At 38.1% G+C, this 106,891-nt stretch overlaps 8 protein-coding genes and 1 pseudogene across 20 annotated transcripts in view; 3 read left to right on the forward strand and 6 right to left on the reverse strand.

Annotated features, from left to right (window-relative positions):
- Positions 1 to 2,505, forward strand: part of LOC148868238 (uncharacterized) — a 6,647-nt gene extending 4,142 nt beyond the window's left edge. Inside the window, exon 2 of one of the 2 annotated variants that reach the window (XM_088967872.1) lies at positions 1 to 9. This exon is cut by the window's left edge and continues 865 nt beyond it. The gene's annotated coding sequence lies outside the window, so the exon portion shown is untranslated. Of the gene's footprint in view, positions 10 to 1,978 lie in introns of those variants that run through there. The other variant, XM_088967871.1, reaches the window with a different exon arrangement.
- LOC148868239 (uncharacterized) lies at positions 146 to 556 on the reverse strand. The gene has a single exon (XM_088968521.1). The coding sequence runs from the start codon at positions 554 to 556 to the stop codon at positions 146 to 148; it is 411 nt and encodes a 136-aa protein (XP_088824647.1).
- A 12,789-nt stretch (positions 2,506 to 15,294) lies between the features above and the next one.
- On the reverse strand, positions 15,295 to 19,971 carry LOC148868240 (uncharacterized). The gene is made up of 4 exons (XM_088973405.1): positions 19,566 to 19,971; positions 18,179 to 18,354; positions 16,469 to 16,667; positions 15,295 to 15,652 (listed from the first exon to the last, which is right to left on the reverse strand). Exons 1-4 carry the CDS (start codon positions 19,642 to 19,644, stop codon positions 15,438 to 15,440), a joined length of 669 nt encoding a protein of 222 aa, XP_088829531.1. The 5' UTR covers positions 19,645 to 19,971; the 3' UTR covers positions 15,295 to 15,437.
- A 9,188-nt stretch (positions 19,972 to 29,159) lies between these two features.
- Positions 29,160 to 30,495, reverse strand: LOC148868241 (uncharacterized). The gene is made up of 3 exons (XM_088973106.1): positions 30,015 to 30,495; positions 29,740 to 29,919; positions 29,160 to 29,582 (listed from the first exon to the last, which is right to left on the reverse strand). Exons 1-3 carry the CDS (start codon positions 30,435 to 30,437, stop codon positions 29,394 to 29,396), a joined length of 792 nt encoding a protein of 263 aa, XP_088829232.1. The 5' UTR covers positions 30,438 to 30,495; the 3' UTR covers positions 29,160 to 29,393.
- Positions 30,496 to 41,430: 10,935 nt separating this feature from the next.
- On the forward strand, positions 41,431 to 52,671 carry LOC148868242 (Ribosomal protein S24e family protein). The gene is made up of 6 exons (XM_088969723.1): positions 41,431 to 41,912; positions 42,209 to 42,344; positions 42,979 to 43,063; positions 43,163 to 43,210; positions 52,126 to 52,226; positions 52,315 to 52,671. Exons 1-6 carry the CDS (start codon positions 41,738 to 41,740, stop codon positions 52,445 to 52,447), a joined length of 678 nt encoding a protein of 225 aa, XP_088825849.1. The 5' UTR covers positions 41,431 to 41,737; the 3' UTR covers positions 52,448 to 52,671.
- A 253-nt stretch (positions 52,672 to 52,924) lies between these two features.
- LOC148868243 (chitinase 2-like) lies at positions 52,925 to 54,440 on the reverse strand. Its single transcript, XM_088969722.1, has 2 exons — positions 53,296 to 54,440; positions 52,925 to 53,219 (listed from the first exon to the last, which is right to left on the reverse strand). The coding sequence occupies exons 1-2, from the start codon at positions 54,056 to 54,058 to the stop codon at positions 53,134 to 53,136; spliced, it is 849 nt and encodes a 282-aa protein (XP_088825848.1). The 5' UTR covers positions 54,059 to 54,440; the 3' UTR covers positions 52,925 to 53,133.
- Positions 54,441 to 58,501: 4,061 nt separating this feature from the next.
- LOC148868244 (chitinase 2 pseudogene) lies at positions 58,502 to 59,552 on the reverse strand (annotated as a pseudogene).
- Positions 59,553 to 77,085: 17,533 nt separating this feature from the next.
- LOC148868245 (P-loop containing nucleoside triphosphate hydrolases superfamily protein) lies at positions 77,086 to 84,959 on the forward strand. 2 transcript variants are annotated; one of them, XM_088968005.1, is made up of 23 exons: positions 77,086 to 77,377; positions 77,895 to 78,079; positions 78,166 to 78,295; positions 78,416 to 78,574; positions 78,680 to 79,156; positions 79,403 to 79,500; positions 79,606 to 79,762; positions 79,961 to 80,030; positions 80,206 to 80,282; positions 80,394 to 80,447; positions 80,538 to 80,618; positions 80,741 to 80,852; positions 81,103 to 81,189; positions 81,300 to 81,475; positions 81,578 to 81,739; positions 81,821 to 81,928; positions 82,018 to 82,176; positions 82,260 to 82,343; positions 83,371 to 83,576; positions 83,682 to 83,783; positions 83,883 to 83,992; positions 84,107 to 84,258; positions 84,380 to 84,959. In XM_088968005.1, exons 2-23 carry the CDS (start codon positions 77,913 to 77,915, stop codon positions 84,602 to 84,604), a joined length of 3,153 nt encoding a protein of 1,050 aa, XP_088824131.1. In that variant the 5' UTR covers positions 77,086 to 77,377; positions 77,895 to 77,912; the 3' UTR covers positions 84,605 to 84,959. The 2 variants fall into 2 exon arrangements, with proteins under 2 accessions (XP_088824131.1, XP_088824130.1); XM_088968004.1 differs by having other exon boundaries at positions 77,121 to 77,377; positions 82,257 to 82,343.
- Positions 84,960 to 87,716: 2,757 nt separating this feature from the next.
- LOC148868246 (uncharacterized) lies at positions 87,717 to 105,619 on the reverse strand. Of its 11 annotated transcripts, XR_016106748.1 has the most exons (7): positions 105,085 to 105,619; positions 100,507 to 104,857; positions 89,813 to 89,883; positions 89,630 to 89,700; positions 88,762 to 88,821; positions 88,408 to 88,513; positions 87,717 to 88,294 (listed from the first exon to the last, which is right to left on the reverse strand). XR_016106748.1 is itself a non-coding variant. In XM_088968007.1 (3 exons), the coding sequence occupies exon 2, from the start codon at positions 104,764 to 104,766 to the stop codon at positions 100,555 to 100,557; it is 4,212 nt and encodes a 1,403-aa protein (XP_088824133.1). In that variant the 5' UTR covers positions 104,767 to 104,857; positions 105,085 to 105,619; the 3' UTR covers positions 88,602 to 88,821; positions 100,507 to 100,554. The 11 variants fall into 11 exon arrangements, 2 of the variants coding, with proteins under 2 accessions (XP_088824133.1, XP_088824134.1); XR_016106744.1 differs by having other exon boundaries at positions 87,717 to 88,513; XR_016106743.1 differs by having other exon boundaries at positions 87,717 to 88,513; positions 88,741 to 88,821.
- Between the last annotated feature and the right edge of the window lie 1,272 nt (positions 105,620 to 106,891).

The following is a 106,891-nucleotide window of genomic DNA, read 5'->3' on the forward strand; positions in this document are numbered from 1 at the left end:
ATATATCTATACAATTTGCACAAGTACTGAATCCTTAAACAGTTTGCTTTTGTTTGTTTTTTTTTTTTTATGAGAAAAGTTTAACCAAATTTCATTAAACTAGAAGAGAAGAGGATGTGCGAAACAGGGGAGAACCCCAAAGAGATTACAAGGGAGGAATTCTGTCACTGTACAGATTTTCTAAGCGAGCACCTAGCTTGGGTAAGCCATCTGCAATAGGAATTAACTCCCTCGGGATCGGATTTGCATGTAGACAATTCAAGGAGTCCCTTGCTTCTGCCAGGCAATGGATCACCCTTGAAGGACCCCCTTCCTTATCTTTTAGCCATTTGATGGTATTTGCTGAGTCCCCTACTATGGAGAGATTCTGAATATCCAAACTTTTTACTATTCTGATTCCAGTTAGAGCAGCCAGCACTTCAGCCTTGGTTGAATCTGTAAATCCAATTGGCCCACTGAAAACCCAGCGAGTATCACCTCTTTCATCTCTTAAGATGCCCCCAATTCCAGCTAAACCTGGATTACCTGCAGCACTCCCGTCGAAGTGTAAGATCATCCCACCATCCCTGAATACTACCGGTTGTCTTATGGGAGTCTGAGTGGAGTGTGGAAGAAAAAGAATGGTTTGAATATTTCTGCTAAGATCATCATTTGAGAGATCTTGGAACAGCTCTGAATTAGCCACCCAGAAGTTACAGAGATAAATTGTTTTTATTTTCTGAGGGACTTATTTTAGATTCAGTATTCCTAATGATTCATTAATTTATAAATTGTGTTGTTTTTCAAGTAAAGATTAATGGTGTTCCTATAGTTACACTTAATTTCTTTAAATTCATTTTTTTTTTCAGGATTTCTATGACTAGAATATTCTTGTCCTGTGTGTGTGTGTGTGTGTGTGTGTGTGTTTTAGTTTATATATCTGGTGAAGCAAGGATGTCTTGGAGCTGATTGTAATAGGAAGCCTTGACAAGTAAAATCAATATTTCTCTAACTGAAACAAGAGAAAAACACTGATTTCCTGCTTATATTACTATAAAGTGAAAACATTACTTCTTTGAGTCACACAGAAAGAATACATATAAAGAGAACCTCTATCTTTTCTTTCCACTATTTACCACCTAAAATATACATGCCTCCCTATTTGTCTAATATAAAGAAAACAAACAAGCCTTTTCTCTTGTACCTCTCTCTCTCTCTCTAAACACACACAAAAGCACATGCACACATGCATAGTAATTTCAGTTCTGTTAAAATTCTCTCAGTTTTAAATTCTCTCTGTACTTCAATACTTAAATTTCATGGTACAAACTAATTTTCTTTTTCTTTGAATAATTCAACTATATTTTTATGTTTTGATTCTCACATGATGCTTGTATTTATTGCTTAATATGATTTATGCACTTATTCAAACTGAAAAATGTTTCAAGGAATCACTGATGAGACTTCTTTTTCTGTGGCTTGACCTGCATTTAATCTTGGTATGCATTTCAAAATTCTCTCAGTTTTAAATTCTCTCTGTACTTCAATACTTAAATTTCATGGTACAAACTAATTTTCTTTTTCTTTGAATAATTGAACTATATTTTTATGTTTTGACTCTCACATGATGCTTGTGTTTATTGCTTAATATGATTTATGCACTTATTCAAACTGAAAAATGTTTCAAGGAATCACTGATGAGACTTCTTTTTCTGTGGCTTGACCTGCATTTAATCTTGGTATGCATTTGGAATGATTTTATATTTAGAAACATCCTAGCAGATTCTGACTAATAAATTCTTTGAATCTGGTCCTCTATGATCTTCAGTCAAAGAATTCTTTAAATAATCAACTTGGACAAGATTCACCAACTTGCCAGATAATGGATGAACTAAGATTAACTGTTATGAAGCATATTTCAAGAACTAAGATTTGGTTTCTAATTTACTATGGTTATGTATTAAGAGCTGATACTGGCTATATTCTTGCGGCAAACTAGGTCTTCTCATGTCCATGATTAAGCCTGGGCTTGGAGCTTATTCCTATTCGACAAGCTTTTGGATGCAATGGAAGTCATGAATCTACATCAGCAGATTGTGGAGTAAGATTCTATGTTGGGGCACACTTTAGATGATATTTTGATGTTTAGCACAAGTTCGTGTCTGTGTATCATACATATGGAAATCAGGCTGCCTCACAAGGATATTGGGTGTTTCCTATACTTCCATTTTTTACCAGTTCAAGAGAAGAAAATATGAAAAGGACAATATGATGGCTGGAGAAACTAATAAAAATTCCACAGCTTATGCTTCAGTGCTTGAATGAGGATGGGACATGATGAAGCAAAATTATTACCTTTTGCTATTAAATATTGCAAGTTTATTGTCACCAAAATGCGAGCTTAAATGTGGAAAATACCCACCATGCTAGTTATGTGGGACCTAGCAGGAATTTGGAACTTATAGTGTCATTTTCTTGTAATTCTTCACGGTCATTGATTTTCATTAAATTCTTTTATTTATTTCAGGCCATCATCTTCATCATTATGACCAATATCACTGGCAAATCCAACAATGAAGATGGCTTCTTTATCATAATTTTTGAGCTCAAGAATTAAGATGTTCATGGCATTAAATCTTCTTGTCCAATAGGTAACAATCAATTAAAGAATAAATAATATCTGGTGAAGAAAATAGCAAAGAGAGAAGAATAAGAGAAAGAAGAGAAAATCAGATCGTGGGTCTCATAATGAGCTCCCTCCTACCCCTTAATATAGCTGCTGGAAATATGTGGAAAATTACAAAACTGCCCCTAATAAGGTGGCAGTAACAAAAGACCTACAAAAAACTAAAATAGGCCCATGGCCCAATAATGATAAGTCTGTAAACTAAATAAGAAGCATAAGAAAAAAACAGCAACTAAAAAGAGCTAATAATTTCACTTCCATTATTGTTTTTAACAAATATGATAAAAGAATGTTCATGGCAAATTCAAAACCAAGAACAAAAGGACTCGGGCTAAATATTTTGTTGAATAAATACTAGTAAAATATCAGTTTTTACCTGTAAATCCATTGCATCTGTCATCTCACATGATAATGTTATGGTCACACCATCCGGCAGCATGCATAACAGGTTGCATAGCAGCAACCACCGCCTGGGCGCACAGCATGCACATGCCCAGCACCGCACGGCAGTGGCACCATGAGGCGCGTGCACACGCACCGCGCGCGGCGGCACAATGACCCGCGTGCATGCACCCAGCAGCAGCAGCAGAGCGGGGCCCACACGACAGCTCATAGGGGTGGGCCCACCCTTATCTGGATACGTCAAAAGAACTCGCCGCCAGCCTTATCCTCATCCATTATCTTATCTTATCTTATCTTATCTTTATCTTATCTTAAGTAAGAGTGTGTTACCAATTACAATAGGTAATTAGGAGTTTGAGTTCAAATTGGAGTTTTGAGTTTAATTAGGAATTTTCTTCTGTAATCTCCTATTTAAGGAGCTATGAATTGAAATAAAGGACATTGAGTTTTTTAGCTAAGAAAAGAGTGAGGAGAGTTCGGGTGGTCTTTTGGACAAATCACCCATTCAGTTTCTGCAATAGGGTCTGCACGCAAGGGAAGGCATAAGGGGAAGCAGGGCTTTCGCATCGTGGACCGACTCGTGACGGAATCCTACACGTGGGACCATAACAAATTGGTATCAGAGCCAAACGTCACGAGCGATATGGAGCAGCTGTCTTCCAAGGTCCACGAATTGGAACACCAACTTGTAGAAACCAACATGGAGAATCGTGAAGTCAGGGAAGACGCCCGGGAGATGCGACGCCTGCTGGAAGCATTCCTCTCCAACAAAGAAATGAGTTCGGAGGGAATCACCAACACGAACAGACGTCGTCCGAACTGGGCAGAGGCATGCAGCGAACAACAGATCGCTGCCCCTATAGCCGCAGTTATTTCCAAGGATCAGCGCACGGAGGATGAAACTCTAAAGTCTCCTCCTTTGGCCGGGGACGATGTCACGAACATTATAGTAGAACCTGCAGAATGCGCTCCTTTGACGAAGACAGGTGGGCTTGGCGATGTTGCTGGGGCTTTACCGAAGGCCTTGGCTCGGCGTGGACATAAAGTTATGGTTGTGACACCACCGTATGGTAACTATATAGAAATCCAAGAAACATGAGTGCGCAAGAGATGTAAGGTGGAGGGGCAGGATATAGAGGTAATTTTCTTCCAAGCTTATATTGATGGCATAGATTTTGTGTTCATGGACAGCCCTATGTTTCGTAATATTGAGGAAAATATATATGGGGAAGGCCGAGAGGATATTTTAAAACGCATGGTTCTCTTCGGTAAGACCGCTCTTGAGGTCCTCTACTGTAAGCATACCTGGTGCATTCTTATGATCCACAACATAGCACACTGGGGTCATGGTCCAATATGTGATTTCTTATGTGGATCTTCCACAAAACTACTTCAAACTATATGACCCAGGAGGTAGGGAACACTTCAATATCCTTGCGGCTGGCCTGAGTGCAGCAGAGCGTGTAGTCACTGTAAGCCATGGTTACGCCTAGGAGCTGGAAACTAAAGAAGGTGGCTGGGGTCTGCATCAAATAGTCTAGCGTTATGCACTGAGAGACGGGGCAGTCACTGTTGTTCATACTGTTGGTGGACCGAGAAATAGTGTGCAGCCGTTTGATCCATTCGCAGAGGCCCAAGCCATGTATCTGGAACACAAGCTTGAGGACAAGCTTGTAGTCCGGGAGGGGTATAATGTTATGGTCACATCATTCGACAGTGCACTGCGGCGCAGTCATAGGCAGCAGCACGCACAGCAGCGGGGCACCATGAGCCGCACGCACATACCCGGTAGCAGCGGAGCGGGGCTCACACGACAGCTCATAGGGGTGGGCCCACCCTTATCTGACACGTCAAAAGAACTCACCGCTAGCCTTATCCTCATCCCTTATCTTATCTTAAGTAAGAGTGTGCTACCAATTACAGTAGGTAATTAGGAATTTGAGTTCAAGTTGGAGTTTGAGTTTAATTAGGAATTTTCTTTTGTAATATCCTATTTAAAGAGTTATGAATTGAAATAAAGGACATTGAGTTTTCTAGCCAAGAAAAGAGTGAGGAGAGTTCGGGTGGTCTCTTGGACAAATCACCCCAAGGGAGAGTTCGGGTGGTCTCTTGGACAAATCACCCATTCAGTTTCCGCAATAGGATCTGCACGCAAGGGAAGGCGCAAGGGGAAACAGGGCTTTCGCACCGTGGACCGACCCATGACGGGATCCTACGCGCGGGACCATAACAGATAAGCAAGAGCCTTGCCACTACATCACACTACACAATTACATTAAAATAACATGGGTTTTCAATTTTAACCCAATTTTATGAACTTTACAGTTAGTATTGTTTAAGCATCAATATAATTTATTTTACATCTTAAGGTATGCATACAGATCTTAATTCTTCTTTCATTTCCCAACATTTTTAAGTGTATCGTAGCAACTTACACCTCACATAACCCGATGAAATTGTTGGAAGTTATAGGGGTATATTTATAATGCTGATAAACTTTTGATGATTTATGGGAGGAAGAGGGGCTTGGGTGTACTTTTAATGTTATTGGCTCTTTTACTTATTTAAGCTATTGGTTATGTGGGATTAGGGTTGAGTAAAAGTGGGCATTTTATTATGAGATTGTAGAGAGGTCAGCTATGTTTCTCTTACTCTTATTGTGGATATTTTTCCCTCTCTTCTCATGGATGCAGGCTATCAAGCCAAACCACATTAAATCTTAGTTCTTTCTCTCTTTCTTCTTATTTTCCTCTTGGTTTACTATTTTTTTTATGCTGGTTAACATGGTATTAGAGTAAATTTAGTATGAAAATCAATAGAACTAAGGAAGACTAGCAATGAAGTTATTGTTCATGCAAGATCTGTGATGCTTGAACCTGCAAAGCAAACTTTTATAGGAACTTTTACCATTTAATGAGGAATATTTGTGAGTATATTTTATCAATTTTTTCTAGGCACCTAAAGGGGGTGATATTGCTTCTGGTTGGTTCTGTTGAAAATTAGGAAAATGTAACACCAATTGCCCACCCCCCCACCCCCACCCCCACCCCCACCCACTCATACTTGTTTGAATCTGGACTTGAGCTTATAGAGTTTAGGTTGTTCTTTTTTTTTTTAATGAGAAAAAAATATTATAAGGTCATTTATGCAAAGAAACCTGATCTAGTTGGTAAATTAGGGCATCTTTCAATCCTTATTTTAATGTCGTTGAAGCTTCTTTTGGATTTCCTATTTTGTTCGCTCTCTAGGACTCCCTCTCTAGGAGGATTTATGTTTGTTTTCCTTTTTTTGTGAGTTATGCTCCTTAGCATCTTAACTAGTTCATGTTTTCAAGCAAACATTGGTTTCTATGTTGTATATCAGTTGTTTGATTAATTGTCTCAAAGGCTGGTTAAGTTTGGTGTTTTCTTGAGAGTTTTATTTTTTCAAATAATTGATATAGAAGTTCTACAACTTCTGACCTATTTATGATTATTTATACCAGTGTGTGGCATTGAATCTCAAGGTGAGTATTTGGTGTTTGGAAAGATGTCTCAATGGCGCAGAATCTCTACAATGGTTCTCGGTGGTTGTGATTAGTTTTGATCTGTTCTTGCTTATGACTTGATTTAGTATTTGGACTATTTTGGTGGATGTTGGGTGTCTAGTAACATCAGCAAATATCTGGTTTGTTTAGCTCATATTTGTTTTGCATGAAAGACGTTTGCTGAAATATTTTGGTAACAATCCTTTGTTATGCTTATTAGTTCTAAAGTATTATTGAGGAAATCCTTGTAGTTCTTATCTCCTTAGGTGACATGATATCAATGAATCTACTCAGTGTTCTAGTTGGTTATCTGTTGGATAGTGTGACAGATTGGTTCTTCAGTTTGGTGATTGTGATTGGCCTTTTAATGGTTAACTTCATTTTTGGCATGACATTTGTTGGTTTTCTGTTGGTTAGCTTTAGTTTGGTGATTATTGGATCATGACTGGCTTACAGCCTCGCCCTAGCTTTTTGAAATGATTTTATATCATGTTATTATTTTATTTTGCTTCAACAATACATCAACTTTCATGAAGGTTATTTTGACATGATTACTTGCAAATTCAAGTTGGTTTCTCCATCTCAAGTTTGAGGGAGGATGTTGAGAGATATAATGTATTTAGATTTTCTGTTGTGGGGGTATATTTGTAATGTTGGTAAACTTTTAGAGACTTATAAGTCAGGGGTTTATGTCTAATTCTGATATAATTGGGTCTTTAACTTATTTAAGTCATTGGTTATGTGGGATTACAGTTGAATGAGAATGGACATTATGTTGTTAGACTTTAGAGAAGTCACCCATATATCTCTTACTTAGTGGACATTTTTCCTCTCTTCAGGCTATCAAGAGCCAAACCACATGTAAATCTTGGTACTTTCACTATTTTTTCTTCCTTTCTTTGGTTTATTATTCTCGTTTATACTCCTTGATAAAATGTGTTTCTTCCTTGTTTTTGGTTATTGGAGCCTTAGTGTTACCAATACATTTGTGGGATTTGTATGAGTTTTCCTAATGTATTCATGTTATCCTAATCATTTCACCATATCTAGTGTATCCCAATGCTTTGAACCTTGTGTTTATTATGTTCTCATGAAAAAAAAATCAGAGTATTTCATATATAAATAAATAAATTTTATAATGTATTAAATAGGGATGGCAATGGGGTGGGTTTTGTAAAATTTAGACCCTAACCCTCTCAACCTGTACCTGCCCCAAAACATGTAGTGGGTTGGGTTTTTCAAATCCAAACCCTCCCAGCACATGAAAATGCAAAACCCTCCCCATATTCAATGGTAGAGTGGGTTGTGTTTAGAACCCACATATAATTTCTTTTATTTTATTTTTGTTATATATAAGCAATAAATAAGTAAAATAACATGAACAAACAACAAAACTTTCAATTAAACATGTAAAAATACATAAACTATCAATTATTTTTCACATAAATTCAAAATATTATTAATTTCAAGGGAAATTTTCTTAAACTACCCTTATAGTTTAGCAAATTGACTAATTGTACCCCTACTGTTTGCATATTGTCTTAAAGCACCCTTAAGTTTTTTGACAATTGGCTAGATCTACCCTTGCCGTTAGCATCTATTAATGTTCCGTCACAATCCGTGCACATGTGACAATTGATCAATTTTGCCATCAACTATTCTTCAAAATTTCAAAATGAAACTAAGCGTATTTGATAGTTGTTGGTTTCTTTGATATTGATCGTATTTCTACCAAATGAAACATACCGACAAACAGAACCTGTAGAAGTGAAGCTGTCAATCTAGCACTTATATTAGGTGAGAACCCAACTACAGGCTTCATAGCTGCCAGGGAGCTTGGATGGAAGGGAGCCCACCTTTGGTTGTTAGCCATACAGACAACATAACCTCTCATCTTTTGGCTTCATCTTCCTTATTTCTAAGAGTAGTGATTAGGGCGGATTTGGCCCTCCAGTGACATCATGGCACATGGCATCTCGAAATAGCTAGATGACACTCACGCACCACCTAGGCAATGACTTGCCCTAGCTAAAGTGATGGAATCCTAGATCGCGATTCGTCTTCACCACTGACCTAGCGACCTGCCTTTGCCACCGACTTGGCGACCTTGACCACAACTTAGGGCGGCTATTAGCACCTCGCCTAAGGCCAACCTGTAGCACCTTGTCACCATCCGAAGTGCCCTCAACGTGAGAAGCGACCTCCCTTGAGGTCCAGGTGGCAACCTATGAGATGTGCTCACTGACAAATTTTGCATGCATGACACGTAACTCCCGGGTCTCTTGGAAGTTGGCCCCTATACCAAATGTTTTGAGGGAGACTGAGCAAGGCACGAAGACTGGTTTATGTGCACGGCTACCTCTGAGTACTTCGGGCTGGTTAGGCACGACCTCCTGGAGATCTCGGATGCGATGCATGAAGCCCACGCCAAATAACACCTATACAAAGGCCTCACCTCCAACCTCACAAGGTAGATGCACAACGTAACTCTCTAGCTCTCTCACAAAATCTCCGCATTCGCTAACGCATTGGAGTGCCCACCCTGGGTAAAGAAGCCCGGGCACTCTGACATTCCTCCCTTGCAGGCCTCTCTAGAGGAATATACCGCCCACCAAATTATTCAGCTTGGCACCCAAACGATCTCTTAGCTCGACCTAATCAGCTCAAGAATAGAATCACCTCCTAGCAAGGGAACTTCTAGCTCGACTTCTAACTCACTATCCAGCGCGGGAGTTGTCGAAACGCGCATCATCAAGTAGTGTTTCTGTTGCTGCTGGTTGCATGGACTAATGAATTAGACAACGTGTTCACGTTTGTTGTCTCTTGAATAAGCTTAGACCTCTTGCTTTCACTGGGGTTCCCCTTGTCGAGACGTAAAATTGGCATTTAATGAAGCCTTTCATCTCTGTAGCTGATGAGTGATGACAGTGGAGATGATCTTATCCAAGGGCTTGCCTTTGTTCTAGTATTCATTAGGTATACTACCTTTCTAAGTGAGAACCCACCATTAGCTACTCATATCTGCAACAATGAAGTTGCTTCGAATGCATTGGTTAGTCTGGATATCACAAACCTTTAGCCATGAAATTCATTCTTTGGTAGCGGTGCAGAGTCGAATTCCACCCACTATGGGTGAGAAAGCCACCGATAATTGTGTGAGCCAACACCTCCTCCTGGGGAAACCACCCCACTATGTACCCCCTCTCTCTCGTCTCCTTCCACCAATTCTGTCAGGATCTGACCCTCCCCTTCTTTTTCCAGCTAACAAGTCCGATTTTGAAATCAACTTTATCAAAAATATGCTAAAGAGATTAGGAAGAAGCATTTTGATAGCATTCGCCAGTTTCGAAACGTTGGTGGACGGTGGAACAGGGGAGAGCAGAGGTAGGAGAGAGGTGGAGATCTCTTCGATGTTGCCCATGGAAGAAAGAGAAAAGAAGCTCGGTTTTTATTTCCTTCTTCTTCTTCTTCTTTGTTCTTCATCAACTATGTCCATCTTTCTATGTTTATTGTTGACGATATTCAATAGCATCATGATAGTGTTAGCACTGATGCTATTGATATTGATGGAAGTGGAACTTTCACCCCTGGTACTGATATTCGGGAAAAGAAAAAGAGGGCCTCTAAGTTAAGTAGCCCGGTTTGGAAAATATTTAAAGTAGAGGATATTGAGGGGAAGGGAAAAAGAGCAGTTTGCCAAAAATGTAGAAAAGACTCTAGCTATTGTAGCAAGGGTGGTACTGGCCATTTGAGCAGAAATTTGCTTACACATGAGAAGGAAATAGAAGAAGGGAAAGAAACAACACAAACACAAATTGGGAGGGGGAGTTTTGGTACATTTAAATATTCACAAGAAACATGAGACAAGAATTAGCAAAATACATTGTACATGCAAAACAACCATTTATGTTAGCTGAAGATATTAAGCTTGAAAAATGGTTGTGTAATTCTGTAAATCCACAATATAAAAAAGTTTATTGGAAAACTGTTAGATTGGATGTTTTTAAATTTTTTTATTCATATAAACAAATTTTAATTTATTTGTTATCAAATCTTAATTCTAAAGTTGTAATTACTTCTGATGTTTGGACATCTAAATTTAACATAAGTTATATTTGTGCCAACAATCATTTTACTGATGAAAATTTGCTTTTAAATAAAAGAATTTTAAGTTTTACTAGGCTTGAATGGCCACATACTAGCTCAGCTATTGCTACAAGCATTTTAAATACTTTACATGCTTTTTTTTGATAATGCCAACAATAATGATTTTGCAATAAATATTTTAAAATCTCAATTAAAGCCATGTTTAAATGATAAATTATTTCATATCAAATGTGCATGTCACATTTTACATTTATATATTCAAGATGCCTTGAATATTGTTTCTACTCATATTTTTAAAATTAGAAATTGTTATATATATATAAAGTACATGGGCAAGAAAACATGAATTTAAATATTTATGTCAAAATTATGGTTTAAAATATAACCATTTTATATTAGATGTAAAACATAGGTGGAATTCTACCTATGCTATCTTAGAAAGTTGTATTTCTCATAAGCAAATCCTTGCTGATTTTTATAATGCAAAATTGCCTAATGATATTATATTTGAGCAAGACTGAGAAATGGCATGTTGTATAAGAGATTTTTTAATACATTTTTATGATGCAACTTATGAATTATCAAGTATTTATTATCAAATTAGATGTAATTTACTTTATCAATTAGTGGTAATTAGTGATTGTTTTGCTAAATATAGAAATAATCAACAATTTAAATGTATTGTTGAAATAATGGAAAATAAATTTAAAAAATATTGGGAGAACATTTCTCCCCTTTATTGTTTAGCTACAATATTAGACATTAGGATTAGAAAAGATGGTTTAGATATTTTACTTGAAACATATTGTGAAAATATGAATATTAAATTTGAAAATAAAAAAAAATTAATAATTTGTTATTTGAAATGTATAATTTATATGAATATGAAACAATAGGAAATATTCCTACAACTTGTACAACATCTTCTACTTCTGATCTTGAGGCCAGTAGTAGAAGAGAACAACTTTTTTTTTAATAAGTAGAAGGCAGGAATCTGCTACTTCTACAAGTTCATTTACTGAATTTAATTTTTATTAAAAGCAATTTTTTCTAGTTTAGGTGAGGGAACAAATAATCTTGATATTTTAGCCTGGTGGAGTGAACATTCAAAAAATTATCCAATTCTCGTCACCATGGTGTGTGCTCTATTAATCCCTTTGGTGTCTACAGTTCCATCTGAGTCTTGTTTTAGTGCAGGTACCGGGGTGTTGGATGACAATGGAAGCTGCATAAACAATGAAAGTATAGAGATGTGCATAAACAAAGGAGGACATAATACTACACTGGATATTTCACCTAAAGCAGATGATGAAAGTCATGATTCATGAAGTTGACTAGTTGTATAGATTTTTTTTTCATATTATTGTAAAATTTTTAATTTTATTTAATTTATCTATTTTTTAACAACGTAATTTTGTATTTTCAATTTGTAACTATATTATATTTTTAATATTTTATTATTTTATTCCATTTTCATATTTCATTCACCCAAGCAATCATTGTATTTGTAATTTGTACCATTCAAATTTAAATGAAATAAAATTCCTATTTTTCTTTCAATTTGTTATTCCATTATTCTTATTTGGTTAAGTACTTTTTTTTTTCATTTATGTGTCAGATAACTTAGATTTCTCATTTCTTAATTTTTCAAATATTTCCCAAAGTTCAAAGGAAAGTTAAATATTTTACTTTTACACTTAGAAAAAAAATCAAAATTTTCAAAAAAAAACACAAAAAATGTCAAAAAAAAAACCAGTCTAGCCTAGTTTGGCCCAAGCCCAAGGCCCAGCCCAAGCCCATGGCCTGGACTACAACCTCATCCGGCCTAGGTCCGTGGCACGGCATGGCATGGGCCTAGGCCGTGGGCCATGCCGGGCCAACCCCCAAAATTTTCATTGGGGAGGGCAGCACGGCCTGTGATGACATGCGGGCCATCACAGCACAACCTGCACTTTGCACGGGCCACTTTACACCTATACATGTGTCATACGCTAGGCTACCAACTATGCTCGAGATCCATTAAACCAAGTGACTATTCCAGTCTAGGAATCTGCAACATGTGAAGATCACATGTAGAAAATTAAGCCAACTACAAACCATATTGCCGATTTCTTCTCCAAACTTTATGAAATCTCCACAAATTCTGAGGTGATTGCTTAAGACATTCTTCTTTTAAATCTGTCATATTTTTTGTTAGGGACTGCCTAACTTAGGGACTCTTTTGAGGGAGCTTGCCTCCTGAATGTGTGTGTGTGTGTGTGAGAGAGAGAGAGAGAGAGAGAGAGAGAGAGAGAGAGAGAGATAAAGAGAGATTGTATTCCCAAATCGATAATCTCCTCCTAGCTTCCTTTCCTTATTTATATATTATTGTTACAATTCTGTTATACCCGCCTCTCCACTTGTCCAGCTTGTTAGTTAGTTTGTTCTAGTGGTTGGTTGTTAGTTACATTCTTTAAAGGCTAGCGTGTCCTTTTCTTGTACACTTGTATTCCCTTTACTTGTGTCTCAACAGTCCCTCCTCCCTTGAAAGCGACCTTGCCCCCAAGGTCAAGATGTGGAAATCTATTTTGTAAATCGAAGTAAGGTTCCCAAGTTGCATCCTCAATTGGGAGACTTGACCATACCACCAATGCCTCTGGTTCGATGTGATTCCCTTTGCATATCCACCTGAAATCTGTTCCTTAGGTCTTGGAAGATCACTAAGAACTTCTGAAGTAGCTGTTGTAGTTGTATGTGGCCTTCGAATCTGCTTCCTTGGGCTAGAATGGAGTCGTTCCGGTGGGAGTCTATTTGCATTAATATGATGTGGATTGGGTCTACTGCCTGTTTCCTTAGGGAGGCGAGACTAATGGGTCCTGGACCCTTGGACAACTGCCATTGAATATGCACCTGTGAGCTGCCCACTTGAAAATCCATGGTGAGGCGGGCCCAATCACATATCACCGGCCCTAGTTGCCTTAACCATTGGACTCCGAGAACTACATCTTCTCCATTGATTTCTAGGGGGTGCAGATCTACCTCGAACTCATGTCCTTGTATCTTCATCTTTAATTCTGTGCATGTACTGTCGCACACCAGGTTGCTCCCATTAGCTACGTGCCACTGTCTATCAGAACTGACACATGGCACCCTTGTACTAATCCGATTACTCTCATAGTTTGAGAAGAAGCAAGACCGATCAAAGCTTGCAGGGATACTTCCGGGTATTCCTCTGTCCATTGCCCCCATTCTTGGTTGTCCATTGGCTCTTCAATGTCTGTTGATTGCTCGACATATTCGGTTTTAGGTTGAAGGAAGAAAACTTGAGGGATCTTACAGCGATGGCTTGGCCCGAATTGTCTCCACATGCATAACAAAGGCCCTTTTCTCGTCGGGCTTGCATCTCAACCCAGGTTAACCTCTTGGCTGAGTCGGGGCTTGAACCAAAGTTGGTGTTATTGCTTGTGATTCCTACTCCTGATTTGGGCTTTGGTTTACCCAAGATACATGGTTCTGGGTTTGGTATACTTGGTATGATCGTAGCTCCCAGAGGTTGATTAATCCTTCTTGCCCGATTCAGTTTGTCTTCATGTAGTCGAGCTAATGCTGCTGCTTCAAGAACGGTGGTGGGCTGCATGGCTTTTACCTTCAGCCGCAATTCTTTCCTGAATCCACCAACAAAACTGCCGACAAGCGTGTTTTTTGACAAGCCTTGCATGCGCACAGCTCATCTTTCGAACGCCATCTGATAATCTTGGACAAAGCCGGTATGTCGTAGCTTAGCGAGGCTTTCATCATAGTTCTCAAAGGCCATGACTCCAAATCGCATGGTTAAGGCATCGGTGAAGTCTGCCCATGTGGCTCTTGGGTGTCGTTGTTGGTATCACTGGTACCAGGCAATCACCTCTCCTTCCAGGTGTGCAGAAGCTAATGGGACACGATTAGGTCCCTATGTGTCGTGGTAATCGAAGTAGTTTTCTGTTCGCAGAAGCCAAGATGTGGAATCTCCCCCTGCGAAGATGGGAAACTCGATTCTTGTTGTTCTTGATCCGTTTTGATGACTGGTGTCACTGCACTCTTCCTGATTCGACACAGGTGGTGCCTGTACCAGTTGTTCAAGCAAGGATGCAAAGCTTTCTTTAATTTCTTTGACGTCAGCCGATATTCCTTGCATTTCTCCTTCCATGTTGTTGACTTTGTTCTCCATTGCGGATGACCTTGTGCTTGGGATCTTGGCTCTGATACCAACTTGTTAGGAAATGCCTAACTCAGGGACTCTTTAGAAGGAGCCTACCTCCTACCTCCTGAGAGAGAGAGAGAGAGAGAGAGAGAGAGAGAGAGAGAGAGAGAGATTGTATTCCCAAATTTATAATCCCCTCCTAGCTTCCTTTCCTTATTTATATATTGCTATTACAATTCTGTTATACCCGCCTCTCCACTTGTCCAGTTTGTTAGTTAGTTTGTTCTAATGGTTGGTAGTTAGTTACATTCTTTAAAGGCTGGCGTGGCATTTTCTTGTACACTTGTATTCCCTTTATTTGTGTCTCAACATTTTTCATCCATAGACATGAGCTATGCATTTTTTTGTGGGAATGGAGGGAGGGCACATCTCTCATTCTTTAAGCGCAACCTTTTCCTTGTGTATTCCAAAATTTGCTTACATCAAAACTTAAGAGAGTGCTAGCTCATAGTGTACACAACTATACTAATATACACAGGGCAGGAAAGCCTCAAACAATGAATAGAATACATGATTTGTCATATTGGATTGCCAAGGCCCAATTCATCGTCAATTTCATCCCCATCTTCAAAAAGCTTTAGGAAGCGTGCATGATCTTGTTCTCTCTTCTTCTTCTTCCAGTATTTGTAGGAAGCCACTGCTCCAAGAATAGATACAATGGAAATTAGCACACCGATCACTATCACCCAAAACGCATTCACTCCACCATGTGAGCCAGAAATATGATCAGAACCTACAATCGCATGAACACCAGAAACATTAAAATTTTAACACTATAAATTCAAATGTACAGACAGAGATGAAAGGAAAAGTTATGCTGTATATACAACTATGCAGTCAACATGTAAGATCAATTCAAGCCACTCTATTGGTGGATCAATTCTTGGATATGGCTGCAAATGGATTGGATTTAGATCAGATATACCTAAATCTGAATTTGATTCTATCAATATATGGATTTGAATTCAACCAGGTTACACATTGGACTCAGAATTCAGATATCATATATCATTAGTAGAATACATTAGAAATGGTTCAGAATACAATACACGAATAATAAAATGAACTAGCATACTAACAAATTGAGTTAAAATAACACATATGAACCTTTAATACAAAAGGCAACACTAAAACCAACTTTGCTGATAAATAAATGTTGCACTGGATCAAAGTTTGATCTGATTACAAATGGATCCGATAATTGAAAAATGTATCCTGCTTAACTGAACTGGATTTTGGATTTCAATTTGGACAATTTGATGCCACCGAGGGCCCCTATATTTGGAAGGGCTGCAGCTATAACATAATATAAATATTATAATCTTAAGATTATCATTCATCCAATGTAGTGACTTATATTTGGACCATTAAATCACTTTCTTTTTCTGTCAAAATTTTTGTCATTTCATCTCTGTTATGCACAATACAGTTAGCTTTTCTGTATGAACTTTGGATAATGCACAAACAAAAAGTTCTAATTTACATAGGCTAGCATGAAGATTGGCTTCTGATTGCTCACAACAAATTGACATTTTATAGAACAACTAACCATCTTCAAGAAGCATGCACTGGGGACATAAAAATGTAGCATTGAATTCCTTGTCCTTGAAATGCACATAATATCCATCGGGAGCTATAAAATCAGAAGCACAAAGTTCCCACTCATCAAATACATCATCTGATTTTATGGTGTCCTCTTCATATAACCCACATCTCTTACATTTCTTGTCTGCAAGTATGGTCAGAGGCTGCAACAGAATCATCATATTTTCACTGTCAGATGCCTTGAACAGAGTTTTGCAGAAAAACTAAGATACAGGTAGAACATTAGAAAGATCTTGATAAGGCTTGAGCTGGAAATATCTAATTAAGCAATGGCATATTATTGCAACTCAGCAAGTCAGACAGAAATTTAAGCGAAAGACAATGAGATTATATGCATACAAATTAGCAGATATAGGGATCCAACCTGAATGGGGTGTTCCCACCTCATCCCTTAATATAGTGCCCCAAAGGATAAATAGCCATTTTTCATCTAGCTAATTATCATTTGACAGTTTCCTTCTTCCATACAGTTAAAATCCAAAGAGTAACTCGACTACTTCTCCAGACAAGCACCAAGGAGCAATTCAACCTAAGACCCCAGGGAAGAAGAGGCATCTGAACTCCATTGAAACTACCATCTCCAGTCAAGGTGGAAGGAACAAGGATGATCTCTATTTCCTACATGTGAAAGTACCTCAGACACTGGAGGGATCTGGATTCCTCAATCAAGCAACCCTCAAAATCATAATTGATTTCCCTGACAAATGAAGTGTCTGCTCCTGCACCAGAACCTGCTGAAGGACTAAAGTGGAGGATGAGTGGATGACCATTGGCAATGAGTTAATTGCTTTTAACGAGTTGAAACCTTCCAGAACACCATTATTTGCAAAAAGGAAGAAAGCTTCCTTGGGAAGACATAGATCCTCTTTGCAGGTGGTAATGACTCTCCTAAAGTTTAAACTAAATTCCCATTTCTCACATAGACACATAACAAGAATCTCCAAAATACGGAATAGTAATTGACTGGGAAACATATATCTTTTACAAGCTATTTGGATTATGGGAAAAAGATTTTCTGTAACTATACTAGGAAACTCTTTTTAATTAAGGGTTGATATTCTTGCCTCACTGGTTTTGCAAAAACCAATCAATTTGCAGTGCATTGATCTCGGATTTGGGAACTTCATACAAGTTTATATTTCATAAAATACAGCTTCAAATGACAACAACAAAACTAATAGAAGGCTAACAGCAACCCACTAATTCACCTAGGGATAAGACTACCCAGCAAAGGCTGCCTTGTTTCAGCTTCCTACTTTTCTTGCTACAGATACTACAGATGGACATGAATAAACTTGACATGATAAAATGAGATAAGAATGGAATGCCCTGTGAAGACACATGATCTTTTCCCAAAGTGTTGGCCTTAGAAAGTTGATTCTGTGTAAATCTGATTATATTTAAACTAGTAGCTTTGTCATATGAAACTATCAAAGGAATAGCATCTAGACCTAGGGTATTTTTCAAGCAGTCCACTTAACCATACAAGGGATTGGAGAACCACCAGAATGCAATCGTGGCAGATATCCACAACATCCATTCGTAAAAGCTGCACTTATGCTATGCAGCACAGTTTTTCAAGAGATTTTTGCAAGTCAAATAACATTTGGTCTAATCACAGGGTTTCAAATTGTACTAGAAACCTGGTACGAACCTGCCAGGATTCTTCTCCCTTGAAGGTATATATGTGGTGTGCTTCCTTCACATCTGGTAAAGATGTCTTGTTCTCCCCTTGACAATGAAAATAAACTGTTGGTTTGGCATCTAACCATTCATGCGTTTGAAAAATTTGAATGGACTTGAGCGTAACAGTTCCAGATGAAAAGGCTCCTGCAAAGAAACACACCACCATTCAAGTCTTTAGAAAAGATAATAAATCCACTGTTTATCCATAGAGCATTTGAGTACAGAGTAGACTACCTCATACCACATACAGAGCCAATAAAATCAGCAGCACCATTTAATTTCAGCCACAAACAACTCTAAATTTATCTTCATGTTTAGTTTGTTCAGGAGACTAACAACTTGGGCACTAGCATGAAGTTGATAAGAGTTAACTTTTGAATTTGTAATCCTATGGAGATGTGGCATTTTTGAAAGCAAAAATATTTACTTCAATGGAAAAAGAAGAACTATAACTTTTTGCTTTATAATTTTTATGCAGTGTCTTGATATTTTGGCAGCTAAATCAGATGCACTAGGTTCATAACAAAGGTCATGGCTGCAATGACTAGTAACTATCATCAATTCAGCAAGGTCAGAATTTTAACAGTTCATATAACACAATTTAATAGCATAAATGGACAGAAAAACATACCCCCAAACTTTTTTTTTGACAAAAAAAAAGTTTATGCAACAACAAAATACATGAAGCACATATTAGAGTTTCAGACCATCTTAGATTAGATAACACCATTGCTTTACAGTGGGGAGAGATAACTTGGTTTTCCTATTCTTCCTAACATGTCGATCATTTTCATCTCCAACCATGGAGGATTTATTTATTTATTTATATGTCTGATAATCAACAGAATGAAGTTCATTCATTATAGAAGAATCCTGCTGCACAAAAGGTGGGCAGCAGGTACAATACAAAACAACATCAAGCTGAGCAGGCTACACAATATTTCCAAAACCAGGTGATCCAACCAAAGGGGATTCAATTTCGTTGATTTGCTTATGACACAGATACCGTGATCCTTCAGACGACCACATTCCTTCTATCCATTCATTCCCTTGTGCGTAACGATCCAACCCGAAAGAACCTATTCGACACGTTTGAAAGGTATTATTTTCTAATCTTCAGGCCTAGGATCCCTCCTATCTTAAATGATCCTCAATTTCCGTTAATCTGTTTGTCTTTCTAATATACCCTCTTCCTCGATGATAAACTTGGGGAGTCATATTTCATGATTATCATTGCTTATAAAAAAATTACGAAAGCGGGAAACGAAAACATGCAAAAAATGAAATGAAAAGAAAAAGGGCATGAAAAACAAAACAATCAACAATTCGAATATGGCCAGGAAAAAAAAAAAAACCTGGAAACAAGCAAAGGAAGACAGAATAGATGAGAAAGAGACTAGATGCTTCAGAATTCAGCAAAACTAGAACCGTCATAGCGGTTGTTCCTCGCAAGATCGGTTATCTGATTGACTGATTAAATTGATCCGGAAAGATAACAGTTCGAAGGATGCACTGGCTTTTTCCTTTTTGGGAAGGGAGATGCCGGGGTGGGTTTTATTTTGCGATATGAGAGAATAGTGGTTTCCGAGGAACACCTAATGCCGGTCAGAGCACTGACTCTCGTTAGCGCGTTCAGGACATGGGAGGGGCACCTTACGCGCAGAAGAGAGAAAGACTGGTTCTCACGGCGGCCCACGGGACCCAAGTCGATGACGTAACCAAACGAGAAGGGGGTTCAGAAGGATCATATCCATCCATTACTAATTATTCCTAATTACATTTTTAAATATGAATAAATTGAAAAAAGTTTTCTTGAATCGGGTGAACTGAAACAGTCCGGATTTGCTCCATACTCCATTCTCACAACGCCTCCCAACCGCATATCGAGAACATCTCCCGTATTTATGTCGATTCAACTGGAGCATGGAGATTTCCTGCACCACACGACTGTCCTATTTATGCCAAGTGAATGTATGATATGGCCGAGGAGGATCTGCTCCTCCCACAAGGCAACTCACACCGAATTCACACGCACATTCTACCATTCATTGGGAATATATGTCTTGTAATTGTATTTATTATTCATGGAAGATGTTCCCAATCCATAGTGGATGTGCTTGTGAGACGCTCATCTGTGAGGAGCAGATTCGGTCTCGATATGGCCTACCTCAAAATCTGCATTATAATGGGAGTGGACCCTATTAACGATGGGATGAGGCAGAGGCAGAGCCTCGTATTGGATTTACCACTCGTTCAACCTACAGGCCATAGTCCAAGTTGTCCATGCCGAGACCGGATCTGCTCCTCACACAGGGCGCCTCACACGGACCTCACGCACATCCTATCATGCATTAGGAACATCTCCCATAGTTATAAGTTATTATTCACGGGAGATATTCCCAATGCACGGTGGATGTGTTTGTGAGATGCCAAGAAAAAGAAGAATTTATTATTATTTTCTTCATTTTTCTCCTTATATCAATAATGGAGATATTTTCAAAACTCACAAAGAAAAAAGGAAGTGACTTAGACAAAAAGAGAAACAACTTGAACAAAAAGATAAGTGACTTAGACAAATCCTGTTTGTAGATAATCTCTCGTCGATGCCATATGGCCCATATGTACTTTATGGGTTGTTCGAAAATGTTTGCTTCTGATCCACACTACAATGTAAATAATGTTTTGCTTATTTAGTCCACAATTCCACATTATACCGAATTTGCATCATTAGCCGGCCCACAGGTGCCCGATAAAATAGCAAACAACCACCAGGTGATTAGGGTGAGTAAGAAAAATCAAAATGACAAAAAATGGAATTAATCAAAATCACTGATATACATATAATATATTATTTATTATTTGTTATATAATATTTTATATGTATTTCTAATTTTTACTACATTTTTATTTATAATATATATTATAAAAATAAAAGAAAAACGAAAAAGTTGGCAAACTAAATCAGTGGTCAATAGAACCGATCGGCTTTGATTCGATTTTGGTTACTAGTTTTCCAATAATTGGTACCATTGGTTTGATTTGGAAAAATGCCCATGGTTCGGTTAAGCCCTAACTAGGGCAGCAAGTTGGGCCAGGTTAGGTCAGGTTGAAGCCAACCCTAGCCCTAACCCAACCCAACCTTCAACTCAACCTAACCAACCCTAACTCTAACCCTAACTAAATTCCTTCAACCCTAACCCAACCCAACCTTCTTCCCATCCCTTAAAATCTAGTAGAACTTCTTAATCTCAGATCTTAACTCAACTTTCACTACATATGTTAATCCTATGTTTTATTAGTATTTGTTTGTTGATGTTTTTTATTGGTTCTTAAGTACAAAATTCAAAAAAAAAAAGTGTTTGAAATGATTATAGTTTATTATGAGTTATAGCTTATAATAGATCTTTTATGGGTAGTAAGCTATGGTGGCAAACAACAAATAGGAGATAAAGAATAAAATATTCAAGAAACATAAAAAATGTTATTAAGGTTTTGGTATTTACAATTATGATTAAGTGAAGTGAGTATCTTAAAAGAAATAAATGATAGTATGTAGTAGGGGCTATACAACTATCATGCATATAAACAAATCATGTGTAATATCATATATATATATAATATTTATATATGATATGTACTATAGAGTCGGGTTTAGGTTGGGTTAGATTGCTCGATGGGTCAACCCTAACCCTAACCTGAGCATCAACCTAACCCAACCCAACCTGGCTTTTTTTGGGGGGGTTGGGTTCAGGCCAACATGGCCCAAGTTGCAGCCTTACCCCTAAACAGCCACCTCTCCTCCCGCTTGTACACCTCCCTTAATGCATGCAGAGCTAATGAGCGTTAGTTCATCCCGTTAACTCCCAAAACCCAAAAATCTCATTCCCTCTCTCATCTCTCAAATTTGTTTTCTATTTTCCTCTTTCGTCTTGTCCAAAAATTTCATAACCAAACTTGGACTCCAAGGTTTTTTTTTCCTAGTTTTATTTAACAAAATATTCACACCATCCCAACCAAGGTTAAAGTATCGGTATCGAGTGTCATATCAAACAACTTGGATACGGATACAAATATGTATACGCTTTGGAAACGCATGGAGACACACAAAAAAATATGAAAAACTCGAATACATTAGGGAAACACATGCAAATTTCATAAATACATTAATTACACTAAATGGATGGTCAAATAACCATAAATAATGTATAAATATATAAGAAATATATATTTAATGGTGTACATAAAAATATATTATAATTAATAGCATAATGCACATATATCATACAATGCATTAATTAAGAGTCCAAGATGTACTTATTATATTTATCCTAATTATTATATCAATTATTTTCTATTTTATTATTTTTACATTTTAACATCAACAAAAAGTTAACCAAATATTAAATTCTCAAATATAACTTAAATCATCATTTAATAATTTATAAGAATATATAATTTTAAATTAAAATATATAAAATTGGTTAAAATTTCTAAGATATATATATATATATATATATCATATGAAAATTCATAAATTATAGTTACTAAAATAATTATTTCATCATTAAAAATTTTATTTGTATAATTTTTTATATTAAAAATCAAATTTTCATATAAATGTAAATTAGTGGATTTGATAAATTTAATTTAATATTATATTATTGAACATTTTTCAAATAGATTTTTATTTTTTGTAAATAATAAATATGTTGGCATTTAATGTAAATTAAAATATTAATTGAAAATTACAAAAATATATAAAATTTGTATGATATACATCACGTGCAAATTTATAAATTTTAAGGAGTAAGGTAATTATTCTACTATTAATTTTTTATTTGTATAAATTTCTTGAGATTAAAATCATATTTAATGTAAATATATTTTTTGGGTACTCCTTTTGATGTAAATATAGAATTGATAAATTATTGATTCCATTTGTTTATAAAATAATAAATTTAAATATTATTTATTTTAACTTTTAATTAAAGTTGTTAAACATAAATACTGATTATTTATTTGGATAGACATTAATAAAAATCATATTATTTCATTAAATATCACAATGCACAGCATGGCCAAATTGTTTGATGGAGAGTTTAAGGCTTTAAAAGCTATGCACAAGGTGTTCTAGGTTTAAATCATGCTATTAGCAGCGTTTGCATTTTCAATCCAATGTTCCATTCTATCTTGTATTGTCCTAATCAAATTGGGACACGTTAGAATTTGGATAGCACTCCAACTCAAATACGCGAGCCATTTAAACGGCCAGTTTGCCTCTATTAGTTTTTTTAATAATACTGGAAAATAAAAGAAAGGGTCAAACTTTCCGCAGCCGCAAGACTATTCCATGACAAACTTTAATATTGTCTATAAAACCCTAATCTCTTTTTCTTCGTTTAGCAAAGAATGAAGGAAAAAACAGAACTCCAAATAGAGAGATATACACTCTACTCTACATATCTCATGAAACATGGGATAAAGAAAATAGAAAAGTTTATTGTCTATGGGCACAAATCTATCACTCCATGAATGCCGATCTCCACAGATGAAGACATTGCTATGGAAAACTATCAAGGGATTAGTGAAGCATATGAAAACGAAAACAAAGAAAACTGTTGCAAACCCAACCAGCTCTAACCCGGTGCAAATGCATTAATAAACGATTGTAGACCAAATAAGGGTGGACGTCATTTGCAAGAAATTGTTTCAGGTGCCCATCGTTTCTTAATCACTTGAGTACTCTGCTTTTTTCAAAACACTTGCAACCCATTATGAACTGGATTCGGTAATGACTCCCTTTTTAAGTCAATTTTATAAAAATGTCGACTTTATTTTCTAATGATGGTATTGAGAAAAAAAATCATGAACAGAAAGACAATGGAGACTTCACAAATTAGGAGGCATGTTACAGAGTAATTAATGTTTATTAATTTTGCTTTTGAATTTATCTCAACTTGAAGATTTCTGAATCTTTACCTCAATCAATTGGATAGAGTATACACCATAAAGTCATCAAAACAACAAGATTTGTCGGTTTGTTGCTTCAGTTCTCATTTGCAGAATAAGAAACATTGAACATTGACTTAGAGAAAGCAAATTTACCATGGAGGAGCTTTGCTAGAACTTCAGAATAACAATTCAACACCAGAATTTTTTTCCCCTGCAATCGTTCGTTAACGGCATCTGCTCCATGGAAGGGCCAGGTCTGAATAGTTTTCTCTATATTTTTTACCGTCTGTCGAGCTGGGCGGTCATAGTATCTATTTTTATTCTTTCTTTAAAAATTTTAGTTTGAAAAATGATTCGCTACATGCAAAATCTGATGTGTTTCAAGGTAATTGGGAGTGCACCACAACACACACATAACCAAGTGAAGGAAATCCGGAGTACATTACAATGGGGCTCACTAAATTAAAACTATCCACATTTTATTGAACCATATCACCAAACAACCCCTCATGAGTCATGATCAAGAAGTTGCAATAAGCTTGTCTTGTTAGTCCATGACCCCATATTAGGATGCAATTAAATTGAGTTTTAATCGAATAATTTGGGCTCAAGTTTAATTAGGCTTGATTTGAGTTTGATTTTAGTTGAATTCGAGTCTTAAGGTAAGCTCAATTAGTTATTCAAATTATAGTTCAATCAATAAAAAAGTTTGGCTTGAAAGATTGTGACCCTAACTCGATTAATATTAGTAATGTAAAAATATATTTTATACTATATTTAATTGATTTGAGCTCGGAAAATAGAGTTAGAATCAAACTCAAACTCGATTTCAGACCTAATAATATCAGCCAAATGAATGTAAGATATGCCAGAGTTGGGCTTGGCTCGTTTCAACTTGATTACACCCCTTGTACACCCATGTCATACACCTACAGCTGCCAACTTCAACTAAGGCTCAGTTTGGGAAGAATACAAATGCAAACATATATAGTGTAAATACATACAAAATAGTACAAACAAAATATAAGGATTTGTACTTTACATATTTGTATTTAAGGCAAAATTTTTAAACTACCCCTACTGCTTAGTTAATTGGCAAATTATATATTTACTGTTTAACTATTGTCTTAAACCACCATTATTGTTTCTGACAATTGACTAGCTCTACCCTTACCATTACTATTCAGTAATGCTTCGTCAAAATCCACACACATGTAATACTACATGACATATTTAAAAAAAAAAACCTAATATTACCCTTCGTCCCTCTTCTGGAAGCCAGTGAGCAGGACTGTTATGGCGGTTTTTAAAAACATGGGGCAACCAGCCAATATTATGAAAGGTAATTGATGGAGCGCGATCCGACTGTCTTAGCTGTCCGCTGCCTTGCTTCCGAACGGGGTAGCAGGGAACATGAAACAGAAGAGATGGGAAAGCTCCGGGGGAACTCGGTGTAGAGGCTCCGAAGCTCAAGTTAGAATCCTTCAAAAGCAAGGTAATACCAGATAGCGCAAAGTGTGCATACCTCCGTTGTCGGGGGGCAGGGGGCTCTTATAGTCACTTCGTGTACTCGTCCCGAGGCCCTTGTCAGATCGGGTATTATTACCCTTGTGCTTGTTAACTCGGCCGTCGTCCTTTCTACTGAGACAGAACCGTCACTGCCTAACTGTCTAACTGGAGATGGCGGCGTTAGTGGTGGTGGCAGGTGGCCGTTTAGAGTGCTGCTGCCAAACGTCAGATCCCAAGTCAGTCAGGCGTGGCGCCCTCGGGCACGATCTTCCCTAGTGTCAGGCATGGTATGACTTGTTTGGCTTTGGTGCCCAGAAGATGATGCGAAGTGCTGAGCGAGGCGGTCTTGAGCTCGGAGGTATCCCGAACTGTTACAAGGTGGGTCAGTTCGGCGAAGTGTATCCCGAGCTGTTACAAGGTGGGTCAGTTTGGCGAAGTGTATCCCGAGCTGTTACAAGGTGGGTCAATTCGGTGAAGTGTATCCCGAGCTGTTACAAGGTGGGTCAGTTCGGCAAAGTGTATCCCGAGCTGTTACAAGGTGGTAGTTCGGCGAAGTCTATCCCGAGCTGTTACAAGGTGGGTCAGTTCGGCGAAGTGTATCCCGAGCTGTTACAAGGTGGGTCAGTTCGGCGAAGTGTATCCCGAGCTATTACAAGGTGGCAGTTCGACGAAGTCCATCCCGAGCTGTTTACAAGGTGGGTCAGTTCGGCGAAGTGTGTCCCCTTGTTCCCGCCTAGGCTTGGCCCCTTTTGCCGAGCTGTTGTTTCTGCCACGTGTCACATAATAAAGAGGTCGGGCCAAATCTTCCTTCATCAGTAATATTGGGTTTTAAAAAAAAATTATATGCCACATGATGTCATATGTGTATGGATTTTGACGGAATATTAACGGACAATAACAATAAGGGTAGAACTAATCAATTATAAAAAACAGTAAAGATGGTTTAAAAAAATAATTAAACAGTAAGAATACAATTTATCAATTAAGTAAATAATAAGGATAATTTAAGAAATTTACCCTTTGTCATACTCTTACCAAACTGAGCCCACGGGAAGATCATTTGTTGGGCCTAATTTTTATGATCATGGGCTGCAACTATAAAGTTTTTGGATCAGGCCTAGGACCAATAATTCTAGCCCCGACGTTGTTTGGATTATTATGTAGGTATAGGCCCTAGCGGCCTAAACCCCATGCAACTCGTCGAGGTTCAACCAGCAGCAGGACACTGCCCGTCCAAAACTGGTTAGTGTTTTGAAGCCATTTTCTTTCTCCATAATCGGATTTGCTCATCAAAGAGCGAGTCTCACACTAATTTCACAGTACATCGCATTTTTACATTGGAAACATCTCCCCATGAAAAATAATATACAAGTACGAGATATATTCCCAGTGGATGACTAAAAACAGTGAGATTGGTGTGAGATGTAGGGGTGCAAATGGATTCGATTATCCGATCCAAGATCCAACCCTATTTGGTCGAATTTGGGTCATCCCTATCTAATCTTAGAAGATTTGATCCAATATATATTATATACTTATAAATATATATGCTAGTTATTTATTTATAAATATATTATTATATTATTTATTTTTTATAAAAATATGTATATATATGATGAAAATAATTAAAAAGTACTTGTATTTTTTGTTTTTTATTTTATTTAAATTAGTATATTTTATTTTTTTAATAATTTATTAATTAAAAAAATAGATTGAATTGAATCAGATCTGAAGATCTGACTTACCGATAAGATTCAAATTCAAATCGAATCCTATCAACATTGATCGGATCTTCAGATTAGATTAGACCCGACACGAACAATATCGGATCAAATTCAAATATACCGATTCATTTAAATCCCTGCTGAGACGCTCTTCCCAACAGACAAACACATTATTTAGATCCATATAATCAAGTTGGTGGGATGGCTAGCCATGTAAGTAATGCCGACAGGAATGAACACTGCCATCTTCCTCACCACTAGCCTTGTCTTGAGGACGGTCCTTTGCATCAAGAGTAGTAGTAGTCTTTACCCAATAAAGTCAGATTCTATTTCGTAGGACTCATTTATCTCGATTATTATAAACCTTCAAAAAAGAATCATATCATTCAATAGCCTGAACGTCCACTATCACTGTATTTGTATGAGAGAAAGAGAAGAGGGGAGTTTTATTAATTGTTCTTGCTCTTAAAGCCTAAGTCAGGGAGACGTTTCAGAGGTTGCTTTAATTTGTTTTGGTACATCAAGCTTTGTATAGTTTATAATTTTATATCGCGTTCGGGATGAAACAATTGTTTTACACGCTAGTGGACGACTTTATTTAAAACCATAAAAGAATATGGTCATGAATGAGTTGGGATCTTCTGCCCACAAGAATCCAATCCAGACTTATTCATTCGTCATTACAGTTTATATTGAGAACATCTCCCATGTTTGTATGTTAGAGTCTTAATTTTCTCCTTTGAGAGCGTTCTTCACATTAATCTCATTATATGTATCAGCCGCACATTAAAAGTATCTCCTCTATGTTATCATTTATGGAAGATGTTCTCAATACATAGTGAGATATAATGTGAAGTTAGTGTGTGGAGACATATTACAATTCAAGGGTAAATGTTCCCAATGTACACCTATAGCCTGTAGTAGTCATGTGGGCATGACTCTTGTGGGCAAAAGATCTGAATTGCCTTTAATTTGGATGGGGATGATACTCACAAACTTTGTTGTTGGGCGAATAATTTGAGTGCAATATTTAATTTTTGTTTCAAAATTTATCTTATTTTGTTTAATTGTAATTCAAATAAAGTAAAATAAAACCTGCAGCAGAATAAAGTAAAACCCATAACAAAATTAAATTAAAATTTACATCTTTTTCATTTGCACTCTCGTGCATTTGTACTAATCAAGGTTTTAAAAATTGACTTGGAAGCTGAATCATTCTAGCCACCGGTTTTTAGGTCAGCGGTTCGACCGGAGATGGTCAAACGGTTCGAACGATTTGAGCATCTTACCCAATAGATTGGAAGATTAGGGTAAGATGCATTAATGCATAATATATATAGGAAATAAGGGTTGAAACTTGAAACTTGAAAGCTGTGGGCTGAACTGAAAGAGCTTAGAAGAAGAAGAAGAAGAAGAAGAAGAAGAAGAGGAGGAGGAGGACTTGCAGGCTTGCAGCAACAATGGCGATGGCGAACTACAGCAGCAACAACGGCGGCGTTCTCAGTTTCAAATCTCACTCTCTCTCACCTTCTTGCGCGAAACAGACAAATATGAGATTTCTCGGTCTGAGATCTAAGCAGCAAACCGGTTCTTCGGGTCAAATGGTTTATCAGTCAACGGTTTGTTGACTAATTCAATAGTTTTTGACCAAATGGTGGGTTTAGCGTAAAAACAGAACCGGTCCCTTGAACGATTTCTGATCCGAACGGTCCGACCATTGGGATCAACAACGATTCAAAAACATTGGTACTAATGCAAATAAAATTGAACTGCAACCAAACACAGCCTTAATTACTATATTCAATTATTGATTGGCATGAAATGGAATTGGATTGTCATTTTGACAACCAAACATAAGCATATTTACATCCAATGTTAAAGGCTTAACGCATACATTCCAACATTATTATAATAGCAATGATTATTATTATTATAAGCAACAAAAAAAATGCAATCTAAAGTTGGAATTTGGTATTTGCAGCCGGTTCGTGTGCTTAGTTAAGGCATCAAATTTGTGGAGAATGAATCAAGGAAATTGGTCCAAACATCATCTTCATCTTCATCTTCAACGTCCCCCATGATTTGACTCCAGCAATGAGTTTGGGAACTCTCTCCTACCTCTTCGTTCCTTGCAAACCGCCCTCTGATGCGTGGTCTACTGTCTGCTAATGTCTTCCTGCATGCATACTGCAATAAAACCACACAGAGACACACCTGTTAATTTTTTCTTCACCTTTTTTCAAAAATAATCACCAAATTAAAAAATAATTGCCCAATTAAATAACACAGAGAAAAGTCAGAGCAGTATGAATACAGAATACAGAATACAGGACAGAGCATCCACCTTTATCTTCTTATTGAAATTCCTCTGGTTTCTCTTGCTTCTATATCTCTCTATTCTGTCTTTTCGCTCTTCCGCACTGTACCGAACAGCCTTGTTTGATCCTTCGCCACTACAACAGTTCTCATGCGACAATGGGCTCTCGGAATGATGACTCTGTCTCTGTTGCATCGTCAAAATTGCCTGCAGTTACAGAACAACTCCCAATTAACTAATTATGGGCTCAAATAATGAAGGTGGAAAAACAGAGTGTAAGCTCTAAGTGGTGAAAAAGGCACCTGTTGCAAGTCGCCGGAGCTATACATCTTTCTCATGGCGCTGGTCTCCAAGTCCAGAGCCTCTGGACAAGATTCATCCACCGTCGAGAATATGGGTTGGTGGTGATGAAACCCGTTATTTTGAAGTGAATGACTGCTGCTCATGCTCCTTTCTACGAGGTTGGGTTGTTGAACGTAATAACTCGTTCCCGCACTCGCTGTCCCACTCCCATAGCAGCAGCTGCTGCTGCTGCTGCTGCTACTGCTCACTGCAGCTAAAGCCTCACGGACTGAGTCAAACTCGTTGTTTATGAGTCTGGCTGGAGCGAGTGTTGCAGGAGGAGGCACCAGTGCCGGAAAAAGTGTCGCTGCGAATTCCGGCGGATAGCCGTTGAAAATGGAGGAATTGCAACTGAGGGCGAACAGATCTCCACAGTCATACATGGCGCTCGGGGGGGGGGGGGTCGTAATTGAATGGATTGGCGAGTTGAATCGAAAGCACTCGCCACTCGCTCGACCCTTCTGCCTTTTTATGCACGATCAAAGAGACGGGTTGAGCTGGACAATGAGGTGGATGCTGACGTCCTCTTAGAGGAAGCGCTGACTCGCTGTCAGAACCAGGCCCACCCCCGAGTGTCACTGTGTTGGATAAAATGTGCGTAACTTTCTGAAAAATGACAATCATGTCCGTGGACCCTAAATGCTAAGGCCCTCCTCACCCCTCGCCTCGCCATACAGTACCATTACCAAACCCAGATCTAATTTTTCCATATAAAAATGTCTTCCAACCTAGACCTTTTTTTGGGCTTTGGCATTAATCCGTGCTTCCCCAAAATAGAATCTAGTTTCTTGGTGGAAACTGGAAACTAGATGATTTAGCATGAAACATCCATTTTTTTTACAAAGAAGATTGGATTATTAAGTTCAGCAGGGATCGGTGATTTTTTACCTTGGGTCACAATCAAACCATATTCCGTTGTTTGGTAAATTTAATGATCAGGATCCTCCACTACTCACCTCAATTCAGTCTTAATCCCAACTATTTGGGGTTGGATACTTGAGTCTTATCCTGTCACTTTGTTCTATCAAAAGTCATGTTTTCTTTCTGTTAAATTGTAAATTATTTAGATAATTTCTTTCATTCAACTTGATGTTTTTTTCTTGATTTCTGTCAAACCGAAAACAGTGTTTTAAATTTTAATAATATAATTTTTATTTATTTATTAAATCTTAAGTAATAGGGTACCCGAAAAACACATTTATTCGGGCAAAAGTTGCCTTAATAACTTTGGTGCCAGAATTTTTACATGCCTTCACTAGCGAGGATTTACATGTTTTGGCAGTTATGTAGGTAATTTATCCACCCTTCATGAGAGTATTGATCATCTGAGTGATAATCTCGGAAAAATTCACTTTCGTAGAACTCATTATAATGATACAAGAATGTGGAAAGTTGGTAAATTACCCGGTTGACTAACTTAACTAGAGCTGTAAATCAGGCCATACCACTCACGACTCAACACAATTTGGGTCGGGTTTGGCATGACAATATGTGGGCCATGCCAGGCATAGAACAAAGGTATGGGCCATGCTAGACTTGAGTTTTCAAGCCCATGGGCCGATATAGCATGTGGCCTGACCCATATATATTATATTATATAATAATATAATTATAATTATGTATATGTATATATAATAATAATTATAAATAATATAATATATTTATTTATTTTTAAATTTATTATATTATTTTATTTCAACTGTATTGTAATTTTTTAATTTCATTTTATTATTTCATATATAAACAATGTTACATCATAATTTATATAAAATAAAACTTTAAGATTTTTTAACTTTTTTTTGTCTATTTTATTAATTTATTTTAAAATTAAAAAACCTCTCATAACTTAACTCAGCCTAGCCCAAGACTTGACTCATGGACCACCTGGCCCAGGTCAAACCTCTAAAGTATCCTAAAGATAGCAAACGCGACCTTATACAGCATGACCAACGAGCCATAACGACACGACCCACCAAAAAAAACTGGCCGCTCGTGGGCCGTGCCATGCCGGCTGGATTTACACCACTGAACTTATCTCAAGATACAAGAAAGAAAGGTGGCCTACGATTTAAAATGGATAGAATGATCCACTATGATGATCTATAATATTATATGTAGTTTTTATTTAATTTTTCAAGTTATCATTTCAGGGTTTGGTAAGACAGAAAGGGGATACACAACACATTGTCATATTATGAACCTTGTCTGATAAGCATAAATCATCTCCCACCGACTTAGGGTTTGAGATTATGTTGACTTGGCAGGGACTGAAGAGGATGTGTAGTTGCTAGAGGCCTATAGCAACCCAAAACCCTGTCACGGTCTCAAACCCACTGCCTCCGTCTGCCGAGATCGGTATGAGAAGATATTTCCAATGCAAAGGTTACGATGGTTGTTCGAACAGACACTTTGCATTGATTAAATCCTGTTTCCTGCCTGACATATACAATGCTCAGTGCACGCAACAGAGTTTACTTGGGATATGCTGGGGGGTAATCGGAGGAGACAGAGGGACATACGTGATGATGATGACCTTGTAACATTGAAAGACGAGAGGACCTTTATGAAATTAAATTTATGTCGTTGGGGATGAAGGAAGTATTTGCGAACTTCACATAGACATTCGGTCAAACAGATGGACAGCGAAGGGGATGCACTTTTCTTCACTGTGGTCCAACGTATAAACTCTATTGCCTTAAAGACATTGATTCCTATTCTTACCCAACTTGCATTTTGACGGAAAAGGGATAAGGAGTAGACCCCTACTCCAAACTGTACCGGTGTCTGTCAGTCTGTGAGGTGAAGAGAGTCTATACATTTGGGTTTCAACAGGGGACCAAGTTAATCTTTTTATTAATCATACATTTAAACCGAACACATCACTTTTGCATTATTTAATACACATCATGTGAAGTGCATATAGTTCCAATAAATTTATTTTAGGTTTGAGATCATTATTTTACGGGGTTTGAGGCAAACATAAAGAATCCATCCATCGAAGAAGAGAAGAAGAAGAGAGAAAAAGAAAGGTGAGATTTTCAGACTAATTCAGCCCAATGATTTACCTTTTATTCCTTGTCAAAGTGACTCCAACTCTAGTCTAATTTGTCAAAATGATTCTGATTTTTAATGATATATAGCAATGGTGTAGCGTCTAGAGCCCCGGGTGTAGAAGGTCTGTTCCATTAGTCCCCCAACTTTTTTGATTTCTTAATAACAGAAGTTCGGTTCATGTCTTTCATGATGATGGCTAGCTACTTTTCTCTGAAATGTTTCTAAAGTACCTAATAAAAGATTAACTAAAGTTAGCTAGAGAGAAGAAAGAGAGAATCTTCTATATCAGTTCAGATGGAGAGATGGAACGGATTTTGATTTTTGAGAGCAACTCAAACACCGAATGATTATCACAGAGAATAAAAAACATCGGTATTGACCTATTGGCTATTCAGTAGGAGTTTTTAACTCCTGAGTACTCCTGATTAGGCTCAATTTCGAGCCATTTGGAATGAAGCTCTCACCTAGTTGGGTTCATGCCCACTTTTGCTACCTATACTGACGTAACTCTACACTGTGCACTCACTCACCATTCACCAACTTGTGTTTGTGTGGAGTACAAATTAACCCAACTTGGCATTAGACATCACATGCAACCCAGTAAACAATCCAACAATTATTATTGGTGGCAGAGAGGGACCCTGTCTCATGGACCAATTTAGACGAATTGGACAGACCAACAAGACATATTGAATTGGACCAATCTAGACTTGATGATCTAGAGTATTTATTAGATTGGATTGGACTTGATCTATCCATAGTCATTTTATATTGGATTAGGTTGGATTGAACTAATATTTAATCCATTGATAGAAGATAAGAATATAGGTGTCAATGGACCGGGTTTGGGTTAGAATTAATCTAAATTAAAACAAATTTAAGCAGATTGGATGGTCTAGACATTGAATTGGACCAATCCAAAATATTCATTGGATTGGATTGGACCTGATCCATTTTGTAATGGACTAGCATTGGACTAAATCCAATTGGACCAACCAAATCTGGTCCAATTGACACCATTGCTTTGGCAATGGATTCAATACAACTTTCTTCTTATACAGAAATCCACAGGGTGGCATTAATTCTTCAGCTGGTACGTAGTTCTAGCCTTTTGGGTAGGGGTGTAAATGGATAGTTTGAATTAGATCAGGCAATATCTTAATTCGAATCCAATTAGAAAATGCGATATCTGAATATGATTTGATATCCGATGGATATTGAAAACTAATATTTGAATTTGAATTCGACTAAATATTCGAATATTCGATTTGATTTGAATTTGACCAATTAATTATTTAAGGTAATTAATATATATATATATTGTATTTATATGAAGTATATAAATTATTTATATAACTTAATTATTATATAAAATATTATATATATATATATATATATGAATTAAATAATCAGTTGAATTCAGATATTTATCAAATCAAAATAGGCCACATTCGAATTTGAACTCAATTAACCATTCAATCTTCAAATCAGATTTTCAAATACCATTGACACACTTACTTATGGGTTCAACAACATACAATCATTCATTTATTCCATCCCTTCTTTCTATCTCCCAGTTGAAAACAGAAAACATATTTCACCTTCTCCAAACGGATACAGCCGACCCAACTGATCCGAATTGCATATCCCAATTTGGGTGGGTCACTGGGTTGCCATTTTCAATCCGATCAACAAAATTTAACCTGATCCATTACTGCCCTAATGATCAGCTTTGGAATAGTCAGTCCAATCTGAACCCACTAAATGCCCATGCCCGGAAAGCTGCAGGACCTCTGTATTGGACCATTGGCATGAACGTACATGAATCCACGCTCCTCCATATCTGATTAGAAAACAGGCCACTTATGGCTAAGACCGTATCAAATCAAATGTCAGTACTAGCTCTCATGCAATGGGGCTCATCACCGGCCCATGTCAGGATTCATAACTAGTGTGAATTGTCACTGTAAGGGTTTTCAGTTTTGTGGAGTTCATGAGATAGCACTTGAGTTGCAAACGCTATGAAATTTGACCTTTGTTATGACATAACTTTCTGAGTTAGGTAAACCACAATTATAAGGTAGAAACCTCTTAAACTAGATTCTTCTTTCTTCTGGGCATCCACCCTTCAAAAGGGAAGCCTACAGTTGTTTTTTTTTTTATCAGAAATTAAAAAAAAATACCCTTCTAGTGTACAGGAAAAAAAGAAAGAAAAGAAAACTATTAAACAATAATAATGCAGACCTACATGAGTTAGTAGGCAATGATGTTTTCATTTCTTGTGTGGAACATATACAAGAAAGTGGGGAAAATGGATCGAGACGTCTGTTATTTTCAAGATGAAAAGGCCGATTTATTGCCTTACAAAGATAATGAAATTGATTGCGACTGGATGTAATTTTCAATGTAGACTCGTTGGTTTATCAATGGAGTCAACAAGATAAATAGTCTCACCACTAGAGTGGCTAAGTGGGTTGGATATTATTAGGTCCTGAGTTTTAGATTTTGCCAAATAAAAAAATGTTGAACATCTTCTAATGGGTTTCTATAAGTGGAAAATAATATTAGACTTAGAAAAACTTGAATGTTCTTCATTATTTGGTTGGTCATTGGAGGGTAGGAGTTATGTTAGTTATACATGGTCACATGGTTTTAAGATTCAATGAGTTGACTCAGAACTCGATTGAGTTGATTCAATTGAGATCGAATTCGCTGAACATAATAGCTGTATAGAGGGCTGTGGAACACCCAAACAGTCATAAAATTCTAGGGATTTGAAAGAGCCTTTTTAGCTAAATGTGAGCAACTTTGTTATATTCTCTAGCAAGGTTTTTAAAACTGGACTGAACATGGATTTGTTTTGGGGTCTGGTTTCCAGGTCGAATGGTCTGACCATCTGGTCCAAATGGATAACCTGTTCTGATAAAAAGGTAAAAAAAAAAGAAACGGCCAAAAATCATTATCTGAGTCCGGTTCGACCATCTGGGTTAGTGGTTTACTAACTAAATTAATGATTTTTGGTCAAAAAACGGTTTTGGGGTGAAACAGAATCAATCAGGTAACCGGTTCATGGTTTATCCAGTTCAACCATCCGGTCCCGTCCAGTTTTGAAAACACTGTTCTCTAGGGACCCAATATATTATTTACATTTTCCGATATCCAGATATATGTTGATACTTGAGAACCATATTAATTTGATTCTAATTAAGACTACAATTGTAGTTAATTTTATGTATCCCTAGTCCTATCATCAGGTCGACTTTTCTGGTTTGAAACAAGAAATTGTTGAGAAGGATAAGAGCTCAAGGTGATGTGGGCACCCAGAGCTCTGTGTGTTCAGTGACTTTGCTATTGTCTACTTTTCTCCATAGTTGTAAAAGAGTAGTAGTTTTTTTTTTTGTTTTTTTCAATCAAGTGGCTTTGGATTACACCTCCACCGAGTGATGGGAAAGAGAAAAGTTGTTTCACAGATCGCTCCAACTCAAGTACTCAACCTACCCCTCTTGGTAGTTCACATGGGGCAAACTAAAGTCTGATGAAATACCTACGCATGTAGCAGAAAGAGTGAGTCTTTGTTCAGTTCAGTTCAGTAGTGGTAGTTCAATTTCTGCTGACATGATAGGTCATTCACTCATTCTACATTTCTACTACTTAGCTGCTACGTGGTCCTTTCTGATTCACAAGAGAACTCAAATTTGGGTTCATCAAGGTAAGCTAGCTAGTGATGATTTTCTAGATGGTGTGGACTGGACATCACCTCACCATCAAAGCTGCACTGTTCTACCACTTCTCTTAACAACATGAAGCTTGTATTACACTCCTAGAATCTTATCTCCATAATCTTTTTTGTGGGTATACATACTAATCCTATTTCATGGTTTAGGCAACTATCATTTCATCGTTGTTACCATCACCAGAATCGCTTTCACTTCCTTTTTCCATGCTTGTCGAGATGTTTCAGTTCTTAACTGATTTGTTTTCCGTGCTCATGAGTTTTACAGTAATCAGAAAACTAAGTTGACCTACTCAAGAATCTCCTATGCAGATCTGCTTAATTATTTTCAACTCCCACAGCAACAAGCTAGAATTCTTTCTCATTCTTTCAATTAGAAGATTATGATTTTTCTAGTCCCAAGGAGGTTGAAAATGAAACCCATTTGGGGTTTGGGTTGAAATTGCTCTCCATGGATCTAACTGGGTGATAGAGTTCTGACTCCTGTACAAGCATGCAATGTATGTTGATATCGTTCCAATCTAGTGGTCATTTCCATTAAAAAGGTTGTCGAGTTGTGGATAATCTCTCTCGGTATATGGTGGGAGGTTGAAAAAGTATTGACAGAGAATGATGATAATGAGAAGCCATCTTCTTCATGTTTCTGTTGGAAACTTAAAGCAGGCGATGGCTATATATTGCTGCAACCTTGAAAATCAAGTGTTGAATCAAAATGAGATTTGTTGGAGAAAATTGTAGACCCTCTTGCTAGCACGCCTAACCCTTCAAAAAAAAAAAAATATTAAGGCATACTTGACACGCAATATATCTGTATACATGGTTTCTCAAATACAGCATAAAACATCAAAGAATTCCACTTTGAAATTAAAATTGACCTGATTGGATGGAGAGAAGAAATCAAGAAACGAAACAGAAGAAAAATATTGTTTATTTGTTCATGAATTGGGAGGTGATTGGAAAAGCTACTGCAGCTGCAAAAAGTCGTTAATGGTGACTGAAAATTAATAAAAAGGTAGCCTGATGGAATGTTTGATACAGATGATGAAGTTGTACAGCACAGCAGCGCAGTGGGCTAATTTCCTATAAAGACTAGGGCGCACAATTCTTGACTTAGCCGACCAAAAAGACTTGTTATTTTTCGTGTTTGGGTTGGTCACTGACACTCTCAATCCCTAGCTTACTTCAAATTTAAAATGGGTTGGGTTGGGAAACAATTCCTTTTCCCATAAAAAAGTTGTTTTTGTATGATCAATCGGCCTCAAGTAAGATTAATTTGGGTTTGCTTGGAAGGAAATATTAAATAAATAAATAAATCATCAGTTATTGGAACTTTGGGTGGTTAATATCATTTGGAGAAAAGCCCAATACAGGGTAGGTGGGGTATAAAGCTGACATTGACACAGGGAATTGAACTCATTTTTACTTTATAGGGTCTGTATCCAAGTCCAATAGATAGCCTGAATCAACCAAGCTAAAGGGAAAGGAAAAGATACATTCTGTTTCTGTACATTTGATGTAAATTAAAACTTATCAGACCTTAATTATACTATTGGTTTGGGACAGTATATACTTTCTTTTTTGATATGAAACAAGGCCAGTTGATTGGGAATTTGGGATAATAGTTTTGTTCAATTTTGAGGTGCAGAGAACCTACTGAAAGAGAGAGAGAGAGATTTCTTTTATTACCAATAGAAAGAAACACTCCTGTCCTACGTACCACCCATGATGGCATAAAATCAATTGATTAACTACAAACAAGGTTCAAAGTCTGAATACATAGGTAGAGCCGTAGAGGTGTATTTGTGCTTTAAACAATGCGCTTTTTAATTTTGTTATCTTTTTCCAAAATTTTATTTTTATAAATAAATAAAATAAATAAGATTTATTTAATAATATTAAATAAAATAAATATTATTAATATTTTATTTAATAAATAAAATAAATGTGTTTCTAAAAACATCTTTAAATAGGTGTATCTAGGGGGCTCACTCTTTGGTTAATCGAACCGTGGGGTGTTTTTTAAAATTCAACTAACGTGAATGGTTTTTTAGATATTCGAACTGAAACCGAACTGATGCAATTGGTTAGCTGGTCCATCGGTTAACCATGGTTTGGTTTTTCAAAATTTTTATGCACTTAAAATAAAAAAATTACCTAAAAGAGGTGGCAATTTGTCGGTGTCGGACTAGTTGGTGCTGGTGGTTGCTGTTGGTTGTCAGGCATGAGAGCTTGAGAGGTGGCGTCTGGCAGAGTTGCAGAGAGGAAAGATGAGAGAGAGAGAGAGAGAGAGAGAAAGAGACAAAGACATGGCATTGGTGCTTACTTGCTGGCGAGGCGGCGACCGATGTTGCTGCGGGCCGCACGGTGGAGATGATAGAAGAGAAGAGAGAGATAGAGACACAGACTAGACCTGTTCATGGGCCGGGTGGCCCGACGAGCCGACCTGGCCCGGCCCGACACCCGGACGGGCTTGAACATGCTTATAGGCCCACCGGCTTAAATTCGGGCCAAAAAGCCCAGTCCACAATAAATTCGAGCCGGGCTCGGGTTTTGTCAAAATAGCCCAGCCCGAGCCCGGCCCGACCTGACCTAATATTAAACTTAAAATTAGTTATGTGATTATGTCCATTTGAAAAAAAAAATTGATTTAAGAATGTAAAATTGTGTTTTAAAATATAAAAGAAAGGGAAAAATACCATATTGTAGGCCCATTGTTCATTTAAATAGAAAAAAAATACTATCTGAATTTTTAATTCTAATTTGAATAGGGAAAATTGTTTTTTTTTTGTTTTTCAATTAGGTCGGGCTTAGGGCTCAGGCTTGGGTTTCGGGCTTTTTACCAGGGTCGAGCTCGGGCCCAAGTTATAGGCCCGTTGGTCGGGCCGGGCTCGGGCTTGGGCTCGGGCCTAGTATATTTTCATTAGTGACAAGTGAAAGCCCGGCCCGAGCCCTGCCCGGGCCGGCCCATGAACATGTCTAACATAGACTCACTCACTCACAGACAAGAGAGAGACAGAGACAGAGACACTGGGGGAGAGCCAGAGAGGCCATTAGTCAAAGGACGACTGGCACTAGAGGAAAGCAAGGGGAATTGCGACACTGGTTGCCGAATTGGCCACTTGGGGGCATACGAAGACTCGAAGAGAGACTGAGAGAGTGAGAAAGAGAGAAAGGCTAAAGGGGTATTAGGCTTAGGTTTCGAAGAGACAAATAGAGAGAGGGTGAAAGGGTATTAGGTTTAGGTTTTGAAGAGACAAACAGAGAAAGGCTGAAAGGTTTTGAAGAGATTGAGAGATTGCCAAGCTTTTTTATTCGATTTTAAATGGTTAATCGAAGCTGAATCAAAATTATCGATTTTTTAAGAATATTGAACCAAAACCAAACCGACCAGTTCAATTAACCGATTTTTCAATTCGGTTTCGATCAACTATTTCACTAGATTTGATTTTTCGATTTTTTTTACTCACCCTATAGAACCTTGCCAATACGATATGATACACCTAATGTGGATTGTGTCGTATCAATACTTTGAACCTTCACTACAAGATTGAATTCAGTTAGCTTTTAATGGAGGACAAGTCTTGGATGCTAGCCATTTTCTGGGAATGGGTCCATTTATTTGATGGTTAGAGGCATTCATTATTAGGCTATATGTGGTTTAACAGAAAATACCGAGAAACGGGGTACAAATTCTTAAGAAAATTCCCTCAACTTTCTGTTACTATCTTATTTTCAGTCAAACCAAACATAGCCTAAAGCTAGTTTTAATCTTGCAGATCTCTCTTCTCTCTTCATCGGTCTACATAGGCTTCGTCTTTTGCAGGCGGAAATATAGTTAATGACTTAATTCCTTTATTTATCTTTCTTGATTTCCTACTTGTAAGCATCAATTTTATGCTTGGACGTAAGAAAATTAGTGAACTATTTTTTTTTTCTTTTTTGGATCAAATTCACTCTAACCCTAAATATTCATAGGGTTGACTTGTGGGTCAGACATGTCAATGGTTCAATCACCTGGCGCAGCTGGTATTTGACCAAATGAACAGTTTATTTACCAAAAATCTAGGTTTAACCATCTGGTTCGAACAACTCAATTGTTTGGCTCAACGCCAGTTTAAAAAAAAAAATGGTAGGAGGTGGCCCATTGGTGACCTGCGACCCAATCTGACCCGACCCAAAATGTCAGGTTTGTACTTGGTAATGACCGATCAGCCCATGATCAGAATTTATAGGCTTAAAGTACTGTCGAGGTAGATGTCAGTTTGGAATTGATGCCAATTCACAGGCGAGCATTGATATATAAAATGTGAATTGTTGATCTTTTAAATGTTTATAGCTATACAGTGAAATAAAAAATTTGCATCGGACAAATCCATACTTTTCGGGTTGGATTGACTTTTTGCCAAGTCTAAAATCTAAATATACATAACATGTATATTCAGATCGTAGGCTGGAAGCCCATCCCACCTTACATTTCAGGCTTGATGGAACGGGCCAGGCCCAGGATATCCCCTTAAACCCAGTCCTTGTCGGCCCATGAACACTGTTGATAGGCCATGAAATACACAGCCAAAGCGTTCAGCTAATCCGAACTCCATTTTAGTGAGGCCATGTATAGAGTCTATCAGCCCATGGGCCAGCTTTGATTCCATGGTCGAGTCCAATGGACATTTTTTCTTGGGTGTGCAACGTACCATGGGCTTAAGGCTGAAAGCCTGATGCATGGTTTCTAGTTCTAGGGTCAGTTTGGGCGCCGGCCCCAACATAACAGTCCAGTTCTGCATCTTCCATTACACTAAGCGAAGCCCGGCGGAGTATTTTTGTCACCTGGAAGTTGGAATTCCGTGCATCTCCCATTGTTGAAAATTTCTTTCATTCGTTGTCATTACTCACAGAATGTCGAAATTGAATCTTATTGGAAACCTGGGCAGATTGAACGGCTTACTGCGCAGTACTAGATCGAACCAAATCTTTCTTCCGCTGTTTCAGAGAGAAGCAACGAGGCATTTCGCGACTGATGCAGAGCAGAAAGATTCGTCTCTCGACCCCTTTCTTCGGCCACCTAGCACAGGTAATATGAGCCCAAGACCCAGGGTTAGGGTTTAGGGTTTAAGGTTTGATGTAGTTTTGATTCCTCGACAACACTTGTTTGTTAGCATTAGAAAACCTAATGAGTTTGTAACTCGACGATAGTTGTTTGAAATCATGGTTTTAGTATTGAAGTGTTTGACTTATGGGATATGTTCATTCTTGCCCAGCCGTTCACCCATCATCTGCTTAGTTATGCGCACCATAGTTTTTGTTGCTAGTTTCAATTGGCTTAGACTGATGAAATACATTTGTTTTCCGATTTGTTCTTGGATTCAGGTTTGGCCTATGGAAGGCTGATTGGTTTTGGAAGAAACACATTGAAGACTGATATTATCAATTTCCTGGAAGGGTGTAATTTGACTCCGCAGGATGTGAAAGTCGAATACAACCGTGCTTTTACTCCAGTTGGCATGTATTGTTCTTGCACGCTGTCATCTCTTTTTATTTTTCCATTCGGGATTTTTTATTAATTTTTTTTTGTAATATATAATTGAGTTTTTTGATAATATAATAAAAATAAATATCATTATTGTAATATTGATAGTGTTTCTTGCAGCTTAGGAATGAAAATGAACGGTTTCCATTTCCAGAATCTTTCTCGATTAAATAATACAATGATTAATTGGTCAAAAGAAACTTCTCTTTTTTTCATGAACAATATGCTGTCCTACAAGTTTGTAAAATTTCCCGTGTGCCTTCATGAAATGTTTCAGAACATGTAATTCATTTCGATTTAGTTTTCATAACAAATTTAAGGCCTAAGGTCATTATTTCAACTGGAGTACCAATGGCTTATTCTAATATATAATAACATGGAATATTGATAATATATAAAATGAAAATGTGCTTATTTTAGGAACTCAAGGAATCAGTTTTTAGTTAACATTTCTGGTGATGATACGAAAATCAAAGTGAAATGATGTCATTCCATTCTGCCTTCAATTCAGCATTAATTCTTTTAATTTCTATTATGGGTAAATTGATAGCACATCTTGGAGATACTGAGAAGTGAAAACCCATCCAATTTTTTTTATTGTTGCGTGCAGGATATTGCAATTCCCTTCTCGCATTGCTTTTGATTCTGCTATTAGGTTGATGAATAGAAATGGCCGCTTGTACAAGTTGGAGAGGGTATGCCACTTTTAGCTTTGAAATACTTGATTAATAATGTTGTCCTGTTATTTTTCAGAAGATACATATGGGCTAATTACCTAATCTCTTGGATATCAGGCAGATCGTAGTCAATGGGATGTTGCAAAATCATACGATGGAAAAGTTGTAAGTAGATGATCAACCATATAGAGTTTAAAGTTTGACAATTGAAACATTACAGATCTTTGGAGCACTTGAGTTGCTTTTTTTTTTTTTTAATCAATAAGCACTTGAGTTGCTCTTCTGAGAACTTAATGTTGTAAACTATCAGAGCCAATAGCTAGACAATATATAGTTACAATAGACTTATCTAGAAATACCTATATTTCTATATGGAAAAGTTGACACTATGGGATTGCAAAGACATTTATTTGGTAATGTTTTCTGGGTAGAGAAAGAAGAACAGAAGGGAAGAAGCAGAGACAGGAAGAGAGAAGAGAGAAGAGAAAAGAAGAAGAGAGAAACAAAAAATGGAGAGGCAAAAGTTGTGCTGGTGGCGCCAGCTTTTTCTTATATAATAGGGCAACACAAAAAAGGGTGAAAAGACCACAGTACCCCTACGGCCCATAATACATAAAGAACTAATTGTTTTAACACTCCCCTTCAACTTGGGACATAGATGTCAATTATGCCCAACTTGACACACAAGTTATTGTGCCGCAGACGATGAAGGCTCTTTGTGAAGATATCTGCAAGTTGTTCTTCAAGGTTAACATAAGGAGTACACACTTCTTCACTTATGATTTTCTCCCTGATGAAATGCTTGTTAACCTCAATATGTTTAGTTCTATCATGGAAAACAGTGTTGGCTGCAATGTTGATAGCAGCCTTATTGTCACAATAGAGTGACATGGGATTATCAACTGTAAATCCTAGTTCACCTAACAGGTTTTTTATCCACATAACCTTAGCAACTCCATGGAACATAGCTCTATTCTCCGCTTCCGCACTGGATTTAGCTACCACATTTTGTTTTTTGCTTCGCCATGTGACTAAGTTTCCTCCTACAAAAGTGCAATATCCACTTCTAGACTTCCTGTCATCTACTTCCCCTGCCCAGTCAGCATCTGTGTACACTTCAACTTTTAAATGCACACGTTTCTGGAACAACAAACCAACACCTGGGAACTTTTTTAGTCTCTAAGAATCCTCTCAGCAGCCTCAAGATGTGTAAACTTGGGATTATGCATAAATTGACTAAGAACACTCATAGCATAAGCAATGTCGGGTCTGGTCATAGACAAATATAAAAGCCTGCCAACAAGTCTTTGGAATTGCTTTACATCTTTTATAGGTTCTCCCTGACTGTCATCCAACCTGTGATTTTGATCAATAGGTGAATCAATCAGCTTCACCCCTAACTTCCCAGTGTCCTCCAATAGATCAAGAACATATTTCCTTTGAGAGATGAATATCCCCCTTTTGGAGCGAGCAACTTCAATTCCAAGGAAATAGCGCAAGGGACCTAGATCTTTCACATCAAATTGTGTGGCCAATAACTCTTTCAATTTCTGTATTTCTGTTGTCCAGTCACCGGTGATTACTATGTCATCAACATACACAATTAGGGCTGCAATTTTTCCTTCACCTTTCTTCACAAACAATGTGTGGTTTGACTGACATTGTTTAAATTCCATCTGTTGAACAACTAAGTGAAACTTGCTAATCTAGGCCCGTAGTGATTGCTTTAACCCGTACAAAGATTTTTTCAACCTGCATACCTTATGCTCACTACCTTTTGCACAAAAGCCTGGGGGCTGAATCATGTACACTTCTTCTAAATCATCATTCAAGAAAGCATTTTTAATGTCTAGTTGAAGAAGATCCCAGTCAAAATTAGCCACTAAAGATAGGAGGACTCTAATGGAATTCATCTTAGCAATAAGCGCAAAAGTCTCTGCATAATCCACACCGTACATTTGAGTAAACCCTTTTGCTACCAATCTCACCTTGTACCTTTCCACTTTACCATCAACCCTATGTTTAACTGTGAACACCCACTTACACCCCACTGGTTCTTTTCCTCTAGGAAGATCAATCAACTCCCAAGTGCCATTTTTATGTAAGGCATCAATTTCTTCCTTCATTGCATCTGTCCATTCAGGTATAGATAAGGCTTTTGCCACATTCCTAAGGATAGAAACACTGCCAATGGAGGTAAGAAAAACACGAAAGGAGGGTGAAACATGATCATAGGAAACAAAATGGGAGATAGGATGCTTAGTAGTACAAGATCTAACACCCTTTCTCTTAGCAATAGGAACATCCAAATTATTAATAGCAGAATCATCAACATCAATAGGATTAGACATATCAATAGGAACAAGAATACCTAGGTGAGGAAGATTTGCCTGTGGAGAGTCTGATGGTATTGGTGGCATAGCTTCAGGTTGTTCTGCATTTGTTGAACTTTGCTGACCCTTATGACGATGGAAGAAGGCATGAAATGGAGGAGGGTCAAGAAGAGGAGGGAGCTGAACTTGTGCTTGAGCACGTTTCTCCTCCACCCTACTCTCCCCTGAGGAGAAACAAGAAAAAAAAGAACATTCTCAAAAAAGGAGACATTCATGGAAACATAATACTTATGAGAAACCGGATCAAAGCACTGATAGCCCTTCTGAGAGGAAGGATAATCCAAGAAGACACATGGGATAGCACAGGGGTCAAGTTTACCACGAGTAGGAGATAAATTATGGACAAAGCATCGACAACCAAAAACATACATAGGAATGGAGAACTAAGGTTCCTTGGGAAACAACAACTGATGTGGAGCCTTGTAGCCTAACACCAATATATGCAGCAGATGTAACGGCTTCCATCCAAAAACATTTAGGAACATTCATGTGCAATAACAACCCACGAGCAACTTCAAGAAGATGCCGATTCTTTCGTTCAACAACACCATTTTGTTGAGGTGTTTTAGCACAAGAGTTGTGATGAAGAGAACTGCATGAGGTAGAAAACCATGTAAGGTCACTATGGAAATATTCTTTTGCATTGTCAGACTGAAAGATGTGGATCTCAGTCTGAAACTGGGTAAGTACCATGCGCTAAAAATTGTGCACAATCTGTGGTACCTCATCCCTGTATCGCATTGGATAAACCCAAGTGTATTGAGAATAGTCATCAATCAATGTGATAAAATATTTATATCTCGTCTCAGAAGGTAGTGTAACAGGGCCCCAAACATTAGAGTAGATGATATGAAAAGGAAAATTAGATCTTTTACTTCTCACTGGAAAAGAGTTTCTACAATGTTTACTCAACTGACACGTTTGACACTGCAACTCATTTACTGACAAAGACCTAAATAACTCTGGAAACACAATCTTCAAAGAGTCAAAAGACAAATGACTAAGACGGCTACCAATCATCCTGAAGAAATAAGAAAGGAAAAAGGCAGAGAGATGTAGAGACTCTGAAGAAATACAACTCATTTACTAGAATGACTCATAGACTCTGAAGAAATAAGACCAGATTTATTCTCCAACATGTAGAGACCATCCACCATATTACCTCTACCAATCATCCTCTCGGAGGTCAAATCCTGAAAGACACAATAAGAAAGGAAAAAGGTTACTGAGCAATTTAAGGAATGAGTAATACTGCTAATAGAAAGTAAATTGATAAGTAACTTAGGAACATGTAACACATTAGAGAGAATGGGGCCAAAAGGCAGAGAGATGGTTCCTTGACTAGGAATGGAAGAGAGGGACCCATCATCTAGTCTCACCTTGTCTCTCCCAGAGAGGAGATTATATGCCTGAAACAAATTGGACTTACCTGTCATGTGATTTGAGGCTCCAGAGTCAATGATCCAAGGGGACTCAGATGAGTGGGATGACACATGGAAGGCAGTAGCAGAGTTACCTGATGTAGATGCAAAAGAGGTAGATGGTGTAAGACCTGAGTCCATATGACGAAGTGTCCTACCATACAATTCCAAATGATCACAGAAGGAATTGATAATCTCTTCCTTCGGATCAAAACCAGTAGGGCGATCATGAGGGACAGTGGGGGATGAAGTCTCTTAAGTTGCCACATTTGCTGAATTGTACTTCTTTTGGCTTTGCTGTATTGGCTTCTTATTTTGATCAGTTGATTTTTTGCTCAACTCCAGAGCCCACTTCGGCTTCCCATGAAGACTCCAACAGGTCTCTCTAGTGTGCCTAGGTCGCTGACAGTGAGTATACCACAATTTGTCCTTATCTTCCACCCCTTTTTTGGAATCACCCTTCTTAAAAAGGTTGCCGCCATTCACATTAGTGTCATCCCTAGCTATCAAGGCAACTGGCCCCCCTCCCTCAGAAATATTCATCACATTTCTTCTACTTACTTCTAACTGCACTAAATCATAAACTTCTTGAACCCTAATAGATTCATACATAGGGTTCAGTCCCAGTAGAAAGGCAAACACCCTCTGTTGGGAGACTAGAGTCTTATAGGCTTTGGCATCATCTTCACATTTCCAATTCACATTCTGGTAGTGATCCAGCTCCTTCAAAACTGAAGTCAGGTTTGAGTAATATATGGAAAGACTTCTTTCCCCTTGCTTACATGTAGTAGATGCAGCTTGCAGTTGATATATGCAGCTTGCAGTTGATATATTTTCACATAGTGCCTCTATTCTGAATAGGTTGTTTTTGCTTGTTCCAAAATTTCAGCAGCAGTCTCAACCCACATAAAATTTCTCCTTACTTGTGGGAGCATTGATACAAGTAACCACGAATTACCATACTATTCTCTTGGATCCAGTTGTCGTGTTCAGCACTCCCAGACCTTGGTTCTTTAATTTTTCCATTGGTGTACCCAAGTTTTCCCCTTGCTGTAATGTAAAGCTTAATCCCTCTTGGCCACTCCAAATAATTGAGGCCATCTAATGGAACAGCAGCCATGTGGAAGGTCATGTCAATATTCCCACCTAGTTCACTATAGCTGGAAGACATACCGAGGTGGCTGTATCTTCAGAGCTCATGGAAAAAAAGGACAACTGAAAAGCACTTCCAACTACAGACCAGATGTCTCAAACACACAAAAGTAGGTTCTGGTATCGGACAGCACTGAGACAAACTTTACCAGAAAAAAATGCACACATCTGACAACAATCCAACACCAGAAAAGAGTGCAACCACAGTGCTAGGTTATCCCCCCAAAAAAAACGTCACAGTACAAAGGAGAAGGTCCTTCAGTCACAATTATTCATTCAAGAAAGGTCACACAATGACCATAACCACCAAACTGGACTTACCTCTGTTGTTGCAGTCACCACCAATCATTCTTGACCAGTAAACATCGCCCATATGGGTACAGGAAGGATCACACGATCCTTACAGGTGTAAAACACCACCCAAAATCTTCACAGCATTTGTCACCACGAGCAAACAGCTCTGTCTTGGCACACCGCCAAGAAGAAAATAAAAAAAAAGGTAAAAACAACTCTCAGATCAGTTTTGTCTGATTTTCCTTTGATCGATCTAGAAAAACAGCAGAGGAGGAAGAGAAACAGGGTTCAATCTGTCTTCAGGCCCACAGAACCCGCTCTGATACCATGTTTTCTGGGTAGAGAAAGAAGAACAGAAGGGAAGAAGCAGAGACAGGAAGAGAGAGAAGAGAAAAGAAGAGAGAATCAAAAAATGGGGAGGCAAAAGTTGTGCTGGCGGCGCCAGCTTTTTCTTATATAATAGGGCAACACAAAAAAGGTAAAAAGACCACAGTACCCCTGTGACTCATAATACATAAAGAACTAATTGTTTTAACAGTTACCTACTAACTAGTGTTTTTATTTTTATTTTATATTTTTCAGATTTTCTGTGCGTTACATATCCAGTTACCAATATGAGTTTCTTCAATTTAATTAGGCATTATAGTATTTTGTGTTCATTTTGCAACCTTATGGTTGCCTTAAAAGCCTAAATGAAATTTCCTTTTCTTTTCCAAAAAAAGAAAAAAAAACTGAAGTAGCCTTGTATTTAGCAATGCTAAAAGATTTGTGCATATGAAAGAATATACAGGAAAAACAAAAAGAATATAAACCCCATTTCCCAACAAAAATCAGTGAGTCATAGAAGTTTCATACTTTAATTATACATAATAATCATAATTTTCAAGGCACCAATGTGAGCTTAGGTGAGCGTGATGCCTGTGAGATGATTTTTTTTTAAATAAAAAATGAATCCTCTGTGTATGTGGAGGGATAATGGTTGGATTGCTCCATTGTGACCTGGGTGATCAGGGTTCAAACCTTGGGAACAGCCTCTGTATGTGCAGGGGTAAGGCTGCGTATATCTGTCCTGCTCTTTAAATAAAAAAATGAATCCTAGGGTAGTTCCTACGTTCCATATCAACTAGCAACCATCATGCATTAGTAATTATCTATAATTTTCATAAAAACATAAACTTCGTATTCAAATATAGAAAATCAACATATTTATGAGAATAAAAAGAAGAAAGAAAAGGAAATTCAGGAAAAATAGGGGTTGAGCGCCTATTTTTGTCCTAGGAAATGAAGAAAAGAAAAGGTGGAAGAAGAAGAATGTCTATTTTATTTATTATATTTTAAAAAATTTAAGAATATAAAAGCATTTCATAGTGGTATGTACAACATTAGCTTGGCAATTAAGCGAAATGATCTTCCATGAGCACCTTGTCACCCATGAATGTATATATGTATGTATTTTGTTTTTGCTGCAAATCTTTATGTATGTCTGTATGTATGCATGCATTTATGTAGGTATGTATGGATATTGCATATAAAAAATTTAAGTTTAAAGGCAAAAAATTTAGGTTTAAAGGCAAATTTTTCCTCAAACATGATAACCATAGTTCTTGGGCCTTAATGATAAGGCACTTTGTATATATATGTATGTTTGATTTTATTTTGCATTTTCACTTTGAATATGTTTTATATGTTAGCTTATGTATTTGAATTTGAGCTAATAGGATTTTTAAAATAATTAATTTAAAGTTAAACCTTGCATTTTAAATAATACTATTTTTAATATTTTTTTGATTTATTTTTGTTTTTTAATTTATGCCTTGCTTTGAAAAGGCATGCGCCTTTTGCCTTGGGTGCATAAAGCTTTTTGCACCTTGCACTTTTAAGCACTGATTTAAACTTTAAAATTATTGATGCATATACATATACATGCATATGTGCATGCATGCATATATACATGCAAATATGAAGACATGTCGGTTTCAGGTTGCCCAAAGCCTCTATCAATGACCCACCCCAAAGGTATGTCAGGTTCATTATTTTTCATCCTAACTCTAACCTGATCTTCAACTGACCCTACGTTTTTGGGTTGGGTTTGGGCTAACCTGGTCCAAATTGCACTCCTAGCATAATCCATTCATTTACCAATTGAACTTACTGGGTCTGGTCTGATGAGACCCCATTGTAACTAGACCAATTTGATAAACCTATATTTACACATTAGTATGGGTAATAGGCCTGGTATTCTTTTAGTAGATAAAGTCTCATTTAAAATTGAGTAATGTCCCCATACTGGTTGGTTAACTGATCTTTGAATAAGGTGTCTTGAGCACTATGGATCTGTTACATCATCCAGGGTCCAGTGTCTAGAACCAAAACCAAAAGTACTGCATCAGATCCACAGTTTTCAGGATAACATATTTAAATGTGTTTTTGAACAATCCATACAGCTAGAATTCTGCTATAAAAGTGTATAACTAACCTGTTCAACATATTTCAATTTTATTAGATGTCTCAGAACAGCCCATATGATTATATTCACTTTAATTTAAAGTCATAAAAAGATTTTGAAATCTGGTCCCTAATCCTATTTATCAAAGAATGAGGGAGGGTTATCTTTGTCATACAAATCCAGTGTTGTCAGAATCAAATTGATCTGGTAAACAGGTGACCAAGTTGGCCTTTTGGGTCTCACAACATTTCACATATGTCTGTCTTTGTCTAGTTGATTCAGATTCTTATCAGGCTGGATCAAAGTAGACCTGGTAACAAATTCAATTATTATCTGGTCAACTAAAATTGACAAAGTCAATACATCTCACATTAACAAGGTTGGTCAGATCATATGTTGGGTTGATCTGTCCTATTGACAGGCCTAACAGAATCTCAAGGAGAAAAAACTTGAAAATATCAGGTCCAAGGAGAGATTATTCATATGCATTCACATAAGAGAATATAATCATGGTCCAAACAAAATCAAGGCCCTTTGTAAAGGAGGGAGCAATTAGTACTTCTGCATCTGATCAAGGTAATGATTGGATAAGAAAGAGGGGGAAAGGGGGTTGGAGTGTAGACATATCTGCTTCTCAGTGAAGCACCATAAATTATGTTATCTCCTGATTCGCAGTAAAATGGTTTTCAACTTTTTCAGTACAGAGTTTTCTTGTTGAGGGTTGTAAAAAATGTCTATACTTATTTTTGGGCTTTGAGTCTAAGATCAGATTGGGGTTGGGGCAATTGTTTGGTGCAAATCTCTGGCTTACAAGCATGAGAATATGGTAAATTCGAGAGTGGCCATCTTGTGCCATATAATTCTAATGATTAGGTCTCCATATCCAGTCCATTCCTCCCAAGACCCCGGATGAATGGGACCAACACTAGGTAGTAGCCCTAATCTAAAATCAGGTAGTGGTCCATCTAACCCATCATATCTATCCGTTGAAGAAAATAAGAGTATGAAGTGAAGTATGCCTGACCCCATAAGTGAACATGTGAGGGAGTTACAAATATTTCTGATGATTGATGGTCGTGACCCTTTGGTCAAAAACTGAGCTCTAGGCGTGTCAAACATGTTACTGTTGTAATAATGACATTGGGAAGCATGCTATTCCTTTCTACGTATTCTTTCTGAGATTTATATTTTAAAATTGTATCTGGTATTTTTATTACTGGTAATGGATAGGAGAAACAAATTTGCAAAATGTAATAACTAGTAATCACATATGAAAATTCTCTTTAGCAATGGGAAATTATGGTATTTGGTTGCATTTGTGGAGTGCCACCCAATATTCCATAATTAGAGGTGTTTACTATTTGGTTGATACAGGTATTAATGCAAGGAGTTCCTCGCAATGCACTCCCAGAAGACATTGAGCGTGTCCTCTCTGGTTGTGTTTACAATTCTTCCAGCATCCAGACATTTGTGAGGTTAGATTAACGAATATGCATCAAGATTCTACATTGCCAAATTGTTACTAGTATCTGATAGGGTGAATGTTTTAAAAAAATTCTGCAGGCCCGCTTTCCCAGATCCGGTAAGATTGGCACTTGTGGAATTTCCTTCACAAATTGAGGCAATGAATGCTGTCCTTGTGAAGAACAGAAGCTTCTGTCTCAATAATCAAATTTTAATGCGAGTTCTTCAGTAAGCAGACTTCCGTTTTCCTGGGTTATTGGCAGACATCGTTCACCAACATGCAACCCCGGATACTGGAATTTTGATTTTTTTTTATCCCCAAGCATGTGACTTTAAAGTTTTTCAAGTATTGTAGTATACTGAGATTATGATTTCTGATTGGCATTATCCTATCTTATTGACAAACGACAATTTGTTCATATCTGTTTTCAATATATCTAGGCAACTATATTGGCAGATTTGATGTCATGGTGTTTGAAAGATGTCATGGTATTGCTCTCAGCCTTTCACTTGCAGCATCAATGGTCGTGCAAAGGCTGAAGAAAATAGGTCCTGCCACTTGTTGCAGGTCTAGTGAACCTATAGAAGCAACTAATGCTATTAAAAACCATCTAATTAACTCTTTGTTTTCACTTTCGTGTTTTCTTTGAAAAATAATGATAAAAACTCTCGCAATACTGTGCCATGAGCTAATTGCTTATGCTCATCATGCTTCATTGACAGAATTCTTTCATTGATGAACTGCTTTTCCACTTTAGATGCATATTTTTCAGCAGATTGGTACTTCGGTTCATTAGACTGCTCTTCAGAGATACAAATACAGCACTGACGACAATGAACTAAATAGCATGGAATTGGGCATGAGAAGATCGAAAAGACTAGCAAGAGCTCGTCAAGTTGTCAGCAGTTCTTGGGATTTCATCTCATAACGGAAGCCATTTGCCTTGGAGTTATCCGCACACCACACAAATATACCGTGAAGTTCATGGCGATCCTTGAGACTACTGCATGCAGTAAAGAAGCCGTTATGTGGAGATAAGCCTGAGCTGCCATCGCTGATGAAGCTGGTCAAGACCTTACCTCCTTTGTAGTTGGAGCTCTGCGTCTCAAAGTACTGTATAAACTGGGATACGGTTGTGCCCTTTTTATATGCATAAAATTGGAAGTTGACATAATCTATTAGTTGCCCATACCTCTTCCAAAGGGCTAGGTAATGGCTCTGAACCAGGTCATTATCGAAGGGGGCTATAGAAGCGAATGAAATTACTCCATTCCCTTTGAGGATCGTTATAAGTTGTCCGATGCACTCAGTAAAGGTAGCAGGATCAGATTTGAAGTGCTCATAATCGACATCGATACCATCCAAGTGATACTCCTTAATGATCTTCGTGAGTGAAGAAACAGAGTTTTGAACCCAAGAATCAACTGAGGAAGGCTGGAAGTAAGCATATTCACCACCGACGCTATCCCCTCCTAGGCTCAAAGCTACCTTAACATTTGGGTGGGTGCTCTTGATGGAAGCAACTTGGGAGGGGTTGAGGTTTTCAGAGTCCCAAAAGATGTTGAAGTTTCCATTGGTGGGGGAGGGAGAAGAAGTGGTGTAGTCAATGGCAAAGGACAGGATGAAATGGAAATCGACATTGGGATTAATGGAGACATCAGAGAATCTGACACTCTTAAACAGAGCTCCGATGTATTCTCGGAAGAGATTGGAGTTTGTTGGAGCTGCGTGGGTTGATGAAGGAGAGACGAAGAGTGTTTGAAGGATGAGAAAGGAAACGAGAAATAGATTATTAGAGCACTCCCTCAACATTGTTGAAGAATAGATAGGTATTTGATTCATCGCAGGGGAGAAGTTGGCACCGCAATAGATATTTTATATACTTCTAGTCAGACCTTACAGTTCGAAAGCTAACAAGCAAGGAAAAAAAGGAGACGTAACCAATTTTGAGAAGACCGATGGATAAGAAAAAGGGTTTGGTTGGTTGTGGTGTGCCGTTGCTGTAGTTGTTATTTTAATGTCTCCTTGTCTGTTGTTTGTTGATTTTTCTTTGAAGGCTGTGTTTGGTTGCAATGCAAAAAAAATTGCACTGATGCAAAACCATGTCAGTGCAAATGATTTGAGTGTAAATTCTGACCTATTTTTGTTATAAATTTTAGATTATTTTGTTTGATTACTGTACAAATGTAAATTAAGAGAATAAAGTAAAATCCAAAAGAAAATTAAACAAGAATTTGTATTTTTTACATTTCCACTCCTTTGCATTTGTATTAGTGCAAATTTATTTGCACTAAAACCAAACACATCGCAAAGGATTTAAAATGTAGCTTTCACTGTAGAATTTCGAATTCAGGGGTGATCATTTTCAGCCTGGCCTGGTCCAGAAATTTAAGGTTTAGTCCTAGCGCCCCCTCCCCCATATATATATATACACACACTAGTAAATATGTACGTGTACTTGCACGTGACAGTATTTTCAAGATAAAGCTATTTTCAATTCATGGGTAGCTTTTGAACAGTTATAAGTGGGCAATTTATGGAGTGAGAGTAAAAGACATATATGCCATCTTTATGCCCGTTATATACTATCTAGATAAGGGATAGAAAATATCCAATGAAAATTTCAGAAAAAAGGGGCATTCGCTCTTTTATAAGTAGTATATATATATATATATATATATATATATATATTATTGAAGAGTGTTTGAAAGATGAGAAAGGAAACGAAAAATAGATTTATTAGAATATGTACATATTTGTATTTACACTATTCCCAAACTGAACCTAAAACGAAGAGAACCAATTTTGAGAAGGCTGATGGATAAGAAAAAGGGTTTGGTTGGTTGCGATGTGCTGTTGCTGTAGCTGTTCTTCTAATGTCTCCTTTTCCTGTTTGTTGGTTTTTCTTTCTAGGATTTAATATTTACCTTGCACTGTAGAATTACGATTAGGGGTGATCAATTTCAGCCCAGTGCCAGCCCAGAAATTTCAAGCTTGGGCCTAAGTTTTGTTCTCAGGTCCAGCCCTTTTTTACATATACGTATATATGTTATTTTATGATTATATTTTATATATAAAATAACACTTAAATTCATATATACATAAACATATTATATATTATATATATATTTAATATTTATAAATAAAGCTTTAGGCCCGGAATCCATCCTTGTGCGGTTCATGATCACCCCACACTAGGTAATGGCCACTGCTGCGTACCTAATTGTCAATCCATAAATCGCATGCGGGTCAGCAGTTGAAAAGGAGAAAAAAAAGTTTCAAATGGCTGATCTCCAGTAGAGTGGGTGTATTGATTGAAGTTGAATTATGTTCCCCTATCTAGATAGGATGCATGGGAAACCACTGGATTGGTTACCTGTTCAATCTCATCGTCAAAAAGTCTTTCACCATTTATATCTCAGTCTCCACTGCTGTAACACAACCTGTCACGTAAAAGAAAGAAATCCAGTCTACTAGTCTATGTCCCAAATGAGGTGAGGTTGGCAACTTTGGAAATTTAATTTCTTTGAAGTGGATCTAGAAGAAGTCGGGCAACTCTTGCAATGGACCATCTCAGTTTCGATCCTTTACCTCTAGTTGAGTTGAATGGCTTGAGTTACTTTGTCTGATTCTATGGCCCTGTTCGTTTTCAATTACTTGAGTATGTGAGTTAAGTAAAACTTGCCTGAATTAGTTTGATTTCAGTGTTCTTGTGCAATGAAAGTTATGCAGGCAAAGGGAGAGATGGGAGGGAGAGAGCGTTATTTTAGTGTAGGTATTTTGCTTATCCACCCTCCGGTATGAGTTACCCAGATAACTGATAGGTTTAAAGTATTGACATATATCGGCCTGTATCGTATCGAGAGCACCCGATATGTCCCTACAGAGGATGTATCGGAGTTCTGATCGGTTCAGGGGGCGGAGGAGTCTTATATTGGCCCTCTTGAACCAATTTTGAAAAAAAAAAGTAAAAAAAGAGTATTGATACTGCCCGATACGCCTCTACTGGCGCATCGATATTTAGAACCATGCTTTCTGGTATCTTAGCCTACTGTGAGACCCAATATAGCGACATACCAATATGGGAATCGTAGTCAATGCCCATTTGACCAACTTACCCCTGCTAAATACAGGCAAACAAATGGGGCCTATGTATTTGAGACCGGAAATCAAAAGCAAAGGTAAAAAAAAAAAAAGCATAGATAAGGTTTAGTGTTTTCTTGCATGCCTCATAATCCTTGTAAAACTCACCAAACTTGATTATTGGATGATATATAGAGAGAAATCATCTAATTAGGATTCCTATTTCATCATTTGGTTGGAGTAGTACTAATGTTCTATAACTCTCAAAGAATTATTCAACCTAAAAGCTTAAGCTATTAGGTGAGGTTCTTGAATAGGTTGATATTCTCTAACAAGCCCCCTTACACAAAAGTCCATTGGGCTTGAAGTGTGAACAAGCATAGGCCCACCCATACCTTGTACTGAAACTTAATTAATTATAATGGGGTAATGAGGGTCAAACATTAAACCACTTGGTCAAAGTGGCTCTGATACCATCTAAAAGAACCATTCAACTTAAAAGCATAAGCTGTTAGGTGAGGTCATTGAATAGGTTGATAAGCCCTTCGATTTTCAGATTATCTCCCCGAAATTAAATTGAATTTCAAGATACACATTACAAATAAAAGAAAATTACATCTCGTCTCTACCGAGGATTCCTAATCTTCACATGCAAATGTGGAGATCCTTGGCACACACGGTGGGAGACTCCAAAAAATCTTGAAAGTCACAAAGCAAAGATAAAAAAGCGAGAATTACATGGAAGTAGAGGTGGATTCGAGCCGAATAGTATGAGGCTTGAACTCGACTCGCCTAGGAAGTACAAGGCTCGAGCTCAAGCTCAAATTCAGTTCGAGCTAAAACCTTGAACTTGAGTTTGACTTGAGCCAAGAACTCGTAAGCTCGAGCTTCAACTTGGCTCGGCTCGACTCGTGACCAACACTTTCAGAAATCAATACTGAAGGGAGGTACCCTGCTCTGTACTTTCACTTCCAACACTGAGGTATTATGGTTTTAGACTTGCCTACTTCCTGAAAGTGCTAAAATTCCGAAACACCCTTTATTTTGGGTACCGTGTACTCTTTGAAATCAACACTAAGTCTGGCCATCTGGAGCATATAATGTTATGTGCGCTTTGATATCCCAAAGCTCAGAAAGAAAAATTTTATCCAAACACAAGTTATTGAGGAGGGATGCAGCTGTTAAGTGGCTGAATTTGAAGTTTGTTGATTATTATCCTCACACCTGAATTTGAAGTTTGTTGATTATTATCCTCACACCCTTGTAATGGTATAGCAGAAATATTTCTATACTTGTATGTTTTTATTCATGAAGAGATATTATCAATACACGGCTGAAGACCAATTTGTATGAAAATTTCCTTTATATAGGAAAAATCTATGATACCGCAAAAAGCTTTGACCAATCAAAACCCTCCTTCAATTTTGATAAAAACTCACATTATCGGTTCCCACTGTTATAATGGCAGTTGATTGATTATAGGTTTTTCCGCATGTCTTCCTGGCCGGCATCCTGATGAAAACCCACATTATCGGCATCCTGGTTAAACAACATATTAAATTCAGCCACTTCAGCATTAATCTAACAGCCATTAATCCCGGCCGGCATCATGCTTCTTTTCAACGTCTTAATTCGACTTTTGCAACATATTAAATATGAATGTATTATTTTCTACCTTGTTATCTTACTTGTTTACTCCTTGAATAAAGTTTCAGATAATAATCCTTTTAGTTAATAATTCAAAGAATTCTGTCAGATAATATTAACTGCGGTGCTTACAGGTCAGAAGGCGGTGGATATGCCTAATAAGTATCTGTCAGATGGCCAAATCTAAAGGTGTCATTGGATCGGTTTTGGATTGGACTCTAAAAGTCTAAAATCAATTTGAATGGATTGGACAGACCAACAAAACATATAATTCAAAATGGATTGGATTAGACCGAATCCATTCATAACAAATTTATATTGAATTGGATTGGATTATTGGATTAAACTAATATCTAGTCCATTGATATAAGATAAGAATACATGTGTCAATGGACCGGATTTGGGTTGAAACCAATCTAAATCAAAATAAATTTGAACAGATTAGAAAGTCCAAATTCCAAACATTGAATTGCATTGGACCTGGTCCATTTATAATTCATAATGGACTCACATTGGACTGATCGGATTGGACCGAATCCAGTATAACTGATACCCCTAGCCAAATCTAGCGAAACGTTCGATTTGAAAGTATACCACCTGACCAATTTTAATTTGGCCTAACGTGGCGTGGCGATAGGCTTCTTTCTTTATTAATTCTTTATTTTTATCACAAATACTAGAGCTAGTACGTACGTAGTGATAATAAGACCAAGTAGCCAACAGTTCTTGCGATTGCATCTCGTAAACGAAGCCATTCGCCTTGGAATCATCTGCGGACCACACAAAGATGCCATAAAGTTCACGCCGACTCTTAAGGATGTCGCACGCAGTAAAGAAGTCGCCGTCCGGCGATATTCCACGGCTGCCATCGCTGATGAAGCTGGCCAACACCTTACCTCCCGTATAGTTAGATCTCTGAGCTTCAAAGTATTCTACAAACAACGACACGGTTGTGCCCTCGTCGCACGCATAGAATTGGAAGTTGACATAATCTATGAGATATCCGTACTCCCTCCACAGAGCCAAGTAATGGCTCTGCACCTGTTCGTCATCGAAGGGAGCTATTGACGCAAATGAGATGACTCCCCTTGCTTTGTGCTTCAGAGACGAAGTGCTCGTAGTCGATATCGATGCCATCCAATTTATAATCCTTGATGATCTTTGTGAGCGAAGAAACTGCATTTTCGACCCAGGAATCAACCAAGGAGGCGTTGAAATAAGCAAGGCCATTTCCGACGCTGTCGCCTCCTAAGCTCAATGCCACCTTCGCGTTTGGGTGGCTGCTCTTGATGGAGGAGACTTGGGAAGGGCCGAGGTTGGCGGTGTCCCAGTAGACGCTGAAGTTTCCGTTGGTGGTGAAGGGAGAAGAAGAGTTGTCTAGGACGGAGTCAATGGCAAAGGCCAGAATGAAGTGGAATCTGACGTCGGGATTAATGGGGACGTCGGAGAAGGTGACGTTTTTAGACTCAGCTCCGATGTACTCCCGGAAGAGATTCGAGTTTATTGCATGGGATGACGAAGGAAAGGTGATCAAGAGAGCTTGAATGAGAAGGGGGAGGAGAAGCTTGGAGGTTGACTTCTTCATCTTTGCTCAAGAGTAGCTAGCTAGCTAGATACGTGTCCGAACTCCGAAGACTGAGAGAAATCCACATGGTAAGAGATATATTTATACTCTGATCTCTGATTTACCCAAGATAAACCAGAAGGACTGAAAATTTTAAGAACAGCAGTACTGAAAGGTGACTGGGTATGGGTAGCTCTATTACACTCAGACCGAATCGTCATAAAACATCCATTAAAGTCGTGGAAATTGGGACCTGACGACTTAAAGAAAGAAAGAAAGGACAGTGTGATCAAATGGAACCTTATCGGGATTGCTGGTTACAGTGGGATGAATTTCTATAATGCCATTTGCAGTCATGTACTGTTACAAGAAGACAATCAAATCAATATGGATTCGGTTTAAGTTTGTTGAAATGGCTCTGTTACAAAAGCTGAATTAAATCAATCTAGTCCACTTCTTAATTGTTTTTTCAGAGATTTGTATCAAATAGATATTTCAGATCTTACAATAACCACGGGGTCGAGAGTTGAGACCAGAGGCCAGGATATATAATGAATGAAGCAAGCTTATGGGGATTTAGACCTCAACAGAGACATGGCAATCTGTTGGGTCAATGATTAATTAGCAAAACGAAGATCAACTTATTTAAAATTGATGGAAGGGATCCTTTTAGTTTCTTTCTCTTTCATTGGGTTGTTACTAATTAAGAAATGTCTTAAAAATCCTGTATAACCCTATAGGTGTTTATTTAGGCTCAGTTTAGGAGTATAAATGCAAATACAAATATCTACGGTGCAAATATATAGAAAATAATATATAAGGTTTTGCACTTTAAATATTTGTATTTATACCCCTTCCAAACTGAGCCTTAATAAGATGGGCAGTAGTGCACTGATAGAGTGCCAGAATGGCAAAGCTGTTTTATTTAGATGTGCAGTAATTAGGAGACAGGCCGTTAATCAAATACAAGCAATTGGGCCACTTTATTAATTAAGAGAATAATGATATTTGTGAGAGGTTTATTATTATTATTATTATTATATAAAATAAACCTCTCACCTTAGTTTACCTGATACCCTAATGAGATTATATTTAACACAAGTACCCACTTTCATTATTAAGTGTGGGAAGATAAATCTATGATGTGGGAGATATATGATACTAGAAGATCTTTGACCAATCAACCCCCACATTGTGGAGTTTTAATAAAATCATCTGATTCGCTTCCATCTTATGATACCAATTGATTAGTTACAAGAAAAATTTCTGGTATCATAGTCAAACTCTAATAAATATATCTTATATGTTTTATAAGAAATAAGAAATGATATAATATATATAAAGGGTTAAGAGAGTTAATAGTATTCAAATATAAGGGTTATAGGAAAAGATTCAAATTGACTGAATTAATGAACCTTTTTTTTGGTTACATGGGTAGAAGCAAGTTTGCTAATTGGGTCATTTAGGTTGTGTTTGGTACTATTGTCATTTTTACTTGCAAAGATTTGTGTTGATTAATACAAATTTTTAGGAAATTGTCTTATCACATCATATCAGATATCCACTAAAAAAATATAGGCATTGGATTAAGTGTTGGCATTTATAGTAGAAATACCAACTTTGACATTTCATGTAGAAGCAACAATGTTACCCCATGTTGTATTGATTACTCCAAACATTTGTGGTAGGAAAAGAAATATTCTCATAAAATTTATATTGACCATAATAAAACTTGCCAAGTAGAAATGGCAATAGTACCAAATACAACCTCAGTGAAGAAGGTTGAATGAATAAAGAATGTTTCCATATGATGAGCTTCGACCCAAAATGGCTCCACTTTAAAATTTCTATCATCGGGTCAAATTTGAGTATAAATGCCCTTTCCAAGTGTTCAATATAACTATTGTCTTTCAGGTTAGTCTTATATATGCTAAAGTATCAATCAAAACATTAACTCAATATGGTTAGGGGAAAACATTAATACTATTATACAAAGAGTAAAAGGTTTACTTGACTCCATGATTAAACAGGTGCTCAATTTACCATCTTCCCCAGTTCATATCGAATTCAAATAAACCCCCCACAAGATTGTCCCCACAAAGTCCCATAACACATTCCTGCCGTGTATTGAAAACATCTTCGATGATGATATCATCATTCCTGATATTATCATTGGGAGACGTTTCCAATACACAGTGGAGATGTGGTATGGGCCATTGTGGGGGGCTGATTCGGGCTCGCTCATAACATAGAAGAAACCACCCTTAATTGGGTTGTCCCTGAAAATAAGAAGCTGAAAAAGATTAACTAATGTTTATGCATATACATTAATTTGCTTCTGGCCTCCCTCCTAATTTTACGATTGGGTATTATAGAATCTTAAACTTTCCAAACACTGATGCCTTTATTGGCATGCGTAGAACTGTGTCGCTATAAACATAATCAATGGCGTGCCTATTTTCTCTACACAACCCAATGATGGGTTTGGACTAATAATGGGTTTGGAGACGGGCTCCGATCCATTCTAATAGGGAGCGATACAAGCAAATGAGAATACGAGATGCTGGGATCTCAACTTTCTCCAAAGTTGTTTCAGCTGTTCATTGCATGAATGCATATCTAAAGTTTCAATGGTCGAAACAAGTTTTGAGAAAGGTGGGATCCATGCTTCAAATCGAGCTTGAATTCATTCTATAGGCTCGTTTGGTAATCAAGTCGAGTTTGAGCTCAATAAAATTTAGCTCATGAAATTCATGAGACTTATATTATATATAATAATTTTAATTTTTGTATATAATTTTTAAATATATATTATTTTTTATTCAAAGCTTGGCACTATTGAATTTGAGCCAAACTAGCTCAAATATATAAACTTTTGAGTCATATTCAAGGTTTTTTTTGGTATTAATCAGTGTTTGACATTTTGAACCGCACCACCACTGGGACAATTCATCCAACGCATCAACTGGACTACCCCTCAGTTGGCATATTCATGTTCATATTTATACCTCAAACTGAGCTCAATCTCGAACTCAAACCCCTTGTTTTTCTACAGAGCTTAAATAAACAAATATTTAGCTCAACTTAACTTAATCCACCCCTATTCAGTCAGATGCAAAATGATCAATTTTATTAGTTGACAAGGGAAAGAAGGCATTACCATTTCCAGCCCCAGTGCTACTCAATTTATGTACCCTCTCAAAAGCTCGGAATTGAATCATTGGTAGCTAGTTAGCCATGTCTAAAAGATAGAAGCATCATTTTTGGCTGCAAACATCAAATCTTTTCGTCCTTTTTCCGCTCTGCTTGATGGAACCTACTCATCGTATTGATTGGAGTTCGCCCACGTGAATATTGGACGATTTCAGTTGACATCCATTCGGCCAGGCCCAGTTAGGCTTTGAAGAATTCTACTTTTAGAACAGAGACATGGGCCTAGTAGAAACCAGTATGAGACTATGTGCTAAAGCCCAAGTACTGAGCGTGGTTAAAAATCAATTGCTCAAACGGCAGAACAAAGTGATTGGGTTTGATTAGGGAATTGGGGCCCAACACAACCCTGTCTATTTGATCAAACTAGCAGATCTCTGTCATTAAGATTGTGGTTTAGGCTGCATTTGGCATCTCTTATTTTTTAAAGACTTATTTCCTTTTTGCAGTTAAAAAGTCAATATTCATAATGCTCAATTTAGAAAGAGTATAAATACAAATATGTATAGTATAAATATATACAAAATAATACAAAATATAAGATTTTACACTCATTATACTCTTTCCAAACAGAGCCTAAAAAGTAAATTTATAGAAAGAATGGCATGCATCTAGAGTTTGGCCATTAACCATTCCAATTCCCTTCTTTCTTTCTTTAGGCAGTTTAGTTTTGTAATGTTCTTTTACCACTGTTTTTACACCTATTCATATCAATGGTGTTCGTGTCTTTTCTCGCCATGGAAGATCTTGATGATCTCCTGCAATTTTACCTACACTTCCATCAGTCTAGTCTGTGACAGGTGCCCCATTTACACATTTATATATAAATTCTTAGCAATACAATACTCTTTTTATCTTTAATAATTGTGGTGGACCGTGTGGAGTTGGTGGCCATACAGTACACTGAACAGGTAGGGTTGTGGGGTTACAATTACATTACCAATAACTAAGACTGAGCGGGCTCATGACTCGATGACTCATGGTTCACAACTTTACTGGTTTAACCACGGTTCAATCATTCACTCATTAAAAAGAGGAAAAAAAAAACTTAGAAACTGGCACCCAAAAAGCTCATTGGATCACCCCAGTTCAATCATCTGCTCTGATTCTGATTCAACTCTGACCACATTATGCATCGGGTCATGTATTGAGAAGATGAGGTGTCTTCTGACCTTTGAAATGCTAGCATCACTACTAAAGTGGAGACATTTGGATCAAGCCCATGTAATCGCAGGCTCTCTTGGTGTGGGTATGGTCCGTGGGCCTCATGTGCACCCCACACCAACACCAGAGTTCTTACTGACACCCACTAGTCCACTGAGTAGTGAGTGCAAGTCTCAAGCTTCCATTTTACAACTCTGGACCAAAATGCTGATGTTAGGCCCAACTTAACTATTATTTTTTAAGTTCACCTACCAAAGCCGCCTCCATTATTTGTTATATTTTCTAGTCAACTCGTTTAGGAGGTGTTTGGTGTGCTACAAATAAGCAACTTTTCTACCAAATTATAAAATAATTATGACAAAGACGCTTATTAAGATAATCAAAAGAAACTCTAACTAAGGATACTGTGATGATTACTTATTTGATTCATTGATTGGTAACTTATTATAAACCCACTAATAAATTAACCAAACGCCACCTAAGAGATAAAACTCTACCGAGTTCAATTTCGCTCCCTTCTTCCAAGTGCGTTGGTGAGTGATGATACCCTTCTTCCAATGTCTTCAGGCCATAGCCCCCCACCATTCAGATACGTGACAACATCAACTTTTTGGTAAAAACATCACAGAAGTTGGTTTCACATTTTCAAAGGGAAAACCCATTCCTCATATACACAAATTACTTTTAATCACATTTAAATTTTTGAACTCAGACATGTGATACTCTAAGACAGTGTCGTACATTCAATAATAGTTATTTAGAAATACATGAGAGGTGGGAAACTCCCATTCTCATCCATTCCTAAAAAAAATAAAGGAAATATAGAAGTGGTTATCCACAACCACTTAATTTACATTCTACAATTTCAATAGTTAGTTCTATTTGAATTTCAAATATAAATATAATTATTAGACAAATAGTGAAACTCAAATAAAATAATATTACTATGAAAACAAAAAAGAATTGATGAGGGTGATTTGACCCTACCGCTTGACTATGCGACACGTGGACATGACTCAACGTAAGTGACAGCTTAGCATGACAGTCTGGTTACAATTCGGCGTAAGGAGCTCACTAAAACCCAACCTAACAACTCGCTATAAAGCAGTTCGCTACAAGGCAGCTCATTATCAGGCAGCTCGCTACAAAGTACTTCGCTATTGAGCAATCCGAGGGTTTCAGGAAACTTCTTATCTGACAAGATCGTGCCCATCAGATTGCTCCCACGTCCCTTGTCTGATGGCGCAACACCTGCCAATCCAGAGGATTGCGCCCACATCTCTCATCAGGCGGCGGCGTGCCTGCCAGCTCCAAAAAACGTCTCTCGACTGATAGAGCCGTACCCTGTGACGGTTACACCCAATTTGACAGGGCATTAATATATAAGGGCTGCAAATCCCAAGGGAAAAGGTAATCGAAAATTGCGCATCTTCACTCTTAGCTCTTATTTCTTCGCAACTCTCTTAGTTCTCCATCGAATTCTAACTTAAGCATCGGAGTGTTCCCGCCGGATGAACTCTCTATGAATCCTTTACTTTCTTCTTTGCAGATATCTCGTCCAGCGCCAGCTAGGAGCATAGCCCCTGTTAGTTAAGAGTGACCAGATCGCATACCATCAAGAATAAAAACCAAAACGATACATATATGCGACTGCCCCGTAATGGAGTCAAATAAAAATCTATCAAAACAAGAAATGAAAAACCTAACCTAAATTTGAGTCATGCCTAGTTTCAAAGTTGAAGCGATTTTTTTTTTTTTAATGATGAGGCAGATTGCTATTGGTTTGGGACGGAAAATTTCCAGAGGATGCGAGCTCCTCCTCTCCAGCCATCTGGTTCAGATCGGATGAGGGATGAGTCACATTATCTCTACGACTCTACCTTTATTTCCCAGTCGACCCGTCGTCATCACTCCCGGTTTCTGTACTCTGATTTCTTTTAACCCTTAATTAACCTTGCGGAATCTCTTCTCTGGCAATCTTTACAACTAAATAAGGGGTGTTTTCACTTCTCATCAACATGGATGCAGTACGATTGCCTCTCAGACTCTGGATCTGGGCTTCTCTCCTTTAGATCATCCATCATCTTTGCTATCCACCCATAAATCAAAAGATTCAAACAACAGAAGCCAATTCAACTACTCGATCGAGTGGACTGAATCAAAATTTGCCAGCCCTCCGTTGCCCGAGTGAACATGTTGCAGTAAATAAATCACAAATTTGCCAGCCCTCTCATGTGATTCACTCAGGCAACGAGGATCTCATTCATCCTATACCATTTTGATCTGTCTTCTGCTCTAAATCCGTCAACATCTCAATCCAGCTCCACCCAGAATTTGTTTTTAATTTTCTATCCTTCGCCAGCTTCGGCAGTATAATCCCAACGCAACGCCCCACAGTAGTGGCGTACTGGCATACATATTCGCTAGCTGCACGTGGATTCCGGCAGAATTCGTAACAGCATTAGAGTTTCTAGATTAGTTCTGGAGCATCTTTGATGTCAGTCCGGATTTCCTACTAACTTCCCTCTACTCCCTTTTCTACTAACCCAATAAAATGAGTCCATTTTGGTGTAACAACTAACCAAGAGTTTAACCCCTCCGTTAAATATTCTTTTTAAAATATATCAATTCTTCAAATATTAATTAACCTTTTCTTAAAAAATAATTATTTCATTTAAGCCCAAATTCTTTTTCCCCATTAAATACTCTTTACGGATACCTCGGCTTAATTTCGATTTAAGAGCGAACTGACAGTGTTACCCTCAACCATTTCGAGCATTAATAATCTTAATTTTAGTAATCCGGATTAGCTAAGAAGATCCACGATGCATGAATAGTGGCCTAAATCCGACTTGATAGAACTGAAGCTGATCCGACCTTAAATCCACATGGCGACATCAAGAAAGAACACCAAAGAAAGTAATGGCATCGGGTTTGATCTTCTCTTCTTTGCATTTTCTCAAGGACGCAAACCGCTTCCTCATCGAATCATTGCTCCCATACTTGAATGTACGAATGGAAACCCGTCTGAATTGTTTGACATTGGGCACTTTATTCCCTTTTCAAGTGACCCACTGTCCATGAAGGCTGGTCACTGGTGAAAGTTTACATCATTGGGTTTCTTATTTTGATAATGATCAAAATTGATACAATGATGGAAAATTGTTGGAGTAGAGTGTCACCTCGGTTCAGTACATCGACTATTAAGAGAGACCTGCAATCATAAGAGATGTCAAAGGCCCCCCGGTGATCTTAGGGACGTGAATTCCAACAGTTAAGTCAGTAATCGCTAAGTAAAAATAAAATGAGTTAGAGAGTTTGGTGAATTGAGGTGAGAGTTTGTGTGGAGAGTAAGATGGCTTGTGAGGAGAGATAGTGAATTCGTATGAAGAGTTGGAGAACTCATGAGGAGAGCTAAAGAGCTATATGTGATGAGCTGAAGAGCTCATAAGGAGAGAAGGAGAGCTCGTAAGGAAAGTTGGTGAACTCCACGTAATAACTTGAAGAACTTGTAGGAGAGCTCGAGAGCTCCATGTGATGAGTTGAAGAGCTCGTAAGGGAAGCTTGAGAGCTCCATGTGCTGAAGTATCCAACATGCCTTGTTCATGATAGCGTACTACCATGTTCAATTGTCTGAATGAATGGGGGACTCACCTATTATAGGAGAGGGGTTTCATCCAAGAACCAACACATCTTTCAGACGTGATCGGGGCTTAATACACTTGCCACGCCCTTAATTGACATGTTGTATGCACGTGGTAGACAATGGGCTTGCATGGAATGCACTGTCATTGATATGCTAATAAGCTAAGTCACGTGTTACTTGTACATGTTATGAGTTGCCAGATCAACTTGTCAAGACCAGGTCAGCTCATAGCTTGTCACGACCAAATCAGCTCATAGCTCGTCAGGACCAGATCAGCTTGTAGCTCATCATGACTAGGTCAGCTCGCCAAGATAAATTAGCTCATCAATTGACAATTATTCCCCCCAACATGCTGATACTTTCGATTTCTAACTGATGGCCAGTTTTAGCCTTATCAATTTCTACCATCAATGCCTCCATATAGCTGCGGGGACATCTCAGCTCAGCCTGTCATTGTTGTGCAAAGCTAGCAATTATAACCACCCATGCTTCCATGGCGCTACATTTCTCACAGGTCATGTTTAAGGAATTGCTTAGCTTGGCTGGATTAGCACTTGTTCCGATTTGGGGTTTCAGTTCTTAGCCAAGTTCCAGTCTTCCACCGCGTCCAAATCTTTTGTCTGGACCTCCCTCATAATTTAAGCAGGGGCGGAGAAGTTGTCACTTGAAAAAATGCTTTGCCTCGGATTCCCGATCAGAATCATCAGTAGCCCACCAAAATTGGTGTTGCCTTGTTGGGCCATTCCTAACTTTTGTGCAATGTGGGCATGCTCTTCTCTATCTAGGGTTTGTTTGGGCCTGTTATATAAAGAATAGTGAATCATGATCACATGGGGTGGCAGATATGAGATATCATATCGTGTGAGCCCCACCAGCTTACTCGCTTTAGTAGACTCGAAATCTTCCTCTTTTCTTTTTCAAACTCAGTGAACATTTTTTGACACCTAAGCATCTAGGATAAAGGATTGAGGTTGGAGGAGAGGTATTGGCATTCCTGACCCAGACTCTGCAGTTTTTAAGCCAAACTTTTTATTTTTTGAATTCAAGTTTGAATAATTAATCACACTTATTTATTTTAACATTTAAGTTTGATTAAAATTAAATTTTAGTCCGAATTATTCAATTGAAATTCGATTTGATTGCATCCCTTGATTTGGACCCAATGATTTCAAGATGGGGTTTGAGTTAGTCCAATTTTTTTTCACTTCTTGAGTTCTTTCTGCTGTTGAAAAAAAAAAAAAGATCTCAAACTTTCTTTAACTTAGGAGGCTATTCAAAGTTATTCACACATGTCGGATTGGATTGGGTTGGGTCGCCCAAGACTTGAGCCCAGCCCTACATTTTCATGTTGTTGGATTCTAGCTAAATCAGCCCAAGTTGCAGCCCTAATGAGAGGAATCCTCACAATAGGGACAGAAATTTTTAAATTGTGGTGGCCCAATAGCTACAACTCCAAAGTTCACTAGTTCATCCCATCAAACTCTGTCATTTATTACTGTATGAACTGTTTGACATGTGGCGATCCAGGTAAGTAAACATTCAAGTTGTGGTTTCTGTCGCTAGACCCCAAACAGCAGTCCAACAACCATCAAACCCGAACAAAAACCATCAACATCATGCAACCATGATTCTAATTTCTTGACAACAAAGTTTGGTTACTTGTCACATGAGCATCCTCTTCCATCTTTATCTTCTGTTTTGTTCCTTTTCTGTTCATACTTCATCCTTAATCCCCCAACTAAAAAGTGAAACATACATTTGGTTGAGTAATGGGGACTACTAATCTACTATAAATTAAGGCTGCATTTGTTTGCAGTGTAAAACTTCATCGATGTAAAGGTCCATTGAAGGAGTTTCACACCAAATGGTTTAAAATCTCTGAACCATTGAATTTTGGAAAACATGATATTGATATAATATTACATCGATTTTATTGATGTAAAACCCTACTATAAGTGAGGTTTTACATCGATTTATGATGTAAAACTCTACTTCATCCAAACACCAACAAATTTAAACCAAAAGTGAAGTTTTACATCGATATTGATCTACACTGCAAACAAAATATGATAAAACCGAACCAATAATGAACTTTTACATCGATGAAGGGGTCCTCTAGAAGAGAGCTTAGGATGAAGCCCATGGGATTATACTTTGTTTAATTTCTCTTCAAAGCAATTGGTCTCCTTTCCTCCTTAATGATCCATTTGAAAGGAGTACAAATACAAATAGAGTGCAAAACCTTGTATTTTATGTGCAGTACATATTTGTATTTATACTCCTTCCAAATTGAGCCTAAAGTTAAATTAGTGCACTTAAAAAAAGTAAAACTAGCTCATTAATTTTTGTTCCATCTCATGCCTACCTCGTGATATGTACTCAAGGTTGTTGAGAAATCTAGTTAGACTGGATGCCAACTCGGCAAGTGTGGCGGGTCACCATCCATACCCGTAGCTGAACTGGGCCGACCTTGACAGTAATACGAACCCAAAAGATAGATTGAGTATTGGGCCCCGTTGGTTTGATCAAACTAGATAGATAGAAAAGAAGGTTGGCCGATTGGTGGTTCAATTCACCAATAGTATTAAGGCTAAGGAAAATGACTCCCTTTCCACTAATCTGGTCTTTATTTCCTGCCCGATTCAAGATTAAAAACATTCAGACAGCATGAAAATATTGGCTTCGCTGCAGCAGAACAAGAGACAAGTTTGTGTAGATGTGCATGTGGAACTGAAGGCATCTCAAACAAACCTTTTGGACAGCACCCTTTACCGGGCTTGGCATTGGCAGTTCAATCTGCTCCTCTAGGATCAATGGGCCCGTCAAAGGCCCAAACTTATGAATTCGCCTTGCATGTGGGGTGCCAATGTGAATTCCGAACTTAGATGGGTTTTATGGAATAATTGAAGAACATTAGGAGAAATTAGAAAGGACCAAAGGGTGGTTCAAATTTCCCCCTTTTTGTCAGAAATAGGTCTCTCTCTGCTGTCTTTTATGTGGAACAAAGGAGTGAAGTAAAGCATACGCAGCAGCAATTACATGGAGTATGTTCCAAGTAACAGATTCCTCTGGTTATAACAAACTAAGAAAAATAAGACAACAAACAATACAAAAGTGTATGAATTCTTATCTGAAAAAAAAAATGTAAGAAATTAAAAGAAAAGTATTGTGTAGGAATGGATTTCGTATTCACCAGTCGTTGGACTGGTTGGTCTCCCAACTTACCATGTACTTACGTGGTTTGAGTTGCAAGAATCAGTCACTCACTCCATATTGCTTTATCGCCGACGGTAAGTTGGTTTGTGTTGGTGAAACATGAAATGATCCTGTGTAACTTGTACATGACCCATGAGCCCCTGACCCCACCTTTCTTTTTATCCATTAAAATCTGACTTCACATCTCCACCCCATAAGCGGCCGCCCCACAACGTCCTCACAGCACATTTTCTCCATAAAAGTATTATCATTGGGAGATATTTTCAATACACAGGGAGGATGTACTGTGGAGCAGCCCCTTGTGAAGCGGAGACCGTCTCTTGGAATGAAGGACGGACACAATAGTCCAAAACTCGTGAGAAAGGTTGGATGATGCCATTACCGGCATAAAAAACTTGTCCTTACTCACAGAAACCCTTTGTCCTAATTAAGGATGTACTGGATTATGGTAGGATATGATGCCAGCAGTAGTAGTAATAGGCATTATAATTCTGTAGGTGGATGACAATTTCCAATTTCCCTTCCGCATATTCAGGAAATTGTCATATTCTTTAATATACTTTTATCCCCGGAGCCAATGAGTCTCGTTGAGGGTTGCTTTGGATTTTGGACGCATCCAATTTTTTAAAACACTCTTAAGTTTCATAGATTAATTCAAAATTTCCCTATTTTATTATTTTATTAAAACACCCCCTTATAATTTGTAACTGATTTTATTTAATTGACTTTTTTTTTTCTGTTATTTGTATTTTATTTTTAAGTACCACTTGTATTGAGATTTGAAAATGGTCACATGACCACCTAAAGTGAGTGGAAAATGTTTGAGGGAATGAATCTATTGTTGTTTATTCCAGAAGTACCCCTACATTTTAAAAAGAAAAAAGTTGGTGATGGTAATTTTTCCTTCACGTGATTATGATAGTGTAGGTAAAAATTTGTAGATGTTAAGGTCAAAACTATCATTTTCCGCTTCCATTTGATGGAAGATTGATTAAGTAAATTGATTGTAAATTATAAAGAATGATTTAGTAAAATACAAATTATAGGGTAAGTTTTAATAAATCCAAAAAATTATAAGGGTGTTTTAATAAATAACCATTTTTTAAATAACATTGGGCAAATTTACTGTGAAAAGATGAAAAATACTCCTTTATTTACTACATAAGGTCACTGTTGTCGTTATTTACTCCATTCTTTTAAATAATATTGGTCAAATTTGTAGGTGTTCTACATCGAAGCGTTTGACAAGCGTTCTATTTCATAAGTGGGCCCTCATTCACTAATGATTCATTTCATCTGTTTTTTTTTTTTTTTCTTTATGAAAAGTGCAAAGAAAAACATCAGGATGCATGCTAACTGTGTATTTAAAATGATTTGGTTTAATATTATAATATATTTATAATGATAATTCTGTAAAATTTTATTAAAGTATTTAGTTTTTTCAAATTTCAATGTATCATGTCAATTGGGCGGTTCAATAAACGGAAATTTAACGTTTCAAGATACCTCTCCTTTCCTAATCCCAAAACTAATCATTGCAATAAATTTTTTTTGAAAAACTAGATTACCAAATGCATTTTTTTTCCAATTCCGTTTAATGAATGATGTGACACATCTGTTTGTAAATTTCTTATAATCCAAATAGGGATTCATGCCACTTTGGATCTTCTAGTCATAGATTGTTCCCACATCGCTACATTGGACACAACCAAAGTGTATTGGGAAGATCTACGGTTGTCAATGGGTCGGGATCTAACAAACCCAAACCAATTGAGTCGATTATGACTCTAGGATCTGGTACCAATGGATCGGTTCCGGTTCTTAATATATTGCCTTGATTATTATTGATTTAGAACCAGTTTTATTCAGTTCCAAATTGATTCAGACCTGATCTGAATTATCTATTGTTGGATTTTAATCTCATAAGAGATTAAATCTAATGGGTTTGATTGGTCAATTACATGAGAAATTGCACATGCACACTTGATTGAAAAATCAGTTTTTCTCTTACAAAACCCAGTTTTGAACTTATCCCACATTGAAAAATTATAAGTTTTGTTTTCAGTATTTCAATAGGAGTTGATTTATACTCCTTAGAATTAATAGAGGAGAGTATGGGGATTCGATACCATGCAACGTGTGTACACACACGTGCGCGCGTGTGTGCAGCGCAATGAGGCGTTTTAGAAGCGCACTTTGCTCGCACCCGTGTGGCTCACGATGGGCGGCTTTGGTTTTAGTTAGACCTGTTCATGAGATGGGCCGGATTAGGCTCGGGCCGGGCTTTCACTTGTCACTAATGAAAATATACTAAGCCCGAGCCCCAGCCCGCTCTGGTAAAAAGCCCAAAACCCGAGCCCGAGCCTGAATCTGGACCTAATTGAATAAAAAAAACAAATTTCCCTATTCAAATTAGAATTAAAAATTCATATAGTATTTTTTTTCTATTTAAATGAACAATGGGCCTACAAGATGGTATTTTTCCCTTTCTTTTATATTTTAAAACACAATTTTACATTCTTAAATAAAAAAATTTATTCAAATGGACATAATCACATAACTAATTTTAAGTTTAATATTAGGTCGGGCCGGGCCAGGCTTGGGTCGGGCTATTTTGACAAAACTCGAGCTCGACTCGAATTTATTGCGGGTCGGGATTTTTGGCCAGACTTTAAGCCCGTTGGCCTATAAGCATGTTTAGTCGGGCCACTCAGCCCATGAACAGGTATAGTTTTGGTGCATTGTTGACCGTTGATCACCGTTGATGAGATCAACGATAACGATTCATCGGGTGTGATCAAGTGGCACAATTCAAAGTTAACAGTCACTAACTATTAACTACTTTTTAAAGTCACAATGTTTGAAATTGTGACTGTTCAAGGTGCCTTCTCTAAACCAACACCTACCTTTTCTTCATACCTCTTCACAAATTATTTAAGGAGCATGAATCAGACTCCAAAACACACAATTTCGAAATTCATTCACTCACTCACTCACTCACTCACTCTCTCTCTCTCTCTCTCTCTCTCTCTCTCTCTCTCTCTCTCTCTCTCTTTCTCTCTCTCTCTCTCTCAATCCGGTCTGCTACAGTCTTACAGAAAGTTTCTTTGGAGACTCTTCAACTTCGCTGGTTGCAGATTCTCGCCCAAGGCTCTGTTGTATCCTGGGAACGAATTTGCCTATAACCCAACAGCAAACTCAGTAAAACTAAGTGGGGGCAAATAACGTTCTAAAGACAATGTCTTCAAATGCGCCTAAAAAATTCTCCTCTAAAGTTACAGTGACCCCATTTTCTCCAACATCCATTAGATTTCAAAAACTAATCAATTTAGTTATAAGTGTAAAATTACATACTTTATAAGGTTTGGTTCGATTTTGGATTGATTTTGATTCTACCTGGAACTGACCCATTGACAACCTAGTAACATCTCCCATGAATGACATGGTGATATTCTCAATAAGCAGCTGCGATGTCGCGCAAGTAGAGAGAGACAACTTGTGGGTAGACTTGTTCATGGGCTAGGCAGCCCGATAGGCCGGCCTGACCCCCGGATGGGCTTGAACAAGGATTTGAGATTGCAGGCTTGACCTCGGGCCTAAAAGCCTGGCTCGAATTTTTTTCGGGTTGAGCTTGGGATTTGTCAAAATAGTTCGGCCCGAGCCTTATGCGAATTAAACCGAATCTCTTCTCTTCTCACTCACTTAACCGAATCTCATTCTCAGTTCTCACTCACAATCACAAGCAAACACTCTCAGTTCTCACTTACCGAATCTCACCGACGAACACTCTCAAAAGTGAGTCCGGCGAACACTCTCACCAGCGCCACCAGTGGACTCCGGTGGTGAGTCCTCTCTCCCTCTCTCTCTTCATTATTCCTCTTCTCACTTCTCCTTCTCACTCTCAGAATCTCAGCTCAGACTTGTTTATTAGACATGAGCTCAGACACCAGTGAACTCAGGCACCGATGGTGAATCATTTCTCTCTCTTTCTTTCTTGTTAAATTTACCCTTTTGTTCTATTCCGAAATTATTGTTTGCCCTTTCTCTCTGTATACTATTAGCCTATTACGAAATCGTTATGGGGATTTTTCTTCTAGTTTCCCCTTTTTGTTTATCCTGTAAATTAATGAAAACTCATTTCAGACAAGTTTAGACAACTGATGCATTGTGGTAATGCTGTATTTGGTAGTCGTTCCTTTTCCTTATGCCTATTTCGTTTGCCAAAAGAACTACCTGATGCATTGTGGTTCTGCATTTCTTATGTGGTTTGTTGGAAGAACAAAGAGAAATAGAAGAGTCTTTGCGGACAAGGCAAGATCTAAGAAGGAACCCTGTCCCTCATCAGGAGAAAAGTTTTGGACTGTGTTTGTTTCTTCCTGAATTTTCAGGGGTGTCAGTAGAGTTGCTTGGGGTTGCTTTTCGGTCATCTTTAGAATGAGTGGGGGTTAATGCTTTTTGATTGGACTTTGGGCTTGGGCCTAAGCTTCGAGCTTTTTATGAGAGACAAATTCGAGCCCAAATTATAGGTCTGTTGGTCAGGCCGGGCTCGAGATTGAGCTTAACAAAATCCTATTTATATAGAGTAAAAGCCCGATCCGGCCCATGAACAGATCTACTTCGTCGTGCATGTAATTGCCTATTTATAAAGGCAAATAAAGTAAAAGAAAGGCACAAATGGCACGTGCCTGCTCCCATCACTCTCTTTCACGTGGGGTACCTTTGACACCACTCGTTCGTCGTCACCCTTTTTATCCATCTTCCACCAGCATCCGCTTCACTCAACTGTCCCCAGAGTTTTCAAAATTTTGACCAAAATGCCACTGTGTGTGTTATTCAATCACCGAATACGTCGGTGGTGGGGCCGTGACTCGGCCATCCATGGGCCATGGCACGACATCACCCGCTACCCCTGATACATGGGCCGACGATCAACCGCATGCATGACAAGGTTATCTCTGGGCTCTAGCCCATGGGCCGTTATTTACTTATGGGGCACACACAAACATTCATATTTGGCATGTATGGAGTTCCCCTAAAGTTGAAGTACTTCATCATATATCTCACAACCTTCCCCGGGTCGGTCGGTTGGACTGGGTGCATCAGAGCGTAATAAATGGTCTAATTAGCTCTAGTTGTCTAGATCCTGGTGGTAGAAGATTTTTTTAGGCTGTGTTTGGTTGCAGTGTAATTTTATTTGCATTAATATAAATGCATGAGAATGCAAATGAAAAAATGTAAATTTTTGTTTAATTTTATTTTGAGCTTTATTTTATTTTGCTTTAAGTTAAAATTTGAAATAAAATAGATCAAAATTTACACTCGAATCATTTGCACTGACATAATTTTGCATCAGTATAAATTTATTTGCATTTCAACCAAACACAGCCTTATAGGCATTGGTGATGGTCCAAAGTGATTTTGATATGTATATCCAAGTTTGGCGTCAACAACAACAACCTCTAATTGGTGTGACTCAATGTAGTTTTGGCTTTTGGATCATTTGGATCCAATTTGGTGTAAATCAAAATTGTCACCACTTTTGGACCTATTTGCTTGGGATACGAATGGCTTTGCCCCCCTCTCTATACAGGATATACTCCCTCTCTCTCTCTCTCTCTCTCCAACTCTAATTGTAGAAACCAATTTTGGATTTGGACCAGGACCACCATTTTAATTGGAACCGTGGACCCCACCTTACCCATCGCATGGCCCAAGCAAGAAATTGCCTTTTATTCTTTTAGCCCATTCCTCCAAATGTCCATTCAAAAACCTTTCTTCATTTAACAGGGACGATGGTATGGCCATCCACCTACTATTTTGGATGTGGGACCCATCAGATCAATCGGACGCACTCCCATCTACAACATTACACGGCTTTATTATCCTACGATCATGCTTCCTTCCATGCTCAAAACCAACCTAAACTCTTCTTTTATTTTATTATTATTAGCTGTCATAGGGCAGACATTACTCGTTACTTTAAATAGATAGGGGTATTTTTGAAAATTTATAAAATTACCACCCGCTGAACTGAACAGGGACGGTTCAGAAAGCGGAGAGGACCAGATTCGTAATATTAAGAACATGCAGGGGCCTACTTCTACCAGTTGTCTTTTTCCTCTTTAAAATTTGAATCATATGAGGGTGAAACTGGAAAAAGTGTAATATCTCTATCTTCTTTATATCTAAGATCTATCTACTATTAGATAGAAAAAGTTCATCTAATCCAATCAGCATCGTCCATTTCTAACGGTCAGAAATGAAAGAGAACGGTTCACTAACGACGTCAACGTTAATTACCAAAGCGGGTTTTTCTGGTTTTTCCCGCATTACTGCACCTTTTTTCTTAATTTTAAAAAAAATTATATTCTCCCCCGTTTAAAAGACTCTGATACTGTCTGTCTGCCTCTGGACTGAGTTCTATTTCTCATTTCTTGCTCGTCTCCTCGTCGTTTTTCTGAGCTTAAAATAGGAGACGTAACGAATTTCACTGGAACAGATTGTTGCTTGACATAATCTCCCTTGTTTCTGGAATCTTTTCTTCGACAGATTTGTTTCCGGAGATTTCATATTTTTATTGAACTTTCGTTCCACATTTTGAGGACTCGGTCGGCCGGTCTTTTGATTTACTGTAAGTCTTTTAGCTGGATTTAACACTCATTCGCATAATCTGTGTCATAGATGCGAGTTTTTCATCGATCGCTGTTGATCAAACTGTGAGACTAAACTGCATTTCTTTGTTTTTAGGGTTCCTTTGTTTTCTTATTTCATAATTAAGCTTCAGTCGTCATTCTGCACTGTAGTACTTTTTGTTGCATTTTAGTCTGTTGACGAAGCTTGACATTTTTCAATCGGTTTCTCTGTTCTTCTCTTCTCACTACGTCCGTTTTCCTTCTCTTCTTTGTCCTTTTTGTTCATGTCAAGAGTTCTTAGTGGATTTCTTAAGTTTCAATTTTTGGATGTTTCAATAGATTTTCTTGATCGTTCGAGCTGCATTGGTATTCCTAGGTGGGTTTTCGGATTTCTTGGTTCGGGAGAGAAATGAATCTGGAGTTCTGGCCCTTTTGGACTTGACAGTTCTTGATTTGAGATCCACACTTGATCTTTTAACAGAAAATTATTCTCCTCTCACTCGCTTCCTGTTGCAGGAAAATTGGAGATTTATTATGGACTCTGCACAGCAGAGGAGAGGGGGGCTTATCCCCGTTTCGCCTTCTCAAACTCCACGGTCAAATGACAAGGCTTCAAGAGATCTACGATCTGGGGATGGAAATTCAAATAATAAGCATGACAAGGATAAAGGTGTTAATGTTCAGGTTCTTCTCCGTTGCAGGTTGGTCAAACCTGATCTTTCCTTGAATTTCTGGTTAATGGAGAAAATTTTATGAATTTCAGACTATAATGACTTTTTTTTTCTAGACCCTTGAGCGAAGATGAAATGAGGGTCAATACACCTGTGGTGATTTCTTGCAACGAGCATAGACGAGAAGTATCTGCCATACAGAACATAGCCAACAAGCAGATTGATAGAACTTTTGTATTTGACAAGGTTTGGCACTTGAATCGTTCTCCATTCATCTCAACTCCCGTATTGATCTTTACAACTATGGAATTAGAACTTCTGATCTGTTTTATAACGTATTATATAACTGTACACTTATCTGTGTAGGTTTTTGGTCCGGCATCTCAACAGAAGGATCTGTTTGATCAAGCCGTTTCTCCTATTGTCAATGAAGTTCTTGAAGGTTATAACTGCACCATTTTCGCATACGGTCAGACGGGTACAGGGAAGACATACACAATGGAAGGAGGGGGAAGAAAATCAAAGGTTTTTCGTTGTTTTACTTATCCAGGAGTTAACGTAACACTGGTCTTTCCATGCTTTCTGTGAATTTGAGAGCCTTTTTCTTCTTGTTTTTTTCTGTCTTTGTAGAATGGGGATTTACCAAGTGATGCGGGTGTTATCCCTAGAGCTGTTCGACAAATTTTTGACATACTTGAAGCTCAAAATGCCGAGTACAGCATGAAGGTTACATTTCTAGAGCTGTACAATGAGGAAATAACCGATCTTTTGGCTCCCGAAGAATGCACAAAATTCATTGATGACAAGTCAAAGAAACCAATAGCCCTCATGGAAGATGGAAAGGGGGGTGTTTTTGTGAGAGGCCTGGAAGAGGAGATAGTCTGTACTGCAAATGAAATATATAAGATCTTGGAGAAAGGGTCTGCTAAAAGACGTACTGCAGAAACCCTGCTTAACAAGCAAAGCAGTCGTTCCCACTCAATATTTTCTATCACAATCCACATCAAGGAGTGTACACCTGAGGGAGAAGAGATGATTAAATGTGGAAAACTTAATCTTGTTGACCTTGCTGGCTCTGAGAACATATCACGTTCTGGTGCAAGAGAGGTATGCGGGCTAATACTGGTCATCCTTTAACATATGTACTCTAGCCCTTTAATCTATGCGCTATTAGCATAGGTTCAGACATACATACAAGTGCACAACTGCATATATTCACATTCGCACATGCACTTAAAATGGCATGCTTGTAGTTGTAGATGTAGTAACATTAATTAAGTCCACTCCAGTAGTACCTTTCTCTCTCACTCTCTCTCTCTCTCTATTTAATTGTAAGTAGACCTATGTTTACAGGGAAGAGCAAGAGAAGCTGGAGAGATTAATAAAAGTTTGCTTACACTTGGTCGTGTCATTAATGCACTAGTTGAGCATTCTGGTCATGTGCCATATAGGTATGTATTGTAACTCAAATTTGACAATTTCTTTCTGGCATGTAGCATATATTAATAAAACTAGAATGTGCAACAAAGTGCTGAAAGCATTGCTTGGTCTGCCAGGGATAGCAAATTAACCAGATTACTAAGGGATTCTTTGGGAGGCAAAACTAAGACATGCATCATTGCTACAATATCACCTTCTATCCACTGTTTGGAAGAGACACTGAGCACCTTGGACTATGCACACCGTGCCAAAAATATCAAAAACAAACCAGAGGTTAGTGTTTCTCCAGTGAAAGTAACAGTCTGTCTCTATCAGATACGACAAAAAGGTGGACATGAGATGTATAATCTGAAGATTAGTTATCTAATTGTCATTGTTTGGTATCCATCTTTTCTTTGCATTTGTTTAGGTTGAAATATGTTCCCTTAGAGTCTAATTTAATGGTTCTAGTTGTGTTATTAATATTTTCAGATTAATCAGAAGATGATGAAATCCGCGCTGATAAAGGACCTGTATTCTGAGATTGACCGCCTTAAGCAAGGTTGCTTTTATTTTCCTAGTTGGAGGGCTTGCTCATACTCCTAATAAAATATTGAAATGTATTATTATATAAATATTTAACTTATTCTCAACGGATTGTATGCTTAAAATTGAGAATGTAAAAGAAGCAGCATCTAATGTTTTAATGTTATATCTTGTTATCCATCTCTGACCAGAGGTATATGCCGCAAGGGAAAAGAATGGCATCTATATACCACGGGATCGCTACCTCCAAGAAGAGGCTGAGAAGAAGGTTCAGTTCTTGCATTTTTTTAAGTTGAATTATGCATAATTTTTTCCAATCAATGTTGCTTTCAGTCATTATTAGCTATTTCATTTGTTTTTGCCATTTCTCTTTATCCAGGCAATGGCTGAGAAGATAGAACGCATGGAACTTAATTCAGAGTCTAAGGATAAGGTAGTTTCTTCACTACTGAGATTCTTCAGATCTTTACCTTTCAGATTTGCTGGTTATAGAGGCCGAACTAACTAAAGTTATTGTGGGCAGCAACTACTGGAGCTTCAGGGGCTTTATAATTCCCAGCAACAGTTGACTGCAGAATTAAGTGAAAAGCTTGAAAGGACTCAGGTAACATGTATTCAACAATCACAATCATGTTCCAGTTATTGCCACTTGTCAATCAAACTATCCACTATCTTTTCTCACTTTACCGAGAGAAATTAAATTTCTTATTTGCAAACTAACTGCAGAAAAAACTTGAAGACACTGAACATGTGCTATTTGATCTAGAAGAAAGATATAGACAAGCAAATGCCACAATAAAAGAAAAGGAATATTTAATCTCCAATCTCCTAAGATCTGGTAAGAAAGTGCATCAAATTCTCCCTTGTTCTTATAATATAGCAATCGTGTTAGTATGTTGGATATATTTTAATATGGTTGGCTATCATATCATGTATCATTAACATGGTAATTGATCTCTATGGATGTCTTAAAATTCCAGACATTATCTATTTGCATTTTGTAGTTTGGATATGGTATATTTTACTTTTGAATTTCTTACATTTCAATTTGATTTCCCACATTGATAATGTATTTGTTGATCTTTTAGAGAAAGCGCTTATAGAGCGGGCAACTGAGCTCCGAGCAGAGCTAGAAAATGCAGCATCAGATGTATCTGGCTTGTTCGCCAAAATTGGTCAGTACCCATGTTCAACTAATAGACAATGTTTTGGCCATTATCCTTCTTAAGGGTACAAGGTTGCACATTTTCTTCTGCTGATTCTGCTATCTACGGTTGGTCTGTAGAGCGGAAGGATAAAATAGAAGATGGAAACAGAATTCTTATCCAGAAATTCCAGTCCCAACTTACCCATCAGCTTGATATCTTGCATAAGACTGTTGCATCTTCGGTAACACAACAGGAGCATCAACTGAAAGAAATGGAGGAAGATATGCAATCATTTGTCTCTACAAAGGCAGAGGTAAAAAGAAAAAAAAAGGTCCTCAAGATGATCAAGTCATTTTTATACTTCAATTGACAAGCTGGGTTGTGCTTATTCTTTATACTTCTGGTCTTTCTGTAGGCCACAGAAGAACTTCGAGAAAGGGTTGAAAATCTGAAAGCCATGTATGGTTCTGGTATAAAGGCTTTGGATGATTTAGCAGGAGAGCTTGATGGGAACTCTCAGTCAACTTTCAGAAATCTGAACTCAGAAGTTTCTAAACACTCATCTGCCCTTGAGGACGTAAGAATTGCTTATTCTGTTTTAATTGACTTTCTTCTTCAGTATCATCCTTATTGTTGTTTGGCCTCTTCCATGCTACAGCTTTTCAAGGGAATTGCCTCAGAGGCTGATATGATACTTAATGAGCTTCAAGGCAGCCTTGCCAACCAACAGGAGAAGTTAGCTACATATGCACAACAACTGCGTGAGGTTGGCTATTGCTAATTCTTATGTTTAATCAACTGCAACTAGGGGCGCTTTCACTTTTCTAATTCAATTGATTGCTTTAATGTATGTAGGGACACTCTAGAACAGTGGAAACTACAAGATCTATTTCTAAAATTACAGTGAACTTCTTCAAGACATTGGACACGCATGCATCCAAATTGACCCAAATTGTGGAAGAAGCACAAACCATCCATGACCAAAAACTATGTGAACTTGAAAAGAAGTTTGAGGTGATTCTTGCTTTCCACTTTAGTCCTATCCATTGAAAGATCTGTCCTGCTTGTTTTATAACCTTTTTATTTTGCATAAGAAGGAATGTGCTGCTTATGAAGAAAGACAACTGTTAGAAAAAGTAGCAGAGCTGCTAGCAAGTTCGAGTTCTAGGAAAAAGAAGCTGGTATGCATTCTTGTTCTTTGACTTTCATGGAAATATAACCTTTCCTATTGTTTGGGAGATAATGATCTATAGTTTTAGGAGTATGCTGAAGTAATCTTTTATCAAAACTACAGTCAACTAGATTTTTTTTTTGTTACACGTGAAGCATAAAATGTATTAATATGATGCCATAGATGCTACATTTCTATATGAATCTGGTTGTCTAGATCCTGCATAGTCCATCAGCCAGTCTTTTGTGTCAGTGGTCCACTGGTTACTTGCCATAGTAGGGGCATTAACTTCAGATCAAATTGCTCTTTTATATTTGCATTCAAATAAACTATTCAAATTTTGATAAAAATATGTTTATGTTTCACCCATGGGTGTTTATGAAGAGGTTCAAACTTCACTGGAAGAGTTTTCAAAAGTTACAAATTTTAGTACTTGCTAGCCAACTAAAGGCAGAGAGTATAACTTGAAGATAGTCAATTTATTGAATATCAACCTACTTTTTGCTATAAAAGAAAACTTCTTGAGGCTCAGTTTGGAAAGAGTACAAATACAAATATGTAGAGTGAAAAACCTTGTATTTTGTATATTTGCACTGAACATGTTTGTGTTTACACTCTTCCAAAATGTAGAACGCAAAGTCTTACACTGGTTGCTTTTCAGTCTGTCACTGTTCAACATCTTTGCCAACAATTTGTCTTCTGGGTGATCCTTCCTGAAATTTTAATTTTAGGGTAATGTCAATCTTACAGTCCAATGTTTCTGTTATTTCCTGAAACAATTGCAACATGTAAATGATAAATAACCAGCTTAGGATGTTCTAAGTCTTTAATTCTTTTATTGATCTAACCTAGGCTCTTAAATCAAGAAAAAATTCTAATCTAATCTCTTCTCTGAACCACATCTAAGCGAAAAGGAAATGTTTTAATTTTGATCAAGAGATTCATGTAAGTCTTTCAACCACTAAGCTATGCTAAGACAAATCAACTTAGATGAATGGCTTCCTTATAAATTCTGCATACATTTCCTATTTATTTAGGTTCAAACAGCAGTAGATGGCCTTCGTGAGAGCACAGCCAGCAGAACAAGTAAGCTACAACAAGAAATGTCTACAATGCAAGATTTTACATTCTCTGTCAAAGAAGAATGGGCAACTTACATGGAGAAAACTGAAACCCACTATCTTGAAGACACTGCTGCAGTGCAGAGTGGGAAAAATGACTTGGAAGAAGGTCTCCAACACTGGTATGGGAAATTGCTAACTTATAAGTGCAGTCTCTTTTAGTTAAAATTTCTCGCAGAAAATGCTTTTATTCATTTCCCTGAACCTTTTATTGCTAAAATATGCAGTGTGACAAAAACAAGAATGAGTACCCAACAATGGTGGAAGGCCCAAGATTCTCTGCTTTGCCTAGAAAGCAATAATGTTGCATCTATGGATTCCATCATCAAGTAAGTTAATCATAAATTTGATGGCATCAATATTTCAGTTTGAAGGTGCATCTGATGTGTTCGTTTTTTGCCTTTGTTTTTTTCTTGCTTTTATCACAGGGGAGGAGTGGAAGCCAATCAGCGCTTACGTGCTCAGTTGTCTTCTGCTGCTGCATCTGCTCTTGAAGATGTTGATCTTGCAAACAAGAACCTTCTTTCCTCTATTGAATGTGAGTTTTTTTTTCTAGATTCCAACCCATATTGCTTTCATTTTAGCAAGCTATGTAAGAGACTTTCCAGGTCACATATAGCGATTTATTCTTATTCATAATTACGTACTGCAGATTCTTTGAAACTCGACCATGATGCATGCGAAAACATTGATTCTATGATTGTTCCCTGCTGTGGGGATCTAAGGGAACTGAAGAGTGGTCATTATCACAAGACTGTTGACGTTACGGAAAATGCAGGGAAATGCCTGCTAGAGGAATATATGGTATGGTTTGAATCGGTTACTCTTGTGTTCCTAAAAGAATGAATTTTCCTTGCCCCTTTCTGTTTTTCTCCCTTGTTCAAGTACGTATCTGGTATCTTGATCCATTCCTTTTTCCTCCCAGGTTGATGAAGCAACTTGTTCAACACCAAGGAGGAGATCATTCAATTTGCCAAGCATGGCATCCATTGAAGAACTTAGAACTCCATCATTTGAGGAGCTGTTGAAGTCATTCTGGGAAACAAGATCTCCAAAGCAAGCCAATGGCGATGTAAAACATTTATCAGGGGCTTATGAGGCAGCTCAGTCCTTGAGAGATTCAAGACTTCCTCTCATTGCTATAAATTAAGGCGAGGGGGATGGTGGTTTATGAAGCATGTATATATATGGCTTAAGCCTGTACTCACCTACCTTAGTTGTTCAAGAAGTATCGCCAATTTGGGGGCGAAATATACATATGTCCATGGGGGTATATAGATATATACAGATCTAAGTTTGATTTATTCTTTTTTGTTTTTTTGTGGGGGAGTTTCAATTCTTTGAAATCCTCTGCTTATAATGAGTGCAGTAGGATTACCAATAAGATTTTTTTTTTTCGTGCTATCATTGTATTCACTATTTAGGATAGGTTTTCATATATTTTATTACTAGCTAGAGCCTAGACGATCCACAAAAATGAATTTGATCCTGGAAGCTGTTTGGAAGTTTCTCATCTTATTTCAATATATATATATCAACTAGAACATTTCAGTCCAAGAACGCTCTTCCTCCATAAATGTTCCACGTGAAGTTCTCTTGGACTGCTCAGAGTATCGTTTATTTACTTGGGTGGCCTGCAGTTCAATACTTTTTTTTTTTTATCTTTTTGGGTGAAACCCTGCAGTTAAATTAAATACATCGAAGGTGTTTAATGCGTAGCGTAACATGGAATGCAGTTCACAGTCAAAGACTGATTCAGGATTAAAACAAGAGAGTTGAGCCCACAAGGAAACCTCTTCTTGTTTTTACCGCACGTGGGAGGTTAAAAGAGAGTGTTCTGATAAAACACATGGACAATTTAGAGGCCGCCAAGTGGACTTTTGTATTTCTTGGCCATGTGATGCCGGTCTCCCGGGAATCTTTTTGTAGATTTGTGGTGGGCCCATTCTACCAACCTGGCTTTGTAAGGCTCAATCGTGGTCACGGACGACCCTGGAGACCTTAGATCACAAGAGGCAAAACGTAAGCAGGGGTTCTTGTCATCATGTGATGTACTGATGTGATGATTTGATTAGTATTGTTAAGGGATGTCAACGGATCGGGTTCGGTATGGGGCGGAGTCGTACCAACTCCGACCTGTGAAACCAACCAAATCCAGTCAGCTCTCAGACAGAGAGAGATGTGTGGCATAAACAAGCATGCTTAGCCATTACTCAAGAAAAGATGGGGCAGATGAGAGAATCGGGGTTCAAAATTTGTCAAAGTAACCACCACTCTACCTCTTGGCTATGGCTAGGTGAGGTCCACATTTGATGTAAATCTTCAATAATGGAGAATTTAATTACTGTTGGATCAGCTATCTGGATGCTAACTGATCAACCACAGGAAGATGCCCCAAGTAATTACAATCAACAACGTTCTCCCGGAAGTTAATAAAGAATCCAACCAAAAGTGAAGTTATTTCTTTGGTTCCTGTTTATGGACAAAGCTCAGACCAAGTATAGGCTAAAGGAAAAGGGATGCATCATGGACCCCCCTCCCCCATCTGTGGTGGGGTTGAGGAAGAGACAAAGCCCAGAAGCTGCTAATCTAATTAGGTGTCCTTGTCAGACCAGGTTTGGCGTTGGCATCTAAGTGATCAAAATTATGGACCAAGAAACCATGAAAATATCAAAGAATGCTTCCAATGAATCATGGCAAATCCAAAAGACAAGGAAAATGGAGAAAGGATGGCTTATATATTATATGGAATTTATGGAAATGTCAAAATAATTGGGTATTTGAAGGGCTGGAGAACCTAGAAAACAAGAGAAAGGATATCATTGATCCTTCTTGTTTGATGGAAATCGCCCCAACTGCATCAAATCAAAATAAACTTTGATGTATCGGTAACTCACAACCATTTGCATGGGTGACTAGGGATTGCTTTGGTAAAATTATTAATACCAGTATGAAGAAGTTATCATCAAAGGAGATTCTCTTCTAACAATTTAATGCATCAACAGCCACGCCCCCCGGACTACAAGAAGCATCATCCACGACAACATCCAAGAAACAAGCAGAGGTAGGAAATAAGACTTGTAATTAACCAAAACAGAGCTTTCGTAGAGAAAATTAGCTTTGAGGACATTTGAGGTTGCATTACCCCGAGCGCCGAGGTGTTGCTAGTAGTCCTATGTATCAAAAAAAAGAGAGAGAGAGAGAGAGAGAAGAAGAAGAAGAAGAAGAGAAAATTCCCCCTTCATATGATGTTATTTAAATTAAATTTAGACAAATCTCTTAGGCTGTGTTGGGTTGAAGGAAAAGGTAGGGAATGGTTTTGTACTTTTGTATAGATTTCCCTACCTTTTCCTTCAAACCAAACATAGTCTTAAAGTATCCCTTAGTTTTGGGAAACTGACCTACTCTACCTTTATTATTTAAAAATTACCTTAAAATACTCCGAAGTTTCTTATAATTGACTACTCTACCTTTATTATTGTGATTGCATCACAATACATTCACATGTTACACCAGGTGATGTATAGAATTTTTTTATTATATCCTAAAATTATCCTTCTGTGATTGATTTGTCCATTATTTTTCAAATTTTCAAAACAAAACTCAACAGATCTAAATTTCTACCGTTACAAATCTGGAATGCCATTAATAGATAATCCCAAAGCTTGGTTTGAGCATTTATTAACACCTCGATCCCTTTTCTGTGTTTTTCTTGGTTTAAGCATTTATGGGCTTTGTTTACAAGTCTGAACTGTATTTCTAGTTTCAAATGCCATTTGATGTTTATCATTCGGCAAAATTGACGGTAAAACTGAATAATAAAACGGGACTCGGGAAGATATGACCATCAGAGTGTGGGGTGGGAGGTTTGATGCCTGTATTTCCATCAACGGCAACTCTATTCAAATGCTACAAGTTTATTCAAATATTTCATTAATATAAAGAATGATAAATAAAATAATCTTTTCCATCAACACTAACAGAATTGCAACTTTTAATTTGTCATGGGTGGTTGGTCAAAAAGCTTGTCTAAGAAATTGTAAAAAAAATATCTAAGGCAGGGACTGTATACTTCAAAACTTTGAAACTTTGCACCGTGCATACGGAAGAAACAGAGCATTGGAACCGGAAAAGTGAGGCTAATCTACTATTGGGAATGTATATATCATAAATACTAGACCGTACCTTTACCTTTTTCTCAAAAAAAAGAAAAAAATCACACCAAAGACATCCATCATATATGTAAATATACAACAGCTCCGTAATCGGGACCCCTGGTTCATTTTATTAACTGATTTTATGGTAATATGACACTTACCAAAAAAAATTACAGCAGAACTTACTAATCAGACGGAAGTTCATTATTTTCTGGAATTCCTGACCTCAAGTACATTTTATTTCCCAGCACTTACACTAGAAAGACCACACAACAGAAGGAGCAGGCTTCTAATGGAAAATTTTTACGAACGATCTTGTTCTCTATCTGGATGAGACACTTGCTTGAACATCTTGTTCTCTTGGGTCCATGAATCAACAAATCGATTGCAGGCATTCTTACGAACGATCTTGTCTCTAAGCAGATTAGGAAGCAGGTTTTGGGTTTTATCCATTTATGGTGTTCGGATTTCTTGCTTTTCAATTGACTTGTTGCTTTCCCTTTGGTACGATCCTCTTCATATTCCATCCTTGCGTTCGCTTTCTCTTCAACAAATTTATCGTTGTCCATCAAGAGGGAAAACAGCTTTTAAGGCTTTTGCCTCCAGGCAAGTACAAGAAAATGGACTGAGGTGCAACCTCTAGATGCTCACAACTGTGAAGCAAATTGTGAGGGCTCAGGGCTCTGTTATCAAGGTTTGTCTTCACAAGTCAATAAAGAGTTAAGAGTTCCAATTATATTGCTGAGACTTGCAAAGGAAACAGAACAAATTCAAGAAATTAGGGAATCTCTGTTACCCAGGAAGAAGAATTCATGTCTCAAGTGTTGTACATCAACTTGAGAACATGAACAAGACTACCAGAACAGGCCTACTAGTTTCCATAGCTAATATGTAACGTTGTTCTGCAGGAATCAAAGTTAGTTTTAAGTCAAATTACATCAATGCAGAAAAAATGCCAGCCTTGCTCAATACAAGAAATAAATCACTATGTGATGAAAATGATTTAAATATTTTCATTAAAGAAAATAGAACAGTGATATCTTGTCTGTAAAAATATTTTGAAACTCAAGAAGATCACTTGATATTGTACAATTTTGCAGTTAAAAGGATATACACATAAAATGTCCACCTTAAATGTACAGCTATGCACCTCAAATGGGATGATCATGCCATGCATATTTGGTGATGAATATTTGCTGGACTTCTACACCTGCAAAATGCAAAAAGAATTCTTCATTGTTTGACAATGCAATGTAAAGCAGGTAGATTAAATTGGATGCACCATAAAACAAGTCAATATTTACAACAAATGTAGAAGAATAGCTGAAAAAAAAAATAAGTTTTAACATCCTCAAACGAAAACTCAGCTCAACAAAAACAGATGGCTAATGATCCCAGTGCAAACTGTGAAATGGGCTGCTACCACCTAAAATGAGGGTTTTTATTGGGATGCAATACACTTGAAAATCAATACCTGTAAGACTCCAAGAGAGAAAACCTAAATTGGTGTCTATCACCTCATATGTGTTTTGTTTGCAAAGCAAATGGCGGAACTACTTTCCACTTACTAATCTCCTACCACCATGTTTCTAGTATTTAAGAGTGTTTCTTTTCTCTATTTGGTCGTAACTTGTAAGTGGACCCCTTCAGGAGATTTGGAAGTCTCTTCGAGAGCTCCTTTTCGCTTTGCCGAAAAAGAAATGGAAGATATGTGAAGATGCACAAGGGAAGCAATATTATGAACAGCATGGGAGTAGAGAGATGCATAAATTTTGAAGAGGTCAAAACAAAGGAAGCTAGTACCAAAAACATGTCTGAGTGACAGTGTAAAATCCTTGATCATCTTTAACCCTTTCTCAATGGATAACATCACTAGAGGGTTGCATTGTGTAGCATATTCATCTTCATCTAGAATTAGGGTCACAATAAACTGTTCACTGCAAAGTTCTCCCACAGTGTCTTCCTTTTATCAGGTATGATGTTTGCTCGGACAAGTTAGTTAAATTTCCAGAACATACCTGGGTGGGTTCAACCTCACTGAAAAATCAATATCCATCCTTATTTGCTTTGCCTTCTTTCAAAGGGGAGCCTGTGTCAAAATTTATTGTTCCTTCAAATTCAAACATTGGTTTTAATTGGGACTTGGGTTTCAAAAGAGGACTAAGAGATTTGGGTAATGTAGTTAGATTTTGGGAACATACCTGCGGGGTTCAACTCCTCTGAAAGATAAATTTCCTTCCCTTTTTTGCTTTATCTTCTTTCAATGGGGAGCCTGTGTCAAAATTTATTATTCTAGTAGGAATCTGCTGAATTAAAAAAAATATGAAAGAAAGTAGTTTCTTGAAGAGAGAAGGAGAAGAAGAGAAGAAGAGAAGTTGAAAAGAAAAGAGAGCAATAATCTGGTCGCCCCCTTCACTTATTATTTATACTAAAATAATAGAACAGTACAAAGACAACTATGCCCTTATAGGGCGGCAAAACATAAAACAGCATATATAACACTCAAAAAACATAAAAATTTGGACTCACATAACTACTGTGGTCCCCACCTCCTATCTAACAACTAACATAAAACATCTACTCAGAAAAACATCATAAAACTAATTAATCTTCAACACTCCCCCTCAAGTTTGGAGTAAATGTCACACATTCCCAACTTGCGTAGATCATGTTCAAGCTTGTTCCTTGCCACCCCTTTAGTGAGAACATCAGCCAGCTGCAACTCTGAAGAGACATAAGGCAAACAAACTTCTCCAGTTGTTACCCTTTCTCTTATAAAGTGCCTATCAACTTCAATGTGTTTTGTCCTATCATGTTGAATTGGATTGTGGGCAATACTGATTGCAACCTGATTGTCACAGTATAACATCATAGGTTCCTCTGCTTTCACCCCAATCTCACTCAAAAGATATCTAACCCAAAGAAGTTCTGAGACACCATGAGCCATGATGTAGACCTCATGAGCCATAAGCCATGGTCCTATCATGTTGAATTGGTTCCTCTTCCAGGAGATCAAGTTTCCACCTACAAAGGTACACACTCCTGATGTAGACCTCCTGTCATCTAAGCATCCTGCCCAGTTTGCATCTGTATAGGATTCTAGCTTTAGATTCTCATGATTTGAGAAAAAAGAATGCCTCTGTCAGGGTGCTTTTTCAGATATGCAAGTATTCTCTCAATAGCTTCCCAGTGTTGAACCCGAGGTGCATGCATGTACTGACTCACAACACTGACAACATAAGAAATATTTGGTTGTGTCATACACAAATACAGCAGTCGGCCCACCATTCTTTGATATCTCCCCACTTCCTTTACCAATTCACCATCCACACCATTAATTCTGTGATTTGGATCAATAGGAGTATTTGCTGGTTTGGTCCTGAGCTTCCCAGTCTCTCGCAGTAGGTCAAGTACATACTTTCTCTGTGAAATGAAGATCCCATGCTTGGATCTTGCAACTTCAATCCCTAAGAAGTATTTGAGCTCACTAAGATCTTTGATTTCAAATTCTTGTTGCAATAATTTTTTGAGATCATCAATCTCCTCCAGATCATTACCTGTCACTACTATATCATCCACATACATAATCAGAATTGACACCAAAGCATCTCTCCTCTTCACAAAGAGGGTGTGATCAGACTGTGTCTGTGTGTATCCAAAACGGATGAGTGCCCTTCTGAACCTGTCAAACCAAGCCCTAGGTGACTGTTTCAATCCATACAGAGATTTTATGAGTCTGCACACCTTTCCTTTACCAACATTTTCATAAAAGCCTGCTAGAATGTCCATATATACCTTCTCCTGTAAGTCACTATTGAGGAAAGCATTTTTTACACCAAGTTGGAACAAGGACCATGAATAGGTGGCTGCTAGAGATAAAAGGATACGAACTGAACTCATCTTAGCTACTGGTGCAAAGGTTTCCAGATAATCAACACCATAGGCCTGAGTATACCCTTTTGCTACCAACCTTGCCTTGTACCTCTCTATCTTGCCATCGGCTTTATACTTCACTGTAAATACCCATCGACATCCAACTGTCTCCTTGTTTGAGGGGAGATAACTATTTCCCAAGTTTGGTTTTTGACCAAAGCATCTATCTCATCTTGTATGGCTGTTTTCCACTCAGGTTTGGAGAGAGCCTCAGTAACATTCCTGGGTATAGACACAAAATCCAGAGAAGAAAGAAAAGCACAGTAGGAGGGTGATAGGGCACTGTAGGAAAGATGGTGTGAAATGTAGTGGGTTGTACACTTTATCTTGCCCTTACGAAGTGCAATGGGAAGATCAAGGTCAGTGGGATCAACTGCAACAATGGTGTTAGAGACAGAAACATTATTATAAGAAAACATAACAGGCTCAGGCTCAAAAGGAATACTTGGAACTATATCTGCCGAATCTGGAGTTTCAAAAGGACTGATAGAGAGTGGTGTGGGTCGAAGATGTGTGGAGTCAACCATCATCTGTCGGCATTGGTATTGCTGTGAGGCTGCCCGTAGTGGCTCAGGTAATGAAACTGGAGGTGCAGGTGCTGACTGAACTGATGCTAGCTGAACTGATGATGCAGGTGGTGGCTGAACTAATGTAGATACTACCTGAACTGATGGAGGCACCACAGAAACAGGAAGATGAATAGATTGTGAGTTCTCCCCAAAACTCTCCCCCTAAGAAGAGCCACTCGAGAAGAAGAATGTAGATTCAAAAAATGTAACATCCATAGTGACAAATTTGCTCAACACTTGGTCATAATAGCAATACCCCTTTTGGTTCTGAGCATACCCAAGAAAAACACATTTCTTGGCCTTAGGATCCAATTTCTTGCGATGAGGGCCAAGAATGTGAACAAAAGAAACACAACCAAAAACCCTCAGAGGTATATGAAATATCTCTCCATCTGGAAAAAGAAGGCTAAATGGCACCTTAAACCCCAAAGTCTGTGAAGGAACACGGTTGATCACATGTACGACTGTAAGAACTGCATCTCCCCAGAACTGCACAGGAACTGAAGCACACACCCTAAGACTCCTTGCCACCTCCACAATGTGTATGTTTTTCCTCTCAACAACTCCATTTTGTTGCAGTGTATATGCACAACTGCTCTGATGAACTACATGTTCTGAGAGATACATGGTTAGGTCCTTCTCAAAGTACTCTCTGGCATTATCTGATCTAAAAGCCTTAGTTCTCACTCCAAATTGTGTGAGAACCATCTAGTGGAATTGTCGTACTAAGTTAGGAACATCATCATGTGATCTCATCAAATATATCCAAGAACATCGTGTATAATCATCCACAAACAAGAGAAAGTAACGGAATCCTCCCATTGAAGGGATTTGATATGGCCCCCATACATCAACGTAAACAATATTAAAAGCAGTACTTCTTTTATTACTTGGTTTAAAAGACTGTCTACAATGCTTTCCTAACTGACAACTCTCACACTCCCAAAGTAGATAATTGAACAGACTCAAATAACTTTGGGAAAAGACATTTCAAAAAACTAAAAGAAAGATGTCCCAAGCGATTGTGCCAAAGCATAATCTGGTTCACTAACTCTGACTCACTACTGCTGCTGCTGCTAACATGATGGCCCTGATGTCTCGGAATCTCATCTAGAAGGTAAACTCCATTCACCTCATGACCACTCCCAATCATCTTCTTTGACTCCAGATCCTACAAAACACAATTACCAGGAAGAAAGGTCACAGAACAATTCAAAATTTTTGTCAAAGAACTAACAGACAGTAGGTTGGTATGAAGTCTAGGGATATGTAAAACAAAAGAAAGAGTTATATCATTGGTCACTCTAACTGTCCCCTTCCCAACAATGGGCATATGTGAACCATCTGCTGTAGAGAGTGCCTCTACTAGAGCACAACAGATAGAAACTGAAAATGGTAGGGGAATTAGTCATATGCTCAGATGCTCCTGAGTCTATAATCCAAGGAGGTCCCTCCTTACCTGAAGTGGATGCAAGATTTGTAGTTGCATATGAACAACCTGTATGTGCAAATGAAGTGATATAGTTGGCTCATGCATTCTGTTGTTCATCTGGAAGGCTAGAGCTAGGTGAATCTTTCTTACTCATAAGCTATCCAAACCTCTCCAATTATGTTCTCACTGCTGCTACTACAATGGATTCCCAATTAGTTTGGGAGAGGGGCTGAAGAGTCTCCTGTAGTGGCTACATTTGCATTTCCCTTCTTGTTTCTTATCCGAGCAGGCATAAGATTTGGATAATCTTATGAAGCTTCCAACAAGTGTCCCTGGTATGCTTAGGCTTCTTTCCATAATCACACACCAAGTCCTTCTTATCTTCCCTTCTAGTCTCACTACTCTCCCTGTCTCCATTCGGCTTTGGTTTTGCTGTACCAACCATAGCCAACTGATCAGTCCCAAGCTGTCTCAGCATTACATTCCTCCTACTCTCCTCTCCAGAGACAAAAGCATAGGCCTGAGAGAGTGTCACACCCTCCTTAGAAAGAATATGCTACCTAGCAATGTCAAATTCAGGGTTCAGCCGTACCAAGAACTCAAAAACCCTATTCCTCTCTACTAGTTTGTGATAAGTTGCTGCATCATTTACACTTTCCCATACCACAGTTTCTAAGTGATCAATTTCCTGCCATAGGGTTTTCAGCATGGAGAAATACACAGCAAGAGGTTTTTCTCCCTGTTTTATACTTATCACCTGATTTCTTAACTGATGGGCTCTGGCTTCATTTTGCTTCTGAGAGTAGGTTTCAGTCACTCCATCCCAAATCTCCTTAGCAGTATTAGCCCATAGGAAATTTTTTGCAATATGAGGTAACATAAAATTACACAGCCAGGACATTATCATGTAATTCTCTTGCACCCATTGGGAAGAGTCTGTATCAGGTTTTTTCTCCTCCCCAGTGAGATACCCTAATTTTCCACGGGCACCAATAGCCATCTTAGCTGATTGTGCCCACTCCAAATAATTTGTACCATCAAGTTTTACTGTAGTAATGATCCCAGACAAAAAAATATCACTACTACCTCCAACACCCAGTCCCATAGTACTGGTATATTTCACCTCGGTATTCCAACTCTCCATTTTACTTCAAACAGATCAACAGTAAGAAAAAATAGATTGAAGACCTTCAAAAAAAAATTTAATACCACACACAAAGAAACCAACCCTTCCGGAAGAAGAAAACCCTAGCTTGAGGGAAATCTCTCTCCTCCCCACGCCTCCCAACAGAGAGAAAAGTGAATCGATCACTCCGGGAGGCCTAGAAAATTTAAGAAACCAAACTGCCCTCTTCAGAAAATCAAAAGAAAACTAACAATATCTGGGCACCCAAAATCATATCAAAAACAAAGAGTCCAACTTTTCTAGAACTTTTCCCCGTACTCTAGTTCTTCCTAATTTTGATGTTGAACAGTAGATCACCTTCCTGATGTCTAAATCCCACCAAAAACTCCAAGAACTGGGCAATCTATAGCAGATCGATCAGCCCTTTACTACTTCATGCAATCGGCTGATCTAGGGCTGCATGAGAATGCTTCAAGAAACCCTAGCCAATGCTCCGATACCAAGTAGAAATCTGCTGAATGAAAAAAATATGAAAGTAGTTTCTTGAAGAGAGAAGGAGAAGAAGAGAAGAAGAGAAGAAGAGAAGTTGAAAAGAAAAGAGAGCAATAATCTGGCCGCCCCCTTCACTTATTATTTATACTAAAATAATAGAACAGTACAAAGACAACTATGCCCTTATAGGGCGGCAAAACATAAAACAACATATATAACACTCAAAAAACATAAAAATTTGGACTCACATAACTACTGTGGTCCCCACCTCCTATCTAACAACTAACATGAAACATCTACTCAGAAAAACATCATAAAACTAATTAATCTTCAACAATTCCTTCAAATTCAAACATTGGTTTTGGTTAGGACTTGAGTTTCAGAACAGAAGAGGACTAAGAGATTCTTAGTTTCTTTTCGTGTAAATCTTTTAAATATTCTTGATGGTATTTTTAATTTTCTTAGATCCTTTGAAATCTGATACCCAAATTTGAACTCTCTTCTTCGGATTCTTTTTCGTGTGCTTCATTTAGGCTCTAGCTTATCCTTTGATTCCTCTAGAATCTTTTCCAGTGAAAGAGATTTGGACAAACCCAATTCCACCTAGAATAGGAGCTTTCAATTGGGAGGTTCATTGTGAGGAAATTAACACCTATGGTTCACCACAGAAAAGGAGGTGTCACTCATGCTTATCTCCTCATTGGTGTGTTTTTTGCAAGGCAAATGGTGAATCATGGTTTCACTTACTAATCTCCTATCCATTTTCTACTAGTATTTGGGATTGTTTTCTTGCTTTGTTTGGTTGTAAGCAGATCCCCCCTTCCAATGTGTCAAGCCTCTACGGTCCCACTTTGTTTGTTTGGCTAAAGAAGCGAGGTAGAATCATGTGGAGAAGTACAAGGGCTGCAGTAACCTGGATACATTGGAAAGAGAGAAATGCAAGAATTTTCTTTGAACGAGAGAGAAGCAAGAAGGCCTTGATAGAATGCATAACTAATAGAGTTGTTCACTAGTTAAAGTCTAGAGCTGTTTTCAGATTTCTCAGTGGATGACTTTTATAGGAAATGGTTGGAAGTGGCCAACTCCATCATCTTTGAAATTCAGGATTAGTATGTCTTAGACACCACTGGATGAGGGGCACATAAAACTGAACTTTGATGGCAGTAGTATGGGGAACCCAGGCCCTTCAAGTGTAGGACACATTTTAAGAAATGAGTCAGGTCATGTGGTGGCACTCTTCTCAGCTCCAATTGGCATGGGGATTAATTGAGGGCTGAGGTAATGGAAGTTGTGGAAGGGATAGTCAAAGCAAAGGAGTTAGATGTGCATAAACTGATTGAAAAAGTGGTTCTCAACACGTGGTCAAGTGGTTAAATGTCATGGGTGTACAAAAATTAAATGGGTATGGATATCAGAATTCAATGGGTCCAAAGGATGGCTAATAGCATGACTGATTTTTTGGCAAAACAAGGGGTTGAGAGAAATCAAATCTGTAAGGCTCAATTGTAAAGTTTTAAGTGTTGGAGATAAGTTGTTTTATCTCCAATTATACTTGTACTCTTTTTAACTAATCTTTAATTAATGAAAGTTACAGTTATTGATTAAAAAAAAAAAAACTGGTCACCTCCAGCCTCCAATCTCAGGCAACCTCTTTCCCTAGAATAATCTAGAAGGTTAAACTTAACCTCATTCTTGAGGACTGCAACACTACCTGAATGTCAATTATGTTAAAGGCAATTTAGAGTCCCTGCATCCGAATTTGTTAAAAAATAAATAAAAAATAAAAAAATCAGACCTAACTGACTTCTAGGCAATATCCACCATTTAGATTAAAACAGTGACCCATTTGAGGACACATTGAACCCCCTCGATGTAGACAACCAGAGCAATAGGAACACAAGTGAGGAGCCTAAAACAATTCAAAATTGCAAACCATCTCTAACTTATTGATAATATACTTGATACCTTAAAGATGGCCCTTGTTTTGCTGGATATTGTTAAATGGTCAGACCTGCAATGTTAGATCTCAGGATGTCATTTTCTATCATCTTTTGTACAATGGAAAGGAAAAGCATAACATCAGTATTCTTTGGATCACCTAATAAAAGCCATATGGCCCCTAATGAAGGATAGAACCCCAAGGCAAAGAAGTTTACTCGTTCCCTTTCCAGTGAGCAAGTTACCAGAAAGATCAACAGAACAATGCATTCAACCTATAATCCATGAATGCCAACTCTCCAATTTAATCGCTCAAGCTCCAAGGATCCCACTAGGTGCTAAACATCCAACTAATCATGATTTGTGAATCATCCTCTACAAAAATCACCACAAATCCCATGGAGAAGGAACACCTCTACCCCTGAAAAAGGAAGTGTCCTCTCTCTAGCTGAATCACTTGACCTATAGGTTGCTTCCACTTAGGGTTGCAACTTGGGTGGGATAGGGTTGAGCATTTCTTAAATTTTTAAGGAGGATCCAAGGAGATGTTAAAATCCAACTAATCATCATATCTACGCCATCCTCTAGACTAGAAGAATCCCCACAAATCCCATGTACAAGAATTATTTCAACCCCTGAAGAAAGGAAGCATCCTCTTTGAATGAATCTGCTTACTCACTGCGGAATGTGGAGAACCCAGCTACCAACTGCAGCACATCACCTATACACTTTTGCAAAAAGTTTACAGGCACAAGACATGCAATTCCCATACAGCACGCATGATCCATCAGGTAAGGGTGATAATTCTTGGCCCAGCTTGGAAATCCAGACCGGCTCGGCCCAGCCCGCAAATTTCTGGGCCTGGGCCCAGATTTTTGTGGGCAGGCCCAACCCGGGCCCAGGCCTGCATCAAGCCCAGAAAATTCTGGACCAAGGTTGGGCATATATATTATATGTATTATATATTACATGTTAATATACAAGTATATTTAATTTTATATTAAATGTTTATTATTTTATATAAAACATAAAAGTCTTAAGTTTTATTATAATATATAAATATTTATGAATTGAAACGTGTTAACACGTGTCAATACTTGAGTTGATTCAAGTATAGGAATTGTCCTCCTAAGCAAGGCCTTATATTTTAGGGAATTCTTATTCCCTAAGCAATGTGGGACTTGGGAAAACACTCAATGGTTGCACTAATTATTTAGTGTTGCTCTAAGTCCCACATCGCTGAAGAATGGGAATGAAGGTCTTGCCTTCATCTATAAAAGGATAGGTAACCTAAGCCAAATCAAGCATAGCAATTGAATGAGGCCCATGCCTTATTTTTTGTGCCATAGGCGTAAAGCCAAGCCAAGCCCAATTTAACTTTCACTTGTGTAATTTTTTTATGTATTACATTTACATATTATTTAATTTACAAAATTTAAATAACTAAATATTTATTATTTGCTGTCATGGGCCCAAAGTCATTACTCATTAGGCCCAGAAAGCCCATAAGCCCGGTCCAGGCTTGTGTAGGGCCAGACTTGGGCTTGCAATATAGGCCTGGGGTGTGGGCTAGGCTGAGCCCAGGCGTAGCTTAAAGCCCTTATCATTGGTGCTAAGCCCAGCCCAGCCCGACCCATGATCACACCTACCATCAAGGCTTCTATGAGTGACACATGGTGGGATCGTGAGGAGGTGACAATGACAGCCTGCACAGGCCGGTGGTTGGTCCCCACTCTACAACTCGACACGTGTCCCTGCTGAATCTTTCCTTCCATGCATGCATGCATAGTCCCCCTACCCTTCCCTTCAGGGGGGTTCCAAGATCCTTCCCCTTCCCCAACATCTTCCTGAGTTGAGAGTTGAGACCTAGTCTCTCTGAAAACCCAACCCTAATTGCCCCAGTTTCCATCTCAGACCACCTACACCACTGCCTTACAAATTCCACTTAGGGTTGCAACTGGGCTGGCTTAGGTTGAGGATTTAAATTTTGAAACAGCACAAGCCCTGAAGCAATTGAAATTCTTCAAATGGGCACCTGATTTGCACCCATACTTCCATTCTGCTGCCACTGAGGATTACCCATTCCCTGGACATAGACGGCAATGGCCCAAGGTTACCCAGTGATCAGTCATCAATGTTTAGGTTGATGGTTTCACCATTTGGCATACTAGCAGTGGCAAATGAAGTTCCTAGCTAGGCCAGATTATGCAGTGACCTGCCACTCCCAAGGCATGTAGTCAATTAAGATACCTCTAAAAGGATACAGATCAGAAATTTCTTGATTGTGCTCATTGACCTGGAATATCCCATTTGCCGCTTCCCAACGCAAGCCTTTTATCTTTAGGAGCAGGAATGCAATATCGACACATGTTAAGAGAAATAAGGAAACTGGCACAGAAGAATCAAGAATTTCAGTTTTCTATGGGCAAAGAGAGAACCAAACTGCTTGGCTGATTCTCTAGCCAAACAAGGGGTTAATAGGGAAAATTTGTATTGGGGAATTACAGGCAGGGAATCTAATGCTTATGGAAAGTTCTTACTTCAATTAATAAAATGACCTGCTACCAATCAAAAAAAAAACAAAAAAAAAACTTCGAGAGCAGGAAAGTTATGTCAACAACATCTTAAATGGGGGCATAGCAATATCATCAGAACCAGAAAGCGAGTATTTGGAGGAGGCAGTTCCCTTTACATGGCATTACTCAACCTTGCTACCTAACAGTGATATGAAAATAATTCCTTTTTAAGATGCTTGTACAATGTACTCTTTTCCCCACTGTAGCACCTATGTTTGCTGTTTCCACTGCAAAATATTTCTCTCAGCTGAAGGAACTGAAAGAAGATATCCTGTATCTCATCTTTTACATGACTTTAATACTTCCAAACAGAACCATTTTATTCCACAATTCTCTACTAATTTATTAAAAAAAGAAAATAAAAGAACCCTTAAGCATACTTGTAAAACCTACACAACTGAGGCAATCAGATAAAAGAATGCAGCAAATAAATTGGAGAATACATGAAACTCTAGAAATGTTACCAGGCATCTATTAACCTACGAAATCTATAAACAAAATGTTTTTAAGCAGAGTACACTAAAAATGCATCTTCGAATCTCCAGATCCCCATCAAAGATAAGTCATAAAAGAAGTAGCATAACAAGTTTTGAATTCCATGTTATTAATAAAAAAAAAAAAACTGCAACAAATAAAACACTTAATACATTACATTGACAAAAATTTGATAAAATGCAATAAACAAGTCAAGCTCATTTTACAGAACACTAATTAGGATAATCATCTATTTTATCCAAATCTCACAACTTTAATTGCAGTAACAACATGAGACTACAATGATAAGAGGGTGCTAAGAAAATTTAAAATGTATAATAATATTAAAAGCTACCTGGACCACTCCTGGAAAACAAGGTGTGTCCAACTAATCTATTATTCCTCACAATAAGCTTGCACTTAAAATCCCAAGAGGCCTTCCTCTGCTAAATGATTCATCATTAAAATCTTCACTCATGGAATTTTCTTGACACAGCATTTTGCTATCCCGCATGGGATTTAAATTGATAGTGTTCCAATCCATTGTGTGACCATGATGAATACCATCTTGTGCTGAGCCATCAAACGTCTCCAAATCCCCATTCACATTTTGCCTCAAATCATCACAATCATGTTCCTTTTCCTTCATTTCATGCATCGATGAGGATTCAACATTTGGATCAAAGCTCAAATCACGTCCAACAGCTGTACTGCTTGCAATTTGCTCCCCAGACCCATGATAGTCCACATTGGTTATTCCAAGGTCTGTTTGCTCCGTAACATCCTTCCTTTGTCTTTTCCATTTTTTTGTAGATGAGGTGCCATCATCTTCAAAATCTTCTTCTTCTCTCTCTCTATGTAGATAAACCCATAACTTCCTATCTCCATCAAATTGGACACAAGGATCACGTTCATAATGAAGGCGGTCCAGTGCTCCACTAACTACTTGGTTAATTTGTGCATCCGAAACATCTTCAACAATATACTGTGAGTCTCTTATCAGGGTACAAACATCTGCCCTAGTGCCAATATTTCCAGGCAATCTTGCAGCTGCATCCCTTACAAGACAAAGGATTGTAACATGAGGTGGTCGATCAGGTTTAAGCATAAAATGGTCTCGGGCTTTTGATGTTGGCTTGCCACCACACCTTCTCAAAGGAGCAACAATTGATTTTTTACCATCAGCTGCTGTGTAAGAAAAGGCCCTGTCTGGAACAGAATACCTAAGGACTTCCTCTTTACGAAAATAAGCCCTTACCTCTTCAGAGCTTGGACTGATAGTGGTGAGACTCTTCTGAGCTCTTAGATCCCTGAATCTTTCCTTCTCATCCAAATTGGGTTGCATCAGTGTCACGGGTGGTGCAGGAAGGCATCCTATTTGCTGAAGTGTATCTTGACCACTTTTCAGCCAATTAGCAAATGAATCAACCAACTTCACAAGCATCTTGTGTGGAAGACACCAGGCATGATAAGAAGTCTCCTCTTCAACAACCTCGTTATCTGATGAGCTAGAGTAAACCGGCCCAATCCATGACCAACTTTTTGTAGATTTTTCATAAAATGCGAGTGGTTTCCAACCCTTTGCACCTAAAGGTGCTGTTTTAGATGAAAATATTTTCAGTACCCCCCTGACCAAGTCCTGAAGTGGCTCCTGTGTTTCAAGAATACAAGGATCTCCAGGGTTCAACATCACACGGTTGACAATCTCTTGAACAGTGAGAGAAGGCAAATTCTTCTGTGCTGCAAGTGCCGAATCATCGATATCCAGATTCTCATTCCCAATGAAGCTTTCATACTTTGCAGCCTCTCCTTTATAAGGCTTCTGTCTTCCAACTTTCTTCTCAAGGTGTTTGCCAAACTCCAAGGTGTCTTCTGCATATGGAGTAATCATTGCCAAGCGAACAGCTGAAAGAAGATGCATAATGGAGAATGAGAAGCCAGTATGAACAGTAGGTGTGATCAGAGGAAATGACTTTTTTGCTGGTTTTTTTTCTGGCTCTACATCTACTGTTCCCCTTTCTGAAACAAGTGGCTCAGAAGTTAACTTTGCCAAAGAGCCAGTTTCAGGCTCCACTTTCCTTTTTCCCCGTTTCTTCAAGGAAGCTGTGCCATCAATCTGTTGGTGAGAACTTGACTGCATGTAACCAGATTCATTTGGCTCATCCATGTATGTCACATCTCCCTTGCCTTTCCGCTTCTTTGTCACTGAGCCACACCCTAACAATGACATACTCGACCTTTCATGATTATTGCTTGAATGAGTTCCAACGTTTTTCCCTTTCTTCCACAACCTATTAGTCTGCCTGTGATCATCCACTGATCTATGTGTCAAGTGCAAATCATCCTCATCATCATCACCATCATCACTAACATAATCATGCATGTAGTTTGACTGAGAAACAATATAATCAGGTTTAATTTTTCCTTTTTTCTTCCTTTCTGCAGGGTAGGCCTTCAACAATGGTGGAGTTGACCTTTCATGAGGTTCATCCTGCAATTGACCATTCTTCCCCAACTTGTAAGTCTGATCCCAATCATCATCAGACCATTTAGTTGAAGTAGAAAAATTGCTTGCCAAGATTCCAGCAGCATAGTAACTGGGATCAAGTACCTTATTTTTATGTTTTCCTTTGGACGAGTAAATTTCTACATCACATGTATGCATCTGCTCATCAAAATCACCTGCCCTCTTGGATGAGTATGTGACTGCATCAAGAGCCTGAGCATATTCCTTTTTATCTTTTCTCACAAGTTTATTGGATCTTTTAGGATCTAACAAATATTTGACAGAAGCGGACCTATGACCTTCCAAGGTACCACCAGGATAGGCCATATTACTTCGCAGAAGATTAATATCATCCTCTTCATTTCCCTGTTCTGCTGAATCTGACTCTGTCTCCTCACTCTGGCCAAACATATTAATGCCTCTCAGTTTTTCCATTTTCACTCCTCCATTTTTAGAAGATTTTTGCTTGACTTTCTCTTGTAGTTTTTTTGATGTGTAAGTGAATTTATCATCCATAAGGGTTGGGAATGCTCTATATTTAATTTTTGAATCAGAACCTACACCGTTTTTACCAGTTTGAAAATCCTTCCCCATCTTCCATTTCTTGCTTCTAACACTCCAATCATCAAAATTGACTGGATAATCAGCCTCAAAGGCTTCTCCTTGTAATTTGTTATGCCTAAAGGGTTCACTTCCAGAAGACCAGTCAAGATGACTTCCCTTCAATAACAGAAGTTGTGCTCTGTCTTTTGCGATCTTCATCTGACCTACCACAGATTTCTGAGGCTTCCCAAGATACTTAGCCTTCTTCCCAGAAGCTCTTTGGTTGTTCATTTTTTCTGTCAATAACTCCATATCTGCCCTCTGATTCACATTACAATTTTCACCCATAAAATTGCCAACATAGAAGTCACTTTTGAAAGAATCAGACTTCTTTCCTGATTTTAACGTGCCAACTTTAGCAATAACACTGCCACGTGCACCATGTCGATCCCTCTGGAGAGCCAAATCATATGCTGCATCATCGATATCTTCCTCACCTCCTACCTGACCCCTTGACCAGTGAGCAGCTCCATATCCATATCCCACCACCCGTTCTTGCTGAGGGTGAGCTAACACTGGAAGAGATGACCTAGACTTCATTTCCAAACCATGTTGAGTGGAAGGAACACGACCCACCATGTCTTTTGTAGAATGAACTTTTGATCCAGCAAACTTCAATATTCCTTTAGGGTTTTGCTTTCCATATTTTGCTGATTTCAGTGTCATAAGCTTCCCTTGAGAAGAAACACCCAACATAGGACTTACTGTATAAACAGCACCACATTCTGCTTTTGGCCCAAGTTTAATGTCCTTTGGTCTTTTTCCCCAGAAGCCTTTACGAGATTCCTCCCAATCTGAGGAGCCACTCTCTAGTCCAATGTCTTCCATCTTCTCGTACATAAGAATCTTTTCACTTCTCATTATATTCAGAACACGAAGCCTCTCTTCAATACTGTATCCCACACAGTTCTCCCAAGCATCCCTTATCTGAATAAGATTACTGACCATGGAGTTCTGATATTTGCGCAGCAGGTGGTAATGCTGGCGCTTCTGGAATAAATTCAAACCATGCTGATAAAGGGAAACTCTCGGTTCACATAGTCCTCCTTTCAACAAATTGAAGAGTTTAGCAACCGGACTTCCAAAATGAAAATTGCTTCCAGAGAAGAGCTCTTTCAGGGTACGCATGAAAGTCGCCTGGTCGATGTCGGGAAGGTACTCTGCAAGGCTAAAGCGCTCCTCTTCAGTCAGGCAGTTGTTCCACACATCTAATGTCAAAACTTCCCCCAAGTCTGGAAGATCATAGAGCTCAAACGGTATACGACAGTTCTGGTTCCAAATTTGACAAAATTCTGTTCCAGTTTCACCCAATTCTGACATATCAAAGTCATCAGAACCTGCTCCCGAGTCAGCACCATCATCTTCTTCTTCTTCATCATTGTCAGATTCGGAGGCAGAGCTTCGCCTTGGAAGCTCATCCTCCTCAGTCGACATACTGTCTCTACTCCCAGGAGAAAACTCGCCATCAATTTTCGAAACCCTAAAGTTATTCTTTACAATCGCCATCCGAACTACAAGAAGATGGTGCAATCTCAGTTCTTCCTCCTCCCAAAACGGCAAATTCTCAGCTTCTATCTGAACAAAAAAACGACCATACCTAAAAAGAAAACAGGAGAAAGAAACCAATACAAATCTCTCAAAAAATGGGGAAAGGAGGAGAGCCGATTACAGGAAGGACCACCATATATAAATTGAATAAAGGGGAATAACACGCAGAAAAAAAAAAGTTGGTTAGAAAAAAAATAACTCTTGACTGAGCAAGAAAAAAAGAAAAGCACACACACGCAGAAACAAGAGGAAGGAAGGGGTGAATCAAATAAATACCTAATTCGTCACTGAAAACAGTTTCTCCGTCTACATCCACGAATAAGTTCAGATCCTCGATCAAAATATGAGCATCGATTGATCAACAAGCGCAGGCACCATGGAGTCATCGATTTCTCCCTCCTCTTCTCGCATTTGTGGAAAGGAAACCCTAGAAACAGAAGAAACAGGAAAGAAGAAGCGAACGAGGCGGTTATATAACAGGGAGCATGAGTCGAAGAAGACGACGTGGACGTGGAGGATTATCGTTCGTCTGATCGGGAGAGAGACAGCTGAAAGGGACGAAAATAAAGGCAAGGAAAGAGAGAAGAAGAAGGAGAGAGAGATGAGGGAAGAGTAGCCACAGAGGGAGAGGGAAAGAGAAGGGTTTGTTGTGTTGGACGAAGAGAGACGGCGACTCAGCACCCTAGCCGAATACCGTTTCAGGGACTTCTTCTTTGGTGTCTTGTGGGTCAGATCACGGCCGGGATTTCTAATTCCCGGCCGTCAGATCTGACCCACAATAACCGCTAGTGGTCTAAACTCCGACGTTGTTGTTCTATTATAAATTCGAAGTTACGAATATACCCTGTTTTAGGAAGCTTACGTGACAATAATTTTTCGTAATAATACCCTTGTGAAATATGAATTTCCAAACTAAGACCATGTTCATTGATCTCTGCGTCAGTCATTTAATTAGAGAGTAGGAAGTTTCTAGTAATTTAACCATTGGCAATACTAACACAGTAACACCTGGGAGCCAAGTAATACGAGGATGGCGTAGTGGCACTGTGGCATTGGAACCATGTTTCCTTACACCGGAAATAGTGTGTGTGTCAGTAATACTGAGCGCGCGCGCGCCTAAGAATTGGGCCTGGTATCTTCTTCGGAATGGGCTTAATTTGGAAAGTCGGGCCTGACCCGATATCGCGTACATCTAGTCTAGGACACGAGTGACGAGACCGAATAGCCGAATACTATCTGTCGCCTGTCGGACCCAGAAGTTAGCTGTTTTCCCCACAAGAGAGAGAAGGACAGAGAAATGCGTGAGGGAGCTGGGAGACGGTGTGTAACTCTGTACGAGGGGAGATCGGATTTGCTACTAACATAGCGCAACGCACACCAACCTCAGCGCATTCTTCCTTAATTGATTTTATCATCATTCGTGGGAAAATGTTTGCAATGCTTGCTCAGCTGCAATACGGTGACGGTGTGAGGGAGACAGTGTGAGGCGCAAGAGTATATCTGAATTCGTACGAGGGACGTATAGAGATCCAATATGTTATTATTTTTATATGTAATATATAAGTATTATTTTATGTTTAATTTATATTTTTAAATTTATTTTTAAAATGTTTTATTTATAAAAAATACAAAAATTGTGATTTAAGGTCAAACTTAGGGTTTTAACCAAAATAATAGGGCAATATGTCTTTGCTGGTACATTCCAATTTATATATCTCAAAAAGTCACCAAAAAAAAGATCATCCTACTAATATATCCGAATACAAAGTTATGACTTTTAAAAGTTTGTATACACATTTTCGTGTAATTCGTGATTTGGCGGCCATTAAGACAAACAGGTCAACGGTCCAATTGATTGAGTTGAATAATTTTTAATTAGGTCAATGAATTTTTGCCAAAGTTCATATTGTAGGAGACTCAAACTAGGAATTATGGCCAGGTGACAGTTCCAACTTTTCAGCTAGCCACTACAACAAATTAAAAACACTGCAATGGGTACAACTGAACCAATCATATATTCTAAACCCAAATTTGATTTATTATGGTGTCGTTTGGCAAATCTTTCTACGAAGATCTTTTGATA

Source organism: Nelumbo lutea, chromosome 2 (assembly GCF_056320005.1).
Source record: "Nelumbo lutea isolate HS-2025 chromosome 2, American lotus-T2T, whole genome shotgun sequence".
NCBI classification, from domain to species: domain Eukaryota; kingdom Viridiplantae; phylum Streptophyta; class Magnoliopsida; order Proteales; family Nelumbonaceae; genus Nelumbo; species Nelumbo lutea.

Excerpts from the sequence above, each read along its gene's own strand:
- LOC148868239 (XM_088968521.1), bottom strand. The coding sequence starts at position 556 with ATGATCTTACACTTCGACGGGAGTGCTGCAGGTAATCCAGGTTTAGCT.
- LOC148868240 (XM_088973405.1), bottom strand. The coding sequence starts at position 19,644 with ATGACGGTTCTAGTTTTGCTGAATTCTGAAGCATCTAGTCTCTTTCTC. Across the intron at positions 16,668-18,178 it reads AGGGAGAAGAATCCTGGCAG|CCTCTGACCATACTTGCAGA; the intron begins GTTCGTACCAGG and ends ATTCTGTTGCAG. Across the intron at positions 15,653-16,468 it reads GTGCATGCTTCTTGAAGATG|GTTCTGATCATATTTCTGGC; the intron begins GTTAGTTGTTCT and ends ATGCGATTGTAG.
- LOC148868242 (XM_088969723.1), top strand. The coding sequence starts at position 41,738 with ATGTCGAAATTGAATCTTATTGGAAACCTGGGCAGATTGAACGGCTTA. Across the intron at positions 41,913-42,208 it reads TCTTCGGCCACCTAGCACAG|GTTTGGCCTATGGAAGGCTG; the intron begins GTAATATGAGCC and ends TCTTGGATTCAG. Across the intron at positions 43,211-52,125 it reads AATCATACGATGGAAAAGTT|GTATTAATGCAAGGAGTTCC; the intron begins GTAAGTAGATGA and ends TGGTTGATACAG.
- LOC148868246 (XM_088968007.1), bottom strand. The coding sequence starts at position 104,766 with ATGGCGATTGTAAAGAATAACTTTAGGGTTTCGAAAATTGATGGCGAG.
- LOC148868245 (XM_088968004.1), top strand. The coding sequence starts at position 77,913 with ATGGACTCTGCACAGCAGAGGAGAGGGGGGCTTATCCCCGTTTCGCCT. Across the intron at positions 79,157-79,402 it reads CACGTTCTGGTGCAAGAGAG|GGAAGAGCAAGAGAAGCTGG; the intron begins GTATGCGGGCTA and ends CTATGTTTACAG. Across the intron at positions 81,929-82,017 it reads ATGCACAACAACTGCGTGAG|GGACACTCTAGAACAGTGGA; the intron begins GTTGGCTATTGC and ends TAATGTATGTAG.
- LOC148868243 (XM_088969722.1), bottom strand. The coding sequence starts at position 54,058 with ATGAATCAAATACCTATCTATTCTTCAACAATGTTGAGGGAGTGCTCT. Across the intron at positions 53,220-53,295 it reads GAGCTCCAACTACAAAGGAG|TAGTCTCAAGGATCGCCATG; the intron begins GTAAGGTCTTGA and ends TACTGCATGCAG.
- LOC148868241 (XM_088973106.1), bottom strand. The coding sequence starts at position 30,437 with ATGTATGACTGTGGAGATCTGTTCGCCCTCAGTTGCAATTCCTCCATT. Across the intron at positions 29,920-30,014 it reads GCTCCGGCGACTTGCAACAG|GCAATTTTGACGATGCAACA; the intron begins GTGCCTTTTTCA and ends CTGTAACTGCAG. Across the intron at positions 29,583-29,739 it reads ATTTCAATAAGAAGATAAAG|TATGCATGCAGGAAGACATT; the intron begins GTGGATGCTCTG and ends GTTTTATTGCAG.